The 144,179-nt window shown below is 47.0% G+C and overlaps 1 non-coding gene across 1 annotated transcript; it reads left to right on the top strand.

Moving 5' to 3' along the window:
* The first annotated feature begins 66,231 nt into the window (after positions 1-66,231).
* Positions 66,232-66,303, top strand: Trnak-uuu (transfer RNA lysine (anticodon UUU)). Its single transcript has one exon. It is a non-coding gene; the product is annotated as a tRNA-Lys (tRNA).
* The last annotated feature ends 77,876 nt before the right edge of the window (positions 66,304-144,179 follow it).

Here is a 144,179-nt window from a genome sequence, read left to right as displayed (position 1 = left end):
TTTTACTTTACTGCCGTTTTGTTGATGTGGAGACGGTGGAATGAAGAAAAAAGTGAATGTACCAAATTGGCAGATCATCAGGATGAACTTGAGACACATGATTAACTCGTCTGAGATCTTGCAATATTTTCAATCTTTACCCCGGCGCCCTTCCTTCGCTGGCACCCCAACGCTCGATTTTCGCTGGAAGAGACTGTTACGGTTTTCTCCTAAATACACCGTTGCGCCGGGTATACGGTGACTACTCACGTCCCCTTCTGCGTATTTAATCGCACGGCAATAGGAGACTTTGTTGCTTAATATTCGAACAAGCGGGAAAAGCCACTCCTGTGGTATTTCTGTTGATTGTTCTTTGGACACAATGACAGCCTCTTTATATTGGCTTGCTCCTACATCGTGGGCTCCATCTACGTTCGTCGACCATTAAGTCACCACAGGGCAACGACGTGTAGAAGGGCCTGGGTGTGCCGTCTTTTGTCGCCATTTCTAGAGCTCTTGGCAGGCGCCTCCGTGAGAAGTAAGAAAGCTACGTAACTTCCTTCACACGTTTCGCAGATGCGCAGGGGCTGAGGGGGTTGTATTCCAAGATTTATTTCCTCCATGCTCTGCCATAACCGATTGCGGGCGAACATTACCAGGATGCTTGGACCACTGAGGCCCCGCTATAGCGAAAAATGTCAACCAGAGGGTTTACCACGCCGCTGAATGCTCCCCTCCTATCGACGTGGGATGGATAGGCGGCCGCACTTCTGGGCCGGCAAAACCACACAGTCACTCTAATTCCAAGTTCGTTAATATTCGCGTCGCGCAGTTTTGCGTACTGCTATAAGTGTCTGTAACGACCAAGAGAACAGTGTTTCGTGTCAAAAAACCACCAACTGTTGATGCTATCTTCTTTATTACCGCAACGAAAAATGTTTTTAACAGAAAAACATCTGAAAAAACCATTGGACATTTCGCGTTGCCGAAATATAGCATGGGCAGAAGCGACGTCATCTGCGCTGGCACTAAAAAGATCCTTGTCAGAGTGTAAACTTTTACAATATAGCATTCAACTTATATGTGGAACTTCAACAAGTACTCCCACTGCAATCTACCAGCCACATTCCTCGGGTGGCTTAAGCCGGCAGCCACTAAGCACAAGCAAAATCCTGATGTGATAGACAATCGCCGCCGGTGACGAAGAAGTATCCTCTGCTGGATCAGTTTTCATTACTTGATATTTGTTAGGAATTGCCGAAATATTAGCATGATTGATCACGTTTTGCGAGTCCCGTTTTTAAACCAAAATGGTACTTCGTCTTGATGGCCACGTTCCGGTGTAAAACATTTGAGCATTAATTTATTTATTGATATACTTATGTTTCCTTGGTATTTGTTTACTTTTTGTACCTCCCTCATTCCTGTCTCAAAAGGCGATGGCCTTAACTTTCAGAATTGTCGTACTTTAACGATGGCACTTGCTACACAATTCAAAGCTCCTCAGTTTAGAAAAATTTATTCCTTTGTACATTGTTTATGATACCAGACGCCGATTCCATGGAGTGTAATGAAGTGGTAGAAACCGGAGCCCTGGACCACTGACCCTTGCCGTCGACCCTGATAGGCACTCTTAACTCTGTTTGCGACCATCCGTGTGGCGACAAAAAACGCCGGCGCATACTAGAGGACTACAGGATATGACGTAGAATATTCCCGTCGCCCCACCCTAGAGGACAAAAAAAGCAACACGCCTGTGAACATGAAAACGAACACACTCCCACAACCGACACAGCTGCACAGGATAGAACCCATGCTTTTCATCTACGACTAGAATTTCTGCCATGTCACGCCGAATACACTGTAAAATATATTGTTGGAGTGTAAGGACGTTTTAAAACTAACAGGGGTGTTTGCACCAACCCCGGAGCAGTGCGAGGGCCTTCTCTTCAGCGATGTCCTGCCAATAAAGTGCGGCCTGGTGACCAAGGTCATTTGGTCGTCCGGGACTCTACAGTCTGGAATCTCGGAAATTGCAATCACCGACTGGAGACGCCACCGAGCATGCCTGACAAAAAATCATCTTTCCTTCGCATTCTAGAAGAGGAGTAAAGGTTTATTCGACTGCCTCTTATCAGATCTAGGATCCCGTATTCGCTAACCTTGCATCCTTGGGTAGCACTCCCGAAAAAAAAACGCACTTACGCATTGCACCCTCACACCTACAAGGTAGAGCTTCATCTGATTGAGAGGGTTTCTCATTCAAACGGGGATGGAGATCCGAGGTCACCTGCACAATAACTAGAGCTATCGGAACAACGCGCACTTCTTTTAAAACCAGGTCTTTCGAGATACATGACGAATAAAAAAAGCGGGAAAAAGCGTTACGCACAGGTGTCAAGGTCAAGAGTAGGATTATGGTCTTTCCCCAGCACACAAGAACAGAACAGCTGCATGGTTTTTCTTGCCCTCCCAGAACAGATTTCGCAATCTAATAGCGCAAGTGCAGTCCCTCAAGGAGCTGCACACGAAATTCTCCTGTTGAACGCGTATTATTACTGGTACACTCCCGCATGCAGAATAGCGAGCTATCAGATATTCCTCCCAATGTTACACGAACTGTGAATAAGGTTGTCTGCCAGCAGAATGTATTACCACAAAGCAGAGAAAAAAGTTCCATGCTTTCCCTTGATCCGCTCCAGCAACCGGCACAGATGGTGAATTTGTGGCCCTTTTCAAGGGCTCCTCCAGAGGTTATTCCACAACCACGCACTCAAAGCGAATCTTGACTGGTGTCCCAGAACGGTGCTCTTGATGCCCGAACGTCATGTTAAATGGCGTTTCTCGCTATTCACATGGCTTAGGTTGCAGCTAAATTCTCGGAGCGTGGTTCTATTGTCTTGGGCCTAACTAGGCACAGTAATTCTCTTGAACACCTTCGAAAAGAATGGCAGATTGATTGTCGTGAACAAATTTCGTGCATCATAATCTAGGCGTAGAAGTGAACTTGGCTCCAGGGCGACCAGGTGGTATTCGAAATGAATACGCTCACTCTTTGGTAGGCACACTAATCACCTGCCGCCCACGGTCGCCTTAACAGCGGCGCACTACCGTCTGTCGGCTCTGAACAGCACCGACGACAAGCGCGTGAAAGCTCCGGATGTTTTAACTATACCCGGTTACAACTTAAGAACGGCACCTCGCGCCTCATCACCGCTACCGGCTGTTCCTCCGCTCGGCGCAAAGAGTGCGTTACTGCGAATGTTTTTGGGAGCACAAAATAAAAGAACCCCCCAAAACAAAACAAGTAAACTTAATGTTCTTGGGATTTTAAAATTTCAGTGTGAGATACATTACCATAACTACCGTGTATCAAAACGTAAAAATATTATAAAAAAAATGCCATTCCCAGTCAGAACCCGGTGCAAAAATGACAAAACAGAACATTATTAAGAAAAAAATAACAAAGCTCAGTTTACTTTTTATGGCTTACGTGTTGTATTTTACACACGTATGCATTATTCACTAGCTTTGAAATTACGATGTGTTAGCGTATAGTGGCCTCTTTGCTTCACGCATTGTATTTTTGTCCCCACATTTTACACCATCTCATTCTCCAACAGTGACGTCTCGTACGAGGTCGATTTTTTGGCGGAGCATGACTACGCCGTACCACCTGCAGCCGCATTTGTTACTGTTTCTTCGACTCGAGATTTTTCGTCGCGTTTGCGGTCTGGGGCGAGTTCACCGCCCCCTGAGAGCCCATCAACGCCGAAGCATCTCTACAGGAAGAACTGCAGCGGCATTGTTCTTTGTCGCCACGTTCAGCAGACAGTTTTGAACGTCTACATGAAGCTGCGAGGGGAGCACCAGCACGTTGGCGTGAAAGAGACTTGCCGCAAGACAAGTGAGTACACCGGTGTCAGTTTTCGGAAGATTTTGGACATCAAATCCAAAGCGAAGGCGACGGACGGGAAGCTGACAACACCTTCGCGGAAAAGGCCCGGAAGCGAGAACAGCAAACGCCGCACTGCGATGTATGACAACTTCACTTTGTGCGCGCTGAGAAACATTGTGCACGACCTCTTCCGGCGCAACGAGCCTCCTACTGCACAGAAGATTGCGGAGGAATTTCGGAGGAGTGAGCATCTTCCCAGCCTTCGAACGTGGACCTTCCGCCGCCTCCTGAATGACATCGGCTTCGTCTTCGAGAAACGCGAACGAAACTCTATGATGATCGAGCGTCAGGACTTGCTGATTTGGCGGCAGCGGTACCTTCGTCAGGTCGCTGAGTACAGGCAGCAGCACCGCAAGGTGTTCTACACAGACGAAACTTGGGTAAACGCTGGCCACACCGTGACGACGGCTTGGAGGTACGATACAGTGAAAACGTCTGAGGACGCGCTTTCCTGCGTAGTTTGACGACTGGGCTCAAACAGCCATCCGGAAGAGGAGCGCGGCTGATAGTCACCTACATCGGCAACGAGGACGGCTTTGTTGACGGCTGTCTGTCCGTCTTCAAAGGAACAAAGTCGGGAGACTATCACGAGGAAATGGACGGCGAGCATTTCGAGGCTTGGTTTGACTCTGTTCTCCCTAAGCTGCCCCAGGGTAGTGTTGTCGTCATGGACAACGCGTCCTACCATTCCAGGCGGCTGGAGACTGTCCCGACCATGTCCTCACGCAAGCCTGACACACTAGCCTGGCTGACATAAAAAGGTATCCCGTGTGATGCAACGATGACAAAGAAGCAGCTTCTTGAACTGGTGGCGCCAGTGAAAGACCAGTTTGTGAAGTTCACGGTTGATGTCGCGGCAGAAAAGGCTGGGTGCGTCGTTTTGAGGTTGCCACCATACCACTGCGAGTTTAACCCCATCGAGCTGATCTGGGCGCAGATGAAAGGTGAAGTTGCTAGGCTGAACACTGACTTCAAGATTGACAGTGTGCGGAAGCTCCTCATCACAGCAGCTGAGAATGGTTCTCCAAGCAACTGGGCCAAGGCTGTTGAGCACGTCATCGGCATTGAGGACAAGTGCCGAGAGGCGCGTGGGTTCAGTGACCATGTGGAGCCAATCATCATCAGCCTTGGGGAGGAAGACGACGACAGCTGTGGGAGTGCAGATGACGACCTCTCCGGCATCGAGCAAATGGAGTGAGGCTTACCATGCTGCAGTCTTCAGCTCCGAAGCTCCAAACGGCTCTTTTAAGAGCCCACCAAATGTTGACTAGCGGTCTGGCCTACAGCGAGCTTGCCAGCTGTGTATCCTCCCACTATTTTTGCTTTATGCAGCAGAATTCAACTTCTTTTCTGGAACAATACCAAGGTTGTTTACATGGCTGGTCAACAATGTAGGGCTCAGGAACATGAAACATAAAACTAAGGGGGATGGTGACACAATCTTGCATTATTGGAAAGACAATCTTGTATTATTGAGGCGACGCTCTGTAACTTTATGCTCGGCTTTATCTTGTTTACCTTTTGAACGAGTTGGGGTTTGTAAACAGCGTCAGAATTCGTTATCCGGCGATTGCTGGTCTTTCTTTCCACATGAGCCAAACTGATTAATATGGAGAAAGACACTAGTCCATGGTCAGAAAAGACGTGTGGCACCGCATCTAGCCACCCACTGCAAGAAGTCCCTGGTAACGCAGAAGCGGTCCAGGTGAGCTTGAGACGTGCCACGCCGCCATGTGTTGCGGGGCGGCACCCCACTGACGTCCCGGGTCCACATGGATCCTATCACTGTCCCACAAAACGAACATTAGTGTACAAGCTGAGAGTGTCTGGCTCTGCTCTCCCTTGTCACTGACACTTTACGCAGTTAATATCCCCTCACAAAGAAGAAATACATTTCCCGTTACATTATGTGGTACTGTTTGCGGGGAAGCAAACAGGTCAGTACGAGCTTGCGCCTTGTCGGGGGAATGCACGCAAAGAAAACAGAAAAGCTTCCCGCTCATTTTTGCATCGACCAGGGAGAAACGACCATCTGCCCAAGCTTGCAGTCAACAATTTTAAGGAAGTCTCTTTTTTTATAAGAATGGCGGTTCTGCCTGCACGACTACATTTAGCAGGCTAATTTACTGTCGAACCAACAAATTTTTTGACGTTGCTACCATGTGTGCCCTGCCTTTCCACAATACACTCTTCTGCCCTTGGAACGAATGCCAACATATTGCAACAATGCACAAGATAAGCTGAATACCACCAGGGCAAGGCTGTCAGATTAAGTTATCGGACTGCCTGAAACTTTCAGCGACAAACTTCAACGAGAGGACTGTGCCTCGCGGCAGTTAAGAATTTTTTTTTTTAAATGGCTGCTACGATAAGTGGCTGCTGTACAAAATGTGCTCATGTCGTTTTGTTCTCTTTGCGTCTAATTTGTGGCATTGTGCCTGATGAATAAGAACCTTCTGCGCATAAGCTTGAAATTGTCTTGCAGCATTATGTGACCTGCAACCATATTTCTCGTTGTTTGGTGATTTTATTTCATTTGAAACTGCTGGCAATGAAGAGTTGCTGAGGTGCTGAGGCAAAAAACGACTTGTATAACAATCTCACTAAGCCCCTTTGCACCGGAAGCATTTGGAAGTATGGTATAAGGGAAATCACTGCAGTGTTCTAAGTGGCATCATATGCTACTTATGTGCTTGAATGGACTTCTCATGGCAGCGCCACGTATGGGATGTTGTGTTTTCACTGAGGATGTGTACTTTTCCCTCTGACTACAGGTGTGCTTTTATGTGATTTCAAGTCAAAGCTTGCAGTGTAATTCAATGTATGTAATATGTAATTAAAAAATTACAATTTACGGTGCAGTTGCAATTTTTCAACACATCCCTGGCTTGGTGTCGTGTTGAATGGTATCAAAAAAGCAGCCGTTGCTATTTTTGTGCATGTAGAGTACACTGCTTATAACGAAAGCATGTATAATAATCTCAGGCTCATTGTAAGACACGATAAAATGTGACTCATATTACGGGCATGGGGAGGTCACTGAATGCAACTTTGTTTTAATGTGATAAAGAAGACCGAGTTTCAAGTTTGTCGAAAGTGCCTCACGTATATAAATAAGCAGCTGAATAGAAGTGTAAGCAGCTGTTTCAACATCTGGACTGTAAAGCATACTTCAGAGAGAAATGTGAGATATCGAGGTTCTTAGCAGTGCGTTATTGTGATAATGTGGAGGAAACATTGAACGAAACTGTGTACGGGCACTGTGAATGTCTTCATACACCTGTGGTAGTGCCCTAGTGGTAAATCCAGATGGAAGGCCTGCAGGGAATCACCTGTCGCACTCTGCATTCTGTTGTTCAGTGAAGCTCCATGTCAAAACCACACAACACGTTTTAGCCCAATTTAGTCTGGGGGGGCGTGGAGGAGGAGGAAGCGCCTGCTAAGGTTTCTGGGTTCTAACCTTTTCATATTTGTAAATTGGTACCTCAAGCTCGTGACCATGATACCTCAAGCTCGTACGCATGAGTATGCCTGCCAGTGAGACTGTCTGCATCATGCCCTTGTTTTGGCACTTGAATTTGCATAGAAGACACTACAACTTTTCATTCATAAACATTTCAGCGCAAAAGGGAATAAAAACAAATGCTGTTTATAAGTGGCGGTTCTCTAGCCAAATTATACGTGTGAATAATTCACTCCCACACATAATTAAGAGAAAAGCAAACTTTTTTGCTATTTGGCCTGCGATTTCTTTGAGCTTGCCCCAGCAGATGTGAATTCAAGCAAATGGGCATAAAAGGGTGAGCTGTAACTATGACACCAAAAAACTTTCCTGTACAGGCATTTTCCCCAGTTTCGTAAAATGACACTCCAAATGCGTATAACAATCTGAAAGAAGTGATCGAAATAGCCTGTTACAACCTACATTGGCGTTGTCAAAATCGCAATTACCATGGCAGCTGCGAAAGAGCATTTTTCAGGAATGGAGAATTCACCATCCATTTCGAGACTCGATCAGAATCGCAAAAGCGCTTTTTCCCAAAAATGTGCAGCACCGTGAGGCACGGTTTTTACGCGCAGACACTTCATGGTCGCTTCCTGTAAACCGCAGGCTTTCTTGTCAAGATTGCGTAAAAAACGCGTAACAGTGCTATATTAAGGACAGTCGTAGAAATGACGGCACTGCTTAGGCAATGCACATGTAGGGAGCAATAACCAGGAATAGACAGTAATAAACTCACGCGTAATAATGAAGCAGAAGCGAAGCTATTTTTCACGCGTGATCTGAAAGGAGCAATTCTGTTATTTTTTTTTCCTTTTTACAAACAACGCGCTACCTATGTGCACCTCCGATTGGCGTGGCTTTTATGCGCACATTACTAAACACAAGAGTGTTTGATGCAATTGTTATGAACCATCAGCATAATCTAAAAATCTGAAATCGTTCTCCGCGTCGTCGTCAAACACGCATAATGTTGCGTACCTCGCGAAATTAATGCTTCAGCACATCGAGTACTTCACGTACGCATACCTGCATCGATCTTTGTAACATAGTGAGTCATATAAATTAATGACGCACTCGCTCTTTTACGCCCTATATTAAAACTTATTTGTTCATTCGTATGTCATAATTACGAAATCTCGCGCCGTTCACGAATAGGTGGGGTGAGGTGCGGACAATCGATCAGTTCTGAAATGAGAGACGCAACATAAACAACCGATAGCAATCACCGCCAGCGCACGCACACATTAACGACACCGGACACGAGTCGTTTCCAGGACTTTTAGGACTTAATCTGCCTATAAATTACTGCAGTGACGACAAACAAACTCGGTGAGAAAAGCAGATGTTGTCACGAATTTACCGCGATCCTCTTTCAAAACGCGCGCGCACTGACGTCACGGGACCGGCCCTTCGGCGGAGTGATACACTACATGAGGTGGTGCCGTTCTTAAGTTGTAACCGGGTATAGCACTCATTACCGGACGAAATAAAGCTACCTGCAGAGGTTTTTATAGGCAATACACGAGCTGAAACTGCAGTGGCTGATGATGTCAAATATGAATACCCGACGTTCATTTGTTGTTGTAGATGCCAGCAACCCCACCACGTTCACTTCACGAATCCTGACCGGAGTTACCGAGCTTGGCAACTGAGATCCGCCCAATACTGAAAAAATGTTGTGTGGGAGTGTCCTTGTCTTGAGGCTATTTAGTGTTGTGACATTCAGAAGCAGAGATAAGACACCAGCGTGAAAAATAAAGCTAACATGTGAGAGTTAACCGCCGACTTACACATAAAGCAGAAAATATGCTTGAAAAATAGCAGATAAATGATAAGTTCTCATAATCAGATCTCAAGCAACAACGGCCACAGGTTCAATTGCCTAAATCAGATAATTTTTCCAGCGTAGGTGTGTATGTCAATACACATTTGTTTTTCAGCTTAAACTGTTCTACTCACATCCGCCATTTGCAAACTCTTCACGATTGCCAACGCCCATTTTCAAAGTGCAGCGTCTTATTTGTAAAGAGCAGTCCAGAACATGAACTTGCCTTTAAATATTAGCTACTTCCTGATCATCTGCGCGTTACCTTATAGCGCGCGAATGAATCGGGCTCAGGAGCCATAGAAAGAGCCATTTTAACAGTGTAAGAATCATTTGAAGACTGATTTATTTCCACACATAAGTATAGGCTGCAGCAACTGGCAATAACGCAAACAGAGCGGACAGTCTCGGTTCCACGAGGGGACCTGAGTTTCTGCAGTTCTTCTGCAAACCCACGCATTTCCATTTAAACAAAGCGCGCACCACGGCTCTCTGTATGTGCCAGTTAAACAGCGGGGTCCGCACCAAATAGGCCTCGTACTTTGACCCTCGATCGCTGGACTGGTGTACTACAAAAAAGACGCAGCGTCCCACTGAAGACCCTATTTTTGTGAATCGGTTTTGTGTAATCTTTGTGTGCTGGGTATAAAGGCCACCACTTTGATGTATTCTGTCGTGTCGGTGTACATTCGCCAGTACAAAGCAGGTTTCCTGTTTATCCCTCTACACTGGATTATCTATGTAACGTTGTTTTCGGCACTTTGTAGAAGTGATAGAAGTGAAGTAATGGTATAAGTGAATTCATGGGAGTTAGAAAGTTGTTCTGCCACCTCGATGGTTGTTATCTGCAAGTTGAACACTAACTTATATCAGGTGTGTCCGATTCTTCACCTGGCCAAATTAGCGAAGAGAAATGTGGGATCCGCTCAATGCAGCCATGCGCCTGCAATAAAAAGCTCTCCAGCTTTTTCGAAGACTTCGCAGTTCAAAAAAATGTGTCCTCACACGACATGAAAAAGTGGGCCCCACTCCCTCTCTAGGGTAGTTGATATACCATATTTGCTAACCAGTTGGCTAGCCGTTTGTGTCGCGAGAGAAAATTGATCAACAATTCCAAGTTTGTTATAGGTGTTAATAGAACAGATATAGCAGAAATCCGCAAGGTGGAGTAACATTCATCTAAGAAACGTTTGACCTCTACCTCACGCCTGCCATAAAGCTACAAGGATCGATTCCCAGCTTTTGCAGAAACTTCGCTGGTGCAGTTGAATGCAGCCGTAAAGCTTCATTGATGTAAAAAGGTAATTTTATCACTACCTCAATGCAGCCGAATAGCTGCATTGAGCCAGTAATAAAATTTTCTTGCACAACGTTACTCCTCCTTGGTAATTTCCCCTAAACTTGTTGTCCTAACTCTTGTTGATCACTTAGAGTAGTTGACAGAGTCGCTCTTGCTCTACAAACAGCCAGCGTCCTGCTTAGCGGAGAGGTTAGACCGACTTCCTTGCGTAGGTGGTGCACCGCCCTGCGTAGGCGGTGCACGGCGTTGGGTTTCATGGACCAGGAAGAAATTATTGTCAACTCTGAAATTTCTTAGAAAGCTGTTTAGCTTTTCTCTATAGCCGTGTGGTTGCATTATTGTGGATATCGAATATTCCTCGCCGAAACTTACTCCGCCTTTAGGGATTTCCCCTAAATCTGGTGGACTTTACGCCTCACCCACTATTATTTACGCCATTTTTAGGGGCGGAGCTAGTCTTGCTCGCGCCCTGTCCCGTCCCTCTTAGCGCAGTGTACATATATCAGATTATGAGTGTGGCAGGATGCCCTAGGAATTGGCCAACCAAAAACTGGACGAGGATGTCAAAACGTTCAACGCGTTCTTTGCTACCCAACAAGGAGAGGAAGAAGAAGAGGTTGTCTTTCGTCGTCTGCGCGCTCAAGACACGTAGCGGGGGTAGGCGACACAAGACGCTCTGTATACGGTGACAAGCAAGGTGGCTAAACTTTCACACACCAAATTTGCTACCTTACCCATGGAGATGCTCGTCAACCCAAACAAGCCCTACATGATCACCAGAAACATCGACGTCGTCGACGGGCTTTTCAACAGATCAGGCGGGAAGTCTCAAACTTTGCGAGCGAAGAGGGGTGGTCTTGATGCGGCGGCGCATGGTTTCGTTCCCACGACTCTCTGGGCGTGACGGGAGGTTCATGACGCTCTTCCCACTTCGCTAAAAACCAAGACGCGGGCATGGCTACGAACGCGGCTTATGTACTTCACTCATTTAGATGGTGCGCGACGTCAAGAAGACCTATAACAACGTGTCAAGTCCCATTGACATGGTGGCGCCCGGTTTCGATCCCCCGACTCTACGGCCGCGACGGGGGGTACGTGTCGCTCTTGCCACTGCGCTCCAATCCGACACGCGAGCATGGCTACGAACGCGGTTTATGTCCTTCACTCATTCAAATGGTGCGTGCCGTCAAGAAGACCTATAACAACATGTCGAGTCTTTATATGATGTGTAGGCGAATGTTTCACGGTTTTACCAATAAGCATTTTAGCTTCGTCCATCTCATCATCATTCACTTCGTGGAGATTGCGGGATGTTTTTTCAATCTCTTAACATTTATTTTATTTCAACACCTTCCCGCACTAGTATTACTATTAGTCGCAGTAAAATAATATTATTTAGGGGATGAGTAGAAGGCTGAATCGTGTGATCCACAGTAAAAGTTAAAAAGGGTTGCTTGAATGAATCTACTTTAGATTGTGTAATGTCCCATGCGCTACATTCACAGCAGTGTGATCACACTACACCACATTTTAAAGCAGCAATAACTGCTATATTATACTTCTTTGTTTAGAAGTTTATAGATCTGAAATGTGCGTTTTTGTTGGATACATTTTGAATGCTAAAACGTTTTTCTGTCTGCCTCGGAATTTACAGAAACCAGAACATGCTCCTCTGTTGAATAACAGCATGTACGCTTTCGTGGTCATCGTATGTCATGTCGCTGACATCTCCCAAGAGTAAGTAATATTAGAGAAGACTTAACATATAGTTTTGTCATTACATATATTAAACAAGCGCTGCTGGGTCATTGTCCTATCAAACGACGTAAAGCTTAGCTGCCTTATAAAACTTAACACCTGTGGTACAGATCTCCTTTGTTCAAAGACCCTTTAAAAATGACACAAGTCTAATAGTGCACTGCTACTCAGCACAGCTCCAGATGCAGGTTTGTGTTTGAACTTCACAAGGTAAACGTATTCAGCCGCATATGGGTAAGTAAGCGTAACCAGCCACATTTAAAAAACGTTTACACTGCTGTTCAAAACTGTTCTTCCAAAAGTATCTCATATACACTGTGATTAAATGCTCACCAGCGTAATGCAGAAGGAAAAGCAAGTAAACCAAACAACCCGAAAAGAACGTTGAATACAGAATATACCTATCTCTATAAATGTGAAACTTATTCATACATACCCTCACAAAACGAGAAAAAGTAGTACCAGGTATCAGCTGCCCCTACTAGTTCTCGGCAACCAGTCGATGGCCTTACCGGTTGAGGCACTGATGTTCCTGCCATTTGCTGACATGATTCATGCGCGTGTAGAACAGAGATATATTACATAATGGTTATGCTAAGCGCCACATCAATGCCTTCGGAATACGGAAGAAAGGATGGTCATCGCAAAAATTTGAAAATGAAAATGTCGCTCTCACGTTCACATGGTGAGGGTTGGAGTAACGAGCAGAGAACGTGCAGATATCTCGACGCAACATTGTGTGTGTCGACACAAATGTCTCGAGGCAAAAACGAAGAAAAGTCTGTGTATGGTATGTCTATATGTGTTGTGGATGTCAGAACACTCGTGGGTTTTTGGCTTTGCCACAACGAGCCCTTAAGCTGTGTTGTTATGAAGTAAAAAGAGAACTGAAATGTGGTGAAATGGTGTGCAGAAACCACAACAGTGTTTGAATTGTTTGAAATTATCATTGCAGAGACAACCCATGTACGCGATGGGCGAGGATGGCACAAAATCACCAGCCCCGACTGGCAAGCTAGTACACTTGCTAATAAAACAACTGTTTGCAGAATATTCAGAAATTTCACATTTCAAGAAAAAGTGTTTATGGTAGGGACAAATTTTGGTTCAACATCAATGTTTCTCAGAAACCTGGATTGCTTCCTCTAATAGCCGTACTGCGCCACTACAAGTGCACTCCGAATTTTTTTTCGCCTTCGCTGTTCCGGATGTAGTGTGACCGGAAGTCATGCTGTGAACAATCTAAGAGTAAGAAAATGTGGTGTTATGGCTCCCCACATTAACACAAGAGCATTTCTTCAAAGGGGAAAATGGAGAGTGCCCTTGCTCAACAATCGCAGCAAGCTTGTATTTGCATTAGCGCAATTAAGCAACGGCTGCGCGTAGTCCATCACAACATTATTCAGTGGGGGCATGGTCGCACGGGAATACAAGGCAACATCAAGTCGCATGCCGCCACCACCGCAGGCTACAAGCTGAGCAAAACGACCGAGCCTCTTTTCAACGAAATGAAAGAAATGCCCTTAGTTTTTCTATCAAGTGGAACGAATATTTGTTAGATTTGCACGACCCTCAACGCAGGTATCAACCTAGGTTTTATTTACCCCTACATAGTATTCCACATTCTACGAACACTGAACAAGTATTCTCATGGAGTGCTGTACGTCGGCGCCTGAATATAACGCTAACGCTACCCTGTAGCCAATCTTAACGTTCAAGGCACGTTGGGGCGACTCAGTTCAGTGCATGACTTGCGCCAAGCAAGCGCTAATAAATCGCTTGTTTGTACCTTTCCAGAATTCGAAGCAGAGAAAAAAGCTCCAACTAGCTCCCTCTCTCCTTTACTATGTAGGGAATACCCAAACTCTGAAAATTATTCGCAACGTGAGCCAATACTGATGATTGTGATTACGTGTAGCAAGAGCGAGTTAAGGGCAGGACCAATCGATCGATCTGCGCAACAGAGAATTTTGAGGGACAAGGGGTGGACAGGCACCGTGCGGTCCTGAAAGCCAACCTCGCGGAGTAGACCCAAGTCGAGTCCTTGAGGCTGCGGGTTGAAACTGACGACTGAGCATTGTGCCGGTGGCTGAAAGCACTGGCTGTGAGACCTCGCTGTAGATCAGGACTAAGCTGTACCCTTCTATCATTACCCAGCGGCCACCATCTGGTTACTTTGCGCAAAATAACTTCTCCTCCAAGAATAAAGTAACCTGCTTATTAACGCAACACTACTATCTCGTTAACTACAGGAAAGTGCATCTGCGATCTTTCACTTCTCTGCCATCTCGCTTTGGCACGTGTCGACAACTAGCAACAATTGGCCGGCAACAACGGGTCTGTGTACAACAAGGGTTCGACAGACGCTTACACAATAACCATACTATCACTCGCCTCTAGGCCAAACAAAGGCATTCAAATTATCAGCCCTGACTAAGGTCATATTATTGTGGAACGATCGTACCCACTGCACTGCTTCTATAACCGATCCAGCTTCATTTGGCGACCATTTTTTCCGCTGTTTTATTGCTCTTATAACGCTTTAGCTTCAGGGATGATTGCAGCAGCAGCTATGCCCAGACTTCAAGTCTAACGCCAAGTTTAGGTTTTTTTTGGTTCTGGTTATAATCACCATGGTTCCGGAATTTATGCTTCTCTTGGCCTCGATATTCCTGGCAGTTTTTGGAGTATGCCTGCGTGCGTTCTATGCACGCACGCATACTCATTTTTGAGCAGTTTTTTACCTGCCATGTAACTTTGGGTTTCTGTTTTTGCAGTTTTCGGCATATCAGCAAACTTAACCTTATAAATTCTTTTTGAGTGCGAGTTGTGGCATCTCTTTGCCAATCGACAATTTTCAAACTACTTTTCAGAATTCTGGTAGCTCTGTCTCCAGCGTGAGCTGTATTTGCTACACAATGGATGCAGCCACACCGCCCTAGTTGTAAATTGGCGGTGCGGGGCCTCCACGGGCAACGCTCGGAACAGCGTCTCCGTAATGTCGGCTTATGGATTCTCGCATTTGTAGTCCGCTTCACTCAGACTACACTTTCTAGTCTGCTTCACTCCTTGCTTTTTTTCATTGCGCTGAATTTACTTCTTGGGCTTGTCCACACCAGATGTTGCGTGTCCGTAAATTTTTATAGTTATAAAACACTTAAAATCACATACACTAGGTGAAGGCGTGATTTATATGTAGATTTTAAACCACTCCGGAAGAAACATTGCCGACGTCACCGCATTCGGTGCAATGCTGGTTCATTGCGGAAGGCGGCAGTGGGCAAGGCGGCAGCGTGTCTGCAACCATGTTGACCAAGCCTGCCGTATTTCTTGTGCAGATCCTGACCAGCGATTTTTCCACACACGTGGTTACATGGGAAGAAGCCAGGAATCCCGTCCCCCTCTACAATGCGCTCGGCGAAACATCGAGAGCTGGGCATCTGCAAGATAATCGATCCACCCCCATGCTGATCGCCACCACGCCTGACGTACGCCTGACCTACGGGATGACGTCATCAACCAACGAGCTTATATATGAACCGACTTCTGCCTGGATCCTCAGTGGGCAAGGCGGCAGCGTGTCTGCAACCATGTTGACCAAGCCTGCCGTATTTCGTGTGCAGATCCTGACCAGCGTTTTTTCCACACACGTGGTTACATGGGGAGAAGCCAGGAGTCCCGTCCCCCTCTACAATGCGCCCGGCGAAACATCGAGTGAGCTGGGCATCTGCAAGATAATCGATCCACCCCCATGCTGATAGCCACCACGCCTGACGTACGCCTGACCTACGGGATGACGTCATCAACCAACGAGCCTATATATGAACCGACTTCTGCCTGGATCCTCAGTGGGCAAGGCAGCAGCGTGTCTGCAACCATGTTGACAAAGCCTGCCGTATTTCTTGTGCAGGTTAGTTACTTGCCTGGTGCTAAATGCTACCGTAGCAATAATGTCAACCTTTTGCTGCTGCCTTGCCCCCAGAGCGCAAAGTGTGCTTGCGACGCGTTTTTGTCGGTTTTTGTTGATTTACTGGGTCTGTGCGGTGACATTGAAGAAAATCCAGGGCCCGATACAACTGTTTCCAAGGAAGTGCAGCCCGATGGAGCAGTTGGAGCAGTATCAGTTGACGACCTGAGTGACCGTGACCTTATTCTTACAGTATTGTCCCGCCAAGATGGAATGCTGAAATGCATGAATGATTTTGGCGCTGCGCAGAAAAAAATAACTGACACACTTTCTGAATTCAAGACTAGGCTTGACTCGTTAGAATCCTCTTTTGAGCACCTTTGCACTTCGCATGATAAAGTTTGCGCGATAGAAGATCAAATGAACGCAATCGAAAAACACATGGCATTCTTGACCGATACGGTAGAAGACTTGGCAAATCGCGGCAACCGCAACAACATTATCATACACGGCGTTGAAGAACATCCAGATAAAACACCGATTACGCTATCGAAAGTATATCTGAAAATTTTTTTCAAGACCAAACTAAATCTGAGTGTAACTGGAATAGAAAGGTGCCACAGGCTAGGCAGTAAACGCCCTAACAAAATCAGGCCGTTAATTAATTAATTGATTGACTTCCGAGAGAAGCTACAGATACTAACAAACTGCACCAAACTTAAAGGTTCTACTTTATATGTTACTGAAGACTACTCTTTGAAGGTCCGCCAAACAAGGAAGAAATTATGGGACAGCACAGCTAGTAACAGGGAACAAAAGGAGGGTGTCAAACTTGTGTTTGATAAGATTTTGGTGGGAAAAAAGCTTTACGCTTGGAATGATCAAACTAATGATAGAGTGCTTCTTCCGAAGCATGCGCAGACGTGACCTCAAGGGTACGGCGATTCCCTGAAGCTGCTAAATGTTAATTGCCGAAGTGTCGTAAAAAAAGGGCTGGATATCGAACACTTGATAGCAATTCATGACCCCGAGGTTATAGCAGTCACAGAAACTTGGCTCCATGATAGTGTTTTTGACAATAAATTTGAGCCGCCAGCATACTGTGTGTACAGGCGTGACCGTGATTCGAAGGGTGGGGGCGTCGCCCTGCTCTTTAAGAAAAACTTGAAGGTAATGCGAATGCTGGATGTTGCAGGTGTCGAGGCGTTATTCTGTAAATAGTTTTGCGGAAGCATCTGTCTAGTAATTGGAGTTGTTTACAGGCCACCGGGGGCTGATCTTATGGTGTTAGAAAGTCTCAAGCGCCACAATACTTTAATCACATCCCGAACTACAAAACTCATTTTATGTGGTGATTTCAACTTACCCACAATCAATTGGTCTTCTTTCACCTGCGGTAGCAATAACACTAATAATAATGAAGAGCTCATTGATATTGCCTTTCGTTTTGACTTAATACAACAGGTAAAAGACTACACTCAGGTACAGGGCAATAGCAAGTCGATTCTTGACCTTGTGTTTGTTGAAACTAATATACCAGGTGAAATTGATTGGGAAGTTGTAGATGGAATTTCAGATCATAATGCCGTTCTAGTAAATTTTACCTGGATTAAAGCCAAGAAGGTTGTTACATCCACTCGTGTACCTGTTTTCTCGTTAGCCGACGATGTGTCAATTTTGGATAAATTGGAGCTGGCGTATGATGAATTTTCTTCTAGTGCAGACTTGTTTGACGTCAACACACTATGGCTAAAGTTCAAGAATACCGTCCATGCATGTATTCCGCTGTTTGTCCCATTCAGAAATAAAAGGGTAAATTTATGCAATCCCTGGATGACGAGGGAAATTATTCACCTTAAAAGGAAAATCAACCGGCTTAGGAAAGCACGTAAAAGAGCTGTTCTCAGAAAGTTGAATGAAAACATTTCTTTTCTGTCGCGTCAACTTAAGGACAAAATGAAAAACGCAGAGCACAACTTTTACGACGTTCGCTTGAGTAGCATGATAAAGGAATCGCCTTCTCGCTTCTGGCGCTTTATATCACCTAAGGTGTCGACGACTGACACTTTTGTCATCAGTAACGTTTGTACTTCTGATGCTAGTGCAATCGTTAATGCTTTCAACGACCATTTCCAGTCAGTATTTACAGACGATAACAACGTAAGGCCACCGTTTGATAAATATAAAGGGATATCACCAATTGAAGACCTTCAAATTTCCAAGGCTGGAATTTTTTCTTTGCTCTTGAACTTAGATATACGGAAATCCCCGGGTGCACACCGAATACCAAACGCTTTCTCAAAAAGATATGCCGAGTGGTCCTCTAAATTTCTGGTTATTATATTTGATGCATCTCTGTCCATGGGTAAATTGCCGGATGACTGGACGCTGTCGGTGATAAAACCACTGCACAAGCAAGGTAGCAAACAGAATATTCCGAATTATCGCCCAATAGCTCTGACGAGCACTTGCTGCAAACTGCTAGAGCACGTCATTCACAAGCACATTACCCTTTTCCTCGATACCCATTCAATGCTGTCTCACACACAGCATGGCTTCCGGCGCGGTTTTTCCACAATAACCCAACTTGTTGAAACTACCCATGATTTCGCTTCAGCCATAAACGAACGATCTCAAGTGGATGCATTTTTTCTGGATTTAGCGAAGGCTTTCGATAAGATGTCCCATCCAAAGTTACTCATCAAACTCACGGACCTTCTAAAAAATTCCCAGCTCTGTAATACGGTTAGTTCTTTTGTCACGGGTCGTCGACAATATGTATTATACCAAGAAACTACTTGAGAAGTTTTGAATGTGTGCTCTGGCGTACCACAAGGTTCAGTACTGGGCCCGTTACTATTACTAGTCTTTTTAAATGATGTTGTAGACCAATGTGACGTCATATAAGATTGTACGCAGATGACTGTTATATACTCCGAAATTAAGTCCCCCAGCGACCAACTAAAACTTAACACCGACCTAGGTAAAATATTGCAATGGTGCAATACGTGGCAGATGTCCGTAAATTATAATAAATGTGCTATTATGTCTGTCACTAACAAAAAACACCCTCTTCTTTTTAAATACACCGCCGATGGTAATACATTAACACGGGTCAAAGATTTCAAATACCTCGGTCTTATCATATCCGATGACCTTCATTGGGACAAACATATTGGTACCATAACCAGCAAAGCAATGTCGACACTTTATTATTCAAAACGATCATTACGTAATGCTTCAAGCGACACTAAGCTCCTGGCATATAAAACCCTTATTCTTCCAATTCTGGACTATGCAAATATCATCTGGGATCCTGACACTGCTGTTAATCTTTGCAAAGTAGAAAGGGTACAAAATAAGGCAGTAAGGTTCATCTTCAACAGCTATGGAATAACATCGGTTTCTCAGTTAGTTGCCAGAGCAAGCTTAAAACAAATTTCAGCGAAATCGTATTTGTCGATTTCTTTTCATGTGTAAACTGGTGAAAAGGAGTCTCCACAGCAGAACATCGGACTATGTTGAGTTTTCCTCAAAGTACGCAACAAGGCAACGACATCCGTTCAGTTTAGTACCATTTAAGAACCGAAACAATGTATTTAGGTACCCCTTTATTCCTCGGACCGTAATAGACTGGAATGACCTAAGCGCACACGTAGTTACAGAAAATGACATTGACAGATTCCAGATTCATCTTGAAAGTTGAAATTGCTGCTGTCAAAGGGTATCACTGCTTCAATTTTGTCCTATTGGTCAGTAGATGTCTGTGCATACATACATTCCTGAAAAAAACTGATATCTTGCTTCTGATCCATGTTTCTCATGTTGTGTGATAAATGCACTTTAGTTCAATCTCGAGGCTGAGCTCGAGAAATCGCTGTATTGTTTGCACGGAAGTACTGTGATGTTGTTTGGATGTTTTGTCATCCAAATGTGTACAAATGTATCTTTGTATTAACCACTCTGCTACAACCCCTTTCATTGGGGTTAGCAGTATTACTAAATAAACAAAAATAAATAAATAAAACGCGAACAGTCGGAGCTTGGTGTCAGCTTCTGTATTCAGCTGTCTTTCGAGCAAAAGGAGAATTCAGCTGTTAAGAAACGACTACGGCGAGAATCCTACACCAAAACAAATTCCAAGCATTCGGGGCTGTCAGCGATAGCAGAAAGCTTAATAATTCCCAATAATCGCATCCAAGGAAATGGTCAAACACCTATTGCAACCTTGCCGAACGCACGAAAGTATTGTAAACTTTAAATTTCACAATACCGTTTCAATTACAAGCCCTTTAAAATTTTCGACATGAAAGTGTGCTGACTGAATTTATGGGCCGTAGCAAATTTAGGCTGTTTTATATAACCTACCGTGCGTATAGGCGCGTGCTTGTTTTATACCATGCTTTTAACTGTTATTGGGGCTTATTCAGCAAAACGAGTCACGCCTACGCTAACAACACAGTAACACTATATATGTTCAAAACGGAAGGGATATTTTGGTACATTTCCCACAGCCATATCTTCCCAGTATTCAGTCAAGAAACCAAATTAACACCTTCATCAATAGAACATATAAGGCAGCCCCCAATGTTGAGCTTTTACTGCGAGGCAAACTGAGAACATGCCGGGCACCAGGGTGAAACCTAGATATCCAGAACGGGTGTAGAAGAAGAGGAGGCGATTAACTAAACGGCAGAAAAAAATATGAATATTCGGAGTCATACAAAGAACTCGGGCCGCGTTGACCAGGAGCGGTTTAGGTCAATGGGAGAGGCCTTCGTTTTCCACTTGACCTGAAAATGGTTATGCTGTCGATGATGATGCCAATGCCATGAATTTAGGTATTTATATTGTCTTCATTGAAACCAGCGAAAGATTTCTTGACCTGATACTTGACACCTGGACACCTGACCATAAACCTGAAACCTGCCCTGCGAGCGATTTGGCATAAAGTCTCTACTCTACCAAAAATCATGGATCCAATCCTGCACGTGAACAGTAAACATGACGGAGTAAAGTTCGTTCGAGGAATGTACCAGAAGTATGTGTACACAGTGCACTACAGCTGCGGGATGGCCAAATGTACGATGGCGCAATTGTAGTAGTCGACTATTTTGGCGATCTGTATGACTGCGTGAACCTTCTGCACGCTGAAAATAAGCGGGAGTTGGCGGCATCCTATGGGCAATCCGACTGGATGTGGTATCAAATTTCAACGTAAACTTCAGTGCAGAGTCCCAAAGGGGATTAGAGAGTTGGCCCCATGCAGAACACGTAAATAGTTCGGAATTTCCTCCCATTTAAACAGAGTAAATTTCAAAATTAAAGTTGTCCCATTCCACGTGAAAGCAGTACGGAAGAACGTAGCCCGCAAAAGGGGCTATGTCCACCTCTATCGATAAGTTTCTGTATCAACCTCACGTGGATACCTAAAGTAGTCTAGAGAGGGCGCCGCAGTCACTGTAAAGGCCTATAGCGAGATTCAATTATAATATATTTTATTATTTTGGAAAAGAATTGTTATTTGCTATATTTTCGTATTTTTGGCATTGCAAGGTAATCGGCCCTGCAATGGCGCCGCATCGAGGTTGTTTTTTAGTTGCGTTTTTAACACGTGGCATAAGAGAGGATGTTTCATTAAAGGAAGAGAGAATACCGTCAGGAAACCATAGAAAGAAATGAAATAGGAAAGCAAAAGAGAAGGCCCGCAAAGACACTGATACTCGCAAAAGCGATGTTTTCGAGTCCCAGGTATGCATGAAGTCCAATTACGTGCATAAATTCAGTCAGCGACCTGCACTATCTAGCTTCCTGCACCCAGCGGTTGTAGTCATCCGCGTTATCCCACCTTACACCAACCTTTCTGAGTGCGTCTTCTCGAGCAGACCTTGTTCTTTCGCACGTGTATAAAAGATGTTTGGCATTATGCTCAGCCGCCAGAGCCGAAAGTTCGGACACGCTCCCAGATCTTCGTCTGAGTGTGTCCAAGTGTGACTCACGGAAGGTGTGAGGGATAGCCCAGCACGAAGCCCACTGAGGGAAACTTTCTCCACCCGGGAAATATTAGTGGGACAGGAGCGGGTACACGAGGGATTGAGAGCACGTGTTCCCGTTCTCATTAAAAATGTCTCGGCTAAAAAACGGAAGAGCGGTTCCGAAGGAAGAAGGGTAGAGAACAATTCCAGTGGCCAAGAATATAAAGACAGATTGTTCGGTAATTTCTCAGTGTAACCTGACCATGTTCGCTGCCAAAAGTAAAGAGATTATTAGACGTGATGTTGTGTGAGGCTGTGGATCTGCCGGGAAAAGAGCGGAATCTTCTTCACTTGCTTCAGATGCTTTACAGCACTAAGAGAATTTGGGTATATATGCTCCTCTGTGATGTTATGGAGTGCACATGCAGCATTGGCGTCGTTTCCTAGACTACTAACAAAGAAGTAATGCCTTGAGACTATAAACAAAGAAGTAATGCGGACCTTGATCAAGTACAGCCTTGAGATCCACTAGCAGCGCGTCTGGAGTGTCGGTAGTGCAAAAGCGTGAGCATTTAGTTTCCGAATGTACGGCACTGATGAAAGCAGTCCGTTATCCGTCCTACAGGAGAGCTTCGTCTGTGTACAGTACGCAGTGACTTTCAGGGGTGTGGTATCGGGGGTTGGCGGTGGCAGGTCAAGGTGACGAATCTTCGTTGTCTTATTGGGTGTTTCGGTTTTGTACCACCATAGTAGAAGATCGTCTAAGGTTGAAGTGAGAGGAGGCCCAGTACAAAAATTAAAATGAAGCGCTGCGGTTATTGAGGTGTAAAACACTTGATCTTTCTTTCTTCTTCACGCTGTCCTATAAATTTAGTGTATGTAATTATCTGGGCGTGTTCTTGAAAAATCGGAATTAGGGTAACGCGAGCAAGTGAAGTGATGGTGCGCATTACTTCTTTGTTTATAGTCTCAAGGCATTACTTCTTTGTTAGTAGTCTAGGAAACTTCGGCTGGTACATGCAAAGTTTCATTCAAAGTTTTATACAAAAATTCACACAATGCCTGGTAGAGACATTGTGTATGCGCGCTTGAGACCTGCATGTACGAGTCGTCAGGGCACCTATGTGCGCGCCCCCTACTACGGGTTCTACAGCAGCTGGTACAGCAGCTGAATCAATTTTAAGGTGAAATCAGCCAAGGAAGCTAACTTCCTTCCAGCCTTTCTTAGCTACTTGTACGTAGATGGACTTTTCATCCGAAATGTCCTAATCGACTAATTGCGCGAAGGCATGAAAAACATCTGGGCTTGTTGGGTATCATGACACCTTAAACCGAGGCCTCAGTTTGTGGACCACAGTGTGACATCATTCGCGTAGATGTGGTATCAAATCAAATCAAATCAAACAAATTGAAATGAAATTGTTTATTTACCTTTCTTTTTCAAAACGAGGACACAACCGCGAAAAAGCCACTGTTACAAGAGGCTTGACAAGGCGGCTGCTCCGTTTCCGGCAACACCAGATATCATGACCGTATGCGATAATATTGCGTTACACATCTTGTGGATTACCTGAGGGGAAAACACACACACACACACACACACACACACACACACACACACACACACACACACACACACACACACACACACACACACACACACACACAACACACACACGCACACACACTCGCACACACACACTCGCACACATACACACACAAAAGAGAAATATAAAGAAGACAAAATAATAAAATCAAATCAGAGTCATGGCCATATTTAGCGGAAGCGGCAATGGGAATATGTATATAATTGCTACAATATTGGAAAAAGAAAGACGATATACCGAAAGACTACTGAGTCATTTATCGCGAAATTCATAATAGCCATGGCAAGATGAATCTACAGCAAGATTTGGACAACATTATGTCTTGGTGCGAAAATTGGAAGATGGAGCTAAATTCAGATAAATGTAAAAAAATGCGCGTCTCACGTCTGAAGGTGGATCCCCCCTTATATAAGCTACACAATATTCGCTTAGAAAGCATAAAACCTTAGCGTTGTCTGGTCCTGCACCTAACTACCACATTATCTCGTAAACCACATATCGAGACCATAATAAGCAGTGCGAACCACACGGTTACCCATGAAGGAATTTTAGCACAGCCCCCGTTTCAATAAAACTACTTTGGTATAAAATGTTAGTTCGACCCAAACTTGAGTATGCCGCCACCGTATGGAATCCCTGTCGCGCTAATCTTCATCAAACCGAAACAAATTGGACGACCATCATCACCACTCCGAACATCAATGCTGATTCATAACATAGATCCTTACTACTTGGAACCTGCACAATTGCCCATGCTTGTCTTTTATTTTTCTGTGCTTTTATGTCTTATAACTGAACATGTGTATTTGCTAATTTGGTATTAGTTTTCTGTGATCTGCTTTTTTTTGTTGTTGTTGTTAGTTATGCTGACTGATGCATGTCAGTCACTATTTTTTTCTTTCTTTTTTGTTGTCTTACCTATGTGTATTTGCCCCCCCCTTATGTAATGCCTTCGGGCCCTTAAGGAACTAATAAATGAAATGAAATGAAACCATTCAACTTGTACAAAACAACGCATGTCGTTTCATCCTATCACATTATAATCGCACTGCCAGTGTCTCATCCATGAAATCTACACTGTCTATCGCTTCGTCGGAAAGGTTTTCCCCTTAGTCTCTTTTTCAAGATATATAATTATGCCTTACCCAAACACAAGCTTATGTCGCGGACTGCGTACCACTCTTCTCGTATAGATCACCAACATAAAGTCGCGATAAGCCAATATCGCAAGAATACCTACTTTTATTAATTTTTTGCAGCTACGGCGAATCACTGTATTCGTCTACCTAACGATATTGTCACGAAGACAAGGACGGTGCAGTTGTGTTGAATGAGAAACACGATTATTGGAGCGAACTTGTGCTCCCCTAACAACTCAAAAGAATACAGAGGCGGCGAAGCAGCGGTCAACAAAGTGACTTGCACAGGCGAGTTTCGTCGAATCGAATGCCGCGGCGTCCGCACTGCAGGCTTTTTAACTTTTGGCGCGCGTTGTTCTCGAAACGTCGATTCGCATCGAGAACATGGTAGATCCAAGAAGATTATTCTGGGCTGTTCACGTTAAATCAGAATGCTCTCCCTATCACAACAGATAACACAAGCGGCACAGAAAGAAAGAATGGAACACGCATTTCCCTTGGCGCAGAGATAACACAGACCGGCGCAGCCGGGCGGTAAAAGCAAAACACAAATAAACAAACCCAATGTATGGTTCGCGGCATTACCCCCCCCTCTAAGAGTGCATCGACCCGCTGCTAACATAAGCGACAGTCCGAACAAATGAAAATAAAAGTTCGTCATCGTCCGTAGAAAGGTTTTAAGCGAACCACGTGGACGACTTCAGGCCGCGTGCGTCGTCGTGATGTGCCGGAGTCACCATCGGGGATCACTTCGTAGGTAAGTTGGCCAACACGTCGTAGAATCTGGTAGGGTCCGAAATACCGTCGCAGGAGCTTCTCACTGAGTCCGCGTCGTCGGATGCGGGTCCAAACCCACACACGATCCCCTGGTTGGTACTGGGCGTCCCGGTGTCGGAGGTTGTAGCGGCCCGCATCCACCAGCAGCTGGTCCGTTATACGAACTCGACTGAGCTGGCGGGCCTCCTCCGCACGTTGAAGATATCCGTGGACGTCGGCGTTGAAGTCGTCGTCTTCTACGTGCGGAAGCATGGCGTCGAGCATCGTAGTCGGCCTTCTACCGTCGACAAGCTCGAACGGCGTCAGCTGTGTCGTCTCCTGGATAGCCGTGTTGTACGCAAACGTGAAATACGGGAGCACTTCGTCCCAAGTCTTATGTTCAACGTCAATGTACATTGACAGCATATCTGCGATTGTCTTGTTCAGACGTTCTGTTAGTCAGTTCGTTTGGGGGTGGTACGCCGTCGTTCTTCGGTGATCCGTGTTGCTGTAGCGTAATACTCCTTGCATCAGCTCCGCAGTAAATGCCGTTCCGCGGTCTGTGATTAGGACTTCCGGGGCTCCATGTCGCAGCACAACTTGGCTTATAAAGAACTTCGCCACTTCTTGTGCAGTCCCCCTCGGAAGAGCGGCGGTCTCTGCGTAGCGCGTCATGTAGTCTGTCGCTACGACAATCCACTTCTTCTGTGATCGTGACATAGGGATCGGGCCTAAAAGGTCCATTCCATAAATGCGCACATATCGGACTTTACTCTTTTTCGTCAGACTTTGTGTTTTTTTGGGGGGGGGCGGCGATGATGCGGCAGGACTAATAATTTGCATACTGATTTATTAAGTTTACGGATTAGCATGTCCTATGCTATCCTTTGGGTTGTTTTCGGAGTGTTGCTGTTTTGTCAATTTTTGTATTACCAGTGCAACATGTCAGCCCACGTGTTTTTGTGTAAGTGCTTTGTATTGTGCAGCAGTTATGTTCACTTACATTTCTGTTCTTTTCTGCACCCCACTACCCTCTACAATGCGTAAGCGCTTGATGGTATGTGAAATAAAAATAAATAAATAAATAAATGAGTACTTAAAGAAATAAAGAAGTAAAAGAATAAATAAACAAGTAAATATATAATTTAATAAATAAATAAATACAATAACTTTTTTTCGACTAGTGGAATAAAATTTGTTGTGAACCAAAGCTGTATACATAAAACATCTGAGACAGTGACCAATAATTACTTTATAAAATTGCTAATTCCTCAAAAAAGAAAAACTGACACACACAGCCTTTTTTTAGGAAACAAGAGTTTTTTTTTTTTTTATTTCTCGGAGAAAGGCCGTATATAGCAATATAAATGGCGCCGTATCTATTTCGCAACACCTGATGGTTATACGTTAATGCGTGGAGGCTAATTAATGTGGGGGTGTTGGAGTGTACCGTAAGAATGGAAGACGCGTTCGATACGCCGCAGCGTTTTTTGTTAGGTTAGATATGTCACTAAAGAATGAGTTGCGACTATTAACAGCTATACAAAAGGAGATTAGCAATCTGAAATCGTAAAGACTTACTATATTACCGACACGGAAATGGGTGAAAAGCTCTTTTGTGTGGTAGTGATACGGAACATTCGCGATATATCTTACGGCCTGTTTCAGAAGGGTTAATGACCCGGTCATATTTTTTGTGTTTTGGTACCCCATACCTAATTTGAGAAGGTGAATTGCGGGAAGATAACGGAATTTACCCCATGAATACGCCAACTAACTCACGGCCCTCAGTCCCCAGCGGCTGCGAAGCAACTGACCACGGCGGCGGTCAGACCTGTGACGCAGCAGAGGGTGCTAAGAATCCCTGGATCCGGACAGGCCGCCAATGGAATCTGAACCTAACAACGTTTAAAGCACGAACCTTATCTAGCGAAGCAAGTCTCGAGGTGTTGTTCGAGGAACTAGAGGGCATTAAATGGGATGTAATAGGGCTTAGCGAGGTTAGGAGGGCAGGCGAAGCCTTTACGGTGCTGAAAAATGGACACGTCCTATGTTACCGTGGTCTAGAGGACAGAAGAGAACTGGGAGTGGGATTTCTAGTCAATAAAAGCATAGCTTGCAACATAGACGAATACTATAGCATTAACGAACGGGCAGCAGGTCTTGTAATTAGGCTCAATAAGAGGTACAAGCTCAAGGTGGTACAGGGCTACGCGCCCACATCCAGCTACGACGACCAAGTAGTGGAACGCTTCTATGAAGATTTGGAATCGGCAATGGCTAAAGTAAAAACACAGTATACCGTAGTTATGGGGGACTTCAATGCTAAAGTAGGCAAGAATCAGGCTGAAGACAAGGCAGTTGGGAACTTTGGTCTGGGCTGTAGAAATAGCAGGGGGGACCTACTAGTTGAGTTTGCAGAACGGAATAACCTCCGCATAATGAATACCATCTTCTGTAAACGGAAGAGTCGGAAGTGGACCTGGAGGAGCCCGAATGGGGAGCACAAAAATGAAATAGACTTCATATTATGCGATAACCCTGGCGTCGTGCAGGATGTGGAAGTGCTCGGAAGGGTAAGGTGTAGTGACCACCGTATGGTAAGATCTCGAATTAGGCTAGATTTGAGGAGGGACCGCAACAAGCTAGTACGAAAGAAGCCGATAAACGAACTAACAGTAAGACGTAAAGTAAAAGAATTCAGGATCGCGCTGCAGAACCGATATTTCGCCCTTAACGAGGAAGCCGAGCCTACGACCCAGGAAGCCAGCGACAACCTTACACGCATCATCACGGAGTGTGCCATAGAAGTCGGGGGCACAATGGCTAGACAGGATACTGGTAAACTTTCACAGGAGACGAAAGATCTAATCAGGAAACGGCAAACCATGAGAATCTCTACCGCAGCTGACAGTATAGAACTAGCCGAGCTCTCGAAGTTAATCAATAAGCGTAAGACAGCTGACATACGCAAGTATAATATGGAGAGGATCGAATACGCTGTAAAGAACGGAGGTAGCCTGAAACCAGTGAAGAGACGTCTTGGCGTGGGGAAAAATCTGATGTATGCACTTAAGGATAAACAATGCAATGTCATCACAAATAGGGATAAAATAGTCACAGTGGCCGAGGAGTTCTTTAGGGATCTGGACAGTAGCCGGGACATACAGGATAATGCCGAACAAGACAGCAGTTCAGAGGAGATAGACATCCCACCAGTAACGACCGAAGAAGTAAGGAAGGCTTTGAAAGAAATGAAAGGGGGCAAAGCACCTGGTGAGGATCAGATAACAGCAGACCTCTTGAAGGATGGCGGAGAAATTGTACTTGAAAAACTGGCAAACCTGTATACGCAATGCCTAATGACCGCAATGGTACCGGAATCTTGGAAGAACGCGAACATCATCCTAATCCATAAGAAAGGCGACATGAAGGACTTGAAAAATTACAGGCCGATCAGCTTACTGTCAGTCGTCTACAAGGTATTTACCAAGGTAATCGCTAACCGAATCTCTGCAACCTTAGATTTCAGTCAACCTAAAGAACAAGCAGGGTTCCGTAAAGGTTATTCAACAATGGACCATATTCACACGATCAATCAGGTGATACAGAAGTGCGCTAAGTGTACTGAACCCCTATATATACAGCCTTCATAGATTATAAGAAAGCAATTGACTCAGTCGAAATCCTAGCAGTCATTCAGGCATTACGGAACCAGGGGGAGATGAGCATTATGTAAGAATTCTAGAGGATATCTACAATGGGTCTACAGCTACCATCATCCTCCATAAGGAGAGCAGTAAAATACCTATAAGGAAGGGTGTCAGACAAGGAGACACAATCTCTCCAATGTTATTCACAGCATGCTTACAAGAAGTAATCAGAACGTTGGATTGGGAACAGGTGGGAGTAAGGGTTAATGGAGAATACCTCAGTAACCTCAGATTTGCTGATGACGTTGCCTTGCTAAGTAACTCGGGGGACGAATTGCAAAGCATGCTTTTCGCACTGGGCGAACAGAGTAGAACCGTGGGCCTGAAAATTAATATGCAGAAAACTAAAGTAATGATCAATAACCTCGGGACAGCACAGCAGTTTGAGATAGGTGGCGAGGCAGTGGAAGTGGTAAGCGAATATATCTACTTAGGTCAAGTTGTGACCCCGGATCCCAACCATGAGGCAGAGATAATTAGGAGGATCAGGATGGGGTGGGGTGCATATGGCAGACATTCTCAGATAATGAATAGCAGCCTACCATTGTCGCTGAAGAAGAAAGTGTATGACAGCTGCATCTTACCAGTACTCACCTACGGGGCAGAAACTTGGAGGCTCACTAAGAGGGTTCAACTTAAATTGAGAACGACTCAGCGGGCTATGGAGCGGAAAATGATAGGTGTAACATTAAGGGACAAGAAGAGAGCGGAGTGGGTCAGAGAACAAACTGGTGTTAAAGACATATTAGTAGAAATTAAGAAGAAGAAATGGACGTGGGCAGGGCATGTAATGCGAAGGCAAGATAACCGCTGGTGGATCCCTAGAAAAGGCAAGCGTTGCAGGGGGCGGCAGAGAGTTAGATGGGCAGATGAGATCAAGAAGTTTGCGGGGATAAATTGGTCACAGTTGGCACAGGACCGAGGTAATTGGAGAATAATGGGAGAGGCATTTGCCCTGCAGTGGGCGTAGATAGGCTGGTGATGATGATGATGATGATGAACGGAATTTACAAGAGAAATCCGTTCCGAAAGCCTATATCGATTTCAATTTTTCTATTGATATCTCACCAAATGGTGCCTTGTAGCTTTCGTCCCAAGTGCACAAATGCGATATATTGGAGTGTAGAGGTTCTAGCACAGACGATTGCAATACGGCAGAATTCGATGTAAACAGACCGACAGGCTTTCCACCTAATCGTACGGAATACGTCCTTGAGCGCAGGAAGCAGTGCACCACGTTGGGTACATGAAGTGGAACCCCCCAAAATTCCATGTTTCTGAGTATTGTTATGTGCTCCACGTTGTCATATGCTTTCGAGATGCTTGTGCGCACCAAAATCCGCACAAGGTAGCTGTGGGTGAAACTTGCAAGATATGCGCAGCCAGAATAGACGGGCCATCTTCTGTATCCAGGTGCTGTCTGAAGCCAGTCTGAGTGGGATGGTATTTCTTGTTGTACTCAAACCAACAGGATAATCATGTCGCAGCTGTTCGCTCAAATATCTTGCATTTTGTAGGCGTCGAAGAGACCGGCCTTAGTGCAATAATTCTCGTACGTGGTATTCCACGTATCGGGATAGGCCTTACCACGGAGTGTGTCTACTCGAGTGGCTGACGCCTTTCACTTGCACATCATTCTGCGAATGGAGTAAAGCGCCAAAGGCTCTTAAAAAGCTCATGCGGGATATCATCATACCCTGTAGAAGAGTGCGTTTTTGATTATTCAATGACCGCGATGAGTCCGGCCACCGTAAACGATTGGGTTATACCAGAGACTTCGAGTTCCTTAGGAGACGGGAAGCAGCCGGAGGTTGTTGGTGGTTAGGACAGAAATTGACTGCCGCTCTGCCCGCGCACTCCTCTAGGCTGATGTTGAGAGCCAGGCAAATGCTAGCTAATTTGCAGCCCGGCTAGCACTCCTCTCCATGGCTGGGAACGTGCGCCACAAGGCCTTGTTTCTAATGCCAGATCCAAGGCCACTTAAAAGCCATGCCACCGGTGACGGGACAAGTCCATCTAGTGGGGTCGTGCTTGTACTGCGACACAGTTTGCCGTGGCGCAAGAGTAGAATTGCGTCGGCAGGCGATTATCAAAAATCTCTGCTCGGCGGAGCTCTGGCCAGAATTGAAGGTGTTTAAAATGGAGCTTCCACTGATCCTCATTCACGGTGCTTTGCATCGTGCACTCTGTGAGTAGGGACTATAGCCTAGAAATAAGGCAGTTATCGGCAGTCAGTGAAAAGCTCGTCCTTCAGAGCGCACTTTGTCCGTGTGAAGAATTTGACGAGGCGACGACGTTTTTGTGCGTACTTTGTGTGCAATCCAATTAAAAATAGGGAATGGCCACTTGCCGAAGCCTATGTCTCCATATTACAGGAAGGGTTGCCAGTGCCAAGCCACCTCGTAAAGTATGGAGCACGAGATTGAGTTGAATGGATGGTTGGTACGGTGTACGTGCTCAATAAGAAAAAAATTTCGTGTTCGTAATAATGTCATGAACTTGTACACATCTCTTGGAATCTTGTTCGTAGCCCAATAAAGAGTGTGGGGCGTTGAAGTCTGCTCGTACTAGTATGGGTTTGCCTGGGTACGTTTCGCTAAGGCGGTGGAGTTGGTGTTTCGGCTAGCGGCGTTGAAACTGCGACCAGCTCTTGATGTTACACCATTTATGAAGATCGATTGGTGCTTGGGGAACACTACTGAACAGGAATATTGCCGCTTGTTCTGGGGTATCTCCAGTGCGGTTATGCGTGACGGAAGGAGTATGGTAACCTATGAAGTGAAAAGAGGGCATAATTTCTTTGACTCCTGTAGAAGGAGCACCCACAGATGAAGTCTACAACAGTAAATTTTGGTTTTTATTTCTAATATTCTGTTCCAAAGGCATCTGTAATTCCATCGCAAAATAACAGATTCATATCTTGAAAGACATTTAGCCATTTCATAACCGATCTTGTAGAAGTTGGGTCATATAGGAGAGGGCTTCAACAGTGAGTGTCCAAATGGACCATGGTATTTATTTGATCATTGCCCCGCATTGGTAAAGGCAGGTTTGGCGAAACCTGCAGTCAATGCGCTGCACCCCGTAGTTATGGAAATCAGATGCGCTTGCCTTCCTTTGGCGCAGTTCCTCAAGCTGCTTGGGTAGTTGGGTTATTTGAGCATACAGGTCTTCATCTACCAAAGCAGACTCAGTGGACTCCCAGATATCATTTCGTGCTCGTTTTGCATGTCTGTGATTCTTTAGAATCGCGCTTCTTCACAATCTGTAACTACAAAGCAACTCTTCAGAGGGCGCCAGATTCAGGCACCTGCGTAGGGTTCATTTCTCTCGTCACCCGTGTGCCATCAGGGATGACGGCATGCCGGGCCACAGTAGGCATAACCGCCGTGCCGTTCTCTTTCGCCGATGCCCAAGGGGCAGAGGCGAAGTTTTCCCGTCGTCAGTCAGTAATGTGAAGGAAGCGTTCGCTTCCTTCACAGTTCCGACTGAGTGTTGGGTTGTCCTAAACGGACGAAATTTCTATTTAAACTGAGAGAAAATAGCGGAACCCTGAGTAGATACGTCTGCAGAGGTGGAGCTTCTTTTTTTGTTCACCACCAACGTTTGTGTCGAGACCGTGTCTCGAAAATTATCAATGATGCCCTGAATGCCCGCACAGGGCAAATGATAAATTTGAAATGATTGTTAACGGCCAAGCACTGAATAATACTGCTCTCTCAGAAAACTTCAATGCTCACTGCATCAACGCCATTCCTGGTGCCGTACCTCCCAGTGTTTCATCGTTCTGTGTTCAGTGCGACATTCCTGATACCGTGTGTTTGCAGCCAACAGAGTTTTTGGAAGTGCAACGCACTTTTGAGTCCCTCAAAAATACCAAAAGTGTTGATGTTGACAACATCCAAATACGCCCCGTCAAACATGTCCTCGATGTCATCTGATTTTACCTAGTTCATATTTATAACCTTGCCCTGCAAACCGGATGCTTCCCAGCTAACATGAAACGAGAGAAAGTGTCAGTTATATTCAAAGGAAAGGACAAGAATGATGCCGCGAACTACAGGCCTATATCGGTCCTTCCAATTTTTTCAAAGGCTCTAGAAAAAATTATTCGTTCCCGCCTGAATGCTTTCTTTCTGAAACACCAAATTTTGTCTGAATGCCAGCACGGTTTCCGAAAAGGCTGTTGTGCCGAGTCGGCCCTCTTAGTACAAAATGAATTAGTAATAAAAAACATTGAATCTAGTACACAAACTCAGAGAATATTTGTTGACTACAGCAAAGCTTTTGATGCATAAATCACAATATGTTACTTCAGATAAGAAATAAATGAAATTAAATGGAATTAAATGCAATTCGTGGGGTGCCGCATTCACTTAAGTAATCTTATATCACCAGAGGTGAACGATGCGTGGTATCATTCGTCATTTCAACAAATACGGTGCGGTGTACCACAAGGAAGTGTTTTAGGCCCCTTTTTAATGTATACGTGAATGATCTAATTTGTATCGATAACCGTTCAGAGTTTGTCTTATATGCTGACGAAACGAGCCTGTTTCTGTCCTCACAAAACGTTACCGACTTATTCTCTGCTGCAAATGCTGTTCTTGACAAACTGCGGGAGTGGTCCGAAGCATACTGCTTTAAAATCAATACAAAAAAGTCAAAAGCTATCTTGTTTACACCAAAACGTGAACGTGTATCCGTTACGGAAGAGCTTGATCTAGGTAATTCTATGATCGATCTAGTAGAGCAACACAAAATTTTGGGGGGGGGGGGGGTGCTTTCACGTCAAATAGGCTGAGATGCACACATTCAAATGTTGACCAAACAATTATCTTCTGCTGTAGGTGCACTGTATCGGTGCCGGGATATCTTCCCACTCAGTATCAAACTTCAAATTCACAACTGTATTTTTAGATCACGTTTAAACTCTTGCACGTTGGTTTGCTGCACTACAACAAAAATAATATTACCATCCTAATGTTGTTAGAGAAGAAAACGTTCGCTCCATTAACAACAAACTCTACCTTCATCCCACTCGAGCACTTTTTGCACAGCATAAATTAATAAGGATCGATAATCTATAGGATTACCGCTTGCTTATCTAATTCCACTTTTCTGATTGTCGCAATCAGCAGTTCCTGAAACGATTATCTTGTCTAAGAATCCGGACCCAGAATTACTCAACGCGCAAACCTGATATGTGGCTAGTACCATTTGCCCGAAATAATTAATTTTTCCAAGCATTGGCACATAACATTCCCGCCCATATTAAACAAAAACAGCGTCGAATTTTCAGGGCGGAGGTTTACGCGACATACTCTTCGTGATGCTTATGTGAATAGGTAGATGTTGTGTACAGAGTTTTATTTGAATATTTTGTCCGTCTGTTTGATGAATGCTTTTATTAGGGGTAAAGTATGCGAAACGTTTTTTCTGTGATTGCCTGCTCCCCTTCTGTTGCAAATTCAATGCTGCTTTTACACAGGCGTTTTTTTAAAATAGAATTGGTATATCACATGATTGTAAAAAATTTGTTGTTTTTAAGTATGACTGTATGTATGCATGCATGTTGTTGAACTTTATATTGGGCCCCCTGGCCCATCAAGCTGCTTCTCGCAGCTTTTATGCCAGGGTAACCTTCAACACTGTATTGTTGAAAAAACACTTTAATTTGATTTGATTTGATTTGTAAATGAGCAAAAAGCGCCTCTTTGTTGCAAGGAATGGACAATAGTTTCGTAATACAGGCGACCCAGATTCTATTGATACTACGGGATGCGTTTTATTGTAGCGTAAGCTACAGGGACTGAGGTGGTTTCGCTTGTACCTGGAAATGCCGTTTTGCGCAAGGGCTAGGACCATTGGATTGGATTGGATTGAATTAAATTGGATTGTATTTGATTTTTTCTACTTGGAGTATGGGTGTGTAGAGAATTGGGTCTGCACATTCGCCGGTCTCCGCATTCCAGAAGAGTGACGTCATAGGCGTGGCAGACGCACTGGCGCCGGTGCGCGCCCAGCTGTTCGCTTCCGCTGCGCCGGAGCCACTTGATAGCTGTTTCGCGTGGCTCCTGGAGAGTCGGGCTAAGCAATCGCGAGAAGCAGTTACTGGACTGGACTGGACTGGACTGGACTGGACTGTACCGAACTGAACTGAATTGAACTGAATTCTCTTTGAAACCACAGCTACCGCACCCTCCTTCAGAGAACATTAAAAACAAGACCCTTCTCCGTGCCACATGGTGTCTCAATGCCTAATAATCGCAAAATCTGTGGAGGGTGAACTAACACAGGTACGTTCAATCTATGGACGCGTATATGTTAGCTGGGAACATCAGACATCACTTAAAAGTGTTGTACATTTAGTGGAGCACCCACCCTCTGCCACGCATTCTAGGAATGTCCAAAGATATTCATGAGTGAGAACAAATAAAATTGTACATGCTTACCTTCTATCGGAATATATGAACCAGCTTTGCGTAGCCCGGTACCCTAAAATCATCCTGTGCTGACTACACTTGCGGAGGAAGATACTGCAGCATCTTTTCCATAGACTTCGGGTTCAACCTTCGAGCCCTAAACCATCTGTTTATTCGCTTCTCATAAATCCTTACTATTTCTTTCTCAACACAGACGTTCGCGTTCTCTTTGACCTTGCGAAAAAGGCAAAACGCCCATTCTGGCCAAGACTTTAGAGAAAAATGACTGTGGTTTACCTCTGCTAACATTGGATATGGAAAGGAAACGCTGAGCTTAGTCTGGTTGAGTCTTGTTTTCGTTTTATTAACCTTTGATTTAGCTGTATGCTTTATGCCGTCTAAAAGCGGTTCGGTTACGTGGAAAGCTCACAGAAGGAGGCTGGGCGAACGTAACGTTCACCGGGGAGAATTCGGCGTCCATTAACGGCGAACGCACCGTTTCTCTTCGGCGCCAGCGAGACAAGTCAGGTTGCCCGATAATCCCTAGCCCCGCATCCAAGAGAAGCTGCGGAGATGATTTGCTGCCTCGGCTGCTGTGTCTGTGTCGCCAAATCACGCGATGAGCTTCCAGAGGTGTGTCGCGGGGGTGTGTCTCCGGTGAAAATGTCATTTACGCATCCTCCAAGAAATCGCTGGATCAAAGTACTAAAACTTTGCCTTACTAAACATATTGAAACCCTGAAACAGTGTTCTCGCTACAACTGACCAACACCCCGCCCCAGCAACTTTTCACGCTCATAGCTCAAGCTTCAAAAGCGCAGCGAACGTCTCTCTCTCCTTTGTCAGGGTGAATAAAACCCCTTAAATGTAGTCTTCCTCTCATCGCTGACCTTAGGTCCCCGGGAACGATATATTGTGAACGCTGCAACTCCGTTCGCAAAAGCTCCTGACCGTCGAAGTAACGCTGTAAATAACATCTGCAGCCTTTTATTTCCCTTCAAATTTTGCAATACAGCAAGATGTACATAGCCGCACTGGATAACATTTTTAAAGGTAACCAGGGGCAAGGCTACAAGGGGCGACACTCTTCGGAATTCCAAACGTTTAGAGCTTCGAAAAGCTTTAAGCAGAGCCACCTCTGAACAGAGAGGCCACGCGGCTGTGAAATAGGCCACGTGTGGATATAGATCGACTAAAACAACGTGTTCCGAGCACAGAAATTAACTTGCTATGAAGTCAGCAGAATCAACATGAAGAGGAAAACGAGATGCAGAGGAAACGACGCAATTCGAGAAAACGAGGGAATTCGTGATGCCAACGAGCGAACAAAACAAATGAAATAGCTGCACTCAAAAAACATCATCCTGCTTTAGAGTCAAATACTTGTTGTACGCTACCAAGGGTTGGTGTTTGGAGAGAACGTCGTATGTCCCGAAGCAGAAGGCTACCTGCAAGCGAAACGCAAAGTAGGGGATGAACACAGGCAATGGCTTCAAGAGGCGAGCCGGCTCTCTCATAAAGCGATTCTAATGGCGCAAGCATCCAGCTACTAAAACCATTCTGCGAGTGTAAGACTGACGGGTTAAAACCCCGCAATTCCTAGCAGAACAGTGACGACTTCGTAATAAATGTAACACAAAATGGGAGACTCGGGAGAAAACCACTCGAAATTTTCAGGCTAAGAGTAGCGGCACACTCCAACAGCTGTTAATTGAAACAGCAAATGAGCTGAACTCACTGCATCCTGCCTCCACGACTAGTCTCGGGCGCGGCAAGAGTTTCCTCGAACAGGACGAAGATATAGAGAGGGGGCGATACAGATGTCAGTGTGCGCACAAAATAACAATCTGATCCAGCTGAGAGTGCGTAGTAGGCTTCATAGCCATCCAACGCACAACGATTAGAAAAGCTGAAGCGAAACTTTCTGCACAAACATGTACGCACAGCTGGACAAACTCGGTATTTCTAATGGCTGAATTGCACTACACGCTTTTGCAACCAATTGAGACACCAAAATGATGGCGTCTGAGGTACGTGCTAAGCGCAATGCATTTGTTTTCCAAGAGGTTGCAGTGATAAATTGGCGTGAGCGAGACAAATGGAGAAAGAAGGGCGGGATACCATACAAAGCGTGAAAGAGCGTTTAACAATTCGTACTGCTGCGGTGTTTCAATTTGACGAAGAATTCAACCAACAAACTTTTCTGGAAGGATCAAGAAGTGATACCGAACTGTTTCCCACAGCAGATGTGCATGCGGCACAAGGCGACATTGGCCATGAATTATTTCCAGAAAAACTTTGGCTCTTCTAGAATATTCGAAGCGACACTGAGAATACTCATAGAATCATATTTCGGCAGAAATAACGGCAGCAGTGTTACGTATTCTAGGTTTTTTTATGTTCTGGTCGTGCAGATAAGGAAAGTTACATACGCTGTATAGCTTTCCTATTACCCCAGCTAAACAGTTAAAAAAAGATCGCATTTTTTATGTTGCTTGGTTAAGCTCGCGAACTTACCAGACTGAGAGTACTCTGTTGTTTCTATACTTTTCTTGTTAGACCTATTTTTTAACTTTGACCCACATACTAATGCGAACTATGAAGAACACGGGCTATCTTTCTGACAACGGCATTTAGAATAGTTCTAGTGTCATAAGCTGTAGCAGGAGAGAGTGCAAAGCGGTGGCCAATTCTTCGAACGCATGGGAGCAGCGTTCGAAAAATGGTAGGCAGCGGTAGGAGAGAATTAGGCCAGCGCAAGAAGAAGGTTTGGAGGACGAAGAGGAGGTTAGGTGCGGTTCGGTTTTGGTAGTATTAAGATGGCCAACCTGGCGGTGTAGGCCCCAGGCCCGTCCTCGACGCTGCGTGAAGAACCTGACGACTAAGCAGTGTGCCAAGGTGGCAAAACGCGGGAAGTGAGGCCTCGCTGTGGAAGAGGCTAATCTCTCTATTCCCGCTGCTAGTCATCGCCCGTTATCACGTTCCTGGCGAGAACAACTCGTATTATACGACTACATAAACGTGCTATGTTGGCCCGACAATACACTCTCGTCTACTACAAGAAAGTGCCATCACCCATGCTTCAGTTACAGACCATCTCTTTTCTGTAGAATGGAAAACAAACGTATGACACATGTTTTTAATGTTGTTCGCTATCCTCCATTTGCGAGTGTGTTTACTACGCTAGCGTTCTCAGTGCGCCTACGTTTTTTGTTGCCGATTTGAACAACTCTCGCTTTATTATATTTCGTGTTTTTGTTTTTGGGAAAACGTCTTCACTCGTGACTCCTTACATGGCTGGGTCCACCATTGCTTACACTAAGGTGATGTTGAGAACTAAAGTACTGCTGGGACTTCCTACAACATTCTACACTGAATAAAAAATTTTATGGAAGCAAGCTGTTTATGTGTGTCGAAATATTACCATTTCGCTGGTGATGTCCGTAATTGTTTCTTCGTTTTGCGAAGTTCTCTTTCTTCGCATCCTGTACTGTGGTATTTTGATTCAGTATTTATCTAGGGACATAAAAAGTTTAGATTTTTTCTGCCCCCTCTGCTGGGGGCTCTTGATCAATCTCGTTTATGGACTTTTTTTATCCTCTCGCTGCTGTGGCTGTTATGTCGTACATTTACAATTTATCACACAAATCAGCACCCATTCGGTGCAGCAAGCCCGTTTTCATTCACATGTTCACTGTAAAGAGCTCTTGTATCTCTTTGATGTCACTAACCTCAGCAAGCATACCAGTTACAACCTGATACAACAGAGATCCTCACTATGTAGACCGGACTGGAATTATCAGTGTTAGGATATAGTTTCTGCCTTGATAGACGCCAGAACGAATACGCTGGTGGGCTGTCTGTCTACTGTTACAAATTGGACAATTACGGGGAAAACAGACACGCTGCTTCCAGCAAACTCCAATACTATCGAAATAGTAAAGACACGAAGAAATGTAGTTGAATTGCTTGCGAAAGGCAGTCGCAAAGTCGCGAATTTTTTCCAATGATTTCTTTATGCCTCCAGCCAAGGTTCACGCAAAGTCTGAGATCCAGACCGGCCGTGTAAAAAAAGTCGCATGTTATTGAAGTTCCTAGAACCAAAATGCGAGTTGACTGCCACGCCACCGAGTGAAGTAGTGAAGCGGACGACAGGACTTGTGACAGTCCTAGCAATGCACTGAAAGATCACCTAACCTACCCCACTGGAGAATCGTATTGAACCGCGAAAATACAGTACCTTGTGGATATGTTGGGACAAGGCGTCAAAGGCTATAACCGGAAAGCAATGCGGTGTTGAAACATTTGTTCTTGACAACGAGCTTCGCTGGAGCCATTAAAACCGCTGCAGGACGTCTTTTGCAGCGGGTAGTCGCAAGAAACTTTCCAATCCAATTACTGAACCAAGTGCACAATAGCCCATTAGGAGAACCCTTAGGGCGTAAAATGATCACACGCCTGGTGTTGGACTAATATTATTGGTCGCGGCACAAAAAACGGCAAGGTTTCGGAAGGACGTTATTTCGAAATAACATTGGATAGGGCACTTTGAAACCAGACCTGTTATTGATATACTCCTTTAACGAGTAGCTGACAATGCCATACATCCCCTGCCATCAGCCACGACGTTACTCGAAGCATCACAAAACGCAGGCCCCCAAAAATATTTATGTATATGAAATTAGACAGTTTCGAGCAAACAGGGGCTTATGTTTTGCTGCCTGCGGTACTGATTTATCTCTCAAACAACGCCTAATGTTGTTAACAAGCCCAATGAAATTTTCTGCACAGTTTCGTTATCTAATATCATGGCACTACACCAAGAATGTAAGAGGTATTTTAGTAACTAATGTGAAAGATTTGGCGCGCGGTCTGCGTGATGTTCTCGGTGTTTTGCTGTTGTGCTTCGAAATGGAGCTCCCTCGTTCGAGCACCAAGTACATCTTTCTCAGTCTTCATGCGCAATTTTTAAACTTTTCTGAGGGAAGGAACGCTTACTAGTGTAAAACGGTCGCTTAGGCTGGCAACGGCCAGATTGTGGTTTTCTCTATCGAAAACAAGAGGCAGGCACACAAAGCGATGCTGTTGGCCATGGCGAGCCTCCAGGAAACTTCCAAAAACAAAGAGCAGAACTGCAATCTGTAACATGAAAACCCACGGAGGTATGTCCGGGTAATGGTCGACGAACGCAACGCCTAGATGGGAGGCCTAAGGCGCGTCGCGATTTGGGTACCCGAGGCCTAAGTCCAGTCCACCGTATCTAGTAGCGATGACAGGCGCGAACTTTTCACTTGATCTGCCTGTGGGCTACCTGGTTCCTGCTTGGCGAGATCTACCGGCCATGGCATGTATTCCGAAGCTCGCAGGCGTGTGCAGGCTGGCACTCAGTAACGAGTGGTTGTCCAACAAACCTTCTCCAAACACAAAGAGAAAATTCTGTTAGTGCCTCGGTACACACTACGCCAGCAGCGTTGTTCTGTCACATATTTTATCTCACCTTCAAGCACATTCAGTAGGGTTGACGATTCCGCCACATTCTGGTGAATAGTCGGAGGCAGTTTTCTGTGTGTTGTTTCAGGAGTAGTGATTTCTGTACTTGCATACAGATTGCGTAACATACAGTTTTCTCGGTTTTCAATTGGTATAAGGCTGTATTCTGGATATTTTGATTGCTATTTTCCTGTGAAAATTTACATTTATTTATAAACTTTGCAAAGAAACCTGTCTGATTAGTCACAATATAGCCACTCTTAGTCGGTGATGAGTACTCCGAAAAATCTCTCGTTATATTAGACATGCAAAGAAATCGTGCCAGAGCGCCTCCAGGGCGTTAAACCAAATAGTAATTAAAATGGGAGCCTTGTAAAGTGTTGGCCCGAGTATAAGAAAGATTCACTTGCGATATCTTTAAGAACTGCTGTTTCACTGCGAAGTCCGCAAACGAGGGCCTTGTATTCTTGTGATTTATTGAAAGGAAGAAAAAGTCCCCATCAATTGGCAAATTGAAGGTACGGCAAAGTGGAAGGCCTCCCACTAGAGAATTCCACTGCAATTGATCGACATCGCATACTCGATCAATTTTTCATGTAGTTTCGTGTAGCACTTCGCTTCGTGGTTTTTATTCTTTCTTTGATTGTTTTTTCAAGAGTTGGCTCGAAAAAAATGTTTCGAATATGAGTTTTGAAATTACGTTTGGATACGTGACTCCAGAGTTTCGGTGAACCTGTTAAACTGGTCACTGCAACGTTCCGGCGGTGACTTAACGCCCCAATCCAAAAAGCCGCTGCGAGAAGGCTGGAACACAATACTTACGCATGAACTTTCCGGGTGACCAAATAAGCTGAAATCAACCGCAGAAAGTAAAAACACGGACAAAACACAGTCGGTCTACTCATAAGGAATACGAAGTGTTCTTATGCTTATTTTTGCCCCTTCTTTAATGTCGATGTAACGTCATTTTTTTTCAGCGTGTTGGTATACCTTCATCAGATTATGCGACAAGACGTGCAAGTGAGTTTTCCGCCTTCGAAACTCCATAAAAATGAAGAAGCTATTATTTCTGTGCGGGACACTCCGGATGGTTGGCTCGTGGGCACTTCTTTCAGCCCAGATCTCACGTTGGTCAAGGGGGAGTCAAAAGGATATGTTACTTTTCCCAAACTCTCTGAAAACTGTCAAGTCCATCAAATGCGTTGGGTGAGCACCAAATTATTTGTACAAAAGGCTCTATAGCAGCAAAAAACGCGATCTATACAGTCGGACACGGATATATCGAACACAGATATATCGAAATATTGTCTATATCGAACTGTCTGAACATCCCCTTGGAAACCCCTTGCAAAAGTATAGCGCTGTAGTACGCGTATATCGAACGCTCGATCACGGACACATTCGATATATCGAACGCTGCGCCCCAATTGCCCCTGCAAGTGCGCTTCTCCTGATGCGTTGGATGTGATGATGATGGGGACTTCTGCCGCGTTCGGTTTCTGGCATGTTTTCTGCATGCTCTAGCGGTTTTCAGTGGTTGATCGCGCAGGGGGACCCATGTGGCATGTTACGTGTTTTTGTCCACGGCCCACGTTTCGGAGCCATGGTCACGGAAAAGCGGAAGACTTTGGATTTGTTAACTTATGACGCAGAAAAAGAAGCAAGCGAAGCTCACAGATTTTGTTGTTTGTGTTAAATTGTCGTTATCGTAGCGGTGTGGCTTTGAACTTACCGGGCTGTGAGGAACAAATCGGTAAGGTACCGCTTGTAGCGGCTTTCAAAAGCTCTCAGTGATGTGCGGAGTTTTCAGATACGCTTCAGATAGGCATATTTCATATTTCGAATTATCGATATATCGAACTATTTTATGATCCCCTTGGAGTTCGATATATCCGTGTTTGACTGTATTCTAAATAGGGGGATGGAATTCTCCAAGAACATTCCGGAGCTAGACAAAATTGCGGGTTTCTCACTTCCGGATATGCACCTGAAAATATTTGCCTGTCAAAACAACCTATAGGAAATTAGTAAGACTTCTATTCCTTTGAGTTCTTTGCCGCGGAGCTTCGAATACCTAAAACACTGCAGGCAGGGCTTAAAAAGCAGCAATTTCACTTTCAGAATATTGAGAACACGCGTTTTGCCATTTCGTACCAAATATAACATCGCTGCGCCACTCAAGGGCCACAAAAACAAGCACAAAGATATTTTTAGTGCTTTCTTTTGTACATTTATGGCCTGGTTGCTATGCAACAATGCAGGAGTTGGAGTTGAACGCCTGTGACAAGGCCCCTGTGCCGCAGAAGTCGCTTTGGCGCGAAGGCGCAGCAAATAAAACGCCAACATAGTCCGGGTTCATAAGAAGGCAGATGTTAGGGAAGTTAACAGAATTATTGGCCATATTCAGACTTTAGGTTGAGTACAGTTCTTGATCAAGATGATAGTTACCGTACCACAAACAGCCTAACATTTCACGTGCGGGACAGGCTGCGTTGAGAGGGTGCTGTATAGCGCTAACTAAACTTCCACATCTACCTAAACCACAGCGATACCGTAAAACATATTACAGCTTTCTTATAAAAATTGAAGCAGGAGAAAACTTCGCTTCGGCTCACGATTCAAACCAGCATGACACAGTAATTAGATTTGTCGCCGTAATACCTGAGCTAAACAGGAGGCTTCACGTTTATGGTGCAAGAACGAAGCCGCAAATATATTCTAACGTAGCAAAGACGACACAACTGTCCTGAAGGAGGAACACCTTTATTGGAGTGAACGTGTGCTCCCCTAACAACTCAAAAAGTACACGGGCAGCGAAGCAGCAGTGAGCAAAGTGACGTGCGTCGGCAAGCGTCGGAGATTCGAAATAAAGCCGCGGCGTCTGCTATGCAGGCTTTTATCTGTGGGCGCGAGTGTTTCTCGAACCGTCTATTTAAATTCAGAACAAAGAAGCATGTTCTAGGCTGTTGACGTTAGTTCTGAACGCTCTCCCTATGAGAACATATAACACATGGGGAATAGAAAGAAGGAATGAAACGCGCACTTTCCTTTGCACACAGATAACCCAGGCCGACACAGCCAGGCGGTAAAAGCAAAACATAAATAAACGAACCCAATGTATGATTCGCGGCATAACCCCCTCCATGAGTGCATCCACCCGATGGCAACATAACATGACAGCCCAAAGAAATAGAAAATAAAGACCGTCATCTTGCGTAGAAATGTTTAAGCAAACCACGTGGATGACTTCGCGCCGCGTGCGTCCCCGTGATGTTCCAGAATCACCATTGGGGATCACCACGCAGCTAAATTTGCCAACACGTTCAACATTCCGGTATGGTCAAAAATACCGCCGTAGAAGCTTTTCATTGGATTCACCTCGTAAGATGTGAGTAAAAACTCACACACGATCCCCTGGGCGGTATTCAGTGTCTCGGCGTCGGAAGTTGTAGCGTCTGGCATCCACCTGGTGCTGGTCCGTTGTGCAAACTCAAGCGACCTGGCGGGCCTCCTGCGCACGCTGAAGGTATCCTTGGACGTCGGCGTTGAGGTCCTCGTCTTCGACGTGTGGAAGCATAGCATAAATCATCGGAGTCGCTCGTGTTCCCTACACAAGCTCAAACTGTGTCATCTGCGTTGTTTCCTGGATAGCCTTGTTGTAATGAAACGTGACATACTGAAGGACTTCATCCCATGTCTTATGTTCAACATCGACGTACATAGACAGAATATCCTCGACCTGCTTGTCAGACGTTTCCTTAGTCCTTTCGTGTGGAATTAGTACGCGATCGTTCTTTGGTCATCCATGTTTCTGTAGCGTAAGGTTTGTTGCATAGCATGGCAGTCAGGACCATTCCGCGGTCCGTGATTAGAACTTCAGGTGCTCCATGTCCCAAAACAACTTGGTTTAGAAACTTGGTGACGTCTTCTGCAGTCTCCCTTGGAAGAGCGGCTGTCTCTTCGTGGCGCGTCGTGTAGTCTGCTGCTAGAACCATGCACTTGTTTTTGGATCATGACGTAGGGAACGGACCCATAAGGTCCATTCCTATCTGTTGGAAAAGCCTCGATGGGACGGCGATCGGCTGCAGAAGTCCGGCAAGCCTCATCGTCGACGTTTTTCGTCCCTGGCAATCACGGCAGCCCCGCTACTAGTGAAACACATCAGTTGAAAAGTATGGCCAACATTACTTTGCCTTGATTTTTACAATAGTGTGTTCTGCGCCGAGATTTCCGGACGACGGGTCATCGTGGTACGCTTCCAAAATAGCGCCGCGAAGGTCTCCAGGGATTGCAAGGAGATATTTTGTTCTCTTTCCGGGGTTGAAATTTTTCTTCACGAGGACGGAGTTTTTGAGGCTGAATGCTGGTACGCTGCGTTTGAAGGCATTAGGCATGGCAACACTGCGTCCTTCGAGGTAGGCGGTCATGACGTGTAACTCAAGGTCTGCACGCTGCTGGGTGGCAAGTTAACTCTCAGTCACGACTCCGAAGAACGCGCTGTCTGCATCGGTGTCATGAGGGGACGGGTCAACGTGAGTTCGGTTCAGACAGCCGGCGTAGGAGTGTTTCCTGCTGGGTTTATTGTTGATTGCTACGTCAAATTCTTGCAGGAGCAAGCTCCATCACCCAAGACGGCCAGAGGGGTCCTAAAAATTGGCGAGCAACACAGCGCATTGTGGTCTATCCCAACCTTGAACAGCTTACTAAACACGTAGTGGGGAAATTTTGAAATGGCCCATATAATGGCGACACACTCCTTCGCGGAGGCAGACTAGTTTTTCTCTTCCTTTCACAGACCATGGCTGGCATAGGCGATTACCTTTTCGCAACCGCTTTGCTTTTGAACGACGACGGCCCCCAAACCTATATCACTGGCGTCCGTGTGCATTTCTGTTTCGGAGTTTTCGTCGAAACAATACAGCACGGGCGGGCTTTGAGGGCGCTGTTCCATCTCGCAGAATGCCTTTTCCAGCTGAAAAGGATGCTATCGTTGGGGGGCTGTGTCCGCATTTCCAACAAATCCTTGTTTCACTAATCCCTGGAGACCTTGTGAGTGGCTCTTCAATGCGTGCGGTTTGCTGCGAAGCGCTGGTAGTATGCGCACAGTCCGAATCTTCCCACCCCTTCCTGTCTTTCAGTGTTGGGAAGTTCGCTATGGCTGAAGTTTCCGCCTGGTCAGGAAGCACTCCCGTGGAGTTGACGACGCGACCAAAAACGTGAGCTCCTCGTACGCGAAGCGGCACTTTTTACCCCTCGGCATGAACCCCGACAAAACAATGGCCTCGAGTACGAACTCCAACCTTGTAAGGAGTTCTTCAAAAGTCTGGGCCAACACTTCATCGAAGTATACGAGACAGGTGTGCCGATTCAGGCCAGCCAGCACCGTCTCCATGACTCTTTGAGACGTTGCTGGTGCCATGCACAGCCCAAACGGCATCACCTTGAATTCGTATAGGCCATGCGGGGTTATGAATGCGGTCTTCTCTCCATATCTCTCGTCCTCTTCAATTTACCAGTAACCTGTCTTCAAATCCATCTAAGAGAAGTACTTTGCATGGCAGAGGTAGTCGAGGGCGTCGTCGATGCGTGGCAGGGGGTGCACGTCGTTTTTGGTGATCTTGTTTAGTCGCCGGTAGTCATCGCAGAACCTCAGCGTGCCGTCTTTTTTCTTCAGGAGTACGACCGGCGCAGCGCAGGGGCTTTTCGATGACTTATAATGTCGTGGCTGAGGCTTGCCGCTGAGGATGGCTTGCCGCTCGGGGGAAGATACGCGGTATGTGGGAGGACACGCTGAGGCTTGCCGCTGAGGATGGCTTGCCGCTCGTGGCAAGACATGCGGTACGGCGACTGTCGGGTAAGTCGGGCTCCATCATCGGTTATCATCCAGTGCTTCGCGAGAGGTGTCTGACGGAACTTTGAGTTTGACGAAAAACACCGGCAATAGCGACGCAGCAAGGCCAATAACATGTTCCTTTCTTCTTGCGGTAGGGCCGGATTCACGTCGAAGGGATGCGCAAGCTTGAAGGTATCTTCGGGTGCACGTTCAAAGTTGGGGATCGTGATCACTTGACTTGTTTCTTGCGTTTTTTCGACGAACTCAATAGTCCTTGTTTTGATGCTGGTACTCCTCGGGGAATTTGTTGAAAAACGTGAGATTTGCAATGCATAAAGCGCACAATGACTCTTGCGACGTAGACAAAATAGTCGAAAAGCAAACTTTGGTCACCCCCAATTATAGCATTGACGTCAAGCACAGCATCCTCGCCGTAAACGTTGATCATCAAGCTTGCTGGGGATGTCAGAGTGATGTGATCATCGGCAGCAGGGTGTTCGTGGTTCGGTTTCGGCTTCGTTGAGTGATCGGAGGAAAAAGTTGTCGACTTTCTCAGCAAATCAATTATTGCACGGTTGTCGGTCAAAAAGTCCATTTCGAGAATTACGTCACTGGAGCAGTTGGGCAAAATGACGAACGCAGCAGGGTACGTTGTGCCATCTATGGTGGCGCAATACGTCCACGTTCCACTGGGGGTTATGAGATGGCCTCCTGCTTTGCGTATGCGCGGACCGTCCCATTTCGTCGTAACTTTCTGTAGGTTAGACCCGAAATAACCGCTCATTGCTGAGTAGTTGGCTCCAGTGTCTATAATGGCGACTACATCGAAGCTGTCGATGGAGACCTTGACGTCAGACGCCGCCTTCCTCAAGTTACGTGTGCATCGGGACGTCGCATCTCGGCTTGTGCGGGTTTACGGTCTGCCACTGTGCCTTGCCGTAGTCGTAGTGTAGCGCCGTGTAGCCATCGTCACGTGCGGCAGTCTTGTCAAGGTTATTTCTGGTCGTCAGGATGAGGGCATGTCGGGAATTGCGGTCTTCGATGCGTCAATACGTCGTTCGATGGTTTCCGGTTTTTCGCCATAGATCAACTCCACCTCCAGAAGTTGCTGCTTTTAGTTATCCCCGGCGTTGGCTGGGGGACCTTTCATGTGTGGTGTCAGCATTGATATTGCGTTTAGGCGACTAGTATGGGTTGGGCAACGGCGAACGGTTACAACAGGCTGGCCCACGGCTGGTGTTGGGTCGGAATACTCAGTCTCATAAAGGCGCGTGCAGGATTGGGAGCTGGTGCGTCGACGGAGAACCATCGCTTACCGAGCCTTTTGTAGGAGCAGCGACGCTAGACATGGTCGGCCTCTCCGCAGTGGAAGCACAGGGTGCGATTTACGGCGGTTCGCCATAAGTCTGTCTTCGTCGGCATCGGGTTTTGGGCTGCAGGGGGTCGGGCGGGTGATAGGGGACGGTGGTACGGCGGGATTTCTCAACGACGGGTTGGAGCAGCGCGAGGTCGACGAACAGTTGTGGAGTAGGTCATAGCTTGTGGGTCGCAGGGTGATTCGGATGGCGTTGTAGTCACCAGTGCTTGTTGGACCTCTTCGCGGAGGACGGCAGTCAGGGAAGCGACTTGAGGTTGCGGCGCTGTTAGAAAAATTTTCCGAAGCTCCTTCTGACGATTTCGCGTATTGTCTCGCTTAGGGTATCGGAGCTAATTTGCCCGGCACCGATCCTCTCCACCGCTAGCTCGTTGATGGGATGGTCGTATGGCCACGTACGAATTTCAAGCGTCTTCTTTATGAAGCAGCATCAGACGTGGATTCGGCCACCGTTTTAGTGAGGTTGTGGACTAGGCAGGCAAAAAATCCTTGTTTCACTCATCGCATTATAAACCGGAGCTTCTTTTCTTCAGTCATTGCGGGGACCTCGTGGTGAAATAGTTGCTTTACCTCTTCAACGAACATCACGACCCCTTCGTTGGGGGGCTGCGTCCGCATTTCCAACAAATGTGCGGCCCGTTCTTTCCACACGACAGTGACGAAGGATTAAGAAACTCTCTTTTAAAGAGTGTCCAGTTGGTTCGCGAGCTTTAATGGTTATGGAACCGCATTCGCGCTGTATCTTTCAAAGAGAACAAGACATAGCGGAAAGTTCCCTCGTCATCTCACCTGTTTAAGATTATTCTCGTCATCCCACTTGTTGGACGGGCTTGGCGTCTTCCAGAGGTCATTGGGAGCATAAATGGTGTGTTCCTCGCACCTCCGCCAGATGTCACGTAGCCAAAGATGACGCAAATGTCTTAAAGAAAAAACACGTTTTTTGGAGCGAACTTCTGCTCCCCTAACAACTCAATGAATATACAGGCGGCGAAAAAGCAGTCAGCAAAGAGACGTGCGCAGGCGTGTTTCAGCGAATTGAATGCCGCCGCGTTTTCTCTGCTGTAATTCATCTCTCGGCACTAGGGCTTCTCGAATAGCCGAATTGCTTCCAGAACACTGTAGATCAAAGAACGTTTTTCTATTCTGTTGACGTTAGTTCTGAACGCTCTCTCTATCAGAAGAGATAACACATGTGGCATAGAAAGAATGAAAGTTGCACTTTCCTTGGCACACAGATAACACAGACCGGCACATACAGTGGGTAAAAGAAACACATGAATTAAAATCCAATGTATGGTTCGCGCCAACATCAAAGAAAAGACAAGGGCTGTGAACCAAGTTTAGAGATGGACCCCAAGTTGGTGTCAATTCCCGAAGGGGGAAATTCGATATTTACGTGAAAGGAAGCCACACGGATACAAAAAGGTATATACATCTATCTTAAAGAAAATGCAGTCCTGGCTGGTTTAGTCTGTAGCACGGGAGCAACGCGTCTGAAGGTATTACCTCTGCCAACAGAACTACATAGACGTGTAGTCTTTTTGTTGAGAGGCAGAATTGATCAACCACACTTAGGAGCCATGGTGTTGATCCAAACCGGTGTATTAAAATGAATCGTCGCTCGCCATATAGCGCAATAATATCAATAATAAAGTAATAAATTATTTCTGGAGTGTAATAAACTTCTTCACTCGAGAGTTACATGCTATCTTATACCATTAACTTGTGCAGGAACCACTGGAGTGCTTGAAACAATATCACACAACGCAACACTTGAGACTTATGTAAAATTCATAGGCCACATCATCTTACGAAATTTATAAGGGTGGTGCACGTGTAGAGAAAATGTGCAATAGAATCATTGTTCACTAGAAAACCAAAATGTTCTCGATTAAACAGGAATCTACATTTTCGCCAAACTTGTTACTAACATGTGTTGGGAGGCCAAAGAGAAAGCTTGGCAGAAATTTTTTTAAGGCACATAAACTTGATTAGTTGAGCGATCTGACGTTGGCAGACGAAAGTGGTTCTGTGCAGTTAGTGTAAGTCACACCTGCCAAAATGCTCCAGAAGTACGACAACAAACTTTTTGTTGGGTGTTAAATTAACTAATAAAATAGGCAAAATTAGTATCCAAGAGGCAAGCTCAACGTGCCCTCTTCCACACATGTACGAAAACGATAAAACGAGTACAATATAAATACTTTGTGACGGCCCACGACGGCGACAGGGCAGCTGTCGTTTCAAATTTTTCATTCTCTGGTGGGAAGGGCTTGAAACCCGAATGAATAAGATAACGTTAGTTGCATTGGAATGATGAATAGTAACTTTTTTACTTGAAGTTACATAAGTTGCATACGAGCCTATTAATGGGCAATATTTAGTTCTGATGCCAAAACGTTTGTATTTTGCAAAATTAGAGTGGGGTGAATCAGGACAAACTGGGCAGTTGTGCGGATATTAAGATCATCTTGAAGTCAGTATTGTTTTGCATAAACATCTTCTTTGTCTTGTACCTTTTTATTCTAGAGCTGTTTTCTTTTCTTATTTTCGTTGGTATGACTTTGCATTCAAGACACACCTATCTTCCCTCGCCCGCAAAATAAAATTATAGTGACGCTGTGCAACATTTGGTCTGTTCTTAGTGCTGTTCCCAGCCACGGAAAACGACTCTGTCGCAGGGAAGTTTGGATCTTCCGTGTCCAGGGCGACATTTCGTGAATGGTTATAAGTAACTGTCTTTGTTATTCCGAAGAATGGTAAGGAATATTCTGCACTGCCGGTAATGACATATTGGGAGGGGGGACATATCGCTCTTTTATACGGTAGCATAGACGGTCTCTGCAACAATATTGGTTGCACAAATACTATGTAGAGGCAGCAATTGAGCTTTCATTATCACGAAGCACACTAGAATAAAACACGGTGTTCAAAAAAAGGAGATTCGGCCAGTGGAATTTTAATCGCGTTCTTCACTTACGTACCACTACGATTTGGAGCGTCTTGCATCGGCCTGCTTTTTTTACCCACACTGCGTAGCTTGTAATTCTCGCCTCTCGTTCCCCCATTTTAAAACCCCAAATTACATCAGCAAGCGCACTAGCACACTCAAGGGTTTTTATAAATTCATGATTCTATGATGGTGGGGTGAACCTCTTTTACTCACTCTACGTGTAGTTTATCATTTATTCATCAGGCGCCATTCTACAAATTTGTGCTTCTAATCTTTGGTTTTACAAATTCGGTGAGGTGTAGCATTGAACTGAGTGTTGACGCTGAGCATGTATTATGCAGAAGACCACAACACTCAAAGCAACTTTTCTACGTGGCTAGACTGCGTAGACGTTTTTTAGGGTGAGGGTTCCACTTAACTTAAGCATACTTTTAACAGTTCAAAAGATGCAAAATCACAACTGATGTTAAAGGTTCACAAAACGTTTAGGATTATAAATAGGCGCACACTTAGCATCCACTGCTGTGCGCATTCGGAGAATTTTCGTCATTCAGAATTTATTCACAGTAGTTAACCACGTCACCCGAGCGTCAAAAAATGCTAGGTATAAGACGAGCGTGCCGCGCAAATTTCTTGAAGGCTGTACAGTGTAATCACGTCCAACGACAGTTTCATCACTACCCACTCCATGGCTACGAAGCCCTGTTGGGTTCAAACGGGAGATGTGTCAATCGACATTTTCCAGTATGTTGACACGGGCCATCAGATTCAATGTTATATGTATATATGTTTATTTATATATATATATACATATATATATATATATATATATATATATATATATATATATATATATATATATATTGTAACGGCTCACATACTAGGACATGTGCATGACGGATGGGCAATTCCTGAGCTAGAAGAGGAAGAGGAACGATTCTCAGGCGTGTGCGTTTGGAGCCCCGTTCGTTCCTGTGAAGCTTCTCCGTCCTGTCCACGAAATAAACCTCCCTTTTACTGTAACAGACTTGGTGGAAGGTGCGAGGTAAACCCAGCGGACAACGGCGACACTGGATCTTCGCCGAAGCCATCGCGTAGCTGGCCTCTCGCCCGTCCGAGAAGTCCTCCGGCTCAAGGCAACTCTTCGGCGACACCGCCCGGCAGCTGGCGGCTGCAACGAGAGCCACAGAAGTTTGAAGGCAAAGCGGAAGAAGACGTCGATGACTGGCTCACCCGTTACGAACGAGTAAGCAAGTACAACCGTTTGAATGCGGCAGACAAGCTTGCAAACGTCGTATTTTCCTTGGAGAAGACCGCCCTGGTGTGGTTTGACAACAATGAAGCGAAATTTACGACGTGGGATTGGCTAGTAGAGTTAATGAAGGAAAGGTTCGGTGAAGCTGAATCAAAGAAGAAGCGAGCGGAGCAGACTCTTCTGCAGCGAGCTTAAGTCCCAGGGGAAAGCTGCACCACCTACATTGAAGAAATTCTGCAGCTGTGTAGAGTAGTGAACGCCGAAATGCCTCAGGACGACCAGGTGGGCCATCTACTGAAGGGAATTGCTGAGGACGTCTACACATTCCTCATTAGCAAGGAGCATTTGGACACCGTGTCGTATGTAATTCGGCATGGCCGCAAGTTCGAAGCGCTAAAAAAACGCTGTATAACTCCAAAGTTTGGCCGCTTATCCACCGTGACTACTGTCGCAAGCGTTGACAGCACGTCTCCCGCTGATCTCGCGGCTACCATACGGCAAATAGTCCGTGAAGAGTTGCGGCTACATGAAGACGTCCCAAGCAAGGCAGTAAGCTTCTCTGAACGCTATCTGACGAAAGAGGCTGCATGCCGGGGCTCTTGTCTCCACAGTGAATGCATGAATCCGTCCATCAACGCTGCAAGCATTGAGCCCCATTGCGCCGCGGGAAATCCTAATGGTCCCTATCACAGGGACGCCGTTTTTGGCGGCCAGGTCGCTGTCCTTGTAATCTATATGCTGACTATTACGAACCGAATCTACAACTGGATCACTCCAACACAGGCAACTACAAGGTTGGCCAGCGTGCCTACCAACCAGATATCCGAATGCGTCTTTTTAACGGTCAGATACGGGGCGTCGGCCACCTGTTTGCTATCACTGTGGCATGACGGGGCACATCCAGCGATTCGGCCGACGTCGACGCTAGCAGCCAACATACAGGGCCCCAGACGCATATCCTCAACGTTCGTCCTATAGGCTTGACTCATTGTGGCATCCGGGAGTACTTCCGACCCCCTCCGGACAAAATGGGCAGCGAAGTGGTTCTCCTTCATCGGATGGCAGCCTGACACCACCCACAATGCGCCCGAGGAGGTCGCCATCGCCTCGCCGCCGCCCGATGTCACCACCCCCGGGAAACTAACCAGTGCGGCCGATGGGGGTGAGGTCGTTGGAACGTCTGTAATCGATAAACCTCTGCCTGTTTCTATGGACAAAAACAAAGTTCAAGTTCCGGTTGATGGAGTTTCAACAATGGCTTTAGTGCACACTGAAGCCACCGTTTCTGTAATGAGTTATGCGTTCAAGGAAAGACTTGGCCGCAAAGTAATGTTCAGTTGGGATAAGCCTCTTTCGTTCCGGGGAGTTGGTGGCGAATGGCTCCGACCAATGGGTGTTTGTAGTGTGAACATCTCGGTGGCCGGGAAAACGTTTACAGTGGAGTTTGCGGTGCTTCCAAGTTCCACACACGACGTGATTCTCGGGATGGACTTTTTACGGGCATGTAGGGCAACCGTTGACTGTGGCACCGGTGAACTTTCAGTGAGCATTCTTCTCTTTCCCTTGTCTGGCGATGATTCTCCAGCTGAAGAAATTCTGTTTGTTTGTGACGACATGGTTCTGCGAGCACACAAAGCATCGCCCATCACGGTGACCGCTTCTGACATTCCTGTCAGCTCCCTGGACGCCTTTGTGGAGCCACTGGCCAGGAACTGTGCGAAGAAAGACGTTTTGTTGCCGCGGTGCCTTATTCGCATCAACAATGGTCACACTTTATTGTGGGCGTTGAACTGCTCCGCTCATAACGTAGTTCTACCTAGAGGCATGAAACTTGCCTATTTTGAGGCTCACGAGAGCGCGTCTGTTGCTGTGGTGTGTGAAAGTGAGCCTCAGGTTGCTACTAGCGGCGTGCCTGATTCTAAATTTCTGGGCATGATTGACAAATCACGCTCCTCAACTGAGCGTGCCACGCTGGTGACCGATCTATCCCGACATGCTTTTTTGTTTGACTTCGCCCAAAACGGCACCAACATCCGGATCCCGTCTTCACGTGCGCGTCACACAATTGAAACTGGTTCGGCACGTCCAATTCGACAAAAGCCCTACCGAGTTGCCACATATCAACGCAAGGTTATAGCGGATCAGGTCAAAGAAATGCAGCAAAAGGGTGTTGTACAAGAGTCATCTAGTCCGTGGGCTGCACCTGTCATCCTTGTCAAGAAGAAAGATGGGTCATGGCGATTTTGCGTGGACTATCGGCGCCTCAATTCCATTACGAAGAAAGACGTATACCCGCTTCCTCGAATAGACGATGTAATTGACTGTCTGCACTCAGCGTCCTACTTCTCGTCCGTGCACCGACTATCCGGATATTGGCAAATCCGGAAGGAACCTGCACACAAAGAAAAAATGGCCTTCGTCACTCCTGACGGTCTTTTTGAATTTAACGTGATGCTGTTCGGATTATACAACGCTCCGGCAACATTCGAAAGGTTCATGGACACGATTCTGCGTGGGTTTAAGTGGGAAATTTGTTTGTGTTACCTTGATGATGTAGTAATTTTCGGGCGGACGTTCGATGAGCACAACTGCCGCGTGGATACCGTCCTGAACTGCCTGCAGAGTGCCGGCCTCGTGCAGAATTCGAAGAAGTGCCGTTTTGCGATCGTCAAGCGCTGGTTCTTGGGCACATGGTTGACAAGGACGGCGTCCACCCTGATCCTCGGAAGATTGAAGCTGTCGGCAACTTCAAGCAACCACTCTCAGTGCGCGAGCTCCGCAGCTTCCTGGGGTTTGCTCATACTTTCGTCGCTTCGTTCTTCGGTTCGCTGACTTGCCATCGCCACTTACGCACCTTTTACATGACAACGTCCCATTTCATTCGACACCGGAATGTGAGGCTTCCTATTCTCAGCTCAAATTTCTTCTGACATCAGGCCCTATTCTGCGTCACTTCGACCCTTCCGCGCCCTCTGAGATACACGCTGACGCGAATGGAATCGGGGTTGGCGCGGTGCTCGTTCAAAAACATAATCATGTTGAGCGTGTTGTCGCCTATGCTAGCCGATGCTTGAGCAAAGCTGAGCGAAATTACACGGTAACGGAGCAAGAGTGTTTGGCAGTTATTTTTGCTGTCCAGAAGTTTCGCACATACATATATGGACGCCCATTTACTGTGGCCACTGACCACCACGCTTTGTGTTTGCTCACTGGACTTCGCGATCCAGTTGGTCGTCTAGCCCGATGGGCCTTGCGTCTACAGGAATATGACTTTGTTGTGCGCTACAAGAGCGGCCGCCAACACGCGGGCCCCGACTGCTTATCTCGGCTTCCGGCCTCTGAACCCGAAGCAGACGCCGACAACTTTGACGATTATCTGGCAGTGGTTAGCACCAACTTTCCTGATTCTGAAACATTCATCGTAGAGCAGCAAAATGACTCCAGCCTACAACCGCTGTTTGCAGTTGCTCATGGTTCCAATTCGTCTCGCCCCTTCGTTATGCGGGACCGGCTGCTTTGGAAGACGAACTACCTCCCGTGGGGTGCCCGTTTTCTTGTTGTTGTGCCAACACGCCTGCGTTCGGAAGTTCTGCGCACAATGCACGACGACGCTACTTCCGGTCATTTGGGAAAGGCGCGAACCTTGCATCGCACAAAAGAACGCTTCTTCTGGCCGAGTATGCATCGTACTGTAGCGCAGTACGTAGCCAGTTGTCAAGAGTGCAAGAAGTATGAGCGCCCTACCCATGTTCCAACGGGACTTCTTCATCCAGTTGCACCTCCAAGTTCTCCGTTCGAACAAGTTGGCATCGACCTGCTAGGTCCGTTTCCGCGCTCTCCCACTGGTAATCGATGGGTCATCTTTTGCGTCGACCATCTTTCGCGATACGCGGAAACCGCGGCTGTTCCGACCGCCACCGCTGCTCAAGTGGCACTATTCATGCTGCACTTTCTCATTCTTCAGAACGGTGCTTCTCGGATGATAATCAGTGACCACGGTCGCCAATTCGTTGCAGACGGCATTGAAGAGCTTTTACGTCTTTCTAGTTCTCGTTTCCGCCATTCCACACAATACCACCCTCAGACAAACGGCATGACCGAACGCACAAACAGAACTCTCACTAACATTCTTGCCATGTACGTCGACTCGGACCAAAAGAATTGGGACGAGCTGTTGCCTTTTGTCACATATGCATACAACACTGCGACGTATAAAACTAAAGGTTATAGTACGTTCTTCTTGCCGTACGCTCGTGTTCTTCGTAATACTCTGGACTCCGTCTTGCCCTTTTCGCTGCATTGTGAGCCCTCGGTTGCGAAGACGCTGTGCCTTGCCGAAGAGGCTCGCCGCCTTGCAAGACTCCAAACGGTGGCGTCGCAGACGCGTTCTAAGAAGCGCTACGACAGTCGGCACCAATTCGTCTCTTATGCAAAAGGTGACTTTGTCTTGCTATGGACCCGAATACGAAAGCACGGCCTGTGCACTAAGTTTTGTGTCACGCTACACAGGCCCATTCGTTATTGTTGATCGCTTGAGCGACGTCACGTACGTTCTGTCACGGCTCACTATAATTGGACGCCGGAGCAACAAGACGCAACTGGCTCACAGCGCCCGCTTGAAGCCATTCATTCCATGCAGTTAACAGTGACTCACCCTGCGGGTTTCGTCTCTGAAGAGGGGAATTGCAACGCCTCACATACTTGGACATGTGCATGACGGATGGGCAATCCCTGGGCTAGAAGAGGAAGAGGAACGATCCTCAGGGGTGTGCGTTTGGAGCCCCGTTCGTTCCTGTGAAGCTTCTCCGTCCTGTCCAGCAAATAAACCTCCCTTTTACCGTAACAATATGTCTATATATAAATATATATATATATACAGAGACTGGAAGCATAAAAACTCACACAGAGCACGAGAAAGTAAGGTGCGTAGAGACAAAGGGAAACGACTACACCTCGAATAGAAATAATAAAAGTTTACTGTCCTTTCTTAACAGTACAGAATGAGCTTATTTCAGGGTTATCTATATACACCATTTTTCATAGGCAGCCGGGAAAGGAGGAAAATACTCGCAAATCAGGGCTCTGGGCAGCCCGCGCGCCTTCCTTTTCGGCAGGACCAGCGTTGGCTGAGAGCGGTGGGCTGCAAACATTGCTAAGCGCAGTGTGCCCCTCAGGAGTGTTTCGCACCCTGTGCTTAGGTTTTGCAGAACTTTCCACTGTTTTAGCCTGTGCTGCACAATCATCGCCCAATCATAGCCCGGTAACCGCTGTGGAGGGGTGGGTATCGAACAACCAGAGAAAGCGAGAAAAAGTCGCCGACAGCGCTCATCTGCACGACACTGCCTGGAGAAGATGCAGTGCGGTGGCGACGAGTGTTTTCTGCATCGCTTCCTAACGGACACTGAGTTGAGATGTCGGTGGACGCCATTGATAAACCGCCAATACTTTGTACCAATGAGCAGTACATGGTTTGTTCGGTGGACTTCTTGGGCGGCAAGTAGACAGAGCCAAAAGCATTTATCTCACGTCAAGTTGCAACGGGGCGACAAAACGGAACCCCCTGAATGGTTAGAGATATCTTTATTGTTTAGAGTACAACATTGATAGATTTAATAATTGATTGATTATGGGATTTAACGCTGTGGCGCTTAACAGGCGATGAGGCTCGCCATAGTAGGGGGCTCCGGCTTAATTTGACCACTTGGGGATCTTTCTAATGCGCCGATAAAATACAACAGTGCTTTAACTTGTTTCGTGGTAGTCAATCTAAAATAACGTATATTGTTTGGCCATTACAGCCAATTAGCATTAAACAAACCCCTCTTCATGTAATCTAACCTTTGAAATCACGGCGTTTTGTTCACTTTTTGCCATGCGAACGCATTACGCTGCCAAAGAATATGAACGAGTAACATTCTCAATCGTACAGGGCTTGTCAGTAGCACGATAAGCAGGCCGTACAGAGTGGACACACAGCTCGAGATACGTGAACGGTTAACAAACCACTACAATTACAAAACAGTTTTTGGTGATTGCGTAAAGCATTCGTCCTGCAAGGATAGCGTTCCCAAAGACGGGCTCCGAGGTAGAATGCCCATGCTCTGTGCAGAATTACGCTGATCATGATCAACACCTTCGTATAGTCATTTCGCTCTTTCTTTTTCATGTGCCGCAATCCTACCGTGCCGTATATATTCGTTTTTCGCGTTCTCTTGTAAGAGAAAATCTTTTTTCTACTACAAAAGCACGCGAACAACGTGAATGATTCAATATTCACAAGTTAAATTACTGTAAAGGCTGGAATAAATGTTAGCCCGGGAATTGTGTCGTTTATACTTGCTCTTGAAACTCTGGCTCGGGAATATTCCCATATCCATCTTATAAGTCTGTGTTGTTTAAACAAGTAATGATGCTATTCCTATTTTATTTATTCTCTTTCTGGGGTTTCCGCACAGGTGGCATATACCTCAAACAACACCGAGGCGCCCGCTGTCGTTCACTCCAACAAAGAGCCCGCGCAACTCCTGGAGGCAGGTAGAGGATTGGTTAAGCGACTTTCCCCGTGTTCATGGTCAGGGACGACCCATTCGACTGCCCGGACAAGGCGGGAGAATGGAACTAAAAATGATGAATGCCACCAGCCCGTCCTCCCTGTCAGCGGAATTGTGCATGCTTAGAGCCACACTGCAGAGATCTTACCTACTCTTTTAAGAATTCCTCCTCTTTATTTGCATGGTTGGCGTCACAGAAACATGCGTGAAGCTCCGACGGCTTCCTGTAAACTCTTCCCGTAATGTCAGTGATCATTGGAATTCTGTGCCGACCAGTGATTGTGTGAGAGGCTCCCTGTTACTGCTTTGCGCTTTCTTTTCTTGAGCAAAGCGCACTCTTCTGAAGCGGGCGGTCCCAGTCACTCTTTATACAAGCCTGAACGATACAGGACAAAGTTTTGGAAGAGTTGAGTATTCTTCTCTCCGCTCTGCATGTTAAAGAATTTTTTTTCTTCTGTTCTCTCTCTCTTTTTTTGTGAACCTCTAACTCAACCCACCGAGAGTGTGTTTGTTGTTTTTTCTCCGCGAATCCCCCATCTCTCTTTTTTCGGCTTCATTGGACGACGACCTTATAAATACATGAAAAGAGAAATACGAAATGTCGTCGTGATAAAGGTCGGCATCCGACCGAAACGTCGACAAATAAACAGTTTTGTTATAGGCTATACCCATTTTTTTACTATTTATCTATAGATATATATACAGAAATGTTGTTTTTGACCACGCTGAAAAAAGAACGGTTTGTGAACGTTTTCGCCAAGGGACGGGCCTTTGTCAAATCTGACGAACGCCTGTCTTTCGGGGAAACGTTCTTTAACGAGTAATTTTTCACCATGGTCGAAAACGACTTTTGTGTGTTTGTAAACCTGCGTCCTGAAAAACTTCGTTTATAACTGTCTCTCTCTCGCTCTCTCTCTTTATGTGTATATATATATATATATATATATATATATATATATATATATATATATAGATATATATTTATATATTTATATATATATATATATATATATATATATATATATATATATATATATATATATATATATATATATATATATATTTATTTATATATATTTATTTATATATATTTATATATATATATATATATATATATATATATATATATATATATATATATATATATATATATATATATATGAAAAAAAAGGTACACCCGTCTAAAAAGGAATGGTTTTTAACGTTTCGGCCGGAGGACCAGCCTTCGTCAGAATCATGTATATGATTCTGACGAAGGCCGATCCTCTGGCCGAAACTTTAAAACCATTCCTTTTGCGACGTCTGTCCCTTTTTTGTCATAAGTTTGGCCACTGTCCAAGAAACTGTTTCTTGCAACTATATATATATATACCGAATCAGAAAATAGGAAATGAGGGGTTCGGTGAAAATAAGACAGAAAATAAGGTGCGGCAGTCAAGAAAACACTGGAAAGCAAAGGGGAGGTTGTGGCAGGTCATAGAAACAGATGAATAATTTTTTGAGAAAGAAAGAAAGTGGTGAAAAAATGCCCGCGGGGTGGGATCCGAAAGAACTTGCTTTATTGCTCAAAAAGTTATTCATCTGATTCTATGAGCTACCAGAACCTCCCTTTGCTTTGCGAGATTTTCTTGACTGCCTCACCCTATTTTCTGTCCTATATATATATATATATATATATATATATATATATATATATAAGAAAACTTTGAACAAGGTAAAAGCACGATTGTTGCCAATGTTTCAGCAAAGAGACTTGCTTTCGTCAGGGCAATCTCTTGCCTGGCTGGCACACTTTATATAGGGGTAGGTCCCCAGGTGAGAGGGCGGAAGAAAAGAAGGAAGTGAAATTGAGAAAGCGGATTGGTTTGGGAGTATGTCGGGGAAGATAGGGCAAAGAAGGTTGTATAGTTTGAGCCGCGAAGTAGGTCACACGGAAGTAAGCAGAGCGTTGATATTCGGGGAATTTTAAGTGCGAATGCACTTTATAAGCGACCCCAAACATCCACCGCCGGCGGCGTTGGCGTCCGCAGTGCTCCTCTATATTTGAAAAAGAAACAGCATCCGGCGCCAGGTTTCGATCCGCTACCGACCAAGCCACGGACGCGACGGTGATATCAGTGTTAGACGCGCCTTATATCTTTAACGCATTCAAACTACGTCGTCAGCGGCGTGCGTTGGCGACTCAGCGGCGTTATAGCGGCTTGATAACTGCGTGGTGTACACGTGATACTACAAACTCGATGGAAGAGATGGAAGAGAAGGCGGCGAGGTGGTGGGCTGCGGGGGCCGAGCGCAAGCGCCGCAAGCGGGCCGACAACCGTGCATTCGCACTTTCACATTCTCCCCCTCGGGGAAATGCGGGGGAATTTTTTTTTGGAGAGAAAGGGTGAGATGGTGTTTGTTGGCCTGCTGCGGGGCATACGGCAAGGTTTTCAGAACCGCCGGAACCAGACCAGGCAGTGAGAGTGGGGTCCTTATCAGAAACTATCTGCAAGCCGCAGGTCCAAAAAAAGGTAAAGAAGTGGGAAATAACTAGGCCAAGGAAAAAAGAAAAAAAGAGAAAAAAAACATGGAGGGAAACCACACAAACCTACACACAAAAGAAAATGCATAGACCCGGCAACTGAAAAGGCATGTGTCACCCACGGCAACCTTCCTGGAACAGGCCTGTCCTGGAACTCAAAAAGGAAAAGATAAAGTTAGATTGACGTACTAGGCACAAGACCACGCGGGGGCAGAAAAAAGAGAAATAAAATAAATAAAATGGAATTCCAAAAGGAAAGGTTGGAGGGATGCGGGCGAGTATGAAGCTGGAAGCTAAGGAATGAAAAAAAAAGAAATTAGGTGACCAGTTAAAGACCAGAGGGAGGGGTAATATTCTTTGAATAAGGTATATGCAAGACAGTGCCTATTTCTGTATTGCCGGTGAATATCGCAAGGATTCCAAGTTGCCCCTAAACGCATTATTTCCAGTGGGGTCCATGGAGTTAAATTTGTGAATAAATAGAATTCTGGCTATTTCCTGTCCCTAGGAGACCTGAAGTTTGACTGAAGTGTATACAACTTCAGGTCATCAAAATTGTGGCCTGGTTGTTTGAAATGCTGCGCTACAGCTGTGGAGGATTTGCTAAGAGTACCTTCCCGGTGACCATTAAGACGTAGGCTCATAGGTTGACTCGTTTCGCCTATATACTGTTTGTGGCACATTGAGCATTCTAACATATACACAATGTTGGTATGAGCACACGTAAATCTGGAATTATTCTTGTGGACATAAATTCTGGCTGTGATTGTTACAATGCAGTTGTTCTGCAGGTGCCTGCAAGTCTTTCATCTGGGGCGGGAGCACCTGGGTATGACTGGTTGCTTTGAAGTCCAAGCCAAGGAAACTGCGAAGGGATTTTAGTTCTTGAAGTCGAGGGAAATTAGCCACAGCGGAAATTTTGTCTGGGTCGGGCCGTATACCATCTTTGCTGACAATGTGACCGAGAACTTTGATGGATCTGCGGGCGAAGTGGCACTTCTTGGTGTTCAAAGTTAGGCCGGCTTCGGCCAGATTGGTCAGAACTTCATCGAGACGCCGGAGATGTTCAGGAAAATTCGACGAGAAAATAACAATGTCATCCAGGTAACACAAGCACGTCTTCCATTTAAGGCCACGAAGGACTGTGTCTATCATGCACTCAAACGTGGCTGGGGCGTTGCATAAACCAAACGGCATTACGTTAAACTCGTATAAGCCGTCTGGAGTAGCAAACGCTGTCTTTTTTTTTGTCAGGCTCGTGCATGGGTATCTGCCAATAACCAGATCGCAGGTCTAAGCTGTAGAAAAATTCCGCCCCCTGCAGACAGTCGACCGCGTCATCTATACGCGGCATTGGATAAACATCCTTCTTGGTGATCTTATTCAAGGCTCGATAGTACACGAAAACCCACACGGAACCATCCCTCTTGCGGACTAAAACCACGCGGGAAGACCATGGGCTGGAAGATGGCCGAATGATGTCTCGTTCTAGCATGTCCGCTACATTTTCTTCGATGACTTTTCGTTCGGACGATGACACACGGTATGGGCGACTGCGGACGATGTGGGTCCCATCCATCTCGATCCGAAGCGCTGTCACAGATGTCTGCCCCAGCTTGCTGGAAATGCAGACAAATGTGTCCCTGTGTTTATCCAGGAGTTGAAGTAGCTGGTTTCTTTCGCTTTCTGAGAGGTCTTTGCTGATGGTAGCCTTAAGTGTGGAAATATTTGGCTCAGATTTTGCAGGCGTCGCAACGGAAGAGACGGAGCACAGGGGAACTAATGAGAGCGTATCGTCAGGCAGAACAGAAGCGATAGTAGCACCCGCGGGGAGCAATATGGATTCGGAAGTGGCGTTTGTAGCCAGAAGCTGTGCTGATCCATGTGAGAAGCGGACGAGGCATGTCGGGATGACGACACCTTTGGTCAGAAAACGTGGTGAGGGAACTATAAGCACGTCTCCGTCACTGATTCGGTTTGAGCAGAGGGAAAGCACCGTCTCGCGGCGGGTGTTTAAAACACAACCTTCACTCGCTGTGACGTGTAGCTGTGGTACTTCAGAAATGCCGCTGAGCTGCTCTGTATCCATGAGTTGAATTTCAAGGTGATCACATGAAATGACGGCGGATGCGGATGAGAGAAAATCCCAACCCAAAATAAGATGATGAGCACAGGGGGACAACACCGCACACTGGACATGATGCCAAAGAGAACCAACAACAATCCGCACTGTGCATTGTCCGGATGGCTTAATCACACTGTTATTGGCTCCATGTAGATAAGGTCCCGTGTAGGGTGTTCGTACCTTGCGTAGACGAGCACACAATTCCGCACTTATCACTGAAACGCTCGCACCAGTGTCAATAAGGGCATCGACGAGAACACCTTCAACCAAAACAGACAGCAAGTTTGACGGACGCTCCGGAGGACTTGTAAGCTTCGCAGGAGATGCAGTTTTCCCTCCCAAAACTGCATTAACTAGTTTTCCTGGCGGTAGTTAGCGATGTAAGACGCAGGACGAAGGGGGGAAACTGCACGGCGACCTGGTGAAGGCGAGCGTGGTCGTTGCGCACGGGAGCTGTGAGGGACGTCATCAGTCTGAGGCGGAGTCGGGGAGCGGCGTGGAAGCGACGGGTACGCACGCCGCCGGTAGCCGTAGTAGTTCAGGGGTACGCTCTCGCGCTCATAGGCAGCATAGCCACGTCGTTCATCCCGTTGCCGGCGTCCACAAAAGCGGGAGATATGACCTCAAATGCCGCAATGGTAGCACACGGGCCGGTTGGAGAAGGCATCCTGACTTGGTGGAAAGTAGGGCTTTGAGCTCGGCGCGTGGGGCATGGCCGCAACATAGCCAGACGAAGGGTGGCTAATGATCAGGGACAACGGCAGAGGTGTCCGGCCAGCGACATCCGAGTAGGACGGTGTTGATGGGGCAACTGAATGGACAGGCGGCACTAGCACACGCATAGCCGCAAGCTCCTCTTTAACCATCTCGCGAAGGCCAGGAGCCGTAGCGGCTTGGCGAACACCGTGCGGAAAATGAGAGGTGTTGCCGTACACTTCTTCGCGAAGTATAGCTCGAATCATCGCACGAAGGTCTTCGTTCCCAAGATGAGGAGTAGACGCCGTGTCCCGTGGGAGGCGGATGGATTGAAGTTCGTCGATACGCTGACAGGAGGATCTTACGTCTGCTACAGTGGAAAGGTTCTGCAGGACAAGTGCATTGAAAGCGAACTCGCCCATCCCTTTGAGAATGTGACGAACACGGTCAGACTCCGGCATATCTTTGTCGACGCGGCGACACAGCGCTATAACATCCCCGATGTATGAGGTGTATGTCTCATTACCTTGCTGCACGCGGACCTCCAGCTCCCTCCTCGCGTTGTCACTCCGCGCTTTAGGGGAGCCAAAAATCTTTTGCACCTCCATGGTGAAGCCAGCCCAGTCGGTAAATTTATGTTTGTGGTTTAAATACCACGTCTCGGCAATCTTCTTCAGAGAGAAGCCAACGTTGAACAATTTGAGGCGATCATCCCACCTATTGAACTCGCTGACGCGTGTGAAGCTGTGCAGCCACTCCTCCACGTCTTCGCCCCGAAGACCAGTGAACTCGGGCGGGTCGCGCTGGGGAGTGGTGACGATGCATTGCAGAGGCGCAGAGGCTGCGCTACTCGGAGTGTCTTGCGACATGGACATTGGTCTTGAGGGCAAGTGGCGACCTGAACGGAGTTCCAGGCGTGTCGAAGGAGAGGTACAGCTCGGCATCGAGTTGCAACTCCACCACTTGTGAGTCCGTAGATAGAAGGTGACGGTACCGTTGCTTTCGCAGCTCCTTTATTCCGAGGCGTCAGGTGGGGACGAACCAAGATGGCGACCCAGCGTACCTGCTGATGATAAGCCGAAGACGAGGTTGTGCCGGTGATGATGAGTATGTACAGCAGATGATGCGGTAGCCGCAAGTTAATGGTGATGAGGATTAATAACCAATGTGGACAAATATCTCCTAGCAGGTAGCAAGACACAAACTCAGCTCACACTATATATATATATATATATATATATATATATATATATATATATATATATATATACACACATATATATATATATATATATAAATATATATAGTTCCCCAACGAGCCCCTCATTTTCCTTACTTTATTATTCTGCAAAAGCCTAGCGAGGGTCTCGCTTCTGGCAGCATTGATGCCTAGGTAGCTTAAGAGGGCTTCCCGCCAGTTACCCGCTCATGACAGGCCGTACACGTTCTAGTCACGCCCCAGGGGTTGAAAAGAAGGTCCCCTTCTCCTCGTGTAGTCTGGTTGGCGCTGGCTACCACCCTGAAGCGTCAGATACACTTCTAGTAAATATAAATAGCCCAGAAAATGAAGGAGAAAACAGTCGCCCAGATAGCCGAATTGGTAAGGCATTCGACATTTAATCGAAAGGCGTGGGTTCGGTCACCACTCTGGGCGCGTGTTTTTCTTTCTTTCTTTCTTCCGTATATTAACTTCATTAACCGTAGTAAAAAAAAGAGCCTAACTAAACCCCTATGCCTCCTTTGGCGTTGTAGACTGCCGACCCATCCTTCTGTATTTCCCCAACGAACCCCTCATTTTGCTTACTATGTATATTTATATATATATATATATAAATATATATATATATATTGTTACGTGGTGGCAGGACGAACGACAGGAACAATGGCTGAATGCGAAGTGATGTATTTACATGATGACGTCGTTCACAGCACCAAGCAAACCCACGCACCACGCACACAACTTCGTCCTCTTCGACTTCTCTTCGTGACATGGCCCCCTCGTCGACGCATCGACCGTCCCGGTCGAGGGCGCAGTGGATGGGCGAGCCCGTGGAATGAAAAAGGAGATGATTACTAACAATGAGGGAGTTCATGCCACCACGGATGAAGGAGATGAGCTCGATGAACCACGACCCACGAACACTGATGCCCGTCAATGCGGCTGAAACGCCGAAGGCCCTCAGAGATGCGCCGGTGTACTGGGCGGGGGAGCGGCATCGTCGTCAGTTCTGGTCAAGGCGGGTTCCTTCTCGGCTGGTCGCGGCGGCTCGTCGGGTGGGGGCACGGGGCTGGAGATGTCGTCGTATCCATGAAGCTCCGGGGCTGGGATAAGCCGACGCAAGCCAGGAACCCTCGAGGAAAACGCATTAGGGGCAGAGGCGGGCAATGCGTGAGTTTCGGTATGGGGATGTACCGCACGGAGTCCGCCAAAATGTTACGTGGCGGCAGGACGAAAGGCAGGAACAATGGCTAAATACGAAGCGATGTATTTACATGATGACGTCCATCACAGCACCAAGCAAAGCAACGGACCACGCACGCACACAACTTCGTCTTCCTCGTCTTCTCTTCGTGACAATATATATATATATATATATATATATATATATATATATATATATATATATATATATATATAAACATATAAAAACACATAAAAACATATAAAACGTATAAAAACACGGCTGACTGGAGTCGGAGGAGGCTTGCGACACGGCCGGCTGCGACGAGAAGGACAGGGGGCACCGCGACAGTGCGTCGGCATCCAGATGCTTTTTGCAGGATTTGTACGTGATGGTGAAGTCGTACTGTTGCAGACGCAGCACCCAACGGCCTAGGCGCCCAGACAAATTCTTCATTGTTGATAGCCAGCAGAGGGCATGGTGGTCTGTGACGATGGTAAAATGACGGCCGTATAGGTAAGGACGGAACTTTTGAATTGACCAAACAACTGCGAGGCATTCTTGCTCGGTGATACTGTAGTTCTGCTCTGCTGGTGTCAAGGCGCGACTGGCGTACGCGACCACCCTTTCAGGATGATGAGCGTCTTGCTGCAGGAGAACAGAACCAATGCCGCAGCCACTGGCGTCAGTGTGCAGTAAAGTGGGTGCTCTCTCGTCAAAGTGGCGCAGGACGGGATCGGACGTAAGGGCGTCTTTGAGGGCTTGAAAAGCTTCCTGGCACTCGGTCGTCCAGACGAAGGGCACGTCGGCTCGTAAAAGCTTGTGCAGAGGGGAAGCGAGCGTTGCAAATTGCAAATGAAACGCCGGAAGTATGATGCGAGACCAAGAAAGCTTCGCAAATCTTTCTGTTTTAGTGGCCGAGGAAAACCGATAACGGCAGCAGTCTTATCCGGGTCCGGGCGTATTCCATCCTTGGAAACCACATGTCCCAGTACTTTGATGCTCTTACTAGCGAAATGACACTTTTTAGTATTCATTTGCAGGCCGGCATTAGAAAGGCAAGTTAGCACCTGATCAAGGCGCTCGAGATGCTGTGAAAATGTGGACGAAAAGATTACCACGTCGTCTAGATAACATAGACACGTTTTCCATTTGAGGCCACGAAGCACAGTGTCCATCATGCGTTCGAATGTTGCCGGGGCATTACAACGGCCGAACGGCATCACATTAAATTCATAAAGGCCATCTGGGGTGGTAAAGGCCGTCTTTTCTTTGTCCGCTTCGTGCATCGGGATTTGCCAGTACCCCGATCGAAGATCCAAGCTGGAGAAGTACTCAGCCCCCTGTAAACAGTCTAAAGCGTCGTCTATGCGGGGCATAAGATATACGTCCTTTCGCGTGATCTTATTAAGCGCCCGATAATCGACGCAGAAACGCACAGAGCCATCTTTTTTCTCGACCAGCACAACGGGCGATGACCATGAACTTGTAGATGGGCGAATGACTTTGCGCTTTAGCATATCGGCCACATTATCTTCAGTTATCTTGCGCTCAGACGAGGAGACACGATACGGTCTGCGACGGATCACAGCCGAACCATCTGTTTGAATTCGATGCTCTGTGGCAGTGGTCTGTGTGAGGCCAGGCGCATGCACGTCAAACGAAGCCCGGTGCTTGTACAGAAGATCAAGCAATAATTTGGTCTGGTTTGGCGTTAGGTCGGGACTGAGAGTGGCCTCGAGAATTGTCAAATCACCAGGCGAAGCAGACGCGGGCTTGTTTGAAGAACGCTGGCCAGAGGAAACGACTGCTGCAGGGCGGCTGTCGGCCACTGAAGCTATAGTAGTTCCATGTGACAGTAGTATTGGTAAATGTGTGGTGTTACGGGCAACCAAGGCTGCGGACCCACACACGAATCGAACAAGGCAGGTGGCAATGGCAATGCCTTGCGGCAAAAGTCGACTGCACGGAATTGCAACCACGTCGCCGTCGACAATTTCGTCTGATGTGACCGACAGAATCTCTTCGCAACCGGCCGCCAAAACGTGATCGGCATTCAATTTTAGTGTTTGCCGTGGTGCGTCCTGATAATTTGGTTGTTGGGTGTCGGCGATGTGGATAGTTGGTTGACGGCAGGAGATAACAGCCGAGGCGCAGAAGAAAGAAAGTCCCAACCAAGGATGACTTCATGGGCACAGGGAAACAGAACAGCACACTGAATGTGATGGCGGACTTCTCCGATTACAACACGCACGGTACAATATCCCAAAGGTGTGATGTCATTCCCATTAGCGCCACGTAAGCAATGACCAGTATACGGAGTCTTTACCTTGCGAAGACGTGAACACAAATAAGCATGAATTACAGAAATACTTGCTCCGGTATCAACTAACGCTTCCACTTGAATTCCTTCGACGAAGACAGACAACATATTAGACGGAAGTTCGGGAGGACTTGTGGACGTTCCAGGTGATGCAGTTTTACCTCCAAAAACTGCAGCATCTAGTTTTCCTGGTGCTGGTTGGAAGTATTGGAAACGGGACGAAGAGGAGACAAAGCGCGCTGGAAGGGCGAAGGGGAACGACGGCGAGAGGGCCGGGAGTCCCGCGGAAGGTCCCTGGTGTCAGGAGGCGGTGATCGGCGGCGAGGAGATGATGAATACGCATGCTGACGAGGAGAGTAGCTGTAGTAGTCCCGCTCGTAAGGGGCGTATCCGCGCCTCTCGTCTTGCTGCCGTTGGCGGCAAAATCGAGAAATGTGCCCCCGGATGCCGCAGTAGTAGCAGACAGGCCGGTCATCTATAGGACGTGGTGCTCGCCACGTTGAACGAAAAAACGGTGGAGCGGAAGGCGTAGAAATGGCGGTCAAGTGGCCGTGAGGAGTTGGAGGTGCGATGTGCTCTGTGGACACAGGTTGCCTTGAAGCAGCTTCCGAGTATGTAGGCACGTGAAGTAAAGCAGACTGGCTGGGCTGCGGAACGGTTGTCACAGCTGCGAGCTCCTCTCTAATTATGTCACGCAGCCCTTGTGCGTGGACGTCATTGACCGGATTGCTGTGATGACAGGGTGCATCGCGCTGCTGTAACTCTTCGCGAATGATGGCCCGAATCAAAGAACGGAGCTCTGTACTCCCCGAAGAGCCGATGCTCCAGGGATCGGGTTGGAGTCGGATAGCCTGAAGTTGGTCAAGGCGCTGACAAATGCTTCGCACATCGGCAATGGTAGCGGGATTTTGGATCGCCATAGCGTTGAAAGCAAAAGAGGAGGCCCCTTTAATGATGTGCCGCACCTTGTCCGTTTCGGGCATATCTTTATCAACTCGACGGCACAGCGCGAGGACATCCTCAATGTAGGAAGCATATGTCTCCTCCGCGTGCTGAACCCGAGCGTCAAGTTTCTTCTTGGCTGCCAAGCGACCAGACGGTGTACCAAATACCTTGCGTAACTCTTGGGTGAAACCTGACCAATTATCGAAGGTGTCCCGATTGTTGAAGAACCACGTCTTCGCTACTTCGGTTAGGGAAAAAGCCACTATGCGGAGTTTGAACGCGTCATCCCACCGGTTGTACGAACTCACTCGATTGAAGTGGTCGAGCCATTCTTCCACATCATCGCCCCGTAGGCCAGCGAAGTCCGGAGGATCACGCTGGGGAGTGGTGATAGTGAAGGCAGGCTGAGCAGGGGCTGCTGCGTTGGAAGCACCACGGCTGCTTTCCTGCTGCATGGGGATGCCTGCCTCCGGCAGTCGCCGACCTGATCGAAGCTCCAGCGGTGCAACCGAGGGAGGTAAACGGAGGAATCGAGCGCACCCTCCACCACTTGAGAGACAGAGCTCCGAGATGCTGAAGGACCACTTTTAATTAGGCTCCCGAGCACAGGCCACCGAAAGACGGAACTGTCCGGGTATGATGATGGTTATGCACAGATGACAGTGGCGATGGGTTTGGATGGGTAGAAGGAACAGAGGGATTGACCCGCCGTGTTCCACACTGGATATAACAATGGTCATGTCGCTTCCACGCATAAATATCACAATAGTACACCCCCAATGCCCACAATATATATATAAACTATAAGAGGGTTTTCAGGCTTTATTCTTCAGCCGCACCAGCAGCAGCGGTAGCACCGAAGCACCAAGTCGCGCTGACCAGCAAGTCGAGACGGAGAGCCAACGAGACGAGACTTCTTCTTCGTCCCAGCGATGGCGATGGGACATCCACGAGTTGGTGCCTCTTCCATGTGTGGCTTCTGTGTCACATACCCACGCATTGCGAATGACCAGTGCTGCCCACGCTCCTACATTATTTAAACGAGTATGGTGTTGGCGATGGTCTTCCTTACAATTGCCCCCAGGAACGAAAGAGCCATCCTGGCGACTCAGGGAGATGAAACTACGACGGGGTCAATGTAAGGCTTGAGGCGCTGAACATGGACTATATCTTTGCCGCGGCAACGCTGATCGGGCGACGGAGTGAGAGGTTCAACCACATAATTTACTGGAGACGTCCGCTTGACGATGCGGTAGGGACCCTGGTAGCGCAAAAGCACTTTACTGCTCAAGCCTGGCGTAGACACTGGAACCCACAGCCAGACAAGCGACCCTGGTGAGTAGGTAGGAGCGGGAATCGTTTTGTCGTGGTGCGACTTCTGACGCTGCTGATCTTCCGTAGTTAACGATCGGGCCAACTGACGACACTCTTCGGCCTGCTTGGCAACGTCGGAGATGGGTGTGCACTCTGACTCATCGGGCCGATAGTGAAGTATGGTGTCCAGTGTGCATGAAGGCTCACGGCCATACAAAAGAAAAAAACGGAGAGAAGCCGGTCGTCGCCTGCGTGGCGGTGTTGTATGCGTAGGTCACGAATGGTAGTACTGCGTCCCAGTCGGAATGGTCCGCCGCGACGTACATAGCAAGCATGTCACTCAGAGTGCGGTTGAAACGTTCGGTCAGTCCATTGGTCTGAGGGTGATACGCCGTGGTGGTGCGATGGATCGTGCGGCAGGATTTAAGAAGGGCCTCTATAACTTCAGACAGAAAAACCCTTCCTCGATCACTGAGGAGTTCACGCGGCGCCCCATGCCGTAAAATGAAGCGCCGAAGTAGGAAGGAGGCTACTTCGCGTGCGGTAGCAGCAGGCAGGGCGGCAGTCTCGGCGTACCGGGTCAAGTAGTCGACAGCAACAACGACCCATCGGTTGCCATCTGCAGTGCAAGGAAGAGGTCCATAAAGGTCGATTCCTACATGGTCGAATGGTCTTGCTGGACACGGTAAGGGCTGCAAAGGCCCAGTTCCTTGGCGGGGAGGATATTTTCGGCGTTGGCATCGAACACACGAACGGACGTATTCACGAACGAAGCGGTACATGCCTCGCCAGTAGTACCGCAAGCGCAAACGCTAGTATGTTTTGGGGACACCAGCATGGGCGCAATGTGGCTCTTCGTGAAAATAGGCACACATTTCAGAGCGTAGGTGGCGCGGAATTACTAAGAGCCACTTGCGACCTTCGGGTTGGTAGTTCCGACGGAAAAGCAGTCCGTCGCGAAGGGCAAAGTGCGACGCTTGCCGGCGTAGTGTCCGAGATGCAGCGTTCGTTGATGAGCCAGACAGAAAGTCCAACATGGAGGAAATCCAAGGGTCTTTCTTTTGCTCGGACGACATAGAGTGGATCTCCAATGGCGACACGTAGCAGTCGGAGCTTGAGACCTGGTCGCTGTCATGAGGCAGCGGGGAGCGCGAAAGGGCATCAGCATCATTGTGCCGCCGGCCTGAGCGATACGTGACGCGAATGTCATACTCCTGTAACCGCAAAGCCCAGCGCGCTAGCCGCCCAGAAGGATCTTTGAGCGAGGACAACCAACAAAGCGCGTGGTGATCTGTGACAACATAGACAGGGCGCCCGTAGAGGTACGGGCGGAACTTCGCAAGTGCCCAAATAACGGCCAGGCATTCTCTCTCGGTCACAGAATAATTTGTCTCGGCCTTTGTTAGCGTGCGACTTGCATAAGCAACGACATACTCGTCATATCCTGCCTTGCGCTGAGCGAGAACTGCCCCCAAACCAACTCCGCTCGCGTCCGTGTGAATTTCGGTAGGGGCCTCAGGATCGAAATGGCGCAGGATTGGCGGAGATGTGAGGAGATGGCGCAGTTTAGTAAATGCGTCGTCACAGGCCGTGGACCACTCACAGATGCCGCCTTCTTTGCTGAGGAGCTTTGTCAAAGGCGCGATGAGAGATGCAAAGTTGCGAACGAATCGGCGAAAGTATAAACACAGCCCAATGAAGCTGCGGAGGGCCTTCACAGTTGTCGGCTTGGGAAATTCCGCCACAGCACGTAACTTGGCAGGATCAGGCAGGACACCAGCTTTAGAGACAACGTGGCCAAGGATAGTAAGCTCTCGGGCAGCAAAACGGCACTTCTTCAGGTTGAGCTGAAGGCCTGCGGTCGTCAAGCACGTCAAAATCTGCTCAAGTCGAATCAGATGCGTCGAAAAATAGGGAGAGAAGATCACAATATCATCGAGGTAACAAAGGCACGTCTGCCATTTGAGTCCACAGAGAATATTATCCATCATCCGCTCGAAGGTTGCAGGCGCATTGCAGAGGCCAAACGGCATAACGTTAAACTCGTACAGGCCGTCAGGAGTAATAAAGGCCGTTTTTGCACGATCAGCCTCTGCCATGGGAACCTGCAAATAACCAGAGCGTAAATCAATGGAGGAAAAGAACTCTGCGCCTTGTAGACAATCAAGGGCGTCATCAATTCGCGGCAACGGATATACGTCTTTGCAAGTTATCTTGTTGAGCCGGCGGTAATCGACGCAAAACCGAATAGAGCCGTCCTTCTTGACAAGTACTACCGGCGATGCCCATGGACTGGTGGAGGGTCGAATCACACCGCGTTGGAGCATGTCCTCGACTTGTTCATCGATTACGCGGCGTTCAGTGGGGGAGACACGGTAGGGACGTTGCCGTAAGGGTGCGTGACCACCGGTATCGATGGTGTGTTCGACTGTGGTGGTACGTCCCAGACCAGTCTGGACAGAATTAAAAGACGTCCGAAATCGGTTCAGCAGTGCGAGAAGCTGGTCTCGTTGGGACAGTGAAAGGTCGGCATCAATGGCGCGAAGGAAGACGTCTGCAGACGGGGAGGATTTTGCTCCTGAAGGAGCACACAGCCCACTGATGTCAAGCGGGGTTGAATCGTCGGGCACAGCCACAGCGACAACAGAATGAACGGTCTCGACATGGCCGACGCAATCTCCGCGTTGCAAGGTGCACGGACACGACCCGTAGTTGGAAAGGAGAAGTGTAGTTTGGCTGTTACGGATGGGAAGCAGGGAGAAAGGAAGCCGAAGACAACGTCGCTGGTGAAACAGGTCAGAAGGCGTAAAGAGTACTGTCGCATTGGACAGAAGTCGGCAGGATAAAGAAGCTAGCACGGCAGAGTGAGGAGGAATGCTAACTTCTTCCGTGAGGACCAGTTTGATGGCAGAAGGAGCGGGCGGTTCACCGGTGGTATGATCCATGAACGGGAAGAGCTCTACTTCGGCACGGCCACAGTCGATGACAGCTCTATGTTCAGAAAGGAAGTCCCACCCCAGTATGACATCGTGGGAACAGGAAGGCAGGACAACGAACTGAACAGCATACATGACGTCCCGAATAACGACACGGGCAGTGCACATGCCAGTTGGATCAATGGGATGAGCCGTAGCAGTCCGTAATGAGAATCCAAGATGCGGCGTCCTAACCTTCTTCAAGCGGCGGCAAAGTTTGGCGTCCATGACAGAAACGGCGGCTCCAGTATCGACAAGGGCTAAGATTTCAGCGCCATCTATGGTAATACGAATGACGTTTGCGGGAGAGGGAGGAGGCCTTGGGCAGATCGACGACGCCGCAGTTCTTGCCTCCGGAACTGCGGCGCCTAGTTTTCCGCTTCCGTTGGAACAGGACGACGACGCATGGGAGATAGTGAGCGGCGTCGCGGAGATGAAGACCGACGGCTTCCGAAGTCACGACTATCGGGCGGCATAGACGTCATCGGCGAATACTCCTGCATCAGTGGGGAATGGGCGTAGGAAGAAGCTGCGGCAGGGTTGCGTCCTGTCACCGTGGCGCGGCGGCAATAGCGTGCCACGTGTCCAGGAGCCCTACAGGCAAAGCAAATTGGGCGATTGTCCAGCGTCCTCCAAGGGTTGGTGAGCGAGGGACCAGACAACACCGGCGGACGTAAAGGCCGGGTGGTGGGGAAAACGACGGGGCTCCGAGGCATGTACCTGGCAGCGACTTCAGCGTAAGGTCGTTGAGGGATAGAGTCGGCAAAGTGTATTGGAGCGGCCATCGTCACGGGGTGCATAGAGTCTCCATAAGGCAGGGTTGAAGTCGCTGGAGCTTGGGGTATGGTGGCGGCATAGGGAACAGGGGCAACAAGGGGGTTGACGGCAGTGCAGCTGGGAGGGAGTCAGCGACTTGCTGCTGGATAACGGTCCTGTGTTCAGGGCTGAGAGAAGATTTTTGCTCGGGCACATAGTTGATGATGGACAACTGCCGAGCCACTTCCTCTCGCACAAACTGCTGGATCCGTTGAAACCAGGTACCGTCGCCGTCATCAGCGGCCAAGCTGGAGACAAACTGATTTTCTGCGAGGGGTCGCCGAGTGAGAGCCCTTTGCTTCCGCAACTCCTCGTAACTCTGACAAATAGTAACGACCTCGGCCACAGTTTGGGGGTTTTTCGCCAACAGCATATGGAAGGCATCGTCGTCTATGCCTTTCAGAATGTGTTTTATCCTTTCTGGTTCGGGCATGGCACTGTCAATCTTACGGCACAGGGCGACAACATCCTCAATGTAAGAAGTGAAGTTTTCACCCCTTTTCTGTGCCCGCTCACGCAAACGCTGCTCTGAGAGGAGTTTTCGAGCAGCGGGGCGGCCGAATGATTTTATGAAGTCGTCTTTAAACTCGGGCCACGTTTTAAGACGTGCCGCGTTGTTCCAGAACCATTGCTCTGCGAGCCCAGTCAAGGAAAATTCGACATTATTCAGCTTGAGGCGGTCGTCCCAGTGGTTATGGGTACTCACTCTTTCAAAAGTAGCAAGCCAGTCCTCTGCGTCTTTCTCGTCGGTGCCGTTGAATGAGGGAGGGTCCCGCTCACGAATTGCACCCGCGCAGACGATGGGTGTTGGGGCAGGCCGGGGGTCATCGTTGCGAGACATGCTGGGAGGGTCGAGTGTCCGGTTGCGGAGCTCCAGCGTAAGAGAACGAAGATCGTTGCACCTCCACCAAAACTATAAGAGGGTTTTCAGGCTTTATTCTTCAGCCGCACCAGCAGCAGCGGTAGCACCGAAGCACCAAGTCGCGCCGACCAGCAAGTCGAGACGGAGAGCCAACGAGACGAGACTTCTTCTTCGTCCCAGCGATGGCGATGGGACATCCAGGAGTTGGTGCCTCTTCCATGTGTGGCTTCTGTGTCACATACCCACGTATTGCAAATGACCAGTGCTGCCCACGGTCCTACATTATTTAAACGAGTATGGTGTTGGCGATGGTCTTCCTTACAATATATATAAAAATACTTCAGCACAGGAAACGCCACAGACTCACGAAGACATCCCCCTCGCGAGGGGCACGATCAAATGCACAGCATTTCCGAGAGGGTGCGCCGGCAAGTCTCGATCGCGGGACCCGTGTCGCCATCTTTCGGAGGCGCGGGACAACTTGTGGCGCTTTCGAAACAAACCAGAAATGAGTGAAGGATATAAGGCGCGTTCGGTGCATCGAAATCTGTGTCGGTTTCGTGGCTTGGTCGGTAGTGCGCCGGGCACTTTGCGTTCCGCCCGCGGCGTCATGGGTTCGAAACCTGGCGCGCGGACTACGACAAGGCGCGCCTGCGGACTACGACAAGGCGCGCATGCGGACTACGACAAGGCACGCCAACGCCGCGTGACATGGTGAGTTACTAAAATGCTATGCATTTAATATATGCTCTTCGGAGACTTTATTTCCAACATTTTGACCTGAGACAGGTCTTGGGTGCGCTGCCTCAGAGTGGGGGCGCCGCCCCCTATCTGAGTCCGTACGATTTCACCCAAAGCTTTCATTCCTGAGGAAGGCCTGTCTCACTTCGAAACGTTGGAAATAAAGTCTCCGAAGAGCGTACTTCTATTTTATGTGTGTATATTGTGAGCACCAGCAGAATCTACAGTCCTGGGACAATCTACTGTGCTGAGACAATCGCCGTGCTCCGATAGGACCCCCTGTAGTCATCGCTTCATCTTCATCATCTCGGTTTCTGGCATCATCATCACCACTTCCTGACGGGGTCTTCCTGGGTCCTGGGCTCACGGAATAAACCGCTCTCCTTCACGAGTCCTCGACTCTCTGAAGTGGTGGAGGGTGCCTTCGATCCTTCCGTCTACGTCTCCCGATCGCACTGCTTGAGCTTCGATCAGGTCGGCGCTCACCAACTAGCCCCATGGATCGCGAGGGCAGCAATGGTGTCAGCAACGCTGCAGTTCCCGTCCAGCCCACCTTCACTGTCAACGGCCCCCATCGCGAACCGCCCTTTTTCGCTGGCCTTCGGGGCGAAGACGTTGAGGAATGGCATGACCAGTTTGAGCGAGTGAGCGCGTTCAACCGGTGGGAGGACGCATTCAAACTGAAGAATGTTTGCTTGTCCCTGAATGAAGTGGCGAAGACATTGTTCCTTAACCAGGATGGCTTCTCTAATTGGGAGAACTTCAAGGAGGGCGTACATTAGATCTTCGGAACGTCCTCTGTTCGCTCGAATGAAGTCAAAAAGAAACTTGATGCCCGCGTGGAACGCCCGGAGGAGACTTACGCTTCATATATTGAAGATATCCTCGGGCTATGCCGCCTGTTCGACACGGATATGCCTGAAACGGAGAAGGTACGCCACATACTGAAAGTTATCGCCCATTTTGCTTTTAATGCTATGGAGATTGAGAACCCCCTACCATTGCCGATGTGCGAACGATCTGCCAGCGGCTCGGCCATCTCCAGTCCATCCGGATTCAACACGACACCTTGCCTGCCTGCCCCTCAGGCTATGCCGAGCTGCGTACTCCGATTCGCGACATCATCCGTGAAGAGTTGCATCAACGTGATACAGCCGGCGCTCAGAAAAACTACGGTCGCGCGACTGGTCTGCGTGACATGATCAGAGAGGAGCTGGTGTCCATGACAACTCTTCCTCCGCAATGTCATAGTGCTCCTCTTCCAATACCAACTTACTTAGAAGCCGTAGCCCGATCACCTGTGCCCAAGGAGCATATCGTGTCCCCACAATCGCACAGCAACTTGACCGCCCTTTCTGCACCTCCGGCCGCACCGCCTTTCCATTCAACTTGGCGAGCACCCCGCCCTATTAGCGACCGGCCCGTCTGCTACTACTGTGGCATCCGAGGGCACATTTCTCGCTTTTGCCGTCGACGACAGCTGGACGAGCGCCGCGGCTACGCCCCATACGAGCGGGATAACTGCTTCAACTACACCCCTCGCCAGCGTGTGTATTCGCCTTCTCCACCTCGCTCTACATCCTCAATGGTTTCCGATGACCGGCTCCGGAGTCCACGTTCTCCCAAACGCCGTTCGTCTTCGCCTTTCCGCCATTCTTCATCCCCTCTCATACCCGCATCACAAGTTTTCGACCGACACTCGGAAAACTGAAAGCAGTTTTCTTGGGGGAAAATGCATCACAGGAAAAATCTCAAAGTCCCTCTGAGTCACCATCTAACACATTAACCGTTTTCATTGAAGGCGTGTGGGTTGAAGCTTCAGTAGACACTGGGGCTAGCATTTGGGTCATTCACGCATATTTGTGCTCTTGGATACGCAAGGTGACAACGCCGTATGGTGGTCTGCTCTACGTGGGGCCAACGGTGGAAGGATTCGACCATCTCGACTATGCACTGCGCATGTTTTCATTGATGGCATTCATTACCACATACATTTCGCGGTATTGTCCCCATGTGCACATCAAGTGATCTTGGGTTGGGATTTTCTGTCATCAGCATCGGCAATCATCACCTGTAATCAGCCCACCATTCACATCACTGACCCCTGCCTTGCCAGTTTGCCGAAAAGTGGAACGGACCGTCTCGTCGCAACAACTGATTGTGTGCTCTCTCCCAGCGAAGAAACAGTTTTCTCCGTGTCCTCCAACAGAGTCACCGATGGCGACGTGTTGATTGCACCAGCTGGCAATTTCATTCTCAAAGGAAACGGTATACCTACCTGTCTCCTCCGTTTTTCATGTGGGTCGGCTTTTGTTGCCGCCGTGAATACATCTGCCGAAGAAATTTTAGTGCCGCAAGGTGCCACCATCGCTTCGCTTTTCGGTGATGAAGAAGCCTGTGTTCTTCCGCTGTCAACCACTTCGCCAGATGAACACGTTTCCCCATCACCCGCTCCAGTTTCGGCTTTTGACACCGCCATACGTTCCGACGTTCCGCTAGAGGAGAGACAAGCATTGCTGGTTCTGCTGACCAAACACCAGGGTTCTTTTGACGCGTACTCTTTTGTCCTAGGGAAGACATCTGCCGTGGTACACCGCATCGACACAGATGGATCTAGTACCGTTCGTCGCCGTCCATACCGCGTGTCTATGTCTGAGCGAAAAATATTACAGGAGAACGTCGATGACATGCTGAAGAGAAATATTGTTCGCCCTTCATCAAGTCCCTGGTCTTCTCGTGTCGTTTTGGTACAGAAAAATGACGGTTCTGTACGATTCTGCGTGGACTATAGGGCACTGAACAAAATAACACGCAAGGACGTCTATCCAATGCCTCGCATTGATGATGCCCTAGACACTTTACAAGGTGCCGAGTACTTCTCGAGCCTGGACCTCCACTCTAGGTACTGGCAGGTTCCCATGCACGAGGCAGACAAAGAAAAAACAGCTTTCGCCACACCCGATGGTCTTTACGAATTTAACGTGATGCCATTTGGGCTGTGTATTGCTCCAGCCACATTGAGAGAATGATTGATACAGTCCTTCGTGGCCTTAAATGGAGAACCTGCCTCTGTTATCTCGACGATATCGTCGTTTTTTCCTCGACTTTTGACGACCATCTGAAGCGCTTGGATGAAGTCCTCAGTTGTCTTACCAATGCAGGACGTCAACTAAACACCAAAAAATGCCGATTCGCGAGCAAGTCCATCAAAGTGCTCAGGCATGTTGTGAGCAAAGACGGAATTCGCCCTGACCCGGACAAAATTAATGCTGTAGGCGATTTTCCCCGCCCAGCCCACCAAAAAGACCTCCGCAGCTTCCTACGTTTATCTTCCTATTTCCGGCGTTTCATTCGTAACTTTTCTCTCCTTGTGTCACCCCTCCACAAAGTTCTTGCATCCGCTGCCCCATTTGTGTGGTCTGAAGATGGCGAAGCCACCTTTCAAAAGCTAAAGCATGCTTTAACATCTGCGCCAGTGCTGCATCATTTTGATGAAACGGCAGCCACTGTACTACACACAGACGCCAATGAACATTGCCTTGGTGCTGTGTTGTTACATCGCAACGCCTCCTCTGTGGAGAACGTTGTGGCATACGCAAGTCGCTCATTAACGCCTGCCGAACGAAACTACTCAATCACTGAGCAGGAATGTCTTGCAGTTGTCTGGGCCATACAGAAATTTCGTCTATGCTTGTACGGACGGCATTTCACGGTGGTCACTGATCATCATGCACTCTGGTGGCTTTCGTCGCTCAAAAACCTAATTGGACGGCTTGGTCGCTCGATTTTAAAGTTACACGAATACGACTTTACTGTGACATACAAGTCTGGCAAGAAGCACATAGATGCGGACGCCCTTTCCTGCTGCCCTGTGTCTCCAGAAGATGATTCGCCGTCTAATGCGGCCCAAGTCCTCTTGCCAATGGCACCTTTGGATGGTATCATAATCGACCACATCGAAGATCTAACGTCCCTTCAACGTGCACACCGGTACTGCAGAAATCTAATTGATCAACTTACTGGTTCGACGAAGACACTTAAAAACCGCTTGCGGTGCCAACTCCAAAATTTCGACTTTTTGACGGTGTTTTATAACATTATAATTACGACCCTACCAGTGACAAGTGGGTTGCGGTCGTTCTGCGATCTCTACAGCAGCATATTTTGATGGTTTTTTATGGCTACGCTACTGCCGCACAATTAGGCTTCCACAAGACCTACCACCGCGTGAAAAGTCGTTTCTTTTGGCCTGGCCTTTCAACCAGTGTCGCCAAATACGTCGCCTCCTGCGCGCCCTGCCAACACCGTAAACGCCAACGTCACCTCCTGTTGGAATGCTACAACCGCTACCTTGTCCGTCAGCACCGTTTGAAGTCGTCGGCATAGACCTGTACGGTCCTTTCCCCATTCTCACAGCTGGTCATCGTTGGATTGCAACCGCCGTTGATCATCCTACCCACTATGCCGAAACCGCCTTTCTTCGGACTGGTTGCACTGTAGAAGTCGCGGAGTTCTTTTTACGCTCCATTTTTTGCGCCACGGACCTCCCCGAGTTCTTCTGAGCGACCGCGGAAAAACATTTCTGTCGGCTACTCTTGCGGAAGTTCTTCCTGCCGCCGACACCATTCACAAAACTACGTCCAGTTATCATCCTCAAACGAATGGTTGGACTGAACGTTTTCATCGAACACTATCCGACATGCTCTCCTTGTACATCCTACCGGATAACAGCAATGGGGACTCCATTCTTCTATTCGTGACATACGAATACAGTTCCGCAGTTCAGCGCACCACAGGTTTCTCGCCCTATTTTCTTGTGTAAGGCCGCCCGCCTCCCTCCGTTCTCGACTCAACTTTCTTGTCGGTACCCATCGACTGCACGGCCAGTGTTCCTGAACAATTCGCTTCCTGCGTCGCTTAGTGCCGCCATCTCGCCCAAATGAACACAGAAGCCAGCCAAAACGCCCGCAAGTCTCGGTACGACGAATCTCATCGCGACATCACGTTTCACCCAGGGGACGCGGTCTTGTTATGGACTCCTGCGCGTAAACCTGGCCTCTCAGAAAAGTGGCTTTCTCGGTACATAGGACCCTACACAGTGCTCGAGCAAACATCTCCTGTAAATTATCGCGTGGCTCCAAACAGTGCCGTTACCGATCGTCGCTGCCGTGGAAGAAAAATCGTCCACGTTTCATGCCTTAAGCTTTATGTCCAGCGGTCCGACACAACCTCAACAGCGGTCTGGTGACCGGTTTCTAAGATGGGGGAGATAAGTGTGAGCACCAGCAGAATCTACAGTCCTGGGACAATCGAAGTGCTCCGACAGGACACCCTATCGTCATCGCTTCATCTTCATCATCTCGTTTTCTGGCATCATCATCACCGCTTCCGGACGGGGTCTTCCTGGGTCCTCGGCTCTCGGAATAAGCCGCTCTCTTTCACGAGACCTCGACACTCTCAACATATATATATATATATATATATATATATATATATATATATATATATATATATATATATATATATATATATATATATATATTTATTTATTTATTTATTCAAATTGTTGAGAAAATGGTAGACGCAAGATTAAATGCAAAAACAGTGGTTTACTGACGTGTCGACTGGAGGACCAGTCTTCAACTTGAGTAACATACTACGTAGGAGCACACATGCTAATATAGGTGCAGAAGGTGTGCTGCAATGCCCCCTTGTTAACAACATTGGCAGGTTGGGTCGAGGGAACAGGGAAGGGAGGGCATTATACATGTGGAACTATACATGATGAACAACTCTTTTCTAAAAAGTGCAGCAATATTCAACTTCACCCATGAAAAAAAACACAGGTGAATCCCCCTTGCGCGGGTATGTGCCACGATGTCATGCGCGCTGATGATGAGAAGGCAGTGCGAGTGCGAAAAGGGGGACAGAACGCCGACATCGGCTCGAGATCGGGGTCGCGCTTGGAATCACGAAGAAACCCTTTTACGGCGCCCGTGCTACCGCGCCGGGACGTCGACAGCTCTTCCCGGGGCTACGGGGCCATCGCCACAGCGCCGGATACCGTGTCTGTCGCTGCGCCGGGCATCCGCGCCTTTCGCCGGGTCGCCTGGTCGTCGGGCTATCAAGGAGGGGGCCGCAACCTCTTCGGGCAGACCACCCGTTGGATCCACCCCGATTACCTGTGCCTGCTGCCGCTTCTACCGTGCCTGGCGCCACTGGACCTCATCGGACTTTGCGCAGCAACGTGAGCATGTTCGGGTGGCATTAGGCGCTGACGCCGCACCCGACTAAGGTTACAGGACTAGCGCGACTAGGACCGACAAGGACTGCGGTCATCTTTCCCTTCTCCGAGTCTTATTATTTGGTTTTTTTTTTCTTTCGTTCTGCGCACCGCGTGTCTCACGTTCCCACAATACAACCAGCGCATTCTTTATCCATGCCATGTCTCCGACCCTTATGACTTCTGGCACGTGTGGGCTAACCCGAACTTTATCACAACTGGCGTCCGCGACAGGACCTCTCAATAACATCTTGAGAGGTAGCGAGACCAGCACACGAGATTGGCGGAGATGGTTGGCATCGCCGTGCTCCAGGAGCTAATCGCTGCTGGCAAACAGCTAGGCTTGAGGGATTCCGAACTTCGCGCATGGGTGGAGGCCGAACGCTTAAAGCTTGATGCCGAGCGAAAGGCTGAAAGGGCAGCACTCAAAGCAGAGCAAGAACGGCAGCTTGCCGAAATTACAGTGCAGCGGGAAGAATTACTGCGGCAGATATGAGCTCGTGAGGCATGCCCAGCCGTAGCAAATGGTGTAAATTCCCCTGGGAATGTCGTAGAAGGCACAAAAGACTCACCTGTGCCACTTCACGCAGAATCTAAATTGGCTTTACCCAAGTTGAGTCTTGAGAATGGATCTTTGCCTCTTGTACCCTCTGTTAAATGTGAACGATAGTACCCCGCTAACAAACGAGGACACGCTGCTACCTGAGGTCTTAGTAGAAAATGCTATAGCTGAGGGTGCAACCAGTAACAAAGGCGATTTTTCTCCTCCCGGCGTCATGAAATCACTACCTGGATGTGATACCCGCGAAACGGTGTCTTTGGTTCGACCGGCTCTGGTTAAATCTCGTAAGCGGAAAATTAGGAAAAGGAAAACGCTTTGCTTGTTCGAAAGGAAAACAGAGCACCTAAGTTTCAAGACGGACTCAAGAGGGGCAATTTCCAAAAGAAAACAGATCTATGACTTTTGTTCACTGCATTTTAGGAGACCGAAGCGTATAAAATGCAAAGCTAACATCAGACAAATGCGCGAGATAAGCTCCGCAAAAAATAACCCCTCGATGATTCAAAGCCCAGGCAGCTCTAATGCTGATTCTCAGAAGTTTTTCAGGTGTGCACTAAGACGTTCTCGTTCAGGGGCACAAAGCTCTGACAAAAAAGAACTGAAGAAAACTGTCAGCCTCAAAACTTCATTCAAGCTAGTTAACCGTGCAGGAAATACCTGCAAGCACAGAGAAAATTGTCATCAGAGCGGTCAGCACGCCATGAATTTTCATGGGCAGCTTTGTTGGAAATATAGGCGAAAGAGAAAACTAAGAAATAACAAGCTGGAAAAAAAAGTACTAATACTGAAATGAAACGTTCAATTTGACTGCGGAAACGTTTAAGTTTACACAGTCGGTCAACTGGGTACATGAAGAATCCTGGCTAGTCCAAAAAAAAAGTTGGTATTTAGAGTCATTGCGGTGGATATGCTAATTTGAGGGACCAAAACTAAACTGTGCTTCACTGTACGTGAACTAACATTTTGTTACCATTTAGGGACATTACTACCGATCTAGACTACTACTTTAAGGACCCTTTTAGTAGCTTGGACTGTAGTGTTATAGGACTTATCTTCCTGGTACCATTTTTTGGTACTTCCTGGTACTTATCTTCCTGGTACCATTTTTTCAAAAGTTTGTAAAGTTTGTGTGGTTTCACCGCAAAAACGTTTTAAAGTCGGGGGTAGTGTGATAATACCAGGAAAAGGATACCAATATGACGAAGGAACCGGGCATAACAAGGCCAATCTCCCTAACGCGGGTATGCGCCATAAAGGAAGAAGGGGGTGCAGAGGAGGAAGACGTCAGATGAGGGAACGCAAGACCGGCAGGAGCGAAGGGCTGGAGCATCGAACGCAACCTGGCGCAGCGAGAGCACGCACCCAAGTCACGGCGACCGTGCCGTAGAGCCAGGACGTCGACAGCTCCTGCCGGCACAGCGGGGCCTGCGCTGTAGGGCCGGGCACCCGTCCATCTCCAGGCACCCGAGTTTTTCACCGGGTAGTCTAACCCTCGTTCCGTCCTGCGGGGGCCGCCACGTCGTCGGGTGGATCACTTGCCCTCCCGCATACCGAAGCACCCGTGCTGTGCGCCAGGCAGCCTTGGTTAGTACCACTTGGTTCGCGCCACCTGGTTCGTGCCAACTCTTTGGAGCCGGCACGACTTCAGGGCCTCCCACTGTGCCGGGCCATCCGTTGCTACGGCAGAGCAAGGCAACGGCTTCGGCGCCATTGCGCCACATCTGTCCACGACGGCTGCGACAATATCGACTTCGGCTCTCGCCCCTTCTAGATGATCGACGCTCGCCGGACACTGAGAGCTGTAGCAGGCAGCATAAACTGTGAGCTTGTGGGTTTATTTGCCTAGCTTGGTATTTGTGCCTCACAGGTCAGGCGTCGACAGTCCTGTTCGTAGACAACACAACGAGGCGCCTTGAGGAAACATACATTTAGGTGGACACGCCGTATTTCACGGACATGTCCTGGCAAAGTGCATGGCCGATCCCTTATATGACGTCATACTGGGCAACATGCCAGGTGCTAGGGAGCCCAACGATCCTAACCTGGCATGGCAGCCACAACTAACGGATCCGACAGTGCCTGAGGAGACGTGCGAGCGTGTAAACCGTCACGTGACAGCGGAAAGCGAAGCATCCAGAGTTCCACAAGAAGTCACTGCTGTAACGGGTCCCATCCCGATCACGGATGTTACAAGCAGAGACATGATCCGGAAACAGCAGCAAGACAAAACCCTTGACGACTGCTTCAGGAAGATCAGAACGGAGTTTTTATCCCGAAGTGGGAATGCTTACAACTTTGTACGAGGAAAAGGGCTGTTGTACCGTCTGTACTGTTTTCCATCTGGCCGACGGTTTAAACAGCTGGTAATACCGCAACCCCTCAGGGAGGCCGTGATGAGAGTGGCACAAGAAGGAATCATGTCTGGCAACTAAGGCACGAGGAAAACCACAAATAGAATTCTTCGAGAGTTCTTCTGGCCGGGCGTTCATGCAGACGTAAAAAGATTTGTAAAGTCCTGTGACGTCTGCCAGCATACGACTCCAAAAGGCAAAGTGGGTATCGCCCCCTTGGGGAATATGCCTATTATAGACACGCCGTTCCAAAGAGTAGCAGTGGACATTATAGGCCCGCTGAGACCAGCTTCGGAGAAGGGAAATAAGTATATCTTGACGATGATAGACTTCGCCACCCGCTATGCGGATGCGTTAGCGCTACCGAGCATCGACAGTGTCCATGTCGCAGAGGGGCTATTGGAAATGTTCTCCCGAGTCGGCCTGCCGAAGGAGATCTTAATGGATAGGGGGACCAGTTTCACATCCGGCCTCATGGAGGAAGTGAACCGACTCTTCGCTATGAAATCTCTGCACACGACACCTTTCCACGCTATGGAAAACGGCCTGATCGAAAAGTACAACGGTACGCTTAACACCATGTTGCGAACAAGGTGCCAAGAAAACCCCAAACAGTGAGACCGCTACCTTGCACCCCTGCTGTTCGTGTATCGGGAGGTCCCTCAAGCCAGCCTGGGGTTTTCGCCATTTGGGTTGATTTATGGTAGGCACGTCCGTGGACCAATGGCGGTCTTAAGGGAGCTTTGGACAGACGATGGGCTCGACAAGAATGTCCGCACCACTTACACGTACCTTATCGAGCTCCGCAACCGTCTCGAAGAAACCTGCAAGAATGCTCATGAGAAACTGCGGAAGGCTAAAGTCAAGCAAAAGGCCTACTACGACCGAAAGGCAGTCAGGCGACAGTTAAAACCTGGGGACTATGTCCTGGTGCTTCGTCAAAGCAGCACAAACAAGTTAACAATGCAGTGGAAGGTGCTGTTCGCTGTCCTCCGTCAATGCAATGACGTGGATTACGAGGTGGACGTTTACGCAAAACGAAGCTTTTCCATATCAACATGCTAAAGAAATATGAAAAGCGACAGCAGGCTTCAGCATTCGTGGCAGCCGTTAACATCATTGAAGATGGAGCCGACGGCGAGGAACAACCTTTCTTTCCCGCCAAAAAGGAGCAAACCTTTAACGACGTGTGCATTTCACCGGGGCTAACGCCAAAACACAGACAGGAGGCACAATCCCTGTGCAAGCAGTTCCAAGACATTTTCAGTGACTTGCCTGGAAAGACCGACCTCGTGGAATGCGAACTAACCCTGACCAGCATGACACCCGTACACGTAAGGCAATATCCTGTTCCCTTCCCGTTACAAGAACCCATTGAAAACGAAGTTCAGGATGTGTTGCGCCTCGGCGTCATCGAAAGATCAACTGCCGCATACAACGCACCCCTTCTGGCTATCCGGAAGCCGGACAACACAATCCGAGTGTGCGTGGACTTTCGGGAGCTAAACAAGGTACTCCTGGAGGACAGAGAGCCTATCCCACGAATTGACGTGTTGCTAGCACAAATCGGACCAAAGAAGGTTTTCTCAAAGTTTGACTTCACAAAAGGATATTGGCAAGTTCCGATGGCCGCAAACTCCCGTGAAAAGCCTGCGTTTTTCTGTAGGTCGGGGTTATACCAGTTTAAATACATGCCATTTGGGTTGAAGACAGCACCAGCAGTCCACGCTCGCCTTATGAGAAAAGTCTTTGCGGGAGTTCCTAACACGTTTCACTATTTTGATGATGTTCTCGTCGCAACGGAAACATGGGAGGACCACATCACCACTCTACGTGTTATATGTGAATGCATAAGAGAGGCAAAGCTCACCATCAATCAGAAGAAGTCAGAAATAGGGCACCAGACGGTGTCCTTTCTGGGGCACAAAATCGGTAACGGTAGGTTTGAAACAATGACTAAAACACTGGATAAGATTCTTGCATCCATACGGCCCCAGAACAAGAAGCAAATCAGAATATTCCTTGGACTCACCGGCTACTATCGCCAATTCATTCCCAATTACGCGGAGACGGCGAAACCGTTGACGGATCTCACACGCAAAACTGCCCAAAATGTAATTGTGTGGACAGAGCAGCACGAACGCGCCTTCTCAGTTTTAAAACAGAAGCTGTCGACCGCCCCTATATTACAAGCACCAGATCTCCGCAAAGACTTTGTGCTGCGAACAGATGCGTCCGACAAGAGGAATGGGGGAGTTCTGTTACAAGAGGACAATGGAAACCTCCACCCCTTCTCCTATGCAAGTCGAACGCTTTCCCCGCGCGAGACCAAGTACTCCACATTCGAACGTTAATGTTTAGCTCTGATTTGGGCTGTGAGGAAATACCATCTTTTCCTGCGTGGCCGAAAGTTTGTCCTCCAGACATACCACCAGCCTCTACAATACATCCAGACAGTGAAACACCTGAACAGTCGCGTCTTGCGGTGGAGTCTATTTCTCCAAGAGTACTCCTTCACGGTGCAATACATCAAAGGCTCGGATAACGTCGGAGCTGACTTCTTGAGCCGGGTGTAATCAAGTCGCGTTAGCAGCCGCTTGCTCACTCGATATCGCATCCCCTTGTTGCAAGCGTTAAGTACTGTGTACATAGTAATTTCATTCTTTTTGTCCGTTTTTCTTACTTTTTCTTTTTTCCTTTTCCTCCTTACCGCATCCCGCCCACCGAGGACACTGAAAGTGTGTGCGGCTCCACCCCAGCAACTTTCTGAAACCCGGGGCTAGTGTGACGAGATGCCAAGTCAATCCCCCCTTCGCGGGTATGTGCCACGATGTCATGCGCGCTGATGATGAGAAGGCAGCGCGAGTGCGAGAAGGGGGACGGAACGGCGACATCGGCTCGAGCTCGGTGTCGCGCTTGGAATCGCGAAGAAACCCATTAACGGCGCCCGTGCTACCGCGCCGGGACGTCGACAGCTCTTGCCGGGGCTACGGGGCCATCGCCACAGCGCCGGATACCGTGTCTGTCGCTGCGCCAGACATCCGCGCCTTGCGCCAGGTCGCCTGGTCGTCGGGCCAACCAGGAGAGGGCCGCAACCTCTTCGGGCAGACCACCCGTTGGATCCACCCCCATTACCTGTGCCTGCTGCCGCATCTACCGTGCCTGGCGCCACTGGACCTCATCGGACGCTGCGCAGCAACGTGAGCACGTTCTGGTGGCATTAGGCGCTGACGCCGCACCCGACTAAGGTTACTGGACTAGTGCGACTAGGACTGACAAGGACTGCTGTCCTCTTTTCCATCTCCTAATCTTATTAGTTGGGTTTTTTTCCTTTCGTTCCGCGCACCGCGTGTCTCACGTTCCGACAATACAACCACCGCATTCTTCATCCATGCCATGTCTCCGACCCTTATTACTTCTGGCACGTGTCTCGGCTAACCCGAACTTAATCACACTTTTCATACGAATTACACGAATAAATGAATGGTGCACGGAACGTCTCTACACATGAAATGCAAAGTGCACGAACAAGAAATACAAAACGGAAGCCGCCGGTGACACATCCATTCCTGAAAATACTATCAAATATGCACGCACCTGTCCACAGCGGATACCGCGGTCTCTTCATCCTCTAACTATCGTCTAAAAATCGGAGGAAACCTGAACTGTGATAGTTCCAATGTGGTATATTTTCTCGAGTGTACGGTGTGCGACCTACAATACACGGGGGAAACACAAAAGTCGTTCAGAACTAGGTTTAATAATCACTAGTCACATTCCAAAACTCTGCCATCTCTCCCATTGTCAAAACACGTTAACCCTCCTTGGTGCTCTTGTGACCACCTCAGAGCCACGATATTAGAATCTGGATTTCGCTCTCACCATGATCGACTAATCTTCGAATCGTACCTCATTTACAAAATCAAATCCGCATCCTCAGGCAATAATTAGAGTTTGGGGAAATTATCGTCTTTGGTGGGTATCTAAGCCATTGTCACCTTTTTCCTTTATTTCCGTTTTCTTTTTCTTTCTTTCTTTTTTCTTTTTTCTTTCATTCGCCCTGCCGAACACTGTCAGCCACCACACCCCACCCTCTCTACCCTTGTCTGTCTCCCCTTTTTTTTTCGTGGAATTGTAGCTGCATTCTCAGTACGCCTCCTCTCCCGCGGTTGGCAGCCCCCTTTCGGGGGGTTAAATTCGTTATCGCGAACGCGCCGTCCGTGCGGTCACTCACCCTCTTGTTCGATGTTGCGCGGGACCTACTCCCCGTGAGGAAGGTCTCTTCTCCGCGTGTAGTCTGAGTGGCGCTGGCTACCACCCTCAAGCGTCAGATACACTTCTAGTAAATATAAATAGCCCAGAAAGGGAAGGAGAACACAGTCACCCATAGAGCCGAAGTGGTAAGGCATTCGAGATCTAATCGAAAGGCGTGGGTTCGGTCCCCACTCAGGGCGCGTGTTTTTCTTTCTTTCTTTCTTCCGTATATTTAAAAAAAATATTATTTTCAATAACCGTAGTAAAAAAGAGATTAACCACACCCTTATGCCTCCTTTGGCGTTGTAGACTGCCGACGTATCTTTCTGTATTTCCCAACGAGCCCCTCATTTCCTTACTATATATATATATATATATATATATATATATATATATATATATATATATATATATATTTAAGAGAGAAGTAAGAATTGGCAGTCAAGAAGACCTCGGAAAGCAAAGGGGAGGATGTAGTAGCTCAAGATAAACAATTTAGAAAATAAAAAAGTGGAAAAAATTGCCCGCCAGGTGGGATCCGAACCCACGACCTCCAGAATACCGGTCTGGTGCGATAACCGCTACGCTACCGGTGGGGCTACTTTAGCCTCCACTTTCTGGGGTATTTATGTTCAGGTGTTTTTGTTTCCTGCGCTTGGGGGTGGTAGCCAGTGCCGCTCGGACTATTCGGGGTGAAGGGGACCTTCTTTTTAACCCCCCAGCCGTGACTCGAGTGTCTATGACTTGTCGAGAGTGGTCGACCAGCGTTCAACCCTCTTAAGCCTCCTTAGGCACCTAGACTGCCAGAACAGGGGCCCTCGCTATGCATGTAGCGAATCAGAATAGGAAATGAGGGACTCGTTGAAAATAAGATAGAAATAAAAATATGCAGTCAAGAAGACCTCGGACAGCAAAGGGGAGGATAAATATATATTTAAATAAATATATATATATTGTGAGCGCATATGTCGCATCGGCACAGCCTCGACACTCGCAGGGATTGTTCATACAATCTGGGCCATCTCCTGCATTGTCTCCTCGCAGTAACATTATCATTCTCATTAACATTACCCAATTCCCTTCGCTCGTGCATCATCCTCATCGCTCTCGGTACGGTGTTCGGAACCGCCTGGATCGCCAAATAAACGTCTCGGTTCACCCGTTGATCAAGGGCCTTACAAGTGGTGGAGGTTGACCTCGGTCCCGTCCTCATCGCCTTACAAGCGCACCCCTGGAGCTCCGTTCCGGTCGGCGTTTGCCTTCAACACAAATGCAGCGTGAGGCCGGAAGCAACCAAGCTGGCGCCTCCACTCCTGCGCCTGTTGCATTTGCCGTCACCTGCCGCGAGCGCGACCCCCGCATTTTGCAGGGCTCCGCGGTGAAGACGTCGATGACTGGTTGGATGAGTATGCTCGCGTCAGTGCTTTCAACCGCTGGGATGACGTGGTGAAGCTGCAGCAGGTTTCCTTTTCCTACGACGAGGTGGCGAAAACATGCTTTCTGAACAATAAACACCGCATCGACGACTGGGCCAGCTTTTCCCAGGAGCTGCGCAAGATATTCGGCATGACAGCCGCTCGGTCGGACGAGGCGAAACGGAAGCTAGCCACTCGGCTTCAGCGCTCTGACGAGACGTATACCTCATACATAGAGGACGTCGTTGCTCTCTGCCGCCGCGTGGATGCAAGCATGCCGGAGGCCGACAAGGTTCGCCACATCCAGAAGGGCATAGCTTCTTTCGCGTTCAACGCCATCGTGGTGCAAAATCCGACGAGCGTCAGCGATGTGCGCACAATCTGTCAGTGCCTGGACGAATTGCAGGCTGTTCGTTTGCAGCCGGCTGCTCTGGCTACTCCATCACCAGGGGACAGAGACTTACGGTTTCTCGTATGCCGAATCATCCGTGAAGAGCTGCAGCTCAGCGACGCGCTTTCTGCTCCACGATATCACTTTCGCACGGAAGCTCCTCAGCTGCGCGACCTGGTGAAAGAGGAGCTGGCATCTATTGCGGGTGTGACGCCCTCGACGTCTCCTGGTCCTACGACCCCACGCCCTCCTACTCGGCCATCGCATCCAAACCGCCCTTACCAATGCAAGCCCCGTTGGCCCACGGACACTTAACAGCGATATCCGCAGCAAGCATGCCACGGGGATACTACACGAACATGCACCCTGGCCGCCAGCCCTTCCCGGGTGACCGCCCCGTCTGCTATTATTGCGGCATTCGCGGGCACATATCTCGTTTCTGTATACGACGTCAGCAAGATGAACGACGCGGGTACGCACCGTTCGAACGTGACGTTGGCTTTTCTTACGGGTCCCGACGTGGCACATACGGTTCGCCCCCACGTCGCCCATCGCCGCCGCCAACCTCATTCGGCCCGCCTCCGCCCGAGCGTCCATCACGGCGACGCTCACCCTCACCATATCGTCGCTCGCTGTCACCTCTTCGACCCGTGACCCGCTCTAATGACAACCAATCGGAAAACTAGCGCCTGCAGTTTCTGGAGGGGAAACTGCGCTCGTCAAAAAGCCAAAAACTCCTCCATTAAGACCATCAAATACATTGTCTGTGGAAGTTGAAGGTTTTCGTGTTGATGCCCTTGTTGATACCGGAGCAAGTATATTAGTGTATAATGAGAAGTTGTGTTCGCGCCTCCGAAAAGTGACTACCCCGTATACAGGACCTTCGTTGTGCGGTGCTAATCAAAAGATGCTCGAGCCATCCGGCTACTGTACAATACGTGTTTTGATAGAGGGAATTCGGCACCATATTCAGTGCGCGGCGTTACATAGCTGCTCCCATGAGCTCATTCTGGGATGGGACTTTCTATCATCGGCATCCGCGGTCATCTCTTGCGGGTACCACGACATCGAGATCACCGCTACGGACTATACGGGTGTTCCTGACGTCAAGCAGCAGTGCTTCGTGGCAAGTGCCGATTTCGTCCTCAAACCTGTTAGTGAGACAACAATTTCCGTTCGCGGTGGCAACTGTCACGATGGGGACGTACTCATCCTTCCATGTACTCGGTTTCTCCCAAGAGGCATCGTGATCGCCATCTGTCTTGTGCGGTTCTTCCGCGGGTCGGCCACACTAGTTGCCGCGAACGTTACTCCTGAACCCATTCTCCTTCGTCGAGGCACCACTGTGGCTACCGCTGCTGACTCTGAAGCTGTCTGTGTTGTTCCCCTCTCCCCTATTTCCTCCTGCCCAAGTTCGCCCTCTAAACCGTTGCACCCGGCTATATCTGCCGCAATCAGCTCTGACCTCTCGCCCACGCAAACTGGCTCTTTACTAGACCTCCTGAGCAAGCACAAATACTTATTTGATTCGAATTGTACTGCGCTTGGCCAAACTTCCGTCGTAAAGCACCGAATTGAAACAGATGGATCCCGTATTGTTTGCTGCCGCCCATACCGTGTGTCTTCGTTCGAACGAAAAGTCATCAGCGAGAATGTCGTCGATATGCTTCAACGCAAAATTATCCGCCCATCAAACAGCCCTTGGTCGTCCCCCGTGGTCCTCGTTAAGAAAAAAGACGGATCCGTTCGATTTGTATCGATTACCGCGCACTCAACACAATTACCCGAAAGGATGTATATCCGATGCCTCGCATTGATGATGCCCTGGACTGCCTACAAGGAGCGGAATATTTTTCCAGCCTTGACCTCCGCTCAGGTTATTGGCAAATTTCAATGAACGAGGCCGATAAAGAAAAGACAGCATTTGCCACCTCTGATGGACTGTATGAATTTAATGTAATGCCTTTCGGCCTATGTAACGCTCCTGCAACTTTCGAGCGAATGATCGACAATGTTCTTCGGGGCCTGAAATGGAGAACTTGCCTCTGTTATTTGGACGACATCGTTAGTTTTTCTTCAAGTTTCACTGAGCACTTGAAATGGCTAGATGAGGTTCTTACATGCCTCGCGAATGCTGGTCTACAGTTGAACACGAAGAAGTGCCGTTTCGCCACAAGAAGCATAAAGGTTTTAGGCCACGTCGTCAGGAATGAGGGGATTCGGCCCGACCCGGAGAAGATTGCTGCTGTCATCGATTTCCCACGGCCACAACAGCAAAAAGCCCTACGCAGCTTTCTTGGCTTAGCGTCTTACTTCCGCCGTTTCGTCCGCAACTTTGCTGCAGTTGCTTCGCCTCTCAACAAGCTGCTACACTCCGGAACACCCTTTGTATGGTCAGCCGACTGTGAGGAGGCTTTTCGACAACTCAAGCACGCACTCACCTCAGGGCCGGTACTATGCCATTTTGATGAGTCTCGCCCTGTTATTCTGCACACGGATACCAGTGGCCATGGAATCGGCGCTGTGCTGCTGCAGTCTGATGATCAACGCCGAGAAATGGTTGTTTCTTACGCAAGTCGTACCCTAAGCACTGCCGAGAAAAATTACATAATCACCCAGCAAGAGTGTCTCGCTGTGGTTTGGGCTGTCCAAAAATTTCGACTTTACCTCTACGGCAGCCACTTCACAGTAGTGACTGACCACCACGCTCTGTGCTGGTTGCAGACGCTGAAAAATTTATCAGGACGGCTCGGACGGTGGGTTATTCGACTTCAAGAATATGACTTTACTGTCACATACAGGTCCGAGAAAAAGCACCAGGATGCGGATGCACTTTCTCGTTGCCCTCTTGGGTCGAACAAGACTTCCGCGTCATTACCCCTCGACACGGTCCTTCCCATCGCACCTGTCAATTGTGTAGCAGTTGAGGACCTCTCGGGCCTGCCTTCTCTTCAAAGGGCCGACACATACTGCCGTGGAATGATCGACCAGCTTACCGGCTCATCACCTCCTCCAAACAATAGGTCCCGTCGGCAGCTTAAACAATTCAAGTTTTTGGACCGCATCTTGTACCGTTCCACTCATCTCTCTTCTGGCCACCGATGGGTTCCCGTTGCGCCACGTTCCATCCGCGCGCAGATACTGGAAGCGCTGCACGACGATGCCACAGCGGGCCACCTAGGCTTCAGTAAAACCTGCGAGCGCGTCCGCAGTCGTTTCTTTTGGCCCGGCCTGTCCACCTGCGTTGCCCGCTACGTCGCTTCCTGCCCATCTTGTCAACAGCGCAAGAGATCCACATCCCCGCCTGCCGGACTGTTGCAGCCGCTTCCGTGTCCATCTATGCTTTTCCAAACGGTTGGTATAGATCTCTACGGGCCTCTCCCTTGTACAGCTGCAGGATATCGGTGGATTGTGACCGCAGTTGACCACCTAGCACGTTATGCAATTAGCTGTGGCTGCGCAGCAGAGGTGGCAGACTTCTTCCTGCACGCAATACTCTTGCGCCATGGGGCCCCTCGTGTTCTTTTGAGTGATCGCGGTAGGGTTTTTCTGTCCAGTATTGTTGAAGATGTTCTTCGTGCTTCGAACACAGTCCACAAAACCACTTACTCCTACCACCCGCAAACGAACGGCCTCACTGAAAGATTTCACCGGACATTCTCGAATATGCTTTCTATGTACATTCGACCTGATCACACCAACTGGGACACAATTCTTCCATTTGTTACGTTTGCTTATAATACTGCAGTTCAACGGACCACCGGCAACTCTCCATATTTCCTCGTATACGGCCGCGACCCATCTTTCATTCTGCACACCACATTTTTATCGGCTCCCGTGTCGACCTCAAGCCCCTCCTCCGAGCAGTTCCTCTCTCGTGTAAACCATTGCCGTCGAGTGGCTCGTCTGCAGACTGAAGCCAGCCCGCACGACCGCAAGGACCGCTACGACGCCAGCCACCGTACTGTTCGGTTCTGCCCTGGTGACGAGGTATTACTTTGGACACCTAGTCGAAGAACAGGACTATGTTAAAAATTTCTCCACCGTTTCACAGGCCCGTACACGGTCCTTGAGGAAACATCCCCTTGTCAACTATCGTGTCACGCCTAGTCAAGCTCGCTTGGACCGTCGATACCGTGGCACAGAAATCGTGCACGTGTCACGGCTGGAGCCTTTTCTCCGCCGTACTCCATGAACATTGGCGGTCAGGCGCCCGCCTTCACTCGCAAGGGAAATTATTGTGAGCGCGTATGTCGCGTCGGCACAGCCTCGACACTCGCAGGGACTGTTCATACAATCTTGGCAATCTCCTGCATTGTCTCCTCGCAGTAACATTATCATTCTCATTAACATTACCCAATTCTCTTCGCTCGTGCATCATCATCATCATCGCTCGAGTTACGGTGTTCGGAACCGACTGGATCGCTGAATAAACGTCTCGGTTCACCCGTTGATCAAGGGCCTTACAATATATTTGTTTATATACATATATAAACAGTCCTATAAATTTATATAAATATATATATATATATATATATATATATATATAGGGTGATCAAAGTTAAGTCGACAGGTTTTTTTTAAAAATAGGAGCTTAGATTTCCGCGAGGAAGACCTCTACAGTGAGGTTATGCGCCCAGGGGGACATATAAATAGGATGTAATTATTGATGTAGGTGACTTAATTAACTAAAATTGATTAATTAACTTTTTAGTGGCTACAGTAAACAGGCATGTTTGTATTGGAAAGTTGGACGCAATCGTGTTTCTACGCAGTCTCAATTGGCAGAATTCTTCTAGCGCATCCGTATTGCGAGATATCAAACGGCGAAGTCTAATTGCCGTTCGCATGATTACGCATGCAAGACAGTCTGCACCGGCGCAAAGCTCCTCCCTTCTGTGACGTGCCTGCTGTGTACGGTGTTCAGTTCGACAAAGGGGTGGAGGCACAGGAAAAAGTGATAGCTGGCACCCATTCATTCTTGGCTGGCGTTATCGCAATCTGATCTACTCGGAACCGCTATCGAAACACAGAACAAAAGGGAGGAGCTATGCGCTGGTCTTGACTTCTAGCATGCGTAATCATGCGAACGGCAATTAAACTTCGCCATTTGATATCTCGGACTACGGATGCGCTAGAAGAATTCTGTCAATTGAAACTGCGGAGAAACACGATTGCGTCTAACTTTCCAATACAAAGATGCCTGGTTACTGCAGCCGCTAAAAAGTTAATTAATCAAGTTTAGTTAATTAAGCCACCTACATCAATATTTACCTCCTAATTAAGTGTCCCCCTGGGCGCCAAACCTCACTGTAGAGGTGGTCTTCACGAAATCTAAGCGCCTATTTTTAAAAAAACCTGTCGACTTAACTTTGATCACCCGGTATATATATATAAATATATATATATATATATATATATATATATATATATATATATATATATATATATATATATATATATATATATATATATATATATATATATATATATATTGCGAGAAGGGCTGGCGGAGGTTGCCATAAAAGAAGTAAAAAATGGGTATAGCTTCTAACAAAAGTGTTTATTTGTCGATGTTTCGATCGAATGGCGACCTTTCGTACGACATTTCGTATTTATGTGGACGTATTTATAAGCTCGTCATCCAACCACGCCGAAAAAAGAGAGAGGAGGATTGGCGAAGAAAAAACAACAAACACACTTTTGGCGGGTTGAGGTAGAGGGTCACAAAAAAGAGAGAGAGAAAAGAAGAAAAAAAAAAAGATACCTACACATGAAGAGGGTAGAGAAGAATACAGAACTCTTCCAAAACGCTGTCCTCTATCGTTAGCTTGTTGAAAGAGTGACAGGGTCCGCCCGCTTTAGAAGGGCGCCGCTCTGCTCAAGAAAGGAAAGCTCAAAGCAGTAACAGGGACGGTCTCACACAATCACTGGGGGCACAGAACTCGAATGGTCACTGACATTACGCGAAGGGTTGACAGGAAGCGGTCGCAGCCGCACACATGTTGCAGTGACGCAAACCATACTAATAAAACAGAAGGCTCGTTAAGGGTGTAGGTACGATCTCCGCACTTTGGCTCAAAAGGTGCAAAATTCCGCCGACCGGCAGGACGGGCGGACGGCATTCATCATTCTTAGGTCTATTCTTCCGCCATGTCGGGGCAGCCTAATGGGTCGCCCTTACCATGAAACAGGAGGAAAGGCACTTAACTAATACTCTACCAGCACGCGGGATTCGTGGGGGTCCTTTGTTCGAGTAAACAACAACGGACGCCTCGATGTTTGTGGTATATGCCGCCGTTCTGAAACCCCGGAAAGGGAATAAATAAAATAAGAATAGATCGATCACTGGTTTAAACAACACAGATACTTTCAATTTAGCTAGGGGATTATTCCGAAGGCAGATTTTCAACAGCGTGTATAGACGACATAATGCACGGGCTAACACTGATGCCAGCCTTTACGGTATTGAAATTGTGAATAATGTGAGATTCACATTGTTCACATTTTCTTGTAGTAAGACAGAATATAATTGTTGGCAGGTCAAGAAAACCTCTGAAAGCAAAGGGGAGGTTGTGGTGGGTGATACAAACAGATGAAGAATTTTTTGAGTCAGAAATTGGTGAAAAAAATTACGCACAACTCCCCTCACGGGAACCCTGGTGTGATGCGACGCTTAGGGGGGTTGAAGCGCAAGCGGAGAGCAACCGTCGACCGAAAGGCCGCCGGAGAGCGGCACACCGGTTATTGCGCAGCGCGGCCGAAGGAGAGGAGACCGCGGAAGAGAGAGTACTGCACATGCGCCGGCGACAGTCTGTCTGCCGGGGCTATGACGCAATACAATCCAACACAATCCACTTTAATCCAATCCAATCCAATCTAATCCAAGCCAAGCCAGGCCAAGCCATTCGAATCCTGTCCAATTCCCCTCGCGAGAGAGGGTCATCGGAGAGGAGAGGGGGTGAGCGGCGGAGAGCGGAGCTCGTGCGGCGAGGAGAATTAGGGAGGACGGACAACAACGCCGACGACGCTGCATTTACAAGGCGAGTGAATGAGATGCAGTCGCATCTAAAATGCCCGCCGGGTCAGATCCGAACCCACGATCTCCAGAATACCGGTCAGGTGCGATAACCACTACGCTACCAGCGGGGCTGTTTCCCCACCAGGTTCTTCGGTATTTATGTTAAGGTATTTTTGTTTCCTGTACTTGGGGCTGCATTCCAACTTGAGCATTCCAACATATATGTTGGAATGCTCAGAATGCTCAGTTGGAATGCTCAGAACGACGTAGAAAATAGAAATAAGTTTACTGCTGTTTAGGACGTCTTTCTGGTGTGTCTCTGTCTCTACTAACCGTATTATTTCGGGCTCTGTGTGAATTTCTACCTATATATATATATATGTATATATATAGTGTAAGTAAAGAGTCGGATACACAGCAAGAACAAGAACAAACAATGTTTACTTACGTAGCGGCAATGGGACTTGCCTTCATCAGAGTAAAGTTACATGATTATGGTGTCGCAAACATTGAACACATTTCTTATATAGGTTTGCATAAAGCTGTAAGAAGGAATGGAAAATGTTTCGCAAATGGAGAGTGTGCATACAGTCAGGCTACGCCTACGTTACAACATCAACCAACAAACAAACAAACAAAAAAAAAAAAGAAAAAAAAAAGGGGGGGGGGGGAGCAAGAGAGAGAAAAAGGGGTCGTGTTAACAATGCAGCGTTCAAGGTTGCACCATGACGGGTCAACGTATGCCGCGCGGGTTGCAAGTTCAGACAATGGGGGAAAATGGTCAACCCCGGTTTGTAAAGAAAGGGAAGAGTATACAGCAAGGTATTCAGTGGCTGGGGAGACTGGTTCTAGGGAAAGCGAAGATGGGTGTGCCCCCCGCGGATGAAGAGAATAGATAGGGTGCACAAAAGAGCATTTCACAGAAGCTAGCAATCGAACAGGAAATAGGTAGGGTCACAAAAGGTTAAACATGAATAGATCACAAAGAGTTAAACATTCTTAAGTGGTGGTGGGAACGAGGCCTCCTTCTCCCGGACAAATGGCATTGTCCGGGAGAAGGAGGCCACCACTTAAGAATGTTTAACTCTTTGTGATCTATTCATGTTTAACCTTTTGTGACCCTACCTATTTCCTGTTCGATTGCTAGCTTCTGTGAAATGCTCTTTTGTGCACCCTATCTATTCTCTTCATCCGCGGGGGGCACACCCATCTTCGCTTTCCCTAGAACCAGTCTCCCCAGCCACTGAATACCTTGCTGTATACTCTTCCCTTTCTTTACAAACCGGGGTTGACCATTTTCCCCCATTGTCTGAACTTGCAACCCGCGCGGCATACGTTGACCCGTCATGGTGCAACCTTGAACGCTGCATTGTTAACACGACCCCTTTTTCTCTCTCTTGCTCCCCCCCCCCTTTTTTTTTTCTTTTTTTTTTTTGTTTGTTTGTTTGTTGGTTGATGTTGTAACGTAGGCGTAGCCTGACTGTATGCACACTCTCCATTTGCGAAACATTTTCCATTCCTTCTTACAGCTTTATGCAAACCTATATAAGAAATGTGTTCAATGTTTGCGACACCATAATCATGTAACTTTACTCTGATGAAGGCAAGTCCCATTGCCGCTACGTAAGTAAACATTGTTTGTTCTTGTTCTTGCTGTGTATCCGACTCTTTACTTACACTATTTCTGCGCGCTTTGTGAGTTTATCTTTCTCTAGATTTGTTTCTACCATGAGCGCTGACAGGACCACAGCAAAGAGCATCATCTGGAAATTTCCGCAGACCGAAACCACAGCAGTTGTGATCGGGGACTCCCAGACCAAGTATCTGTATCATCACTTCGATCCCCTCTGCCCTGGAACCCCCGCTTTTGTTTCTCAGCCTGGCGCATGCATTGCTGACGCACGCTCACTGATCGACTTTATCCCTGCCTCTGCCACTACAGTTTTTCTGCATGTTGGTACTAATGATCTCAGCTCTACTTCCGCTGAACATGCTTTCTCTGACTACCGCTCACTGACTGACCTCATTCTGGAATCTCGACCGAACATTTCCACTATTAACGCCAGTCTCATTCTTCCCCGCTCCGCTAACCGCCGCCGCGACTACCGCATCTCTCGCTTCGCTCGCTGCTGCAACGAAAAGGCACGCCGTTTCAACTCACTTCTCCGCGAATTTTGCCGCCACTCACGCTTTGTCCGCTTCGTCGATCATGGCTTTGAGCACCTTCCAGCCTGCCGAGTACTCGCTGCGGACGGCTTACACCCGAGCTTCGAGGGTGTGGCCTTGCTGGCCGGCCACATTCGTGCACTCTGCTTCATGCAACAGCGCTGCAATGCTCTGGGCTGGCGCGACTTCGCATGCACCGCCGACCCAGTTGCAGCCCCGGCTATATTGCCAAATGACAGCGACTTCCCACCACTGCCTCCAATTCTATCCAGTGTAAGGACCCCGGAGCAGTGTCGTGCCAGCAGCCCACCGCCACCGCCCCCCAGATCCACCACAACCACGGCGCCCCGGGCGAGCGCCAGCGCCCCAACCCCGAAGTCCACGGACGAGCGTCGCGCCAGCGACATGCCAACCCCTACTGGCAAACCTGCAGCGGCCACAACGCCCCGAGGAAACGCTCGCGGCGACACTAAGAAGCTCCCTGACCGGCGCCGCACCAACAGCATGCCACGCCCAACCTCCGCATCTTCAGCGACCGCCGAGCCCACGAAAACCAACAGCAGCGCGTCCGCCGGACCTTCCGGGGTCCAAAATCCAGCCCTCCGTGCCACATGCCCTTACAACCTTCGAAAAAATCGGCATAGCAGCAACTGACTACAACACGAAAAAACAGGTAACGCGGCCTCCTTCCCCGTTTCAAGACAGTTTTTAAAGCTAAGAAAAATCACCGAAAAGCGCGTACGTTCCGAATTGCACGTTTCCGCTCTTGCACAGTACTTGACTGCCGCGGTCGCTCCCAGGGGTCTTAGGATTAGAATAAAACCTGCTACTACCGAACTCTCCCCGTCCAACATGAATAAGTGGAAACAGGTACTCGATAAAGCATCTTTACAAGTAACTGAAATAATCCTCAATCACTACGAAACTACGGCCCATTCTCTCCGAAAGAAAGAGGAACTACTTAGTCAGGGACTAAGCAAAAGAGAGTTGAACCTTTTAAGCAACTACGAGTCTAAGACGGCCTCCGCCATATCCCGAACAAAAGCCCGAAAGTTTAACCGAGATAAGATTTCTAACACTGGCCACATGCGTAAGAACCTAACAAGCTCCGGCACTAGTAACTGCCCCAACTCTGACAATACGGCCGATAATGTCACTACGACTGTAATAAATGCTTCGACTACTGCACCCCAAACAGTTCAGTTAAACCACTGTACTAATATTTTTCCCTCGCCTGCCGTCACAAAAGAAAACCTTACCGGGAATGTAATGAACCTTTCAAGCATAACCCTCTCCCCAGCTCAGATGAACGTCTTGTCAAAGGGCCTAAACTTTTGCCCGGCTACTGGTGGTTTTGATGAATTTCAACTTTTTAAGGACTTAGATAACTTCGCCAGAAACATGAGGCTACGAGAATACTTCTACGATCACCCCGCGACGGAAGAAGCCCGCAGAACCCTACCTAGCTATAAGCACTGGACCCCTTCCACACAGCGTGATAGTTGCCTCGACATGTACATCAAAGCTGTCCAACGCGATGTGCGAAAAGCATACCAAACACAGAATTCTTTCCGCCACAACATGACTACCAACGAAAAGAAAGCCCTAGAGGAACTCGCAAGCTGTCCCGACATAATTATTAAACCTGCCGACAAGGGAGGCGCAATCGTAATCCTTGACAAAACCGACTATGTTAACGAGGCCAATAAGCAACTATCAGTATCGACGTTCTATAAAGCACTACCCAATGATCCCACTCAAGATTATAAGCAAATTGTCAAAGATAAACTTGCTGAGCTTGTTAAAAATAAAACAATAAATGAAACCACGGCTCGTTCCCTGATCCCCTTAAGCCCAGTAGCCGGTAAATTCTATCTTCTCCCAAAGATTCACAAGGTGAACAACCCAGGGCGCCCCATTGTTTCTGGCATTGGCACTGTTACCGAAAACCTCTCGCGCTATGTGGATAATCTCATTTGCGACATTCCGCCCAGCTTTCCCTCCTTCATTAAGGATACCAATGACTTTCTCTCAGACATCTCAAAAATTGAAATTCCTGATAACTGCCTTCTAGTCACCCTTGATGTTGCGTCATTGTATACTAACATCCCCCATGAAGATGGCATCGCCGCTGTATCCCTTGCGTATGAGCAGTCATCGTGCGACAAACCTATCGATTCTTCTGCTCTCCAAACATTCCTTAGGCTTATTCTTGAACTTAACAATTTTGAGTTCGACGGAGTTCATTACGTGCAAGTCAGCGGAACGTCAATGGGAACTCGAATCGGACCTAACTACGCTAATATCTTTATGGCTCACCTCGAATCAAACTTTCTTGACACCCAAAATTTAAAGCCAATGTACTATAAAAGGTATATTGATGACATATTTATGATCTGGCAACACGGTGAGGCGGAACTCCTCACCTTCATTGAGGCATTTAATCTAGCCCATCCTAGTATTTCCCTTGCTCATTCCTATTCGGAACACAGTGTAAACTTTCTGGACGTCACCGTTACTACCTTCCAAGGTCGGCTTCAAACTAAACTGTATAGAAAACCGACAGACACGCGGCAGTATTTGCACTTCCGAAGTAGCCATGTCAGACACTGCAAGACAGCAATACCTTACAGCCAAGCCCACCGATTTAGGAGAATTTGCTCAAACCAAGCCGACTTTGACTCAAACTGTCGAGAACTCAAGACCTCCCTCCTGAATAAAAAATACCCGGAAAAAGTTATCGACGACGCTATTGTGCGAGCCAACCAATTAGACCGTAACGAAATCTGTAAGAAAAAAGCCCCGAACGGGAACCCGCAAACTAACTTAGTTTTAACCCACTCATCCTCCGCTCCAAGAGTGTCAACCGTGCTAAAAAAACATCACAATATCCTAATGCAAAGTGACCGCTTAAAAAGCATATTCCCCGAACCACCACGCGTTGTCTACCGGCGTAATAAGAATTTAGGGGACTTTCTTACTAACTCTCGTATCAACCGACCGGCAACTACTGGCTGCATGCCCTGCAATAAACCCCGATGTAAAGTATGCCCACACATGACCACTACACAGCGCGCCACCAGCACGGCTTCAGACTACTACGTAAATATAAAAGGTAACTTTAACTGTGACTCCGCTAATGTCGTATATCTTCTAGAGTGCACTGTTTGTAGGCAACAATATATCGGCCAAACTGAAACGCCCTTCCGAATACGGTTCAATAATCACCGCTCTCATGCAAAAAGCTGCCCTTATTTGCCCCTGTCAAGACATGTGAACAGTCCCGGGCATGCATTTGATCATCTCAAAGCAACGATTTTAGAATCCGCCTTCAAAACGCACCACGACCGCGAGGTTCGGGAATCTTATCTCATTTATAAGTTTGGGTCAGCCACACTTGGAATTAATGAAAGTTACGGAAAATTAACGTGCTTATCCCTCGAATAAACTTAGCGGCTTCATAATTTTTATAACTATGTTCATTATTCCTACCCTCGAGTTTGCCACCAGAATTCGCAGAAACTCTCCTAATACAGCAGCTTTGTTAGCTTAATGCGGCTCAACAATGCCATTTGTCCGGGAGAAGGAGGCCTCGTTCCCACCACCACTTAAGAATGTTTAACTCTTTGTGATCTATTCATGTTTAACCTTTTGTGACCCTACCTATTTCCTGTTCGATTGCTAGCTTCTGTGAAATGCTCTTTTGTGCACCCTATCTATTCTCTTCATCCGCGGGGGGCACACCCATCTTCGCTTTCCCTAGAACCAGTCTCCCCAGCCACTGAATACCTTGCTGTATACTCTTCCCTTTCTTTACAAACCGGGGTTGACCATTTTCCCCCATTGTCTGAACTTGCAACCCGCGCGGCATACGTTGACCCGTCATGGTGCAACCTTGAACGCTGCATTGTTAACACGACCCCTTTTTCTCTCTCTTGCTCCCCCCCCCCTTTTTTTTTTCTTTTTTTTTTTGTTTGTTTGTTTGTTGGTTGATGTTGTAACGTAGGCGTAGCCTGACTGTATGCACACTCTCCATTTGCGAAACATTTTCCATTCCTTCTTACAGCTTTATGCAAACCTATATAAGAAATGTGTTCAATGTTTGCGACACCATAATCATGTAACTTTACTCTGATGAAGGCAAGTCCCATTGCCGCTACGTAAGTAAACATTGTTTGTTCTTGTTCTTGCTGTGTATCCGACTCTTTACTTACACTATTTCTGCGCGCTTTGTGAGTTTATCTTTCTCTAGATTTATGTATATATATATATATATATATATAAATATATATATATATATATATATATATATATATATATATATATATATATATATATATATATATATATATATATATATATATATATGGGGTTTGGAAATGAGGGGCTCGTTAGGAAATACAGAAAGAAATGCCGGAAGTCTACAAGGCCAAAGAAGGCATAGGGGAATGGTTAGGCTATTTTTTACCATTAGTGACGTTACATTATTATTTTTGTTTTTATTATTTCCGTGAGAAAGAAAGAAAAACACGCACCTGGGGTGGGGACCGAACCCACGCCTGTCGATTAAATATTGAATGCTTTACCAATTCGGCTATCTGGGCGACTGTGTTCTTCGCTTTCTGGGGCATTTATATTTACTACAACTGTATGTGACGCTTGAGGCTGGTAGCCAGCGCCACTCAGACTGCACGGGGAGAAGGGGACCTTCTTTTTCAACCCCCGTGGCGTGACGCGAACGTCTACAGCCTGTCTTAAGCGGGTAACTGGCGGGAAACCACTTATTTTACCTTGGCATCAAGGCTGCCAGAACCGAGCCCTCGCTAAGCTTTCGCACGATAATAGGGTTTGGAAATGAGGGGCTGGTTAGCAAATACGGAAAGAAATGCCGGCAGTCCACAACGCCAAAGAAGGCATAGCGGAATGGTTATACTATTTTTTACCATTAGTGACGTACATTATTATTTTTGTTTTTATAATTGCGTGAGAAAGAAAGAAAAACACGCGCCAAGAGTGGGGACCTAACCCACGCCTTTCGATTAGATCTCGCATTCCTCACGATTAGGGGCGATTTTTCTTTTTCTTTCCTTCTCACGGAAATATTAAAAAAAATATTAATGTAACGTCACTAATGGTAAACAATAGTCTTACCATTTTCCCTGTGCCTTCGTTGGTGTTGTATACTGCCGGCATTTCTTTCTGTATATATATATATATATATATATATATATATATATATATATATATATATATATATATATATATATATATATATATATATATATATATATATATATATATATATATATATATATATATATACTTATAGACGCGCGGACGAGTTGACCAGAGCAGAAATGGTGTTTAATGGACTGGCAGGTACAAAGAGAACAACTGACCTGGCTCTGGAGCCAATCATCCAACAGATACCGAGCTAACACGTTGGCGCTCCCCGGTTCTCTGTCGTCATCATTCTGATAGTAGTGCATACCATAGTGGAGACAGTTATACAGTGTAAGGGCTAGGCATAACCACAGTGCCCATTTATTTAACGGAAATACACAACCCTAGGTAACAACCAAAGCGGAAAGGGTTTTTTGTTGTTTCGGTTGGAGGCCGTCCTTCTCCTAAACTGGAAAGGAAAGAAGAAGGATGCAAAACTAGAAATACAGAATCTTTTTTGTCATAATATCGAAGATTTTCCCACAGACTGTCACTATGTGGACGCACGCGAATAGAAGAAGGGAACGAAGGAACCCAAACAATACTAGAAGGGGAAAGTGCTCGAGCACGAGATATTGTGAAAGGTACTATAAAACGTCTGAGGGTGCCACTGCCACCTGTAATTGTGGAAATTCCAGTCCACTCAAAAGGCGAAGATGGGAGACTGCGGATATCAAAGGTTTCAGGTATCAGGTGGTCATACAGACAGAGCAGTAGTTGCGCGATTTCTGTTCTGCTTCTCTTCGGAAAGGAGGGGCCACATGATGGCTTTACAAGTTTTTAGTGACTCCCTCCGCGCCAGAAGATCAATCAACTAGTGGTAAATAGTAGGACTAGCCACTCTGAATTTTTTATCAACGGTGCTTTTAGGAGCGTGGGGCAGGTCAGGTCAGAGCGGACTGTCGTGATTCACATGTTTCTTGGTACAACGACGAAGTTTCGAATAGTCGTCTGAAAAGTAAGAAAAGAGCTTGCAAATCAGAACAACGTTATTATACAAAATAAAAAGCGCTATAACAGCGAGAACAAAGAAGAAAAGAACAAAGAAAAGGATTACAATAAACCACTGCATACGCGGTACACGCAACCTCAGAGAGTTAAGTAGTCGCTTTACACTTAAAATCTCTACTCACGTTAAGGAGAAGCATGGGGGCAGTTTTATTTGCTCGGAGCACTGCTGGATTTTCATTTACACCAATTTATTGGTTTTGATTTTGTGTAAGAGGCAATATTCTTGCTTAACCTAAAACCGCTTACTTTTAGTGTGGCGGTGCAGAGTGCGTGACAAAGCTCAGACATCTGGGGTTTGTGCCTGTTTGTTCATACATTATATTCCACGCGCATTCAGTTATGCAACAAAATGGGTATAGAAGGAGAAAGCGTGAATTTCCCGCGAACTTTTTCTGAGTACGGTGTTTGAGATCTGTGCGCAGCTTTTGTCTTTTGACGTTTTTTACACACGCATACACATGTATGTTTGCGTGAGTGCGGGCATTCCGATATGCTCATATTGAATGTAACTACTCACAACCAGCTGATTCTAGCGTACTTGGGTGGATGCTTAGAAGGATTATCAAAACAAGGCTTATTATTGAAATGGAACCACACATAGGCCAATTTATAAGATACCAGTTCGCATTCTGGTTTCCTCTCCAACATACATTTTCGGGAGTGTGTAGTTTGGCAGAATTCGGTTGTGTTGCTTCGGTAATGTGAGCAAAACGCGTGAATATTGTTCGCAGCTGTAATCGTTTTTAACGTTAGCTTTCTTCATTGCATTTTTGAATATTATAATGTGTGTGTTGTATCAAGTCACCATATACTTCTTGACCTATGCGTTCGAGAAAAAGTATTCCACTCCCAAAGTGTCTTCCAAATTTCTCACTGAGTACACTAGCGCAGAGATATTGTGGCAAACAATGCATTCAGTCAGTTTATTTAGATTATGTTTTTACCGCCAGGCTGCGTCGGGCGTTGTTATTGGTGTGCAAAGTGAGGCGCGTATTGTATTATTTGTTTTTCATACCCCGCTTGTATTCAACTTTGAATGAGAGAGCGTCCTGAACTGACATCGCCAGCATAGAATATTCTTTTTTGATCTACAGTGTTCTGCAAGTAATTGAACGGTTCTAGAAACACTCGCCCGCACAGCAGACGCCGCCTTATTTGATTCGCTGTCACTCGACTCTGCAAGTCACTTTGTTGACTGCCGCTTCGCCGGCTGTGTATATTTTCAATTGTTAGGGGACGACAAGTTGGCTCATTAAACTGGTGTGTATTTTATTACTTTTCAACCCGATGCCGCTTTTTAGGGTCTTTGTTTATCGAGTTTTTAGTGGCGCAATATTACTTTGTTTCCTTCAATTTATTGCCAACTCTAATAAAATTTTGGCAGCTTCTCATCAGTGCTCGTCTCTGTTTGCCCTCTCTCCATCCGAGTTTTTTCGCGCGATTTTTCCAGGTGCCATTACTCTTGTTTTTCATTCAAGACAATTGCATCGTTTTTATTTTTATGACATCGTGACTTCTGGTAAAGGTGCTAGGTACATGCACCCAAAACCCTCTTCTAGTCGCCAAGCAAGCCCTGCATGCACCAGCCGCCGAAAGCGAAGCGTCCCACCTGAGCTCGCTTTACTACCGGAGAAAGTGAACACGGAAGACGTCGCGACCAGCTCCACAGTCGGCCAAGCCAATCATTCCGTCATTCTCCAGCGACTCCGGGAGCCCCCATCATTCTTGAGATTCTATGGCGAAGAACCGGAGAAGAGAGCGCATGTACATAGAAGATAGGAAGAACCGGAGAACATATTAGGAACTGGAGAAGATAAGGCAGAGAAGGTAGGGCAAGATAGGGCATAGAGAAGATGGGGCATGTCTGAAGTTTAAACAATTGGGTTGACGATGAAACCCTGAGGCAAGTGTTTTTCTACCTCGGAGACTCTGTTGAATTCGGCTTTGGAAAACACGAGAGCTCGCTAACCTCGCCCAGTATCTATAAAATGAAATTTTTGAAAACGTTCCCAGCTCTGGCGTGTAAAGAAGGTGCTGAGCTATCGTTGCAGACGTGAATCCAACACACCAACGATGGCGTTAGAGTGTTCGTTGAGGAGATAAAAATACTGTTCAGGCTACCTCACCCTGAAATGGCAGAACAGAAGAATGTGCGCTTTCTGCTGCGGGGCGTTAAACAAGGCCTCTCCGCTGGACTCTTCAGACAACCCCAAAAACCGTCGCTGATATCCTGACATAGGCGTCCATGATTGAGAGAACACTCCACATGTGCTCGAGGCCCAACGATGAGCCACTCAATGCGTGTTTGACTAACTCCATGAACGCCCCCGGATACGCGACGGAAGACTATGGGAAATATTTGCCACCAGCGTTCGAGGAAACCTGAGGAAACCTTTCCCAACGACGCTGAAACCACATGCCGAGTCTATGAGATAAGCAATCCGGGAAGAAAATCAATACCCTTGGTGGACTTGTACATTTTCAGAAGGACCCAGCGGGCCAAAAAAATAGGACCTACTCCGCGGCTGTTCCTCGACCCCCCGCTGTTACAACCCGTTGTCAAGAATCCCCGCCGTACTGCCATTCACTATCACCCTCCCGACCTCCCGCTGTACAAGGCTAGATCCAAAAAGATGGACGTATTGAGAACCGCCGATAATCGTCCGCTGTGCTACCAGTGCAGAGAGGCCGACCACATCTATCGTAGATCCCCATACGAGACTCGGATTGCGTGGTCTTTCCGTCGACGCACATCACCCTCTCCCTGTCCAACGACCACGTGAGATCGGCGAATATCTATCATGCCCACGGCAAGCACGACAAAGACGGCAACAAGTACAAAACATAGTGCCCGACCGTAAACACGTACAAGCTGATATACGACGCCCTGATGCACCCGGAACTCAAGGAAGGCGACGCCCGACTTCTAGTTGTCCATTGACATCTAGTTGTCCATGTTGTAGTCACCTTCCTAAACACGGGAGCCGACTACTCATAATGAACTAATCATCAGCGTCTAAGCTGAATACAGTTAAGACCACAGAAGATTGCGCACACATAAGCACAGGAAGAGGCCCGGTTATAACGCCAAGTGGAACGAGCAAATCGCACGTTACTATAGACCGCACCACGTACCCTTCTGGGTTCGTCATTCTGTCTAGATGCTCCGGTGAAGTAATTCTTGGAATGAACTTCTTGTCGGAGAATGGCGCAGTAATTGATCTGCTAACCACGTCCATAGCTTTTTCGTCCGGAAAAGAACCCCGAACACCCTGCTGCTTTAAGGATTACCGATGACCACGTCACTCTGCCACCCGATGCAAGCTCGATGATCACCGTCTCCTGCAAAGATGCTGACCTGGACGTCAACGCTCCCACAGAGGGCGACTAATATTTGCTTCCCGACCGTTGTATCTTTGTCGAAGGAGGCATTGGCAATTTGAGGCAAATGACATCCCAAATTTTACTCACTAGTTTTACGGTGGAGCACCAGTATATAAAGAAGGGCACTGCTACTGTGTTCCCCGAAGCAACGCACGAATCAGGTGACGTGATCGGGGTCGCCTACTTTGGACGCGGACCCGATAATGCTTCCAAGATTTCCCATCCGTTCGACGTAATCCAGGCGCTACTGCAAGAAAACGTGAGCAAATTATTGGCCTTGCTGAGTCACTACAGTGAGCGGTTTTCGTGGAATGTACCGCTAGGTAAGACACCTCTAGTAAGGCACCGAATAATAACTAAAGATGGAGGGCGATCTCACCAGGCCTCCTCACACGAACTGGAGGCCATCGGGACATACGTCGGAGGCATCCACAGCGACGTCATTACACAGCTATCGAAGGGCCCCTGGGCTGTGCCAGTGCTACTGTCGAAGAAAAGAGCGCCCATTGATGTTCTGCATGAACTAAAGGCGTGCGAACAAATTCACCAAAAAGGAGGTGTACCCTCTGCCACAAATCGATGATTCCCTCGACAACCTTTGCAAAGTGAAGTACTTCTGGTCGGAGGATATGAAGACCAGCTGAAGACAACGCTGAAGACAACGCTGAATCCCGAAAACTGCCGCTTCGGGTATGCGAAACCTATTTTGTTGGAGAACGTCGTCAATGGCGCGGGTGTCCCGCTGATACGGGCGAAAATGTCAGCCATAGCGAACTTCTCAAAAAGGGAAGACAAGAAGGGAGTGCGAAGATTTGCCGGTCTGCGCTCATACTACTGGCGCTTTGTCGCTAACTTCGCCCATTACAGAGCCACTCACGCGCTTCTGGTGAAGATCGCACCCCTAAGAGGAAGCATTCTTGTAGCTGGGACAACGCCCGCAAATCTGGCTGATGGTTTCTCATTTTGACAACAAGGCCGAAGCGGGATGGCACAGAAATGGGCTTGGGCGCCGCCCTCGTCCAGAACAAAGCGGTTGTGAAAAGTAATCGCCTATGCCAGCCGTGCTTTGTCAAATCAACGCCAAAACTATTGAGCCTCTGAGGAAGACTGCCTCGATAATGTGTCGGTGATTTCAAAATTTCAGCCATACGTGTATGGTCGACGTTCAATGTGGTCACCCACCACCCCGCGCTGCTTTGGCTCGCCAATTTCAAGAACCCTTGTTGCCGTCTTGGGCGCTGTAGCTTGCACTTACAGGAATTCGACGTTACCATCGTCCCTAAATCTCGCAGGAAACACTCCGACACCGCGAGCTTGTGTCCCGCCAACGTCCTCCCACCATGACAGGACAGCGCGTTCTTCCCAGCCGTGTCGGAAAGCTGCCTAGCTGCCCAGCAGCGCTCCGACCCCGAATTGCGGTTCATGATTACTAACCCGAAAAACACATCGCAGCCATGCCCAAGGTCTTGAAATGGAACTTAGCAGCATTCAGCCTCAAGAACTCCGTCCGCGGGAAACAAATCAAGCATGGAACGAGTACAATTTATCTTCTTGTGATCCCCACAGACCATGTTACAAAATTTTGGAACCGTGCCACAAAGACCGTTCTTCTGGACATTTTGGCACAGCTCGAACTATTGGCAAAAACAAGGTGAAGTAGCACTGACCTCAGCGTACAATCGATGTGTCCCACTACGCCCACTGCTACCGTGAATATCGCGACGAAAAACGTCGCCCACTAAACCAGCCAGACTGCCGCAGCCGATCGCCATCCCATTCACGCCCTTCCAACGGATTAGAATAGACATTCTGGACCCGTTCCCTACGGTACGATCCGATAACAACTGGATTGTCATTGCGGCAGACCACATGACGCGCAACGAAAAGACCACCAGTGTTAAAAAGGCGACTGCACCAGAAGTCGCAAAGGTCTATAAAAACCAAAAATGTGCCGCGGCATGGAGCTCCCGAGGTCGCAATCACGGACCACGAGATGGCCTATACTGCGGAGGTTATTCAAGGAACCCTACGCTGCAGCAATACGGATCACCGAAAAACGGCGGCGTAGCACCACCCAACAAAAAGTCTAACAAAACAAATTACGCCATGTTCTTGGGGGGGGGGGGGGGGAAATAATGAGGAGGATGCGAAGCAGCAGTCGGGGTTGGTTGGTGTGTAAGTAGAGTTCAAGTAAGTAGTGTGAGTAGAGTTTGTGATTGGTGTTAGAGTAAGAAGACAAATGGGTAGGCTGGTATGACTGTCTTTTATTAGGCAATGTAGGTAACGTCTTGTGGTTATCGTTTCGCCTTGAGTGTGATGGCTTTGTGGTCCGTGAAATTGAACGTCAGTGGATGTTGGAGTAGCGGTTCAATCTTGAAGTTACATCGACACTCATCCTACCAGCAGCGTAGCACAACCAGCGAAGGCGGGGTTTGGAAGCAGACAGAAAGGCGCGCAGCGCGTGTGCACATCTGGTTTATACGGCTGGTCGGAGGAGAATGGAGGAGAGACGCGCATGCGCAGTGGCGTAGCGCGTAGCGCGTGTGTACACCTGGCTTATACGGGTGTTTACACGGCTGTAAGGAGGAGAATGGAGCAGAGACGCGCATGCGCAGTGGAGTAGAACCCAGCGCGTGTGTACACCAGGAGAATGGAGGAGAGACGCGGATGCGTAGTGGAGTAGCGCTCAGCGCGTGTGCACACCTGGTTTATACGGCTGTGAGGAGGAGAATGGAGTAGAGACGCGCATGCGCAGTGTCGTAGCGCGCAGCGCGTGTGCACACCAAAGGAAAGAAGTAGAGATGCGCATGCGCAGTGGAGTAGCGTGTAGGGCGTGTGTAAACCTGGTTTATACGGTTTTTTAAACGGCTGTGAGGAGGAGAATGGAGTAGAGACGCGCATTCGCATTGGCGTAGCGCGTAGCGCGTGTGCACACCTTGTTTATACGGCTTTTATACAGCTGTCATGGAGAGAATGGAGTAGAGACACACATGCGCAGTGGAGTATCGCGCGGCACGTGTGCACACCTGGTTTATACGGCTTTTTATACGGCTGTGAGGAGGTGAATGGATTAGAGACGCGCATGCGCAGTGGAGTAGTCCGCAGCGCGTGTGCGCACCAGGAGAAAGGAGGAGAGGCGCGCATGTGTAGCGGAGTAGCGCGCAGCGCGTTTGGAATACGGCTCTTGATACGGCTGACAGGAGGAGAATGGAGTAGAGACGCGCATGCGCAGTGGAGTAGCGCGAAGCACGTGTGGCCACCTGGTATATACGGCTCTTTTTAGGTATCTGAGGAGGAGAGTAGATTAGAGACGCACATGCGCAGTGGAGTAGGGCCCATCACGTACGCACACCAGGAGAACAGAGGAGAGACGGGCACGCGTAGCGGAGTAGCGCGCAGCGCGTGTGCACACCTGGTTTGTACTTCACTTCACTCAACTTTATTTGATTGATTGATTGATTGTAGGGTTTAACGCGCCGACGCAACGCAGGCGATGAGGCGCGCCGTAGTGGCGGGCTCAGGATTAATTTTGACCACCTGGGGATCTTTACCGTGCGCCGAAATTTCATACACACGGGCGTTTTAGCTTTTCGCGTCCATCAGAAAAGCGGCCGCCGCAGCCGGGAATCGAACCCGCGACCTCGTGCTCAGCAGCGCAACGCCTTCAATTTACTCTATTTCCTTAAAGACCCCACAAGGGGGTGTTACATAAGGGGTGGGTTGCACAGAGATGTAACAAATGCCACAATTTTTTAACAAGACAGGTACATGGATACACTTTGAACAAAATATAATAGACAGGTGATAGAAACAACGTCGTTGGGAAAACCCTTTATACGGCTGTCACGAGGAGAATGAAGTAGAGACAGGCATTCGCAGTGGAGTTGCGCGCGGCGCGTGTGCACACCTGGTTTATACGGCTCTTTATATGGCTGTGAGGAGGATAATAGAGTAGAGACGCGCATGCGAAGTTGAGTAGACCCCAGCGCGTGTGCACACCACGAGAATGGAGGAGAGACGCACTTGCGTAGCGGAGAAGCGCGCAGCGCGTGTGCACACCTGGTTTATACGGCTGTTTATACGGCCGTCAAGAAGAGAATGGAGTAGAGACGCGCATGCGCAGTGGAGTAGCGCGCAGCCCGTGTGCACACCTGGTTTATGCGCCTATGAGGAGAAGGAGGCGGCGTGCTACTCTCGTGGCAGCCCAGGAAGACACCGGCAACACTGTTGCTCAAGGAGCCATTATAGGGTACGACACCATCGGGTGTTCAGCAAGCCGAGCATGCGCGGTGGGGGCGTGGACGGCGGAACAACAACACAGGAGTGACATAGCCCCGACCATGAGATGCTTCGCATCTAAAACAAGTCTGAACATCACTGTGGAGAAAGCGACGAGCCGCGGAGACCCCTCTCGATGATGCCTTTATTCGAACCCACTTCTAATGATGATGGTGGAGCGCGAGAGAAGAATATCTACTTATTACAACATCCTCCCCCGCGCGACAATGAGTATGGTTCGTGTCCAAGAAATTGTTCAGTCCATGGAGAGCTAGTTTCATGTCCGAGTAGGCCAAAAGAGTTCAACACATGTAGGCTTCCACCTCCACCGATGGTAAGAATGTCTTGGATTTGGTGGGCCAAAGAAGCGAGACACTGAAGCGCATAGATGCCATTTTCAGATGCTAGTTGAGTTGCTTTTGCGTCTGAGTTTTCAGTCGTGCTTCACTGTGCATCTTCTTGCAAGAAAATGAAGATGCTTCCTTCGGGTTCCCAATGTCAGCTGGCGGCAGTAATTCCTTCTAAACTGTGGCAAATTATGAGCGCCCTCATTGAGGTCTGTTGTCCTTGAACGATTCATTTTAGCAGTGCTCTCTTTCTTTCGCACGCACTGTTTTCTCAGTGCCTTACGTTTGAGCAATGAAGGGATAAGTACGTCAGGTTAAAACGAAGATATACTCTTCCTTTCGCCAGGAAAATCAGTTTCAAGCATCGCGGGATCCATAATTTTGCCCTCTCCATCATTGGTTTCTTGGAGCGCTGTTTTCACATTAAAAGAAGGCTTCTCCTGGCGTATCTTTGGAGTCAGGTCATCGGTCTTCATGTTGTTGATTGCTTCTTTTGTTTGTACAAGTCCCGTTCTGGTAGAAATCATTGCCTTTCGCTTCATGAACGTAGTGGTAGTTGTCTCTCCCTCGCTTCCAGTTTCTTCGAGAGAATTCACAAGACCGTTGGCTTCCATTGGGGTAGTATCTTGGAACTTCCAGTTCAGTTCTTGTCGTCCGTCATCATTTTCCGCTCCATGAGTTTGATTTGCATATGAAGTTTTGCTACTTTCCAAATATCTGGTCTGATTATCCCGGCCGTTCCCTGCGTTCGGCGCGAACTCATTCTTTGAGAGAAGCAATTAGGTTTTGACGAGCTTTCTTTGTTTCAACTATTTTAAGTTCAATCTTGGATTTTGCCATAAAAACTAGGTAGTCAGAGTTGAATGCGTCTTCATACTTGGTCTCCAGATTATCAATGTCTACAGAATATTCCACTTCTCTGTTAATCTGGCGCAGTTCGTCGTGATGTACTGTTAACTTAGAGGCAAGCTCACTCAACTCACTAATTGATGCTCTTGTCACTGGGAGGAGGTCTTCACCTTGCCCGATGATTGTCGTGATTTCTAGTCGGACGATGCGCCGCCTTTCGAGATGGGCCTCCATGGTCCGGTCCAGCGTCGCGTCCATTGTAAGAGCTGCGACCGGGCTCCGAAGGCAGAAGTTGGCGCCGTCTCCGCGTCGGTCTTCTCTCCTCTCACGGACATCTCGTTCTGTGTCGGGCAGATATCTCTTGTGGCTGGGTTCGTTCAACCGTCTTCTTCTAAGGCTGCCCCCCTGTTTTCCGAGTTGGAGGCTTCCTGTGCACCTTTATTCCCAATCTCCACAGGTAAGACGGTGGTCGAACAGAAGCGAAATACGCTCGCTGTAGCTCACCTCTGGAGGTCCTTTCTCCCGGGTTTCACAGCACCAGAATATGTGGAGAAAGGGACGAGCCGCGGAGACCCCTCCCGATGATGCCTTTAATCGAACCCACTTCCCATGATGATTGTGGAGTGCGAGAGAAGGATATCCACTTATGTCACAACAATTACGACCGCGGATATGCGGTCTTTGCATTGGACGTTCAGCCTAAGAATTGGTACGAAGTACTCCACCACATCACGTTTCCGTACAACGCGGCTATCCAGGAAACTACGCACATGACGCCGTTCGAGCTTGTCTGCGGAAGAGGGCCAACTACGATGCTTGATGTTAATTTTCTGCATGTAGACGACGCCGGCCTCATCGCCGATGTCCAAGGGTACCTTCAGCGTGCGGAGGAGGCTGGTCAGCTCACCCGACTTCGTAAAATAGACCAGCAGTTGGTGGACGCCAGACGCAACAAACTCAGGCACCGAGACACCGAGTAATACAATGGGAGATCATGTGTGGGTTTGGACTCCTATCTGAAGACGCCGCCTCAGTGAGAAGCTTCTTTAAAGGTATTTCGGACACTGACAGATTTTTCGACGTGTTGGCCTACTTACCTACCAGGTGACACCCGACGGTGATTCCGAAACATCACAACAACCGACGCAGCCCGATATCATCCACTTGGATCGCTAAAACCTTACTACGCAAGATGCCGGACTTTTCTTTTTTTTGTCCGGACTGTCATTTTATTTTAGCGTAAGATAGATGCACTATTAGAGAGGTGGGCAATACCATGAACCGTCAATTTGGTTTTTTGTGTTGTTTTTACCGTTCGTCGGGTCCGGTCTGAGTTATCTGTGTGCAAAATAAAGTGGGTGTTTAATTCTTAATTTCTTATTCAGCAGTTGTTATCTCCTTTGCAACGGAGCGCGTCTCGAACTGAAGTCACTAGCCTTGAATATTCTTCTTTGATCTATACTGTTCTGGACGTAATTTTAGTGTTCGAGAAACGCTCGTGTCGAAAGAGAGAAACGCTCGCGCCAGCAGAGCGGTCGCCCCGGTATTCGATTAGCCGACACTCGCCTGCGCACATCACTTTGTTGGCTGCTGCTTCGCCCCCTGTGTATTTTTTAAGCTTTTAAGGAGAGCACAAGTTCGTTCCAATGAGCCTATTTTTTCTTCAACGCAACTGCGTCATCTACACTTTTGTGACAATATCACAGCTAGAGTGCTGGATTTGGGTACAGCTCAAAACTGCACTGACGCATACTAATTTCACCAGAGTAAAGTTTGGCAATTTTTGCGTTTTTAGGAGGCGGTTTTCTGAGAAATTATACGCTTTTTGCGAGTATACCTAATTGCTTTGAACCATGCAGTCATTGGTCTAGAGAATTTAAAACAGCATTTCTGCCAAAATAAACTGCTTTTCTGCAACCGTTAGTCTTCATGTTTAGGAACGATACACTTGGGAAAAGGCAGCGCTTGCAATTGCCTAAACCTACTGTAAGTGCTCCTTCCCTTGAAGTCTTGCACTGGCAGCAGGACTTCGCAACAAAAACATGGTTAGAACTTCAAAAGTACGATCTGTCAGAAAGTACGTATAAACGACCTGTTCAGCTTGAACACGGGCACACGGGCATGAATTTTTAAACAAAGTAAGAAACACTTTCTGCAACTTAGGCATATGGCGGAAAAGACGGCACAAAAACACGACAGTAGAAAAATTTCCTCCGGCCATTTCACTCTGCAAATTCGGTTCACCGGCGAAACTGTAATGGCGACAGGACAAGACGATCGGATTTACGTGATATTATACAGCAATTCTTTTATCCCTACCATTGTCGATGTCTTTATTTCGTCTCCTTAAGTCTGCGTCATAGACCCTCTCTTCCTATAGAATCATAGGAGTGCCAGACAAATAAGGGTAAAATCTGCAGCCGGATCACGTTATGCACTGCAATGGTCTCCACTTGCTTTTTCAGTCTCGGCAACTACAGAACAAACATGTGGGCAAAACAGATTCCACCAAGAGACACTCGTAATTTAACTTTCTCGTTGTGGGTTGATCCTCCTGACACTCCGTTTTTTTGCATACAGCATACCTTGGTCGGAGGGTTTTGTTCTCGCAGACACGCTGATGGGTTCCTTAACCATTAACAACCTTGCTGCAAAATAATTTCCAGGTATTGGGGTGGATGCCAATTAGTGCCCAGGAGTATTCGCCTTATTGCGCACGACTTTTGTTTTTACCCCAAAGCGCACGCCTTAGTCGGTAATGAGAATTCAGTGGTTGTTACACGCTATAATGCACGATGCCAACCTTCCTTGTCCAGCCGTCCCAGTGGTGAAGTTTGTTCCTTTTCGCTATTTACAGCTACCCTGGTGAAAGCACGGGGAACTTTCTTACGACTGCTGGCACTATCAGCAGATTTGCGCTTCCGATAGGGGGTGGCTAGCGGCATGCTACGTATGTACTAAGACAGTGAATTTCCTTAATTTTTCTATGCCTCATGAGGGTCCCATGACCCCCGCAACTGCAACAAAAATGTCGAAGCTGTACGCTCTTTGTTTGAAGCGCATGGTTTGCCAGTTGCTGTAGTAACTGATAACGGGCCTCAGCTTCGCGCGGTAGAGTTGGAAACTTTCCTAACGACAAATGGCGTCAGGCATCTGCTTACGCTTTCCTACCACCCGCAATCGAATGGGGCCACCGAGCGCGCTGTACAAATAAAAAAAAGACGCTGCTAAAAGAGTTACTTGAAGACAAAGAAAAAGCAACCACGTGGTCTTTGCAACGTAGGATTGATAATTTCATGTTTTGTTATCGAACAACACCCTATCCGTAAACAGGGATAACGCCCGCAGGACTGTTCCTGCGTGGGAAACTGAGGACTCGGTTATTATTACTACACCAAAATGTGGCGAGTACTATGTCACAAAACAGTGAAAATGTCTGTCGATGAGCGCAGAGCGGGGCCACGGTCGTGTGCAGTTTGCGATCGAGTACTTATGCGTTCTGTGAAGGGGGGAAGTTGCGAAATTGCCCCCTTGTAAAGTGACGCAAATGAAGTCTTTATGCACGCATTTGGTGTATGTTGGCAACAAAGTACGGTATGTGCACGCAGACCATTGGCGACGTTCTTGCCTAGATCAGGCACAGGAGCCGCAAGTCTTTCCAGAAATTGACCTGCCACTTGCATCGGATATTCTGTTCCCGGCAACTCCGGTTTCCCAGCCGGATGCCCAACCGAAATGGGACGGACCTTTAACCGAAGTTGAACCCCGAGACCACGCACACGCTCTACGACGGAGTGCCCGGGATAGGCGACCTCCAGAGCGCTGGGGATATGATTGTTTTTAAATAAGTGGGAGGGAATGTCAAGTCGCGTTCACGTGCTCGCCCCGCGTTATCATTATTTTTGTTATGGCTAGAAGCGCCGACATGCCGGTGCTGCTGCACAAGCGTCACTCATGCCTCATGTGTAGATAAGATCATGCATTGTACGCGGCTGGGGGATCGGTGCGTTGAGGCTGCCAGTGTTCGCCTCGAAATAAAGGCTGTTCCCGAAAGACACCGGCTTGGCTCCTGCTAAAACAGCATAAAAAATAAAAAGAGCTTGCGGCTGAACTCAAACTTCGGAAAATAACCATGCATAATGGGCCTAATGAGGATAGCTAGGCCCAGAGAAAACGGTGGACAACGCGAGATTAATAATTGGATGGCAGCGAATACGTTCGTCCTTCAGTAATAAGTTGGAAATAAGTTTCTACAAAATATTTGAGCTGTGGTGCCTCTAGTGAGGGGTGTTTGGGCATAGCTGTATTTTGAAATGTTGCTGCAGAACGAGACTTCGGGAGAAACGAAGACAGAGCTAGGGCGTGTAATGAAAGGCCGATGGGACTTCACTGCATGTCTTGCATGGTGAAGTGGCTGTCAGTGTACGTAGAGAGGCCTGAAGAGTGCTTATTCAGTGTCAGGATCACAGGAATCCAAACACGTGCGGCATTACCCACAACCGGCTTGCCCAGACAGGGTACATACGACAAGGCGTACATGCAAAACGGTTATTGTCTTCATTTAACGCCTTAATCGGTGCATGTGTCCAGTAGCTGAAAGGCTTCGCAGCCATTGCAGGACGTTCTTTCGTACGCGAGAATAAGAATACATGGATGGGGAAGGTTAGAGATTTGAGAAAAATTCATGCAGTGCTGTTAGGATGCAGAGACATTCTGCTAACAAGGGACACTCTTTAAAAGCTTTAGAGGGAAATGGCCGCCTAGGTCCGGTTGACAGGATGGTTATATAATTAATTATTTTATTATTATTCCACCAATAATATTATTATATAAAAATAATATAACAGAATATATTAACTATATATATATAGTAATACTTTTACGGTGATGTTCAGACGTTCTGGGGTGAGCTTAGGATTCATTTACGTAGCCTGAGATGACCGTCACTGAGCGTGGTGTCCGATTTCTGAATACCCAAAAAGCACCTCGTTCTCCTTTTTGTTGCCCCGGCGTTTCCGCTGGCAGGATTTTCCTGTGATAAGTTCATGCCATTTACTGCGCGCAAGATTCTACCAGAAGTGTACCGTTGCATTTCCGCCCCCGAAGATGAAACCCGCCGGGTGAGTCACTCAGCAGAACGAGGCTGGTAAGTCTTAAACCGGGAGGCGTGCACAAGATGAAACTTGCTTGACCGGCTACCATATCTGGTGAGGCACGAAGTGACTTAAGTCACGTCGCTTACACGGTCGAAGGTAGCGAATGGTTCCTTGTAGCACGACAAAACCCACTACACATTCCCCGTTTCCTAAAGAGAGTCCATAACCACAATAAATCACGTTTACAGCATGATACACTGCTGCGCCGAAAGTCCTTTCATTGTCTAGACCGAGAGTCTGATGCAAGGGTGCGATGCTGAGCTAATTAGCAGGAATCTACGGCCAGGCACAAAGTCTTCAGAACCCACTCCTCGTCGTGCAACGACAAGGGCAGGATGATGTCTAGAGGAGTGAGATGATTGCGTGTATAGGCGAGGTAGAAGGCGCTGTATCCGGTTGTTTTTGTACTTGGCGGTGTTGTAAGCGTAGTTATGAAACTCAATACTTCATCCCAGTTTTTCTGATCGGATGCCACTTACATTTAAATCATGTTGAGAAGTGTGCGATTGCTGCGTTCAACAAGTCAGTTGGTCTTCGGATGATCTGGTGAAGCATGCAAAAACTGTAAGGTGCAAAGGTTAAGTAACTCTTCTACAACATCTCCAAAAAAATTGCCCGCCCCGATCACTAATGAGCACGCGCAGAGCGCTATGCCTCAGAAACATAACATTCATCAGAAACATACAAACCGAGGCTGCTGAAGCCTGTGGTACAGCCGCAGTTTCGGCGTAACGGGTCAGGCTATCGATGTGGAAGATAACCCAGCGGCTTCCATATGAAGTTCGTGGAAGTGCGGGAACTACACCAATTCCCACTTTCTCAAATAGAGCAGTTAGCAGAGGGTGGATTCACAGGATCAAGGAGCCCGGTTGACGTAGTTGAAGGATGCTTCTATCGCTGACACACCGCACAACTGGCGACGTATTTTTGAGTCATGCACCGGATGTTAGGCCAGTAAAAGCGTTCTTTTGCGCGGTGTAATGTGCGAGGGCACCCAAGGTGCCCAGACGTGTTCATCACACTTACCGCGAAGCACGCAAGGGCGCAGCCGCTTGGGTACAACCAATAGGAACCGCGCGCTGTCACACTGTGGTTAGCTTTGTAGAGCAGACCATTCCGAAGTAAAAAGCGGTTGGAAGAAGTGGAGTTACGAGCCGCGGTGAAGAAGGATGCTAGTTTGGGGTCACCTTCCCGTTCCCGCTGGAAGGTTTCAATGTAAGCGAATGCCTCAAGGACTTCTGCAAGATAGTCGTCGTAATTGCCGGCGTCGCAAGCGGTAGGTGAAACTGAGACCGGGGATGGCAGTCATCGTCAGTGGGTCGGCGGCCGCTTTTGTAGGAAACAACGAAATCATATTCTTGAGTCTGAGGGCACAGCGGCCAAGCTATCCAGATGGATCACGCAGACCAACTCGCCAACATAAGGAGTCGTGGTTCGTAACAATTGTGAAAGACCGCCCAGAGATATAAGGGCGAAACTTATGGAAAGCGAAGATGACAGCCAAACATGCCGAGTTACTGTATTATTTCTCTCAGATTTGCTGAGCGTCCGGCTGGCATCACAAATTACTTGCTCGGTGCCGTGATGTCTCTACACAAGGACTGGTCCCACTCCGTTGCCCCTGGCGCCTCTGTGCACTCCTATGGGAGCAGCCGCGTCGAAATGGCGAAGTTGTGGCCGTTTGTGAGAAATTTCAGCTAAGAAAAAGAGGCTTCGCACTCAAGTTACCAGGCCAAACGTAATTGTTTGCGTAATAGAGAAGACAGAGGAGGTGCGAGATCTGCAAAGTTTTTCACAAACCGACGAAAGTAGGAGCATAGAGCATAGAGGAGGAGCACTGTATATTTATATATATATATATAGGGTTTGGAAATGAGGGGCGAGTTAGGAAATACAGAAAGAAAAGCCGGCAGTCTACAACGCCAAAGGAGGCATAGGGGAATGGTTAGACTATTTGTTTAAGGTTAGTGACCTTACATTATTTTTTTTTTATTAATTACGGAAGAAAGAAAGAAAAACACGCGACCAGGATAGGGATTGAACCCACGCCTTTCGTGGGTTCGGTCCCCACATTGGGCGCGTGTTTTCCTTTCTTTCTTTCCCCCGTAATTAATAAAAAAATATAATGTAACGTCACTAGCGGTAAAAAAATAGTCTAACCATTCCCCTATGCCTCCTTTGGCGTTGTAGAGGGCCGGCATTTCTTTCTGTATATATATATATATATATATATATATATATATATATATATTATAAGTACAGAGTCGGATACACAGCAAGAACAATAACAAACAAGGTTTATTTACGTAGCGGCAACGGGACTTGCCTTCATCAGAGTAAAGATACATGATTTTGCTGTCGGAAACATTTCGAACACATTTCTTATATAGGTTTACTGTGAGAAGGAGCGGAAAATGTTTCAGAAATGGAGTGTGCCTACAGTCGGCCTACGCCTATGTTACAACAACAACAGACCAAAAAAAAAAGGGGGGGGGGGGGGGGAGTGAGAGAGAGAAAAAGTGGTCGTGTTAACACTGCAGCGGTCAAGTTTGCACCATGACGGGTCAACGTATGCCGCGCGGGCTGCAAATTCAGAGAATGGGGGAAACTGGACAACCGCGGTTTGAAAAGAAAGGGAAGAGTATACAGTAAGGTATTCAGTGGCTGGGGAGACTGGTTGGGCCAGACGCGAAGTTGGGTGTGCCCCCCGCGGATGAAGAGAATAGATAGGGGGCACAAAAGAGCATTTCACAGAAGCTAGCAACTGAACAAGAAATAGGTAGGGTCACAAAAGGTTAAACATAAATAGATCACAAAGAGTTAAACATTCTTAAGTGCTGGTGGGAACGAGGCCTCCTTCCCCAACACAAATGGCATTGTTGAGCCGCATTAGGCTAATGAAGCTTCTGTATTAGAAGAGTTTCTGCGAATTCTGATGGGAAACTCGAGGGTAGGAATACAGAACATAGTTATAAAGATTATGAAGCCGCTAATTTTAATCGAGGGATAAGCACGTTAGTTTTCCGTAACTTTAATTAATTCCCAGTGTGGCTGAACCTAACTTATAAATGAGATGAGATTCCCGAACCTCGCGGTCGTGGTGCGTTTTGAAGGCGGATTCTAAAATCGTTGCTTTGAGATGTTCAACTGCATGCCCGGGACTGTTCATACGTCTTGACAGGGGCAAATAAGGGCAGCTTTTTGCATGAGAGCGGTGATTATTGAACCGTATTCGGAAGGGCGTTTCAGATTGGCCGATATATTGTTGCCTACAAACAGTGTAGTCTGAAGCCGTGCTGGTGGCGCGCTGTGTAGTGGTCATGTGTGGGCACACTTTACATCGGGGTTTATGGCACGGCATGCAGCCAGTAGTTGCCGGTCGGTTGATACGAGAGTTAGTAAGAAAGTCACCTAAATTCTTATTCCGCCAGTAGACAACGCGTGGTGGTTGGGGGAATATGCTTTTTAAGCGGTCACTTTGCATTAGGATATTGTGATGTTTTGTTAGCATGGTTGACACTCTTGGAGCGGAGGATGAGTGGGTTAAAACTAAGTAATTTGCGGGTTCCCGTTCGGGGCTTTGTTCTTACAGATTTCGTTACGGTCTAATTAGTTCGCTCGCACAATAGCGTCGTCGATAACTTTTTCCGGGTATTTTTTATTCTGGAGGGCGGTCTTGAGTTCTCAACAGTTTGAGTCAAAGTCGGCTTGGTTTGAGCAAATTCTCCTAAATCGGTGGGCTTGGCTGTAAGGTATTGCTGTCTTGCAGTTCCTGACATGGCTACTTCGGAAGTGCAAATACTGCCGCGCGTCAGTCGGTTTTCTATACAGTTTAGTTTGAATCCGACCTTGGAAGGTAGTAACGGTGCCGTCCAGAAAGTTTACACTGTGTTCCGTATAGGAATGAGCAAGGGAAATACTAGCATTGGCTAGATTAAATGTCTCAATGAATGTGAGGAGCTCCGCCTCACCGTGTTGCCAGATCATGAATACGTCATCAATATACCTTTTATAGTACATTGGGTTTAAATTTTGGGGGTCAAGAAAGTTTGATTCGAGGTGAGCCATAAAGATATTAGCGTAGTTAGGTCCGATTCGAGTTCCCATTGACGTTCCGCTGACTTGCACGTAATGAACTCCGTCAAACTCAAAATTGTTAAGTTCAAGGATAAGCCTAAGGAATGTTTGGAGAGCAGAAGAATCAATAGGTTTGTCGCACGATGACTGCTCATACGCAAGGGATACAGCGGCGATGCCATCTTCATGGGGGATGTTAGTATACAGTGACGCAACATCAAGGGTGACTAGAAGGCAGTTATCAGGAATTTCCATTTTTGAGATGTCTGAGAGACAGTCATTGGTATCCTTAATGAAGGAGGGAAAGCTGGGCGGAATGTCGCAACTGAGATTATCCAGATAGCGCGAGAGGTTTTCGGTAACAGTGCCAATGCCAGAAACAATGGGGCGCCCTGGGTTGTTCACCTTGTGAATCTTTGGGAGAAGATTGAATTTACCGGCTACTGGGCTTGAGGGGTTCAGGGAACGAGCCGTGGTTTCATTTATTGTTTTATTTTTAACAAGCTCAGCAAGTTTATCTTTGACAATTTGCTTATAATCTTGAGTGGGATCATTGGGTAGTGCTTCATAGAACGTCGATACTGATAGTTGCTTATTGGCCTCGTTAACATAGTCGGTTTTGTCAAGGATTACGATTGCGCCTCCCTTGTCGGCAGGTTTAATAATTATGTCGGGACAGCTTGCGAGTTCCTCTAGGGCTTTCTTTTCGTTGGTAGTCATGTTGTGGTGGAAAGGAATTTGTGTTTGGTATGCTTTTCGCACATCGCGTTGGACAGCTTTGATGTACATGTCGAGGCAACTATCACGCTGTGTTGGAGGGGTCCAGTGCTTATAGCTAGGTAGGGTTCTGCGGGCTTCTTCCGTCGTGGTGTGCTCGTAGAAGTATTCTCGTAGCCTCATGTTTCTGGCGAAGTTATCTAAGTCCTTAAAAAGTTGAAATTCATCAAAACCACCAGTAGCCGGGCAAAATTTAAGGCCCTTTGACAAGACGTTCATCTGAGCTGGGGAGAAAGTTAAACTTGAAAGGTTCATTACATTCCCGGTAAGGTTTTCTTTTGTGACGGCAGGCGAGGGAAAAATATTAGTACAGGGGTTTAACTGAACTGTTTGGGGTGCAGTAGTCGAAGCATTTATTACAGTCGTAGTGACATTATCGGCCGTATTGTCAGAGTTGGGGCAGTTACTAGTGCCAGAGCTTGTTAGGTTCTTACGCATGTGGCCAGTTTTAGAAATCTTATGTCGGTTAAACTTCCGGTCTTTTGTTCGGGATATGGCGGAGGCCGTCTTAGATTCGTAGTTGCTTAAAAGGTTCAACTCTCTTTTGCTTAGTTCCTGACTAAGTAGTTCCTCTTTCTTTCGGAGAGATTGAGCCGTAGTTTTGTAGTGATTGAGGATTATTTCAGGTAATTGTAAAGATGCTTTATCGAGTACCTGTTTCCACTTATTGATGTTGGACGGGGAGAATTCGGTAGTAGCAGGTTTTATTCTAATCCTAAGACCCCTGGGAGCGACCGCGGCAGTCAAGTACTGTGCAAGAGCGGAAACGTGCAATTCGGACCTTATAGGCTTTTCGGTGATTATTCTTAGCTTTAAAAACTGTCTTGAAACGGGGAAGGAGGCCGCGTTACCTGTTTTTTTGTGTTGTAGTCAGTTGCTGCTATGCGGCAGTATTTGCACGTCCGAAGTAGCCATGTCAGGCACTGCAAGACAGCAATACCTTACAGCCAAGCCTACCGATTTAGGAGAATTTGCTCAAACCAAGCCGACTTTGACTCAAACTGTTGAGAACTCAAGGCCGCCCTCCTGAATAAAAAATACCCGGAAAAAGTTATCGACGACGCTATTGTGCGAGCCAACCAATTACACCGTAACGAAATCTGTAAGAACAAAGCCCCGAAAGGGAACCCGCAAATTAACTTAGTTTTAACCCACTCATCCTCCGCTCCAAGAGTGTCAACCGTGCTAAAAAAACATCACAATATCCTAATGCAAAGTGACCGCTTAAAAAGCATATTCCCCGAACCACCCCGCGTTGTCTACCGGCGTAATAAGAATTTAGGTGACTTTCTTACTAACTCTCGTATCAGCCGACCGGCAACTACTGGCTGCATGCCCTGCAATAAACCCCGATGTAAAGTATGCCCACACATGACCACTACACAGCGCGCCACCAGAACGGCTTCAGACTACTACGTAAATATAAAAGGTAACTTTAACTGTGAATCCGCTAATGTCGTATATCTTCTAGAGTGCACTGTTTGTAGGCAACAATATATCGGCCAAACTGAAACGCCCTTCCGAATACGGTTCAATAATCACCGCTCTCATGCAAAAAGCTGCCCTTATTTGCCCCTGTCAAGACATATGAAAAGTCCCGGGCATGCAGTTGAACATCTCAAAGCAACGATTTTAGAATCCGCCTTCAAAACGCACCACGACCGCGAGGTTTGGGAATCTTATCTCATTTATAAGTTTGGTTCAGCCACACTTGGAATTAATGAAAGTTACGGAAAACTAACCTGCTTATCCCTCGATTAAAATTAGCGGCTTCATAATCTTTATAACTATGTTCATTATTCCTACCCTCGAGTTTCCCATCAGAATTCGCAGAAACTCTTCTAATACAGAAGCTTTATTAGCCTAATGCGGCTCAACAATGCCATTTGTGTTGGGGAAGGAGGCCTCGTTCTCACCAGCACTTAAGAATGTTTAACTCTTTGTGATCTATTCATGTTTAACCTTTTGTGACCCTACCTATTTCATGTTCAGTTGCTAGCTTCTGTGAAATGCTCTTTTGTGCCCCCTATCTATTCTCTTCATCCGCGGGGGGCACACCCAACTTCGCGTCTGGCCCAACCAGTCTCCCCAGCCACTGAATACCTTACTGTATACTCTTCCCTTTCTTTTCAAACCGCGGTTGTCCAGTTTCCCCCATTGTCTGAACTTGCAGCCCGCGCGGCATACGTTGACCCGTCAAGGTGCAACCTTGAACGCTGCATTGTTAACACGACCCCTTTTTCTCTCTCTCGCTAACCCCCCTTTTTTTTGGTTTGTTGTTGTTGTAACATAGGCGTAGCCCGACTGTATGCACACTCTCCATTTCCGAAACATTTTCCGCTCCTTCTCACAGTAAACCTATATAAGAAATGTGTTGGAAATGTTTGCGACAGCAAAATCATGTATCTTTACTCTGAGGAAGGCAAGTCGCATTGCTGCTACGTAAGTAAATCTTGTGTGTTATTGGTCTTGCTGTGTATCCGACTCCTCACTTATACTATTTCTGCGCGCTTTGTGAGTTTATCTGTCTCTAGATTTATATATATATATATATATATATATATATATATATATATATATATATATATACAGGGTGTCCCAGCTATCATGCACCAAGATTTAAAAAAAGAGAAATTGCGTAACTCGAAGAAAACCTAGTGCGTAATGTTTGCAGTGCTGTGAAGAAGCGGAGAGTAATTTTTTCGTTAATGAGACTTAATTAATTAATTGTAATTAATTATATAACTCGAGAAATACTGTCCTAATTACTAAAGTGTCAATGAGGCACTTGTAGGTAACCACGAGGGGCATCTAACTGCGCTATTTTCAACGATTAAATAATTGCGTATACATTTATTCTGACTGATAAAGAAAACCCGCGAAATATGAAAAATACCACGTGACGGCGCCTCCGCGCGCACCGTAAAGCAACGCCCTCAAACAAAGCTGATTGAAAGCACCTGCTTCACCTGTCACCCGCCTGAAGAGACAGCGCATCACCTTGATAATGGCATGCATGGAAGGAGCAGCAGCAGCAAGATTCGCGGGACGCGTGTGCAGATAAGGAACAAACTCGGTCGCGATTTCTTCTTTCTTTCTTTTGTCTATTTCATTCTGGCTAACTCAGAGGCAGCCTGTTTGAGGGCGTTGCTTTACGGTGCGCGCGGAGGCGCCGTCACGTGGTATTTTTCATATTTCGCGGGTTTCCTTTATCAGTCAGAATAAATGTGTATGCAATTAGTTCCTCGCTGAAAATACCGCAGTTAGATGCCCCTCGTGGTTACCTACAAGTGCCTCATTGACACTTTAGTGATTAGGACACTATTTCTCGAGTTATATAATTAATTACAATTAATTAATTAAGTCTCATTAACGAAAAAATTACTCTCCGCTTCTTTACAGCACTGCAAACATTATGCACTAGGTTTTCTTCGAGTTACGCAATTTCTCTTTTTTTAAATCTTGGTGCATGATAGCTGGGACACCCTGTATATATATATATATATATATATATATATTTATATATATATTGTGAGACCAGTGGTAGCCTCGTTTGTGGAAGGTCGGAACGCTGAATGCAATGTCCCAGTGGAATGCCATCTTCACTGGCGCTCGGTTGCGGCCACGGCTTCTTCATTTCTGTATATACTCATCATCACCGATTCTTCTACCTTCTCGAACGATCATCTTCGGTAACCTGGTTCGGTCGCCATCTTGCCGCCTGGCAGCTCGGCCTGCGAATAAAGCGGTTTGTGCGTACTGGTCTGCCTCGCCTACCATCGGCCTTACAAGTGGTGGTAGGTGCGTTTCGGTCCCGTAATCCACCTCTCAAGCTGCCCCACTGGAGCTCCGTTCGCGTCGCCGCCTAATGCCGGAAACTACAGCCATGACGCTGGAATCGGCGAACGCCACGGCCCCACCAACCCCCCAGTGCATCATAACCAGCCCCCAGCGTGAACCTCCTTTCTTCGCTGGTCTTCGTGACGATGATGCCGACGAGTGGCTGGAAAACTACGAAAGGGTGAGCGCATTCAACCGCTGGCACGATAACCTCAAGCGGCAAAACGTTTCGTTCTCCCTTACCAAGGTTGCCGAGACGTGGTATCTAAATAACCGGCATACCATCACCGACTGGGCCGATTTCGTTGCTCAGTTACGCCGGATTTTCGGCTCTTCTAAAGCTTGGAGCGACAGCGCGAAAAAGAAACTTGAGACCCGTGTGCAACAGGTGCATGAAACGTACACCTCATATATCGAGGACGTTCTGGCGCGGGAAATATTGTGAGACCAGTGGTAGCCTCGTTTGTGGAAGGTCGGAATGCTGAATGCAATGTCCCAGTGGAATGCCATCTTCACTGGCGCTCGGTTGCGGCCACGGCTTCTTCATCTCTGTATATACTCATCATCACCGATTCTTCTACCTTCTCGAACGATCATCTTCGGTAACCTGGTTCGGTCGCCATCTTGCCGCCTGGCAGCTCGGCTTGCGAATAAAGCGGTTTGTGCGTACTGGTGTGCCTCGCCTACCATCGGCCTTACAATATATATATATATATTTATATATATATATATATATAAATATATATACACACAAAGTAGAAGAACGCTCGACGGACACTTTTTTTCCAACGTTTCGACCGGAGACAGGTCTTCCTCAGGAAACCTTTCCTGAGGAAGACCTGTCCTAGGTCGAAACGTTGGAAATAAAGTCTCCGAAGAGCATACTTCTACTTTGTGCGTATTCCTGCAGCAACTAAGGACTCTACTTCACGACTATATATATATATATATATATATATATATATATATATATATATATATATATATATATATATATATATATATATATAAACGGGGCTTTGAATATGGACACCAGATAGCAATAATACTTCGGAGAACGCGGCGGACTCAGACCTCTGTCAACGTTACAGCTAGAAGACTTCTCTTTTTCAAGGCATCATGGTTCATCTATGGTACACTGTTTTATAGATATACATTCAGTTTGAGAGAGAGGGGGGAGTTGTGAAGAGCGGGGCTGAAAGGAGGACAGCAGAGTGGGTCAACGGACGTTTGAAAGGAGCCAAATTGTGGGAGAGAAACGGAGGTGTAGCGATTGGGACAAAACCCCGCAAGAGAGAAACAGGCAAAACTACGAGAGGGTAGGAGGGAGCAAGGGGCAATGGTTTAGGTTGGGGTGTCGCGGGGCCGGGCGACCTCAAAGGAGGCTTCCGGGAAGTTTGGGTCCGAAAGGGGCATCTGCGGGGCGTCTACTGAACTGTGTGTGAGGGAGAAATCTCGTAAACCACAACAGCCCATCTAGTCTGAAGAATTCCGAGTGTGGAGGTCAACGTTCAGAGAAGAATAGAAGGGGAATGCGCGGGTACATTCCCGGGGAGCTTTGTGGTGGATTCACGGACTTCTTTTCTGTTTGCTTTCTTTTTAATTTTTTACTTTTTGCGAGTGTGTGTGCCGAAGGTCGAGGGATGCGATTGCGTGTGGTATGTCTAAATCAACTAGAAGCAAGAGAAAAAAAGGAAAAGAACGGAAGGACCGAAATTCAAGTAACAGCTTTGGGTAAGGGCAGGAAGGGTTATTGCGAATGGAGAGGCCCACGTTTTGTGAGAGCATGATTTTTCTGTTCGATTGAGATACCGTAAGGTTTATAAGCTGCCTTTCGAAGCATTTATTCCAGCCGGCTCCAGGGAATTGAATTCATGGATTAAGTACGATTCTCTGTATTTCAGGACCCTTGGAGACTTAAAGTTTGAATGCCGAATATAGAGCTTGAGATCATGGAAATTGTGGTTCGGCCTGTTGAAGTGTTGCGCGACTGCTATGGAGGCACTGTTGTGGGTGTCGGCCCGATGACCATTCAGGCGTAAGTGTATAGTTTGACTCGTTTCTCCAATGTACTGCTTCTGACAGAATGAGCATTCTAGCATATACACAATGTTAGAAGAATTGCACGTGAAGTTTGAAATAATTTTGTGAACATATTGGCTGGCAGTGGTTTTGACAATGCAATCCGTCGGCAGGTGTTTGCAGGTCTTGCATCTTGGACGGAGGCAAGGGGTGATGACTGGTTCCTTGGAAGCGAAAATTTGGGCATGCACTAAAATGTCTTTTACGTTCTTATTTCTTCTGTAGCGGACTGTTGGGTCTTCCGGGAACGTTTTTTTAAGTCGGTGATTACTGGCCATATTGGGGTAGTATTTCCGCAGGATGTTGTTTATGTTAGGAGCGCGTTTGAGAAACTGATTATTCTGGTGGTCGTTTGCTTTCGATTCGACGTTGTTTCTTCAGCACTTCATCCATTTCTAGCTTGGATGCTCTTTCATAAGCCACATCCAGCGCGCTGACCGGGTGATACCTGCTTGCCACAGTGGACTTTAGTTCATTAAGGTATTTTATATAGTCTGTGTTTTTACTGCATACTCTTCTTAGTCTGGTAGCGTGTCCTACAAAGATACCTTGTTTGCAGTGTTGTGGGTGATGACTAGTGTAGCCTAGGAACTGTTGCCTATCCGTTGGTCTCCTATAAAGCGTGGTTTTCAGCTTACCATTCTGAGGAGCTACAGTGGTGTCTAGGAAATTCACTGGTGTATCGGAGTACTCACATGAGAAATTATTTGTCGGATGCGAAGAATTAAGATGCGAAATGAAACGTTCCAGGGCTGTGCAGCCGTCCTCCCAAATTATGAAGATGTCATCTATGTATCGAAGGTAAACCTTCAGTTTGAGGGGGAAAGCCTCTAAGAGGGAAGCTTCAAGTGGTCCCATAAAAATGTTGGCCTGCGTGTACGCAAAAGGAGTGCCCATGCTGGTTCTGAAAACTTGCAAGCAGTAAGATGAGTCGAACTCGAAGTAGTTGAGAGTTAGAACTAATTTTTTTAAAGTAATGTAGACTTCCAACGCATGTTGATGCCGGTTTTCTGCTAAGGCCTTTGATGTAGTTTCGATTACTTCGGTGATGGGAATTTTCGTGTAGAGGGCGGATACGTCGAGCATGACCAAAAGGGCGTCATTGGGTATTTGCCAACCATCGTTTATTGCTTCCATTATGCGGAGGAAGTGTGGAGTGTCCGGAACAAATGAAGGAAGAGAAGTCGTAATGTCTGCCAAATGGTGATTCAGAAACACAGACAATGCTTCTGTAAGGGTGTTGTTAGAAACTATCGGTCTGCCCGGAATGTCAGCTGAGAATTTCGCTTCTGTGGGCACTTTATGGATTTTGGGGAGGAGGTAGAAACGTCCTGCTTGCTTGTTCGTCAGTCTCATGAAGCTTAGTTCTGTTGTGGTGAGTAATTCCCTGGCCGGCAGATCTGTGAGAGTGCGAAGGATCGTTTGACTGTACTCGTTTCTGGGATCATGATCTAAAGGTTGGTAGTGGCCTTAGTTGTTACGCTGCCTGAATGCCACATCCTCATATTTTTCCATTGGCAATGTGACAATGCTACCTCCTTTGTCTGCAGGTTTAATGATTGTCCGTTCTCGCTGCTAGGTTATTTAGAGTGACTTCTTCTTAGGGGGTCAATTTTTGCGTTTATTTGATTTCTTTGTTGTCATTAATATTTCTTTTGATACTGATTTTACATACAAATCGAGTTTTGGATTTTCCTCGGCATCTGGCGTTCAAGTGCTACGTGCGCAGAGTGCGTGGTCATTGATTTCACTATTATCTTGCTTATCAAGATAATAGTGAAATCAATGACCACGCAGTCATGTATTTCGGATACTGACTGACCACGACCTTGCAATTTTTTAGGAGTAGGCCACTTTTCTTGACTTTATAGCTTTTTCTCTTCTTTTATTATGAATTGTGCTTCACAGGCAAAGGTAGCTAAATGTTTAGGGAACGCGAATGTTTTCAGCGCAATTCATTTCAACGCTCGTAGCGTTAAAAGGAACTGTAACAAGATTTCTGCACTGCTTCATACTTTGAACCATCATTTCTCCATCATCTGCTTTTCTGAAACCTGGCTTACTTTCGAAGATCGCGATATGTATGGCTTTCCCGACTATGGTTGCGAATACGATCATCGTAGTGGTAGCCCTTACGGGGGCTCTGCCATTTTCGTTTCAAACCAGCTCTCATATTGTCGACGCAAAGATTTAAGCATAAATGTTCCCAAATGCGAATCTGTCTGGTTTGAACTGGATCCAATTGATTCTTCCAATGTTAAAAGGACAGTCTTTGGCGCCGTTTACCGCTATCCTTCATCTAATGCAGCTGATTTCTGCGATGAGCTTTTTCTTGTGCTTGATAAGCTGTCTTTCGAAAACAAAAATGTGTTCATTATGGGTGACTTTAACATCAATCTTCTTGATTCTGCGAATCCTATCACTTCGAACTACACCAGTGCCTTTTGTAGCTACGGTTATGAGTCACTCATAAATACGCCTACACGTGTTGTAGATCATTCTTCCCATTCCCTCCTTGACCATATTTTTTCTAATCACGATTCCCCAAAGGAAGCAGACACTATCGATTGTGATATTACCGATCACTTCCCCGTGTTTTTCTAGGTGCACAAGCAGGAAAAAAACAAACTGAAACCTTCAAGCATTCTATCTTTGATCGTGACAAATTTTTGAACCTTGTATCAGAAATAGACTGGTCCAGCATATTCAATGTCTCTAATCCTGATACTGCTTTACAGCAATTTTCTGATACAATAATCAATTCTGTCGATGACTGCACAACATTAATAACGTCCAATAGACGTTACACTGCCCCTCGGTGTCCTTGGCTTTCAAATTCCCTTCTTCTTGCCTTGCGTAAAAAAGATAACCTATATAAAAAGATGAAGCGTAAACCTCTCAATTCTAATCTCCGAGCACGTTATAAACGCTACTCTCAAGTTCTGTGCTCCTTCTTAAAGCCGCCAAGCGCCGCTACTACGACAACGAATTCAATAGGTGTGGTAACAACATAAAGAAAAAGTTGAAGTTAGTTAAGGAATTCTTGAATAACGCTACTCAGCATAAGCCCATTAAATCCATTGCTCAGGACGACTCATCATTTACTGAACCTGCAGATATTGCTAATGCTTTTAGCAATCATTTTTCGGCTATATGCTCACAACTTCCCTCGTGCCCTTATTCTTCTGACCTTTTGCGTTGCCCCCAATCTGTTTTCTTTATCCTACTTGTTCTGATGAAATCGAAGCTACCATTGCAGGTTTAAAGACTACCGGGCCTGGCTTAGATGGTATTCATGGGTTCCATTTGAAACTTGTACGTCGACTTGTTGCGCCAATTCTTTGTTATATATTACACTTAATTTTTAAAACCGGATCATTTCCTCAGGCCTTCAAAATAGCAAAAATTGTTCCTGTACTCAAAAATGGCGACGCGCGCTGTATGGATAATTATCGACCCATTTCTATTCTTTCCTTCTTAGATAAGGTGCTAGAAAAACTTATTGAGACCCGTCTTTCCCGCTACCTTAAAAAATTCAACTTACCCCCTCTCAGTTTGGTTTTCGTGCTGCCCTATCTACTAACATTGCGACTGCATGTCTAATAGATAAAATTAAATCTTTCATGGATCGCGGCGACGTTGCTGCTGCCGTTTTCATAGATTTCTCGAAAGCATTTGACACCATTGACCATGACATTCTTTTCATTAAACTTGAGCGTTATGGCATTACAGGTCCTGCTCTTACTTTGTTACGCAGCTTTGTTTTAAATGGCAACAAATAGTTTCAGTTTCCACAGCAACATCACCCCCGGTCACAGTTAACAGAGGCGTTCCACAAGGCTCAATCTTGGGCCCACTGCTCTTTTTAATTTACATTAATGATCTTCCTCGCTGTTTAACCTCTTCACAATGCGTACTGTATGCTGATGACACAACCATCTTTAACTCCCATCAAAACATGTGTACCTTAACCCAAATGCTCCAAGCTGACCTGTTTTCCCTCGAGCGATGGTGTCTCCTCAACAAGTTATCTATTAACGTTCTTAAAACTTGCTTTCTGCTTTTTAGTTCCCCTCAATAGAAAAATTTCCGCCATCCCTTCCCTGTATATTTCAGGTGATAAAATTGAACTTCGTCGTAACACTAACTTTCTTGGCGTAATAATCGATTCTCACCTTAAATTTCATGAGCACGTAATCTTCATTTCAAAGAAAGTTATGTTCGGTATAAGAGTTTTGATTAAAGCGAGACCATACTTCAACTTGCAAACTCTTGTAACTTTGTATTACGCTTTCGTCCATAGTCAACTAAATTACTGCATTTCTTCCTAGGGTGGTACTTATCATACCCACATCGCTCCATTAATAACACTGCAGAAATAAGCGTAACGCATCATTACATTTTCCCATCGACATCTGAATCTTCCCCGCTGTCCTATCAGCTCCGTGTTTTGCCCGTTCATCATCTGTATCGGTACAGCATTGGTATTATCTTTTTTAAAATTTTGCACGATCACCTTGCTGTAGATATTCTCCCTCAACGCATCACTTATAATCTCAATTCAACGCACTTTGCTTCACGCCAGAATCTGTTACTTCCGTGTATACACACTAACTAGAGCAGACAAACGATTCAATTCTCCGCTATTTTGCTCTGGAATTCGCTAACCTCTGATATTAAATCTTGTAATTCACTTTGCGTTTTTAAATCCAAAATAAAGACTTTCTTGTTCGGCCGTTCTGTTTGATTGAATTGTAAGTGTAGTATCATGTCTTTTTTCATATCTCCTTTTTGAATAGATTGGAGTTGTATTCTTTGTTTTTTAGTGTTCCTGCTTCTTAGTGTAATATTTCTTCTTTGGTTTTCTTTTGCTTTTGTATTCATCTTTCTCTGTTTTATGCTGAGTGTTTATTTGCTGACATTGTATTCTAGTGTTGCTTGATGATTGCTCTTTTTTTTACAATCATCATGGGAGGTCCCGCCTGCGGTTCTTACCTTGGGACCTCCCAGTGCATCTGTACCCATTCACGTTTCATGTACACGCTCGATCAATAAATTCAAATTCAAATTCAATTCAATCGGAAAAGAATTCCTTGTATCATTCTGCGGGAAAATCCGGTGAGATCCTTGTGTAACTCGTATTCCTTCATGTGGTTGTTGGTAGGGCAGAAAGTGAGGCCTCGTTCTAGGATAATTTGTTTGGTTGTCAATAATGTTTCTGAAATATCTATAACGTTGCTGTTACACGTGATGGGGGAGGCGGATGCAACATTCTGTTCGGGAACAGGTGTGATGTTGCTGTTACTCGCACTGTGGGAGCTAGATTCTACATTTTGATTATTAGCGGGAGGGAAAAAGTCCACCGTAGAAGGTTCTGATGTGTCTTCCGGGGACTTCAGATGATTTAGTGCCACGTCTTCAGGCTTAGTGAGAACAGGAGGTTCAATGGTGCAATGTTTGTCAGGTAAAAGGAGCTGGTCACGTTCAGCTTTCATTCAGGTATACATATATATATATATATATATATATATATACCTATTAGTAGACATATTAGTAGAAATTAGCATTAGTATAGACATTATTAGTATAGACATATTAGTAGAAATTAAGAAGAAATGGACGTGGGCCGGGCATGTAATGCGAAGGCAAGATAACCACTGGTCATTTAGGGTAACAGAGTGGATCCCTAGAGAAGGCAAGCGCTGTAGGGGGCGGCAGAAAGTTAGATGGGCAGATGAGATCAAGAAGTTTGCGGGGATAAATTGGTCACAGTTGGCACAGGACCGAGGTAATTGGTGAATAATAGGAGAGGCCTTTGCCCTGCAGTGGGCGTAGATAGGCTGGTGATGATGATATATATATATATATGAATACACACACACACACATATATATATACACAAATATATATATATATATATATATATATATATATATATATATATATATATATATATTTATATATATATATATATATATATATATATATATATATATATATATATATATATATATATATATATATATATATATATATATATATATATTTATATATATATATATATTGTAGTAAGCAGGTTGCGCCCATGAGAACTGTGATGAGCATCAGCCACAACGGGCAAATCCCCCTACGTGGATATGCTGTGCCGGATGCTGCTTCAGGAAGAGGACGCGCTCGCTCAGGGTCAGTCTCGCGAGAAGCTGGTCGTTTCGGCTCACCTTCTTTTTAACCCCCGAGCCGTGACTCGAGTGTCTACGACATGTCGAGAGTGGTCGACTAGTGGTTGACCAGTGAAGTGGTTGACTGCCAACCCATATATATATATATATATATATATATATATATATATATATATATATATATATATATATATATATATATATATATATATATATATATATATACCAAATAGAAGTACGCTCTTCGGAGACTTTATTTCCAACGTTTCGACCTTAGACAGGTCTTCCTCAGGAGGTATATATATATATATATATATATATATATATATATATATATATAATTATATTTATATATACATATATATATATATATGTCTGTGTGTGAGTGCGTGTATACTCACCTACGGGGCACGTACCTCGAGGCTCAGTAAAATTGTTCAACTCAAATCGTGTATAACTCAGCCAGTAATGGAACGGAACATAAGTGTAACATTAAGACACAAAGGAGAGGATTGTGTCAGGGAACTAACGCGGTAAGGTCGTATTAACTGAAATTAAGCAGAAGACAGTGGGGTGGGCAGGCATATATTGCGAAGGAAGATAAGCATTGGTCGTTAAGGGTAACAGAATGGATCGCTGGAGGAGGCAAACGTGTCATGCGGTGGTTGAAGGTTAGGTGGGCAGATGAGGTCAAGATGTTGGCGGGGATAAATTGGTGGCAGTTACTCCAGGACCGCGATAATTGGAGGTGTTTCTGCGAGTTCATTGCCCAGCAGTGGGCGTACACAGGCTGATTATGGTAATTGTTATATATATTCCGTCGACAGAAATTCGGCCAACTAAAGAAGTCGTAGTCATGGCAGACCTGTACACAAGAACAAGTTCTGAGTAATATGCTTGTCTTCAGAATAATCACAAATACTCACCATACGAAATAAACAAATGGCTTGTCCTTCAACGCACTCCATACGAGGAGTAGTACTTTATCAGCTAGTTTGGTTGCACATGGCGAACTCCTCATAGGGGAATAGTTTCCCTGGCGTTTTGCGGGTATGCTATTCTCGGCAGCACCCCGGAGGGGAGGAGAGTTTTTCCAGGAATTCAGCAAAGTATTTTCTGCCATGCAGAAAAACGCATGAAGATGTGTTTGTAAAAGTCTGGCTTTGGCCTTTCTTAACTCTACGTAAAGCTTGTTTCGGTATTTCTTAAATTCTTGCAGCGCGCAGAGATCCCTCGTCCTCAAAAACTATCTAAAAATGGCATTTTTTTATTCATCATTTTCATTAGTTGGGGCTGATACAGGGTTTTCGTATTTTTTTTAGTCTTTATTGTTTTGAAAGGAAAAGCAGCATTGTAGTTGTAGCTAAAAATTGATCAGAATTCGTTGTAATCCTCATCTGCGTTAACCTTGGTATAGATGATTGACCAGTCGGCATTTAGCACACGTGCGCGAAAAGATTCCATACAATCACTTCAGAGGCATCTGTATTTGTGAACCTTTTGCTGCGTTGGTTTTTTTGCTACAGAGCTAGAATAGGTGATAAAATGTGGTAGTGGTCACTAATACCGTAGCTTATGGTGCCGGCTTCTTCTATAGGTGTATCTACGCTTACTATGAACAGATCAAGATCAGTCTGTCCAAATTGAGTTATTTGGGTAGGTGTTGTTATTACATTCCGAAAACCACAGGCACTGATATTGTTTCTGAACTCGCTGGAAGGGGAGATGTAGTCCAACACATTTATATAAAAATCGCCTCCTTGTAACATGCGGTACTGATTGAAAGAAGAATATTTATTCCAACACATGTTCAATGAAATTGAGAAAAACGTTCGGGTTGCCTGACGGAGGGCGGTAAACGACAAGATATATTTCCCTCTCACATTTCAAACATAGTACTTCGTAATCGGCCGTAACACATGTGTATTCTGTTAACACTTCGCAAGTCTTGTGCTGTTTGATGTGCACGGTGACTGCTTTGCCCCGTTTTTCTGTTCTACTAATGAAATAGCGATCATATCTATCAAAATCTAACATTTCGCTCCCTTCATAATACCATGTCTCAGTGAACATGACTACTTCGAAATTGGTGCTGAATTCTGCGAAAAAAAATGGAAAGATCATCTTGTTTTGGAAGAACAGATCGTGCGTTAATAGGGATAGCACAGGCAGTGGTTAATGCCTGGAGTGGTACTGCTACGTCGAATGGCGAACAGAATTCATGATGCATAATGGCAGCCAAAGATGGAGGACCGTTAGCACGTTCCTGTTCAGGCAATTTTACTCAAATCGCGGTAGGATTTATTGCGAACCCTGTCCCTTGATTCCGACTTCCGAGCGAAAATTCGGCCATTTGGAGTTCAGACGTACCGCCATTCATGTTCCCGTTTCTTGGTTACTGCTTGGAGGTGAAGTCGCTTCAGGGCAGGACATAGATGCTCGTTTAAAAATATTTGTGTTTGATCAGGCGGTCCAAGATAGTTGTTACGGATACGGACTTTCCGTACCTTTTCGAGAACAGCGTTGCGCTTCTGGCGGATTTTGAACCGTACCACTACGTTCGACTTGCCTTCCTCCCGAGTGGGAACAAAGTGCCACACCTCAATATCATCAGTTGATATGGATTCATGCAGTACGTCCCCAACCTTGCTAACGAGCTCCGTCACGTTTTCGTTTTCTTCTTGGACAAGCCCTTTGATCTCAAGATTCGACCTTTGGGAGTACTGCTCGCATTGAACAACTGGCCTCTGCAGTTCCTCTATAACTGAACCATTTTCGTTGCACTTTCTACGCAACTGTTTGTTTTCTTGTTTAAGTTCATCACGCTCGACCCGTGCCTCCTAAAGCTGCTTTTTCATCTCCCCATACTTCCCCTTGAAAAAATTCATGTTTTCTTTCACATCCCGAACTTCGGCCCGTAGCTCTCGAAGGTCAACACGGTTCTCTCGGTTCGTCACAGCTGTGGGCTGAGTCATACTCTCAGCCTGAGGAACTAGAGGGTTTGCAACAGAGTGGTTGACCAAGAATCAACAATGAACAGTTCGGCAGCAGCGACAGCAATACAACATACAAGACCGTTTGGGAAAGAATACATACCAACCTGCAGTGCGCAATTGCAGATTACGCGATGCGTCGACCATGCTGTCACTGCTGCCGAAAGCTGGCGCCTAGGACCGACACCCTTTTATGTCCATCGGCCCTGGTGGTGCGTCGCTTCCGGTGCTGTTCCGAGACCGATATTGCGTAAGTTGGATCTTGGGGGATCCCTGATAAAACACTATCTCTTTAAAAAAAATCAAAATGTCCTCTACGTTCACACCTAAAGTAATAGAAAGCGTGTCCAAAGCTGGCCCTCCAAAATCATAATTCTCTACATATAGAAGTATGCCAATTGGCGTCCGCGTGTTTCTGCTCTCCGCCTAGCAACCGTACCGAGAATCACCCGAACCAGGTTTGGTTGCGGCCTTCCCAATGGCGCACCGCACTTATCATCGTAACTCTGTATTTGTCGTGATAGCGCCGAAAGAAGACCCGAAGACGATAAAACGGATGTGCAAGTAGGTTTGTCGCATCCACTTCGATGTGTCGACAGTATGGATGTAGAGAAGTGGATACTTTTACTGCTAGAGCAGCAGACGACGCGCATCGCAAGGCGTTGTGGAGACGGAACCTACGCATTAAAAAAATTAATGCACGCCATTATTGTTTCTTTAACGCACTTCGCTCAAGACGACTACTACCTTCCTATTCAGCAGGCACTTGCTTTTTCATTGTAATGGAGCAACATTGATTGCGGGCGGCGTACTTTCTGTCGGCGCGCTTCGCCGTTTGCTCTGCTCGAGAATGTAGTTGCGCTTTCCAGATATTTGTTACGTGCTTATGATAACTGCCAGCTGCTAAGCATATCGATACTAGTTCGAAATAAAGCCTTGATTTTAATAACTGGCAACACGTGTTTTATTCCGCACTTGAAGTGGGCCAGAAATGCGCATCTTCGCGGCCGCTCGCACGCAGCTCTACGTATTTGACGTTCAAGTCAACGATACTCAGGACGCTGAAAGGCAGGACTCCCGGGGCTTCAACCGTTCTAAGCACCGTTCCAAGCCCCGATTACTCTTATCGCACGTGTGCTTCTAGTTTAGTCGTTGCCCGGAAGGAAGTTATGTATGGTCGAGATGCCAGCAGTGATCCGCGTGCCTGTTATCCAACGGTTATGAAATGGTGCTTAATATTTAGCGAACGTCGCGGTAGCCTGCAAATCAAATTCACGAACTTGCGAAAAACAATCTGCCAGAAATGGCAGAAAATTTATTGCATATGCGGATTTTATACGGATTTTATGCATAAACACCCAGTTTGCATAAAATCCGACTTCACCAGCAGGTACACTACGCCGTAAGAAATTACGCCACAGCGTAAGATGTTCGGTACATATGTTGATCCAGCCCATATAGGCTGTATGCCGTAATAGTTCACACAACAAGCCACATAATTTTGGGAAAAACGTTTACTCCAATGTTATATAATCTAAGTTGCCCTAAACCGACATTTTTGCAGTACTGAGCATATATGTGCAATGCTTTGCATTTAAATTTACGTTTTGTCGTCGCTAATGATATCCTGAACTTAATTTTGATGCTACGAATCGAAAAAGAAGGGTCATACATAAGGCTATGGCGAAGCTCCATCACAGTCCGACTTACCTGTAGCAGTTGATGAAAGCCGCAGCAAGGTGACTGCACTTTTCTATGAGCCTTTATGCGTACGAGCACCGCCCTCCATCGATTTTTGGCTCCCTACACAGGAAGGTCTTCCTGAGCGAAACGCGATGCTGTGCTTCGGTCGCCCTCAGCGTTTGTTTGCACACAGCGACAATCTCGGTATTTTCGTCGCTCCGATCACTGACCCCGATCAAGATAAGGTCGTCGGCTGAGATCATGCGCTCTTCTTCGCCAAAACAACGGGAAATAAAGGCTGGATTGTCAGAATCTTATTACGGCCGCATGCGAAACTTTTACGGAGGAACTGTTTTGCGACGCCATTTTGATCGTTTTGACTACTGTTGCCACACTGCGTCGTAGAACTTGGAGTCACCAATAGTTTAACATATGGCTACATCGATCACAGGTTATGTTTTACGCTGTTAAGGTATTTATCAATCCGTAGAACTTGTTTCGTAACGTTTGCAACCTTTAGTGCGTTTTGTAGGTTTGAACTTGTGAATATATACTCATTTAAAAGTTCTGCAACTTTGTTCCAGTTCTGAATCACATCAATGGTATAAAGTAAGTATGTACTGTCTTTAATTTCACACCAAAAGAATTATACCGAAGGGAAAATACACCTGCAAATTTTCTACTTGTAATTTAGTTTTCCTTCCTAAAAGAAAGCGATGGACATTTGGAAAAGTTGGAGTGGCAGTGTGCGAAACAGTACATTCTCAATTCTGTTTCGTGGATGCTTGAGCTGCCTCCATCCCGTTCGTCCCTCTTGTTTGACAAGATAC

Source organism: Haemaphysalis longicornis, unplaced genomic scaffold (genome assembly GCF_048455015.1).
Source record: "Haemaphysalis longicornis isolate Haplotype H1 unplaced genomic scaffold, Haemaphysalis longicornis Haplotype H1 scaffold_13, whole genome shotgun sequence".
In the NCBI taxonomy this organism is placed as follows: Eukaryota; Metazoa; Arthropoda; class Arachnida; order Ixodida; family Ixodidae; genus Haemaphysalis; species Haemaphysalis longicornis.
The sequence above is the reverse complement of the archived record's forward strand: the minus strand, read 5'-3'. Positions and strand labels throughout refer to the sequence as shown.